The 144,179-nt window shown below is 36.4% G+C and overlaps 1 protein-coding gene and 1 pseudogene across 3 annotated transcripts; both read left to right on the top strand.

Annotated features, from left to right (window-relative positions):
* Positions 1-12,989: 12,989 nt before the first annotated feature.
* Positions 12,990-96,874, top strand: PRKD1 (protein kinase D1). 3 transcript variants are annotated; one of them, XM_024754949.1, is made up of 17 exons: positions 12,990-13,053; positions 14,726-14,857; positions 16,184-16,344; positions 38,767-38,977; positions 39,120-39,197; positions 41,001-41,205; positions 45,358-45,481; positions 47,018-47,095; positions 49,824-50,103; positions 51,170-51,222; positions 53,688-53,760; positions 56,432-56,538; positions 72,591-72,752; positions 73,323-73,421; positions 74,343-74,610; positions 94,962-95,047; positions 95,895-96,397. In XM_024754949.1, exons 1-17 carry the CDS (start codon positions 12,999-13,001, stop codon positions 96,111-96,113), a joined length of 2,391 nt encoding a protein of 796 aa, XP_024610717.1. In that variant the 5' UTR covers positions 12,990-12,998; the 3' UTR covers positions 96,114-96,397. The 3 variants fall into 3 exon arrangements, with proteins under 3 accessions (XP_024610717.1, XP_024610718.1, XP_024610719.1); XM_024754950.1 differs by lacking the exon at positions 73,323-73,421 and having other exon boundaries at positions 95,895-96,874; XM_024754951.1 differs by lacking the exon at positions 94,962-95,047 and having other exon boundaries at positions 95,895-96,060.
* On the top strand, positions 47,953-48,572 carry LOC112406227 (thioredoxin reductase-like selenoprotein T; annotated as a pseudogene).
* Positions 96,875-144,179: the final 47,305 nt, after the last annotated feature.

Below are 144,179 nucleotides of genomic sequence, written 5' to 3' on the forward strand. Positions count from 1 at the left end.
TGGGTTTTGTTTGTTGTCCTTTCTCTATTTCCTTTAGGTGTAAGGTTAGATTGTTTGAGATTTTTATTGTTTCTTGAGGTAGGATTGTGTTGCTATAAACTTCCCTCTTAGAACTGCTTTTGGTGCATTCCATAGCTTTTGGATCATCATGTTTTCATTGTCATTTGTCTCTAGGTATTTTTTGATTTCCTCTTTGATATCTTCAGTGATCTCTTGGTTATTTAGTATCATATTGTTTAGCTTCCATGTGTTTCTGTTTTTTCCTTTTTTTCCCCCTGTAATTTATTTCTAATCTCATTGTGTTGTGGTTGGAAAAGATGCCTGATACGATTTCAATTTTCTTAAATTTGCCAACGCTTTATTTGTGACCCAAGATGTGATCTATCCTGGAGAATGTTCTGTGTGCACTTGAGAAGATAGTGTAATCTGCTGTTTTTTGGTGAAATGTCCTATAATCATCAGTTAAATCTATCTGGTCTGTTGTGTCATTTAAAGCTTGTGTTTCCTTATTAATTTTCTATTTGGATGATCTGTCCACTCGTGTAAGTGAGGTGTTAAAGTCCCCCACTATTATTGTGTTACTCTCGATTTCCTCTTTTATGGCTGTTAGCAATTGCCTTACATATTGTAGTGCTTCTATGTTGGGTGCATATATATTTATAATTGTTTTATCTTCTTCTTGGATTGATCCCTTGATCATTATGTAGTGTCCTTCGTTGTCTCTTGTAACATTCTTTATTTTAAAGTCTATTTTATCTGATATGAGTATTGGCACTCCAGCTTTCTTTTGATTTCCATTTGCATGGAATATCTTTTTCCATCCCCTCACTTTCAGTCTGTATGTGGCCCTAGGTGAAGTGGGTCTCTTGAAGACAACATATATATGGGTCTTGTTTTTGTATCCATTCAGCAAACCTGTTTCTTTAGGTTGGAGCATTTAATCCATTCAGATTTAAGGTAATTATCGATATGTGTGTTCCTATTACCATTTTCTTAATTGTTTTGGGTTTGTTTTTGTAGGGCCTTTTCTTCTCCCATGTTTCCCACTTAAAGAAGTTCCTTTAGCATGTGTTGTAGAGCTGGTTTGGTGGTGCTGAATTCTCTTAGGTTTTGACTGTCTGTAAAGCTTTTTTTTTTTTTTTATTCAAGGTCCCCCCCTGTCTGTAAAGCTTTTGATTTCTCCATCAAATCTATATGAGATCCTTGCCGGGTAGAGTAATCTTGTTTATAGGTTCTTCCCTTTCATCACTTTAAATATAGTTTTAGAGTTTCTGCTGATAAATCAGCTGTTAACCTTTTGGGAGTTCCCTTTTATGTTATTTGTTGTTTTTCCCTTGTTGCTTTTAATAATTTTTCTTTGTCTTTAATTTTTGTCAATTTGATTACTATGTGTCTCAATGTGTTTCTCCTTGGGTTTATCCTGCCTGGGACTCTCTGTGCTTCTGGACTTGGGTGGCTGTTTCCTTTCCCATGTTAGGGAAGTTTTTGACTATAATCACTTCAGATATTTTCTTGGGTACTATCTATCTCTCTCTCTTCTCCTTCCAGGACCCCTATAATGTGAACGTTGGTGCATTTAATTTGTTCCAGAAGTCTCTTAGGCTGTCTTCATTTCTTTTCATTCTTTCTTCTTTATTCTGTTCTGAAGCAGTGAATTCCACCATTCTGTCTTCCAGGTCACTTATCCATTCTTCTGCCTCAGTTATTCTGCTATTGATTCCTTCTAGTGTAGTTTTCATTTCAGTTATTGTATTGTTCATCTCTGTTTGTTTGTTCTTTAGTTCTTCCAGGTGTATTATTCTGAATTCTTATTCTGGTTTGTTAAACATTTCTTACACCTTCTTGATCTTTACCTCCGTTCTTTTTCCGAGGTCCTGGATCATCTTCACTATCATTATTCTGAATTCTTATTCTGGAAGGTTGCTTACCTCTACTTCATTTAATTGTTTTTCTGGGGTTTTATCTTGTTTGTTCACCTGGTACATAGTCCTCTGCCTTTCCATCTTGTCTATCTTTCTGTGAATGTGGTTTTCATTCCACAGGCTGCAGGATTGTAGTTCTTCTTGCTTTTGCTGTCTGCCCTCTGGTGGATGAGGCTATCTGAGAGGCTTCTGCAAGCTTTCTGATGGGAGGAACTGGTGGTGGGTAGAGCTGGTATTGCTCTGGTGAACAGAGCTCAGTACAACTTTAATCCACTTGTCTGCTGATGGAAGGGCCTGAGTTCCCTCCCTGTTGGTTGTTTGTCCTGAGGCAACCCATCACTGGAGGCTACAGGCTTTTTGGTGGGGCTAATGGCGGACTCTGGGAGGACTCATGCGAACGAGTACTTCCCAGAACTCCTCTTGCCAGTGTCCTTGTCCCTGTGGTGAGCCACAGCCACACCCCCGCTGTGGAGGGTTGGAGACCCTCCAACACTAGCAGGTAGGCCTGGTTCAGTCTCCTTTGAGGTCACTGCTCCTTCCCCTGGGTCCCAATGCACACACTACTTTGTGTGTGCCCTCCAAGAGTGGAGTCTCTGTTTCCCCCAATCCTGTTGAAGTCCTGCAATCAAATCCCGCTAGCCTTCAAAGTCTGATTCTCTGGGAATTCCTCCTCCCATTGCCGGACCCCCAGTTTGGGAAGCCTTACATGGGGCTCAGAACCTTCACTGCAGTGGGTGGACTTTTGTGGTATAATTGTTCTCCAGTTTGTGAGTCACCCACCCAGTGACTGTGCCCCTCCTACCATCTCATTGTGTCTTCTCCTTTGTCTTTCGATGTGGAGTATCATTTTTGGTGAGTTCCATTGTCTTCCTGTCAATGATTGTTCAGCAGTTAGTTGTGATTCCAGTGCTCTTGCAAGAGGGAGTGAGCGCATGTCCTTCTACTCTGCCATCTTGAACCAATCCTGGGCCTATTGATTTTTTAAAATGAGGTATATTTTTGGCATTGTATCTAAGATATCTTTGCTTAAACCAAGCTTATAAACATTTTCTCTGAGGTTCTCTTCTAGAGTTTTTATAGTTAGGCTTTATATTTAGGTCTATTTTGAGTTAATTTTTGCAAATAATGCAAAAACATAAGATTAATCTACATATGCATATTTGAGAAAATGTCTAGTGTGTTTTACCATATTTTGTGCACTACCACAGTGTAGTGCCAGTTACAATGCTGTTATTTCAAAATATTTTCTCAATGAAATGATTATGCAACTATTCTTTGAGTAAATAATTATACCCATTTCAAAGATGAGGGAAATGAGATACAGAGAGATCTTGCAGCCTAAAAGTGGTAGGTGGAAACAGCAATGAAGCCACTGTATCTCACTCTAAAAGTTATATGCTGTCCACTGTTGTAAAAAGATAATTGTTTTCAGCAATAAAGTTCCCATGCTGTGAATGACGTGTTCAGATCATAAATTATTTCTTTCCACCTCTTTCTCCCTACTGGAGCCTGGGCTCTGCACCCTAGATCCCTATTGCCCTCAAACCCAGCATGACCCTTGGCCCTAATGCCCAGATGAATGGATAAACTGATGCCCTTTTCAAAAGATTCAACTGGTGAGTGGATAAGCAAAGTGTAGCATATCAGCCAAATGGAATTTGACTCAGCACACAAGGATGAATTTCAAATGCATTATGCTGTTAGAGGCTACACTCAAAAGACTACATTTATATGACATTTTGGAAAAGGGACAGAAAATAAATCAGCGGTTGCCGGGGAATGGGGCTGGGAAAGAGTTTGTCTCCAAAGGGGCCCAGGGGAATTTGGGAACGGTTGAAAAAATTGTTCCATATTTCAATTATGGTATTGGTTACACAATTGTATGTGTTTGTCAAAAGTGTTCACAACAAAGCATAGATTTTACTTTAAGTAAAATATTTACTCAGTGTGACTAAAAAGCATAAAAGCAGGTTTTCAATTAATAAAGTTCTTTTATTCTGATAAATCAGAGCAGACCAACTGAGTCAGTCAGCCTGATTCTTCTACAAGAATACAAGGAGTCCTTTAGCAGTAGATTCCCTCCTCTGGGCACCCTTGAGCAGCAGCCAGAACTATTCCTGTTCACAGCAGGTGCCTGGTCAGCAGGCATTGAGTTGAATTCAGCCATCATTGAACTGTTGCTTCTTTGGGAGTGGGAATATCCAGCAAATTTCACAGCTTTCAAGGTTTTTGTTTGTTTGTTTATGAATCAAGAGTAAGCATCTGTTTTTAAGAAAAGTACAGTGAGACTTAAAGAAACTTGAAGCAAAGCATATAGGACCTCAGCATGTTGTCTCTATATGCAAAGATATTTGACAACAGTGATGCTATTTGTTGCCAGAAACCCCGCTGCCTATAAGAACATTTCATTATAATACTGTACCCAACCTTTGTCTACCAGCCTTTTGTGAGTAGTCTAAAGGGCAGTTTGTATGCTGGTATTCCTCATGCAAATGAGGTCATTATCCTTTTAAAGGTATAAAGTCTCCTGTATGTGATGGAGCTTTCTAAGAAACAGGCTTGACCTTTCTTTCCCCTATTTCGGGTGCCTGCAGAGCCTGCACTCATTAGCTAGAATTTGACTCCATGACATTTTTACTTAATTTTCTTTTTCCTCTATGTTGGACACATGGGGCAACAATTTATGTTCTTTCTTGACCCGAGATGCTCTCAAATCTCTTTCCAGCTGTGGCATTTTTCATTCAGTCACATCAGGATATAGTGATCCTTCTTTCCCCTCTGCAATTCCCAACTGTTAATTGTTTCATTTTAGAGAAGGGACTAGACACAGTCCTATGGACTTAGCACCATTTAATTAGCATTAACCAGAACAGTGGAAAGAAAAGCAATTTCCTCTGGAGTGGAAACATATTCTTTATGAGGTAGTAGAGGAAACAAATAATAATAGTTTTTAAAGGCCTTAATTTTTTTATGTGCTGTGATTGATGATGGATTTAAAAGCAGTACTTCCCTCTATTAGTATTGATGATGATGATGACAATAATAATAATTACAAATAACAAATAATAATTGGGATTCAAACCCAGATCTTTCTGATTACAAAGCCCATACTGTTAATTATTATGCTAAGAAATCCCTGTGATAACTACTACCAGTATGCCAAGAACTGTGCTAATCACCTTGTGTCCTCCTCACATCCTACCTAACAAGGTGAGCTTCACTAAGCCAGTTTGAGAGAGAGGGACACTGAGGTTCAGAGAGGGGAAGTAACACATCCAAGGTCACCCATTTGCTGTGACTGGGATCAGAGCCCAGATATGCTCTGACACTAAGTCCGTGCTTATCACCACTGCCTGCACCACTCTGCCTATAGAGTAATGAGACACTAGCAAAGACATCTCTGGAAGTGTCAAGGACATTGCTAGTTACTTTTTAAAATGTGCAAATTGTGAGCCACGTTATGAGTCTGATGGGCTTTGGACTTTGCTTCTGAACTTGAAATACTATATTTACAGATTATTAGGACTTAAAATGTAGAACCTTAGAACTGCAGGCTAGCAATATCAGTTTTAAAGACATTGCTTCATTTATTCAACCATGGACATTAATTGATTGCTTAATGTGTGCATAAACCCAGAGAAGATATACTCTCTATCCTTCAGCAATCTGCTAATGTCAGGTGTGAATGCATAAAGGGGTAAAGGGTGTCAGTATAGCATGATACATTTTATGATACGAGTGTGCCCAGGAGCTTATCAGAACATAGAAGAGGGCAGTTAATGTCAGGTGGGGGTGGGCTTATCACTGAAGGCTTCCCAGAACAGGTGATACTGTGCTGAGTTGTGGGATGGGAAGCAGAAGGGAAGGTTTGTGTGAAGGGCAGGGAGGCATATATCAGTAATGACTGGATCGAAAAGTATGTTGAGGGGAGTGTTAATATGAGGGTCTTTGGCAACTTCTTAATATGGAGGTGGACGGATATAATAACTCGTCTTACAGCTCTCTTCCTTTAGTTACATAGAGTTCCATTTTGTATCTGTTTCATCCTAGGAGCCTTCCTGGCAGAAGACATTGCTACTACTGTAACAGTTATTCTGCGGCAGCTACAGAGCTCAGTTGCCTGAGAGGGAAACAAAGGATTGATTACTCAGGTGTTATTAACTGTAACTCTCCAGGTTCATGAACAGATCCTAAACTTCTTGTGCAGAATTTTTAGCCCTGCCATCATAACTCCTACTGTCCTGCTGCTTGCCTCTGGTTAAAAAGAAAAATAAAAGAAGGCAAATAAGGATCTGTTTCCTTCTGAGAAACAATGAATGAATACTTGTGAACTTCCTTAATTTTCATACTAGAACATAGGCCTTGTCACCTGCATGCCTGACATTTAACAAGCGTAGGGATCTCTCCTTGAATGTTTGTGATTATATTATAAATGCTTGAAAGTATTGAACATAATTCTGTGACCTAGCACGTATAATTATTATAAATAAACCTATACTAAATAAAAGAGAATATTACATGACTCTTAAGGCACGTCAGTCAGTAGTGCCTGCTACATGATCATGCTGATAAATCTTTCCCATTTGATTTTCCATCACTTTGAAGATTTATGAATTTCTTTTACTTTCTAAAGTCTTTTTTTCCTCCAGAGATTTGATAAGCACTCACTTCTGTTTCCTTCTAGTTTTTCCATGGCTTGTTATTTTAACTTTTTACTCATCAGGTATTTTATATATATTTATATATTTGTATAACATAGGAGATAAGCTTCTAAATTGTGTTCCCCCCAAGTAGCTAAATGTTAGTAATTGTTAATCATTTGTTAAATTATGTTTCCCTGCTGCATTGATTTATGATATCTATTCTATCATATTTAAAATTCATACATAGAGTAGATTTCTATGTTATCAGCTCTATCCTATTGATCTCTTTTGTCTTACACAACCACCACTTACTTTTTTTTTATAAATTTATTTGTATTTATTTTTGGCTGCGTTGGATCTTCGTTGCTGCGCGCGGGCTTTCTCTAGTTGCGGCCAGCGGGGGCTGCTCTTAGTTGCGGTGTGCGGGCTTCTCATTGCCGTGGCTTCTCTTGTTGCAGAGCACAGGCTCTAGGTGTGCAGGCTTCAGTAGTTGTGGTGTGCGGGCTCAGTAGTTGGGGCGCGTGGGCGCGAGAGCACAGGCGCAGTAGGTGTGGCACACAGGCTTAGTTGCTCTGCGGCACATGGGATCTTCCCGGACCTGGGCTCGAACCCGTGTCCCCTGCATTGGCAGGTGGATTCTTAACCACTGCACCACCAGGGAAGTCCCACCACTTACTTTTTTTTTTTTAATTTATTTATTTTATTTTTGCTCTGTTGGGTCTTCGTTTCTGTGCGAGGGCTTTCTCTAGTTGTGGCAAGTGGGGCCCAACTCTTCATCGTGATGCATGGGCCTCTCACTATTGCGGCCTCTGTTGTTGCGGAGCACAGGCTCCAGACACTCAGGCTCAGTAGTTGTGGCTCACGGGCCCAGTTGCTCCGCGGAATGTGGGATCCTCCCAGACCAGGGCTCGAACCCATGTCCCCTGCATTAGCAGGCAGATTCTCAACCGCTGTGCCACCAGGGAAGCCCCCCACCACTTACTTTTAAGTATCATAGTTTTGGGCTTCCCTGGTGGCGCAGCAGTTGAGAGTCTGCCTGCCAATGCAGGGGACACGGGTTTGTGCTCCGGTCCGGGAAGATGCCACATGCCGCAGAGCGGCTGGGCCCATAAGCCATGGATGTGCTCCACAACGGGAGAAGCCACAACGGTGAGAGGCCCGCGTACCGCAAAAAAAAAAAAAAAAAAAAAAAAAATCATAGTTTTATAGAATATTTTGATATCGACTAGGGCTAAATTTCTTCATTAACTCTCCTTTCAAACTCTTCCATTCTTATCAGAGTATTTTCTATTTTTCTTACAGAAGGCCTTTGGCATAATTCCACAAGCCCAACAAGAGGCTGTTCGAATATTGTGGTAGATGTTTTCATAAGATTAAAAATAAATTTATATAACTCACCTGGGCCTATTGAGAACAGATCAGATTAGATAATCTTTGCTCATCTACTCTAGACTTTGTTTCCTTCTTGAGTATATTTGATATTTCTTCTTCCCTTTATTTATTTATTTAGTTTGAATATAGATACTCCTCTTCTAGAAAAGGTAGAAGCAAAACTACAGTTGAATAGTTTAGCTTTTTCTGCTTTGTTAGCATTAAACTCTTTTTTCCATGGTGCAGGCCTATCTCTTCCTCATTCTTGCCACATATGACACACAGCTAAACGGCATTTTGTTCTTTCCAGCTTTTTAAAAGCTTCGGCTTTCTCCTCCTGTTAGCCTTCTTAAGGTGGTTCTCACTGGCCAGGCCACTATTTGCTGTTTCCCTGACTCTGCTGCTCCTTCTGTAGCTGCATTCTCTTTCTGAGTATAAGCCTAACAGAGTTCCCTGGGCAGTTACATCAGTTTCTCTAGGTACTACCCCTTCTTCTCCCTAATTAGGGTAACTTGTTATTGTGCTGTCACTCTGGCTTGTGAGACCTTTTTATTCCTCTTAGAGCCTTTTTTTTTTTTTAAACATCTTTATTGGAGTATAATTGCTTTACAATGTTGTATTAGTTTCTGCTGTATAACAAAGTGAATCAGCTATACATATACATATATCCCCATATCTCCTCCCTCTTGCATCTCCCTCCCACACTCCCTATCCCACCCCTCTAGGTGGTCACAAAGCACCGAGCTGATCTCCCTGTGCTATGCGGCTGCTTCCCACTAGCTATCTATTTTACATTTGGTAGTGTATATGTGTCCATGCCACCCTCTCACTTCTTCCCAGCTTACCCTTCCCACTCCCTGTGTCCTCAAGTCCATTCTCTACATCTGTGTCTTTATTCCTGTCCTGTCCCTAGGTTCTTCAGAACTTTTTTTTTTTGATTCCATATACATGTGTTAGCATACGGTATTTGTTTTTCTCTTTCTGACTTACTTCACTCTGTATAACAGACCCTAGGTCCATCCACCTCACTACAAATAACTCAATTTTGTTTCTTTTTATGTCTGAGTAATATTCCATTGTATATATGTGCCACATCTTCTTTTTAAGAGTCTGGTCATATACTTATAAAATATTTTCCCAGAACTTTCTGAACTGCCTGATCAGCATATCTAAATACATTTTATGTTTCTTCTCTTGGCTGCTGTAATCTTTGGGATGATATATTCACAGCCTCCCAAGTTCCCATCATTGCTCCTCACTAATGTTTTTCTGGTCATATGTGAGTGAAAAATTGAAATTTCTGTCTTTTTTTCTCTAGTTATCTAAAAGATGCTTTTGTAAGTGTCTCAACAAGAATTTGTTTAATGCTCTTGTTTCTGAAGAGCTATGGGACTTTCCAGACTCTAGACATCTCCACGTATAACAAAAATGTGAACCGTGTGATTAATTTGAACAGTGCTTGCATGAAGGGAGTATCTGGTACAACAGTGGCTTGGAGAGACTGGGATCAATGGAGAAGCAAAAAGAAATGACCAACCTCAGGGTGTAAGTATTAGGTAGTGGAATGGGGGGAAGGCAGGTACACATCTGCAGGTGTAATTTTACAGGCACAGAGATATCTGGGCCAGGATAGTGTGTAAATGATCTATTGTAATTTCTCACCTACCTGTGTCATGGACAATTTGTTGGAGTCACTCTTGCTAACTGTCCTGACAGTGCACCAATGATCAAGAGCCTACAAAATTATAATTATAAAGAAATTTGTAGGTAGTCTTACAAGTTTTCTATAATTAAATAAAATCAGGCTATACAAAATGTTTCCTCTTTCCTGTATCCTATTCTTTGCTTTTCAAAACACTCTTCATCCTTCAAGATTCTGTTCAGTGATCCCTCCTTGATGAAGCTTTCCCTGATAGACCCAGGCAGTCTTAGTTGCCCTTTCCTTTGTGTTTCCATCACTGCATCTTGTATTATGATTATTTATGGGTCTCTCATCCTCATTTTGACTTTGAACCCTCAACAACAGATACTATTCCTTGTTATTTTTCTATTTCTAATATATACTATATTACAATACATATATATTACTATATAGTAGGTTCTAGATATATTAGTAAAACATAATATTAATCAACTATATGCTTGAAGGTATTAGGCCTGCTTGACTTACATGAGCTGATTTAAGAAAGACACAAAAATGTCTTAATTTAAATGCTTGCTTTTAGAACTGTCACCTCCAAATAGAAATTACAGAGTAGTGTTTGGGACTCAATATAAAAAACTATTTCTAATAATTTGAGATATTTACGAATATAGTAAACTGATTTGTGAATAGTTATCATTCCACTAATGAAAGCTCTCACGGAACAGAGGATTATTTATGTGTATCTATTATGTGTGTGTATGGATGAATGATAGGATGTTAAAGTGGATATGGTTTCTTATCCACAGAATACCTTAAAACTGATGAGTATTTGTATTTATGTGGGGAGAGTGATATTCAGAAGCTATTTTCAATATTCCAGAGGTTAAGAAAAAAACAAGTTTATCTACAACAAATCTTAATTTTTAAAAGCTTCATAATATTTTGCTTTGGGCCAGACTTATCAGTTGAATGACACTGGTTATCATGTAGACACAAAACTCGAATTGGGTGTTAGTTATCATTACCTTTGATTTTTGTAAAAACTTTAAAACCAGTTATTGTTACTAACTCCAATTTGTTTGGAGGGAGAAGGATTTCAAAAAATGGAGTATATGCAGAAAGCGTGTTAAAAGAATTTTTGATTATGAACTGAATTAATTTCATTTTATACATTATTTCATGGACTTTTTTTCCTCAGTATTTTTTGCATCTCTGAGATAAGGATGCACCTTACAATAGTGGTGTGTTGTATTTAATTGCAGTGTTTTTTAAGTCTTTGCTAGTAATTCATAAAATAAAGATGCAGCTTTATAATCCACAGAATTTTGATGGTCAGAGAATTTGATGATTAGATTCAGAGTCGATGAGAGAATTTGTATGGTTCAGCTGTCAGGCTGTCTGAATCAAGATCCTGCGTTACCTAGGGCAGCTCCTTAATTTTTCTGAGACAGTTTTCTCATCTATAAAGTGGGGACAATAGTATCTACTTCATAGAGTCCTTGTGAAAAATTGAATGAGATGATACTTGAAATGTGTTAAGCTTTTCTTCTTCTTATACCTGTTCCAACTTGGTAACGCCAGAAAGAGTTAACACTTCTCCCAAATTGCCAAAATTACCAGTAAAAATAAATTACTAAGAATCTTGGAAGATAGGACATTATTTGATTTTATTATGCAAATATTTTTGACCTCCAGAGATTGATTATTTTGCTTTGGAAGCCTGATTTCTTCTGTACTGCTAACCAAACAGTTTATTCCATTTTGTGCAACAATTTATCATGAACCTTAAAAGAAGTACTGATTATCTTAGAGTTTTTGGCTCAATTACCTGTTTTAAATGCTCAGTGACTAAGGAAAGCATGTTATTTTCTCCTCTCCTGCACCGTGGAGTATAACAATAGACTGTGAACAAAGCAAATCAAAGATACACAGGTACCAGTGTAAGGGGCCCATTGTGTTTAGTTTGTAGCCCTGTCATATGGTTTTAATTTAGGTCACCTGATTGATTATGACATACTGACAGATAGCACATTGTTCTCTCTTGGAATCTCTAGACACTTTAGTATTTCTATTCTTATCTGTCCATTTTGCTTCCAAACCTTAAGTGAAATGGAATTACAGCATTCACTTTGTTTTCCTGTGCTAAGTGATTATCTCTGAAGTGCAATTTTGTGATTAGGCAAGATGGCATGCATACACTCAGCTAATGCTGATTTCCCCCAGGGTGCAGAAACAGGTAAATTCATAATGAATGGATGTTGTGCTTTGATTTCAAATGCATGTGAAACCTCACCACACTTGGTAGTTTTATTTTTAAAAATGTATTTAATTATTCTAAAATTAACAGGAGAATATTAAAATTGAACTTTAGAAAATGGCATTTAAACATAAGTCAAGGGTGCTAACTGCTTATGAATGTTAATCCCTTTCAGAAGGTGAAAAAACAAACGTACCTGACATAAACTGGATTTGGGGGGGGGGTCATTGAAAATCTTCTTTTTAATTATTTATATTCTTTCTGATTAATTCAAAAAATATCTGAACACATCTAGGTATTAGTATTGTCAAATTTTAACATTCCTTATTTTGAAAACTACCTTAATTATTCAACTAATTGCTATCATGGTATTGTCACCATTGTTTGGGTGACATTTGGCAGGGGTGGGAGATGGGGGGAGAGGCAGGGGAGAAGTTAGGAGTTAATGGTTGGCACAAAGTATTTTCTTTAATTATTTTCTTTGATGTTTTAAAAACAAATTTGTCCATGACTGTGAGAGACCAATTTTAAAGAAGATTTAGCATTTACAAAATTAGACACACTTTGACCAAATTATAAAAGTAGTTGATTGGAACCCAAACCATACTTTTTTACTGATTTACTTAGAATAAGCGTTGACTGTAATATTGTGAAACTTGAAGTGAGAAACATAATAATACAATTTCCCAATCTTATTTCAATTGAAATCCTTTTTGTAAGGAACCTTGACACTCGTCAGAACTCCTTGTAGGCAATGCTAGAGCAACTTACTTGGCTGCACTTCTTTGATTAGCTCCTTCTTCCCACACTTTAATCTCTTAGTGTAGTGTCTGGTATACAGTAATAGCTCAATAAATCTTAACCTTATTATTATTCTCATTATCTTTCCATTGAGTAAAACTAGTACCTTTAATAAGTTGATGGATGATTTCCAATAGTAAAGCATATTAATTTGGAATAAAGTACTTTTATTCAAGGGAAAACTGACCCATTAAAATTTTTAATCTCTTTTTATGGTCCAGATATACGTCTGTGAACTATCAGTAATATCCTTTCTGGTTGAAGTGATTCACTTTCCTGCATGTTCTGTTGTCACTTGCCCTGAGGGATGTGATACCCTCAAAGTTGTCCTCATAATTTTGGACACCTATCTAGCAGAGATGAATCGCCTACAGTTTCAGCGTTCACTCTGTCACACCTTGCATACTTACCAAGGTAAGCACTTCATAAGTATACTCCACAGGTGATTCATTAGCCCATACCTGCTATCCAAGACACCATCAGGAAAACTGCAGATGTTTATTTCCCTCACCATGGGGCTGTTGGATATAACTCTTTGGGCAGAGTTAGGAAAGGTAAGATGTAACACTGGTATGATGAAAAGGACAGTGGATTGGGGACAAAACACTTGTGGGTTGTAGTCTTAGTTCTGTTTAGTAACTTAGGCCAAATTTTGTAGCTTCTTTGAACCTTAGAAGTTATTTTATAGTTATTGTGGAGTTTTTTTGTTTGTTTTTATCTGCCTTTCTGCTGGTCTGGTAGGCTCTGTAAAGATGTCTTACTTATCTTTACATCTCTGTCCCTGGAATGGTGCCATTGACAATATTGAAAAGGTGTTTAACAAATGTGTGTTGAAAAAGTAAGGCAAGAAGACAAACAGGAGGAAGAGAAAGGAAGGCAGAATAGAAGGATGTATTTAAGGCCTAAATTTTCCCCCAAATTCTCTTTGCATAAAACCTTACGAAATCAAGTGCATATGGTTCTATTCTAAGTTAATGGAAGTTTACACTTTAAGGGTTAGGAGAAGTCACCATTGGTCAGACCTTCTCTTTTTATGTATGGGAAACTGAGGCTCGTGATGATTAAGTGAGTTGTCAGTAAGGTAATGACAAAGCCTCATCCAGCTCTTCTCACTCGTAGGTCAGCACTCCCTGGACTATTACGGGCAGCCTTAATATCGGGCTATATGTGTAAATAGATCCAGAAAGATATAGCCCTACACACTAGAATTTGGGGAAAAGGGGTGGTCTTTCACTTTCATTTATCTGTACCTTTCTATTTCTTGATTTAAGCAACACCAAAAAACCGTGAGCTATTTTTATAACATAATAAAAATATCATGTGGAAAAGTATAATTTTTAAAACATAATGAATTTCAATACTCTGTACGAATACCATATGGGATAAATAACAATAAGCATAACAAAAAGTACCCTATAGCATGAATATGATTTGCTAAAGTATATTTATCAGAGTGGGCTGAAATTCACCAGTGTGTGTATTAAATCCCTCTGTTTGGCATATTGATGAAGAGGCTGCTTGTTATTTTTAGGTCAGGATTTAAATGCTTGGTTATATTGCCTAAGAGTTCAAACAACTGTATCTCCCCAAAAGAGGCTGCCCAGATTTCTTCCAGTTGGGCCCCACCCTTCTAATGTACTTCTTCAAGGTCATATTCAAGTACACTGTCTTCTGATCTGTCTAAATTCCATTCATCAAGTGTTTCCTTTCCATTAATATTTCTGAATACCTCTCTGGCTCATTTAGGTAAGAGAAAAAGCAAAGTGTTTTAAAGCAACATCCGTATTTATAGATTGAATTGAGTTATTCTTTCATTCATTCTTTGTTCTAGCGTTTTGGCTATTTTTGAAGTGGCCTGAGACCTTGATAAGCAGGAAGACAAGAAAGAGGTTCCTTTGCCACCACTTATAAAGCTGTGGTTGAGAAGAATGGAGTGGAATGGCTAAAAAGTCAAGCAGTGTTGCATCTTATCTTTCCTGACTTTGCCCAGTTATACTCATACTTGCATGTTAAGTATCTTGCATACTAATTATCTACAGATGAGCGTATTTATTCAACTTATTTTTCAATGTTATTATTTTCACAGCTTCCGCCACCTTTGAAGACTTTCAGATTCGTCCCCACACTCTCTTTGTTCATTCGTACAGAGCTCCAGCTTTCTGTGATCACTGTGGAGAAATGCTATGGGGGCTGGTGCGTCAAGGCCTTAAATGTGAAGGTAAGGTATTCCTTCCCCAGCCAAGTGGAACGCATGCTGGAGTTAGCTACTTATGTCGTGCCCTCTTCTGCAATGCCTTCTTTCCTTCAGATACCTTCCAGGGATCTGGGTACTGCATGGATTCTGTTCGGTTCATTTCCTATCTTCAACATGTTAGCCCTGATCTGGGAAGCCAGATTCTCCTATCTTTTCCCCTATATTTCTCTCCCATAAGGTGTTGTTTATTTTGCTAACAGGCTAAACATATAATTTGCATCTTAAGCCAGAACTTGGAATAGTAGGCATTCAATAAATGTTCGCTGAAAGGAGCTGAGATTCAGGGGGTTAATCAAACCATCCAAGGTCACTCAGCTGTTGAGTGGCAGGCTGGAACGTGTACCCAGTTTCTACACCAAGATCATAGTTCTATCATCCTCCATGGACAGAAATCCTTGAAGTGCATAATTCAGGTTTATAGGATACCATGATATAATCTTAAAAACGGACCAAATCATACCTTGCTCCTTTTTGATGAAGGGTGGGGCGGGGAGGGATAGAGCTGTTTGAACTTTGACCAAAAACCCCAAGCTTTTGTGATGAAATCCATAAATAAAATAACCATAATTTCTGAATTTCTGTCTGTAAGAAGGGAAGTTAAGAGACAGTGATCTGGAAGAAAGTCTACCTAAAGTGTAGTTTTATGAAAATTTGCCTGGCCTGCTATGTGACACATGGGGAAATTCTGAACAGTAAAATTATGTGATAGAACTATGAACAGTGGAAATATTGAGAGGAAAATGGTGCTTTTTCCTAATTATCTACCATGTAGAAACTAGCATGCGTAGTATTTTACATATTTTCTCAACAATTCTGCAAGGTAGTTATTATCCTCATTTTAGAGACAGGAAAAATGAGGTGAAGTAGTTTTTCCAAGGCCATGTAGACAAACAAGTTGTGGAGCCATGATTCAAATCAGTGCAAGTCAAAAGTTGTGAAGCGTTATGATTAATTTTCCCTTGCAATAGAACTTGAGGCAGCTAAAAATAGGTCATCTCATTGGAGTTTTATTGCTAGATCCGTCAAAGCCCAAGTCCCTTATGTTAGAAAACATTTTTTTAAATGATAACCAGGGTAGTTGCTGGGCTCATCCAATAAAATCAGATGTCAAAACCCAGCTTATTGACAAATTGGGAAAATAGGAGAAGCTCAAAAGAAAATTTAAATTTTCGAACAGCCGCAAGAAAAATGGAAGCAGTACTGTTTCTAAAAATTCATAATTTACAACTTATACTAAAGTAGCTTTTAATTTATAGTTGAACAAAAGTCATTTTTACTTTCTCCTTCCAGGATGTGGGCTGAATTACCACAAGAGATGTGCATTTAAAATCCCCAACAATTGCAGTGGCGTGAGGCGGAGAAGGCTCTCAAATGTTTCCCTTACTGGGCTCAGCACTGTCCGCACTGCATCTGCCGAGCTTTCCACCAGTGCGCCTGATGAGCCCCTTCTGGTATGGCCTCCTGTTTATCCATTTGCCCGTTTACATGAGAAATCTGTAGGACGATGTGGTCACAGTGGTAATCAATCCAAGACAGCGCCCTGGGAGAGAGGACACAGCCAGGGTGTTAATGACTGTGTTTCTTCAGGGCCTGTGCTGTAGATTGGTCAGTGCTTCAACAAATATCCAACAGTTTCGAGTTTGCTTTTATCTGTGAGCTTAGAGCAATTTTAAAATCTGTGAGGTTTCATCATGGTCATGGAGCCAGAGCAGCACAGACTAATACGCGAATGTGACAAAACATAGTTTGTCAAAATTTGGAAACCAGAGATAAAAGATTTTCTTCTCTGATGATTATTAGAGTATTTCGTGGCATGGTTGACTGTTTATTCTGGGAGAAAATCTGAACTTCGCTCATATGAAAAGATGAAAGTCTTTAATTGTTTGGCATTAAAGGCGTACATGCTGATGTCAAAGTGACACTGGTTGACAAATGCCATGGGAAAAATAGCATTTAATACTTTAAGTATTTCCATTGGCTCTAAAATATATATCTGTGGATGTGGCTTAAATATTTTTCTTTAAGAAAGTTAAATTTTGATTTTCCAAACATTGAAAGCAAAGTAAAAATTGTGGTAATTATGTGCACTATTTAAAATAAGAACATTATCCTGAAATAAGCTAATTGTGTGAGCTTAAGTTTCCTATTTTTACTCCCTCTGCTAGTGGATATTACAAAAACTCTTTATAATCCAATAATTACAAAAGTCAATTAAAGAGAAAAATAAAAATTATGAAACATTTAGGTTAGATAAATCCCTGGGGTGGAGAGGGGCAATGCATTTTGAAGCCATCTCTAAAAAGCTGTATTAATTACTCTGTTGTTCAGAAAATATTTCATTGTGATCTTTAAATCACTTAAATTTTGTTGCAACATAAGCCAGACATATAACTCAAATGAATGCTTATTTTGATAAATAGGAAATGTCCGTACTCTGTGTTTCTGTGACTTTTGGGTGGGAGTTTGTTGTGTTTTCATGAAGTGAACCTGTTAGGGGAAGTCAGGCACTAAGTCCCACCAGTAACTAGAAGAATATATTATATTTTGGTGACTATTCAGAATGCATGTGTGGTTGTATATTACTTTATAAAGTTGTATTAGTTAGAATTAATGATACTCTTACTGAAAGGTGCTTAAGTCAAAATCTATTTACTTTTTCACATAACTCTCATATTATCTTTCCAACTCTGAGATTTCTTGATTTCGTTTGAATTTTTGTAGGTAGTGATTTTATAAGTTAGCAGTTACTCTTGCTTTTAAGTACCGTCTCTGAGAGTCATACTGTTTACAGAATAGACATTTTTAAACAAGTTTAAGAAATAAAATTATAAGTTAATGTGTATTGGTTTCAGTTTCACCAGGAAAAGATTTTTAAAAGTTAGTTAACATCTCATAAGTAATCTAAAGCTGTAAACTAAAGTTATTCATCATTAGAATAGATTAGAATCTAGGTAATTAATGCTAAAGATTCTTCCTTTAAAACTCAGTTTTTCAAAAAGAATTAATAGGAATATATTTAATTGTTTGCCTGGAGAATTCAGACCAGACTTCCAAGATGAGGTGTTACTTAAGCTGATCTTTACTGTGCTTTTTCATTTATCAGTGGTTTGATTTTCTATATTAGGCTAAGTGTTTGATCTCTTCAAAGTCATACAGGGTAATTTTAAAATGATGGCTTTTGTGCAAAGACTTCATAAGTCAATAGAAAGAGTTGCATGTATATAATCTGTTTTAATGTTTCTTAATATATGCTTGATGTATTTAAAATTAATTTTGTGTGAAATTTGAATACTAAAATTAAGAAAAAAAACTTATCTCAGTTTTTAATAATATATACATATATGCACATATGTATGTATACATACACATGTGTGTATATATATAGGCTTCCAAACATCACATATGTATCATTTAGATTTTATAAATATAAATGAAATTATTATATGCATGCATATTTATAAATGTGAATGCATAATTTATATATAAATTTAATTTAGGTTACTAAAGTCTTTAAGCAGGTTTTTGTGTTTTTCAACCAAATTATTTAATTGCTTTAATTGCTTTATTTAATCAAATTACATAATTATTTAATTATTCGAATTACTTGATTACAAGCTATATTGTACATCAGATGTTGAAATTCATTAGCACTTTATTGCTGAACGGAATTTTTTTTGTAGTAGAATGCTTAAAAATGTTTTTAAAATACATTTTAAAAATCACATTTTAACTATATCTGCCAAGAATGCTTACAAAAGTTTGATCAAATCATATATTTATGAGGTGAGAAAATATTGGGGCCACAGGATACTTTGAAAAATGTTATTATGAACTTTCATAACCTTATATAAAATGCCCTATGGGTAACCTTTAAATGAAAAATGCCTTTGGTAATAGTGTTGGTGACACATTGACTCTCAAATGCACGTTTTACATTCATCATAGCACTTTTTGCCCCTGTGGGGTGCCTGTATGTCTCTCTTTGCATGCTCGGAGTGCAGCTAATATGTCTCTTTTCATCCCTGTGCAAAACATAAAAGGCCAGTAACTGTAGTTTAAAGGTTATAGTGAATGCCTAGTCAAAGGTAACATTATGGTAATGATAGTAAAACCTTTTAGTCCGTATACAATAAACAATATTTTCCATTTCTGAAAAGGATGATGGTCTATATTAAGATGGCATTGCTAAGTAATGCCATTAGACCACCCATGTTGCAAGTCTCCAATAAGTATAGATTTTCTGCCAAATGTAAGAAAATGATTTTTCTATTCAACATTTGATTGCCTATTTTGACTGGAAAATCACCATTTCACATATGGATTAAAATACTGGTAATTCTATTAATTTACCCATTTCTGGCAAGTAAATTGAGTCTTGGATTTCTATACTGCTGCTAACATAGAAAAAAAAGTATAACAACATAGATCTTATGACAAGCTTTGTCTGTCGTCAACTTCGGCACTAAACTGTATCCATTATTCCAACCATGATGCAGTCCTTTTTTGAGAAAATCCAAAATGTAGGCAATTTATGGCATAAGAGCTCTGCAAGGGTGTATATCTTTTTGTACATCATCACCTATGTTAGAAGGAAACAAGAAAAACTCAGTAGGTACTTAAGGAGGACACACTAATACGTTGTTTCATTATGTATAAATATACTTATTAAGATTATATCAGTTTTATAAACTTTTAGACAATTGCATAGGAGAAGTCAAGATTAAATGATTCTATAATATCTCTGTTTATCATCTAGATCTTTTTAAAAATCATCTCATCTTTTTAAAAATTTGCAGATGTTCTTGTGGTGTTTGGGAAAAGTTAAAGCCATTTGAAATCATGTTATACAAGGCTTAGTCTTAGGCAAAAAAGTTAATAATCTGGTCCAGAACTTCTGCTCCTAGCTATGAAGAAGCTGGTATCAGACCACTCTCCTGTAAGGGACAATTATAAAAGCTGAATACAGTATAACAGAACATAACAAAACAATATTTAAAGGTACCTGGGAGCAACCAAGGCAATCAGGATTTGAGGGACAAATGTCTCAGAAATAAGGAAATCACAGAGAGGTCAATGTACGGGACAGCCCCCAAACAAAGAAGTAGCTGGCTCAAAATGTCAGTAGTGCTGAGTTTGAGAACCCCTGATGTAGAACAAAGCTGGAGAATTTCCAAACATATCATAAAGCCGTAGTTAAGACAATGTGGTATTACACCAGAACAGAAAATAAACCAATGAAACAGAATAGAAGGAGTCCAGAAACTGTGCGCATATACAGGCCAACTAAGTTATGACAACAGTACCACTGCTGTGAGAAAAGGATGGTTTTTTTCAACAAATATTTCTGGAACCAATGGGATATCTATATGGAAAATATGAATCTTGACCTTACCTTATACCATATACAAAATAAATCCTAGGTAGATTAGGAGCTTCTAGGAGATAACATACAAGAGTATCTACGGTAACTTGGGTCACGAAAACCTTTTTCAAATAGGACTCAAATCACTGATAACAAAAGAAAAAAATTAGTAAATTGGGCATCATTAAAATTAACAAATTATTTTCAGCAAAATATACCATTAAAAGGGTGGAAAAGCAAGTCACAGAATGGGAAAATATATTTTCAATGTATATAATATGTATATATATCTTGTAAAAGAGTCATATCCAAATGTATAAAGAACATCTATAAAAGTTGAAAAGACAGACAACCTTATTTAAGATACAGGCAAAGTACTTGAATGGCACTTTACAAAAGAAGACAGCCAATAAACATGAAAATGTATTTTACATCGTTATTTATCAGAGTCTAAATTTAAATCTACAATGAGATATCTGTACACCAGAATGTCTAATGTTGGGGGAAAAAAACTGACAGTAACAAGTATTGGTGAAGATATTGAGTAACTAGAACTCACATACACTACTACTAGGAATATAAATTGGTTCAGCAACTTTGGAAATCCGGTTGGCAGTTGTCTTCTAAAGCTGAACATATGCATATCATGCGACTCAGCAGTTTTACTCCTAGGTATATATTCACCAGAAATGTGTATAGACATGCACGGAAAGATACGTACCAGAATTTTTTTAAATTTTTAAATATATGTACCAGAATTTCTAAAAAATTTTTAGACTTCACTTTTTCAAAGCAGTTTTAGGTTCACAGCAAAACTGAAAGGCAGGCACAGAGATTTCCCATATACCCCTTGCCACCCACACATGCATAACCTCCCCCATTATCACCATCACTTACCAGAGTGGTACTTTTGCTAACACTGCTGAACATACGTTGACATACACATCATAATCACCCAGGCACATCATAACCAACCAAAGTCCATGGTTTGCTTTAGGGTTCACTCATGGTGTTGTACATTCTGTGGATTTGGACAAATGCATAATGACATGTATTCATCATTATGGTATCATGCAGAATATTTTCACTGCTCTAAAAGTCCTCTTAGCTTCATCTATTCTTCCCTCCTCCCCTCCAGCCAACCCCTACCAACTACTGATTTTTTTTTACTGTCTCTATAGTTTTGCCTTTTTCGGAATGTCATATAGTTGGAATCATACAGTATGTACCCTTTCCAGTTTGGCTTCTTTTACTTAGTAGGACATACTTAAGTTTCCTCCATGTCTTTTCATGGCTTGATGGCTCATTTTATTTTAGAGTGGAATAACATTCCACTGTCAAGATGTCCACAGTTCATTTATCCATTCACCTAACAAAGGACATCTTGGTTGCTTCCACGTTTTGCCAGTTATGAGTAAGGCTGCTGTAAGCATCCATGTATAGGTTTTGGTGTAAACATAAGTTTTCAGCTCTTTTGAGTAAGTATCAAGGAGTACAATTGCTGGATCATATGATAAGATTATGTTTTGTCAGAACTGCCAAACTGTCTTCCAAAGTGGCTGCACCATTTTGCATTCCCACAGCAATGAATGAGAGTTCCTGTCGTTGCACATCCTTGTCAGCATTTGGTGTTGTCGTTATTTTGGATTTTGTGTTCTGATAGGTGTGTAGTGGTTTCTCATTGTTTTAGTTTGCATTTCCCTGATGGCATATGATGTGAAACTTCTTTTCACATGCTTATTTGCCATCTGTATATCTTTTTTGGTAAGACGTTTGTTAAGGTTTTTGGCCCATTTGTAAATTGGATTGTTTGTTTTCTTATTGTGGAATTTTAAGAGTTCTTTATATATAGATATATTATTTAATATTTATTTATTTTGGCTGGCCCTGGTCTTAGTTGCAGCATGCAGAATCTTTAGTTGCAGCAGGCGGACTTCCTAGTTGTGGCATGCAAACTCTTAGTTGTGGCATGTGACCTCTTAGTTGAGGCATACATGCAGGATCTAGTTCCCCGACCAGGGATCGATCCCAGGCCCCCTGCATTGTGAGTGTGGAATCTCACCCACTGGACCACCAGGGAAGTCCCAAGAGTTCTTTGTATATTTCAGATAACAATCTTTGTTAGATGTGTCTTTTGCTAATATTTTGCAAATGTTTTCTCCCTGTCTGTGGCTTGTCTTTTAATTCTCTTAACATTGTCTTCTGCAGAGCAGAAGTTTTTAATTTTAATGAAATCCAGCTTATCATTTATTCCTTTCAAGGGTCATGTCTTTGGTTATGTATTTTAAAAAGCACCACCATATCCAGGGTCACCTAGGTTTTCTCCTATGTTATCTTCTAGGATTTTTATAGTGTTGTGTTTTACATTTAGGTCTATGATTCATATAGAGTTAAATTTTTAAATTTAAATTAACTTAATTAACTTGCATTAATTTACTTTTTAATTTAAGTTAATTAAGTTAATTCATTGTAAGTTCTGTGTCTAGATTCATTTGTTTACATGTGAATCACCAGCACCATTCATTGAAGAGACCATCTTTGCTCCATTGTATTGCCTTTGCTCCTTGGTCAAAGGTGAGTTGACTGTATTTATGGGGGCTTATTTGGGGTCTCACTGTTTTACTTCATTGATCTATTTGTCATTCTTATACCACACTGTTTTGATTATTATAGCTTTATAGTAAGTCTTGAAGTTGGGTAGCATCAGTCCTCTAACTTTATTCTTCTCCTTCAGTATCATGTTGGCTATTCTGGGTATTTTGCCTCTCCATATAAACTATAAAATCACTTTGTTGATATCCATAAAATAATTTGCTGAGATTTTGATTGGGATTGCATTGAATCTATAGGTCAAGTTGGGAAGAACTGGCAAATTGATAACATTGAGTCTTCCTATCTGTGAACATGGTATATCTCTCTCCATTATTTTGCTCTTTTATGTCACTCATCAGAGTTTTATAGTTTTCCTTATATAGATCTTATTCATATTTTGTTAGATTTATACCTAAGTATTTCACCTTGGTGGGGTGCCAGTGTGAATAGTATTGTTACAAGCATGTTTTTAACATTTTTATTCATTGTAGCTAAAAGCTAGAAACAAATAAATAGTGGTAGAGTCATACAATGGAATAGTATACAGCAATACAGCAATAGAATTGAGGAACTGTTGATTCATTCAGCAACATAAATGAATCTCACAAAATAATATTTAGGGAAGAAAAACAGAAGATTATATGCCTGTGAATCCAGTGTATGAAGTTCTAATCCAGAAAAACTGATTTATGGTGAGAGACATCAGAATAATGGCTCCTCGTAGGTGCCCACTTAGAGAGGGAGCAAGAGAGAGCCTTTCTGGATGCTGGAAATATTCTATATCTTGATCTGGGTAGAGGTTACATGCTTATATGCGCATGTAAAACCTCATCAAGATGTACACCTAGAATTTTCTGCACTTTATTCCATATAAATTATACCTCAATAAAAAGATTTTATTTATTTATTTTTTTAATATGCGGTCTTAATTAATTATTTATTTATTTTTGGCTGTGTTGGGTCTTCGTTTCTGTGCGAGGGCTTACTCTAGTTGCGGCAAGTGGGGGCCACTCTTCCTCTTGGTGCGATGGGCCTCTCACTATCGCGGCCTCTTGTTGTGGAGCACAGGCTCCAGACGCGCAGGCTCAGTAGTTGTGGCTCACGGGCCTAGTTGCTCTGCAGCATGTGGGATCTTCCCAGACCAGGGCTCGAACCCGTGTCCCCTGCATTGGCAGGCAGATTCTCAACCACTGCGCCACCAGGGAAGCCCAATAAAAAGGTTTTAAAAGGACAATAGCAAGTTATAAAGTCATTAGGTTTCTTCATCCCAAGTCATGTGGTAAAAGGATGAAATATTATATCAGAAAAGTTAATAATTTAATTTAATTCTGAGATTCCTATCAGTCAATTTAAAGAAAATGGGATTATAGAAATTACATTATTCAGTAACAGGAAACATAAATTCTTTGGGTGCTAAATGAAAGTAATATGCCACATCACCCTAATATATATAGTATTCATTTACATAATAAACATTTTCTACAGTAGTCTTCACCACAGATACACAACTGTGATTCATATGATCTTCTTTCAAGGGAAAAACAAAGCTCTAGTAAAATATTACAACCAACTACCAAAGGAATAGGTGGCTCTCTTTTTCTTGGCGACCTATGGACATTTCTGGTGATTCTAATTTGATAGCAAGGGAGAAATACAGAGGTGTGTGTTTCCCCAAATTTTTTCTTTAAAATAATGGTGCTATAAAATATTATGCAAAAAATCCTTCTCCTAGTCAAATAAGATTGGGAAGTACTCCTCAGTCCATCCAAGTACTGGACATCACAATATTCATTAAGCATAGTTATGGCTCTCAGAAGTCTTGCAATAATGAAATCAGTGTTCCTAAACTGACTCAACTATGGAATCCCTTTTTCTCAGGAAACCTAGGAATACCTAGTGGGAAAATAACATGCACTTTTAGAAATGGTAACTTAGAGGAATAAGTCAATTAATGCATGTTGCATAGACCATCTTCAAATATCGTGCAGTAAACCAGCACTAAGCTGGAATTGAATTCTGCTGATAGCCCAGAATAAAGACATTCAGGGCTACAAACTGAAGGAAAATCCTGAGCTTTGGATATTAGGTATGTTGATGACAAGGATAATATCTTATTTTGGAAATTGAGGAAATTTGATTTCTTCTCGCAGAGGGAAAGCTTTGCCTCCTCTGTATGAAAATGTTCTAGAAAAGTACATTCAAACAGGGTTATCATTTCTCCTCCAAAGTTATGTTTGGGTCTGGCCAAATGAGCAATTGTTGCTCCTGAATTCTGCTCATGCTTCCTGTTAATCCAGAAGTCTAACTGGTATCACTGGGTAACAGTTAATTTTAGCAGAACCTCAATCTAAATGTACATCCCTTTCCAAAGTCTCTGACAAAATGGGTTAGCTGTAGATTGCAAATTAGGATGCAGGGACTGAGAGAACAAATAATAGGATTTTTCTCAAAGTGTAATGTTTATTCAACACTGGAAATATCATGGATTTCAAAACACCATCATACATTTTTGTTAAGAAAAAGAGTCAACTGTATTTTAGTTTTGATTTCATTTCTAGTTATCAGATAGAGCTACCCCACAAAGCTTGAGGGAACAGAGATGAAAAAGAATATATTCAGCATAAATTACCAGATGCATGTCTACTTAACCAAAATGTTTCTTAGATTTTTCATTGATACTCCTTCTCTTAACAAATTTATCATAACCTTTCTACTTTTGAATTATATTTCAACCTTAAATGAAATCAGACAGAAAGCAATGATATGCAGCGAAGACTCTAAAATGAGCAAAGAATACACTGTAGACATATTTCTCTCATTAAAACTCTAACCCACTATTGGACTTCTCAGGTTTGTAAAGCACTGACTGATACTGATTATTCATCAACTTATTCTTGCCTGCAGGCAGATAACTATGTCATATTTGATTACTTTGATGACCTTTTTCTTTCTTTTTCCATTGAGAGTATGAATTATTGTGAAGAAAATCTGATCTTTCACTTAAAGGTCAAAATGCTTCTTTCTGACTCTCATTTATTTTCAAGAAGGCGAATGAACCGTCGTTCATCACTGACACTGTGACAAGTAGATATTTTCTTTACCTCTACCAAATCAAAACTTTAAACTGTGTTTTTTGCAATCTTAGTGTCTGTAGTTCCATTGAAATGTTAAAAAGTAGTTTCTAACCCAGATGTTTCTGTGCCACAAAGACTGATTAGTATCACATTTTGCTTTTTCTTGAAAACATATCTATTATTTGCTAATAATATTATTGAGTAACATGCATTGCATTCCTCCAATAACACGGTTCTCTTGTCTTCTGCCTCCCCTTTTCTGCACCTTTGTCTGCTTTTTGCTCTTACGACTTCATGTTTCAGTCTCCTGTGAGTCCTGGCTTTGAGGTAGGTACTAACTCTGCCTAGGAATGTGCTTCACCATCTTTTGCAAGCCAACATTATAATATTAAATTAACATCAGACAGTCATCTGTATTGACTCTATGAGAATACTCAGGTCAGAATTTAGCTCAGAATCCCACCTGTTGAACAGCAGAAAGCCCATGGGTGGTGGTGGTGGTTGTCTTTTCCTGGTGTTATTGTTTAAGTTTTCACAGTCTTCAAGAAGACAAAGAGCAGTGCAGGCATTAGACCAATAGTTGGTTTATTAGATAAAATTTTGCCCTCAGATTACTTGATTCCATAACATTGGTGTCTTTTCTATGAAGCTGGGCAGGCCAGTTGAGAATAGAACAGAACACAGTCAGCACTCACTTCACCTGGTAGCATATTAACTGAAATGTGTGCATGCTGGAACTGTGTCCTGGTGCTAGGTACCATAGAACCGTGCCAAGTGAGGTCACCATCCTGATATCCAGCAGTTTTGGTTGGCACCATAAGGCACAAAACGAGGACTGCCTGAAGAGGACTTATAACTTTTCAAGAAAGGAGCTTTGAATCCGTAATGTATTATCAGTCTATTTAATTATTTTTTAAAAGGATGGTACTAGTGTATGTATTAAGGTCTCAATCCAAGAAGAAATTATATATGGAAAACCACACATTTCCTTCATAAAGGTTTTAGGTAAGACCCCCTCCAAAATTGGCCTTTTGTCTATCTTAAGCAATTAATAACCTAAACATGGAAAAGTCAAGCATTAAAGCAGGATATACAACAGTGTTCTTCTTGTGATAACTTGTTTTGACCAGTTGACTTGTTAATGTTTCGTTTTTCTTATTTCTGTACCTCTGGTGAGTTGAGAGTTGACAAATTGTTATTTTCTTTCATGAGACTGTAAATTTCAAATACCATTATTAGTGTCCATTCTAAGATGGTATTGTTAAGGTAACTCTTAACATAGGAAGCAAATCAAAATACAACCAGAACATGTTCTGGGTTAAAGAAAATTAACAAGTCAAGATATCTTTTTTTTTTTTTTTGCGGTACGCAGGCCTCTCAGTGTTGTGGCCTCTCCCGTTGCGGAGCACAGGCTCCGGACGCGCAGGCTCAGCGGCCAGGGCTCATGGCCTAGCCGCTCCACAGCATGTGGGATCTTCCCAGACCGGGGCACAAACCCGTGTCCCCTGCATCAGCAGGCGGACTCTCAACCACTGCGCCCCTGGGGAAGCCCCAAGTCAAGATATCTTGATTCATAAGATGTAAAATGAAGAGATCTGCTTCAATAATAGTGAATTCCCATGATTGAAAAATTATCCTAGTTCAAAATGTGCCGTACTTAGAAAAGTCTGGGGTGAATGCTAGGTCAGTATAATTTTTGATATTCTTGTAAATTTAAATTTTGTAATTTACAGTGCCGTTCAGACATAATTTTAGATGTGGACTAGTATCTTTCCCTTCAAATTATCCTTTGGGAATAAAGCCAAAAAAGGGCGGGAAGCATTTTCCACTTCCCTCTCCTGCACTGAAATCGGAGCAGATGGTGTAAAAGAGGACTGAAGGGTAGTTTGCTTTTCTGTGGAAGTTGTACAACTTAAAGGCAGTCAGGCCTTCACGGGATAGCTCCTGAGGGAAACAAGATGCATTTTCTGCATAAGCTATTGTTCTTGAAGTTGTTTATAGCTGGTTTGTTGAAAAGGTAACAAACTTTTCTTCTTTTCTTTATAATGTCCTGGAAGATAATTATTCATAAAATCTGACCAGTATTTCAGAGAGAGATTCTAGTGACAGTTTGTGAGTTGCAGAACTGTTTGAGAAACCTGGTCATGGCTCCATGTTCAGCATGTCCTAGTCAGAGTTCATATTTTCAGGTTTATAACTCAAGGTTGCAAAAGTATACAAGGGTAGGTCAATCCTCTGCCCTCATGGACTTGCAGGAATGGACACTATGGAAACAAAGAAATGTGTTTTTGTAAAAGCTTTCTGGTATTACATTGCAATGATATATATTAATTTACTTAATGTCCTCTATTGATTAGATTGGTTCCTTTTTTTCTAAACAATGTGGAAATAGGCATCTTTGTCTGTATTTTTTGCACACTTGTAAACATATTTGTAGGTTTCTCAGTAAGTATTTATCGAATGAATCCAGTAGGTTATATCCTTAGAAGCCAAGTAGACTAAAGAATATACACATTTTTTTTTGCCAACTAGTTCTTCAAAAGGATGTAAAAGTTTAAATTTATGACTTCACTGACTGCAGTGTATGAGAGTTTCCATTTCCTCATAGCCTTCCCAACAATCGATTTTATCAGTATTTTAAAAGGTTTTTTTTTTCACAAATTTGATAGATAGGTAAAATAATTTCTATTCCTAAATATGATTTCTTTACTGGAGAAGAGAAACAACTTTTCATATATTTATTGGACATCTGTATTTCACCTATGGTGAATTGCCTGTCTCTTTCTCTATTGAGTTGCTTTGAATATATATATATATTTTTTTTTTTAAACTTAAAAAAAATTTTAACATCTTTATTGGAATATAATTGCTTTACAATGAAAATATATATTGTGATAATAATCCTCTATCTGGTAATCTGTGATGGAAGTATATTTTCAGTTTTACATGTGTTTTTCATGGCTTTTTCCCATACTGATATTTTAATACAGAGAAAACATTTTCACTCATTACCTTACTCTACATGGAATACTATTGAAAATAAATCAATGTAGGCAGATTAAACATAATATTCTTTTCAAGTGATTCAAGAGAATAGTCTTTTCTTGACGTAAATGAGCTGAAGTCAAGGTAGAAAATGAAGCAGAATTAAAGACACTGGTGTCCTTTGCAACGACAGGATACAATGATGACACAATATTTTTTTAAGTTAAGTAGGCCTTATGGAATTTTTTTAAAATCTAAGAACTTTACTAAAGTTATTTTAAATATTTTTAAATGTCTTTAAGGAAGCATTTATTATTACAGCTTTGAAGTTGAGAGGCTCTAGAGAGAATTTTTTTTCTTTTTTTTTTTGGTGAAATTAAATGCTTCTAGACTAGTCTTCTTGGTAATTCTTAACAGTCAGACTGCCTACAGTAAGATATTATTAGGAAATACATTGCTCGTTCCAAAAGCTTTCTCTATGTTTGACTGTTTACCCTTCATATCCTTTAGTTTTTACAAAATTTGGACGATATTCAGTTTAACTTTTTATGGGAGGGTGCGTATTTTCTAAATAATACTTTTCCATAAACCACTATTATTTTTATAGAGTTTCCTGAGTCACATTTAATTCAGACAAGTTTTGTAGTAAAAGGAACTCTTGTCTGCATACTCTCCTAGAAAACCTCCCCCCAAAATGACTCATTCAGTTACTGTTTCTGTTCATTAATAAATAAGTAAAGACAAGAGAATACCACTATTGCATTACCTATCTGTAATTGGGTATGATCCTGATACACTTTATAATAGTTAAGGCAGATTCTTTTCAAATGAGCAAATACTGAGGGAGAAAGTTATTTCTAATGAAACTATGGTGAAATTTCTGGCCCAATAAATATTTTCCAGGATATTTTCCAAAGTAGCAAAAGTCTGTCTAGAGGTAGACATTTTAATTGTTATGCTTGTGTTCTGGAGTTCCAGGAATCCTGGTGATTCATCTGAATTAAGAAGTCGTTTTTCTGTTTAAATATGAACCATGACATCCAATATGTTAGCCAGATATTGCAAGATTTCTTTTGATGATTGTACAGACTAGTTCTCTAAATTCAAACCTGGGCAGTGTATACTTCCAGTGAGGAAAAGACATCCAAGAATTATTTAACTGGCACTTTTCCACCTCCTGAGAGGCAGAAGAGTATGTGCAGTGGTGCGTTTGTTGGGAAGGAGCCCATCAGTAAAATTAAGAGTGTGAGGCCTTCTTTGATGTGCTATTAATCAGCTGTTGCCTGATTTCATTCAATTTGTCTGGCTTGTCCTCTGTACATTATTATTTCATGTTCTGAACATAGACTTCCAGATGTGTAATTCTAAGTACGAACACAGCTGGAGAGTTCTTCATGAATTCCACTGGGGAAGAGGACATCAAGTACCACTTGTCCACAGTTACAAACATACAGGTCTTTGGAACAAATGGATCTTTAGTGAAGTCCCTGAAGGGCCTGCACTCACATCGGGAAGGTACCTTGGCCTCCGTAACACTCCGCACTGTCATGACTTAAGACACAAAACATTGCTCTCTGCTTTAAGATGCAAAGCAACCCCCCCACGCACCCAGTTACCAGTAACAGGCATTTGCTAAGTGGCTATCTGTGTCCATCTAATGTCATGCCAGGCCTGTCAAATTTAAGTCTCTGCTCCTTAAATTCCTCACCAGTCATGACTACTAAGCTCCAAGGCAGTAATCGCTGGGAAATCTCTTTTTAGATTATTTCATTCAGCTTTCCCGTTAGCTCGTAAACCGAGGCCAGGCGCCTGTCAATTCAATCAAGGTCAAATACCATGAGAATATGTGTCCCTAAAATCACTTTTGAATTTTCCACATGATCTGCTTACCTTCCAGTTCACTTTCTATACGACAGTCGAAGCCCTCAACTTGTTGACATGCAGAGTTATTTTCTTCCTCAGCAGAAATGCTTTTTTATTTTATGAATGTATAGTGTGTGGAGTTAAGGTTGCATTGCCTTCAAGTATAAGGAGAGGCAGTACTTGTATTATGTCTCCCCTTTCCTCCAGGAACCCAGAGATTTGGAAGATGTCAGTAACTGACATTTTGAAAGAACAGTGCATGTAATTTGTAACAAGTTCTCCAAGGGTCTAGTGCTTTCCCTGGAAAGGGTGGATTGCTTAAGAAAATAGTAAGGTTCCTTTATCCTTCATTTCTGTTTACTTAAAAAGAGTGAGGCAGTATAAAAGTTAATGTAACGTCTAAGACTGCTTCAGCACTCAGCAAATCCAGATCACCGTGTATTTTTAATCAGAGATTTATATATGTTGTTACTATGAAATCTTTCACAAATTGCTGCAGACATTAAAAATGGATTCTCCACTGTACAACAGCATCCATCACCACTAAGCAGGGGGCACACTTTTTTTTATTTCTGCTCTGTGGCGGTCCTTTTCACTGTTATGAAAAGGTGTTGATTAGATTTTATTTATGCTACATATTTAGGGTATCCAACTGAGGAACCAAACTCATTTATCTGGCACACTTGGCAGGTAGTTCAAGGCCTGTAGAATCAGAATTGTAACAGAATAGCACTGAACAATTTAAAACTTGCCAAACACCCTACCCTCTACTCAGCGAATTACAGGGCATGGCAACATGCCATGTTCACATGTTCGTATGTGAACCTCAATTCCCAGGAGTCTTCAGACTTGTCTGTTGCCCAAGAACTGCTCTGTGCTGGGAAATCCTGGACTCCCCATGTTTGAGGTGAAATATTCATCTCAGTGTTGTTGACAGAAGTTGATTGTTTCTTTTTTGCTTCGTAAAATAGCCTCAGACTAAGCATTCACAGCCGTGTTTTACTAGCAGTGACAATGGGTGGCATTAGATAATCATTTCCAAGTGGGATAAACAGGTTTCAGAGCATATAAAAGAAATCTCTAGGCAGTCTGAAGATTAGGAGGACTGAGTTGTCCTAAACAGAATTTTAACTGCTAATAATGGTCAACATAGTCATTGCATGGCAAGACTCACTTCAGGATCCACACCCAATGCCTCTTCTTCAGGAAACTCCTTTTCTGAATGACCCCTTTATCTCCATCATGGAAGTGGTTTATCTTTTCTTCGAACCTTCATACATATGGGCACTTATTCTGTGTGAGGCAGTATTCCAGAAGTTGGTGATACAGTGATGAACAAAATTGTCAAGTTCCCCTTCTCATGGAACTTATATTCTACTGAAGGGAGACAGTAAAACCTAATAAACAAAGAGGTAAATAAGATAGTTGTGCTCTGCAGTAATGGCTCTGGAGGGGACATGATGATGTGCCAGAGAGTACCACAGAGTGGAGGGGATGTGGGCAGGAAGTGAGGTGATCTGGAGGCGTCCTGGAGAAGGTGATATATGACCTGGAATCTGAAGAATGAGACAGAACCATCTATGCCTATAGAAGGGAAGAGCACATGTTGTTGATAGTAACAGTTATGTTGTGTCCAGAATTCTATTGAATAGTAAACTCATTGGGCAGAGAGACTGTTATTTACTGGTCCTCGTATGTCCTGTAGCATCTGACTTGAGCCTTTAGGTAGGATTTGTCCCAGTAAGCACTTGTTAAATTAGATAGATCCATCTGGATGGCAGTAGGAGCAAACTGTTACAAGGTGCTATTCTGCACAGTTCTTTGATAATCAAAAAATGCTAGATCTTAAAACTTCTAGAATAAAAGATTAATGTTTGGTTGGCTGTGTTTCACATAGCTGTGCTGGTATCTTTTAAGCATAACAGCACCTGAACAGGAAAGTTGGCAGGCAACGAGTGATACTTATACAATAGAGGCTGTGTATTATGCTAATCATTATGTTCTAGAAAACATGCAGGACTCAGATGCTATCCTCTGGGCACAGACAAGTCGCTTGAAAGTCTCTTCTGTAGGTCAAGGTTAAGGGGTTCACAATATTTTCACTTTGCATTTTGGCAAGTAGAACATACTATTACTTGATTTTTCTTGTTTCCTGTGAACTCTTCCTTCATGACTTAAATGAAGGGAAGAAAATACTTTCTATTTTTATATTAGCATAAAACCAGGGGATATGAGAACTGGGAGAGGCTATAAAGAGAGGAATCATTATTATCATCTGGAACAAGAATACCTGGGGCTTCCCTGGTGGCGCAGTGGTTAAGAGTCCGCCTGCCGACGCAGGGGACACGGGTTCATGCCCCGGTCCGGGAAGATCCCACATGCCGCAGAGCGGCTGGGCCCGTGAGCCATGGCCGCTCAGCATGCGCGTCCGGAGCCTGTGCTCCGCAACGGGAGAGGCCACAACAGTGAGAGGCCCGCGTACCGCAAAAAAAAAAAAGAATACCTGAGTTCATAGTTCTGCTTCTACGGGCTGTGCGATCTTGGGCAAATGATGTAGTCTCTCTATGATTCAGTTTCCTTATCTTTAAAAAAACCTGGTGGTCATGAGGTTTAAATGAGTTGATGAATGTAAAGTGCTAGGAAAAGAATCTGGCACCTACAAAGGTTATATAAAGTGTTTTATGTCGTTATCTAGTTCAGAGGTCTCAGACTCCCCATGACCAGATTTATTCCCCAAATCAGTTAACTGGCACAACGTTTCAGAATTTTTTCAGTCGCTAATGTCGAGAAATAGAGTTATTTCATAAAGCAACTAGATCTTCTGCTTCTTTTGCAAAACTAAGAGGTCAGGAAACATAGGGCTTTCATACTCACAGCCATTAGCAGTCTTTGATCCATCCCTTTTCAACCGAGCCTGTCCTCTCCGATTTACTGTAGTCTCCACCATTCTCTATTGCATCCCTGACACCCATTAGTATTAGCAGCCTACAGGTATTATTGATATTTGAGCTTGCCACCTGTCCTCTTTCCAGAGCAAAAGGGTTCTGACAGATTTTGTTTTTCATGTTGGAGATGCCAAGTAGGGACGAGGAGCAGGTAGACAAGTACAGAGAACAGTTCCAGTGGAAAACATTCCTTAGTCAATTGTACTCACTTAAAATTGAAATCCTGTAGCGCAAGTGTGTCAATGTTACAGTGCATGTAATACTAAATTTTTTTTAAAGATTATATTAACAGTCTGTATTTTGAACATCTCTATTGAAATGTCTCATCCATTATTTGCATGCATTTATTGCTTGAAGACATTCATTTTTGTTTAGTTCAAGCAATGCTTATTACTTATCTTTACCAGGCACTTCTTTCCATTAACAGAGGACAAACATGATTAAGACGTTGTCCTTCCCTTAGGAGCTTATTGTGTCCTTCCCTTAGGAGCTTATGATTAAGACCAAAAAGAGTCCCAAAAATGAGGAGTCCAAAAAGTGATGTCAACACGTACACTAAAGTGTTCTCTACTTTTCTATTTCTCTTTGATTCAAGGGGAGTTTATGTCACCCCAAATCCAGTCCCCAATATGGGTCTGTGAAATGGATTTTAGTTAACAAACATAAATATCTTAATAGTGGAGAAGTTTTTATTTGAATCTTGTTTTTTAGACAGTGACTTTCATCTCTCAGGAAGTCTTATGTTTGATTTTTCCATAAATGACAACAAGAAACCACAAGTAAGGGCCATTTTTCCCCTCTGTTTTCTAGCTTAACTAATAAAGAGAATTCATTGTGAACTGTGAAGTGGAATATACCTTGTTGGGAAATTGTTTCATGGTCCTGTTGAATGTTTAAAGATGTGCTGGCAGTTGGAGTTTCCATAATGTAATCTAACCAGTCATTTCCTGGGATGGTTCCAAACTTGCTGAGTCATCAATTTAATACACCAGGTTAAAAAACAAATTCAGTCTCTAGAAAAGCAAGATGCATTGCCTCTGTAAGTAGGTGTTCAGTGCATATAGTTTTAACTTTGGCAGTCATTTCAAATGAAATATTGTTAGCATGAGAATGTTACAGACACTTCAGGACACCACAGTCTTTTTAAAAAAGTTTAATCTGTATAATATTTATTTAATATCTAATCCCGCCTTTAAATTCAGCTTTCATCATTTTTTTGTTCTCATATTCTCTCTCATCTATGATGTGATACCTCTTACAATGAGAACAAGAGATCTTTATACTTTTCGTCATCTATAATTTGCCAAATCCAATCATTTACATCAATCCATCCCAATACCATATTGTACAGTGATGTCAGTTCTCACAAAAGTTCCACACCTGTAATGTGATCCAAACTCCTCCACTCAGGAAGAGAACAGTTCATAGGACCAGTGGCTAATGTAAAAATGTAAATTTTTAGAAGCACATCCTCCTGCAAGTGCCTACCATAATTATAGAGAAGAGAATTTTATAGCTTTTCAGAGTTTTGAGCCAGTTTTTGTCCTGCACATAAAAATGAAGCAGAATGAAACAAAATGTTGCTGTTCCCTTTCCAAAACATTTCAACTTTCCTCCCTGTTCCCTTAAAAAAAGAAAAAAAACACTCATTCTGCAGATTGCCCAGGTTCACCAAACACACAGTGCCAAACTGGAACAGCAAGTAACAGTGGAAATGAATTTAAACACCATTTAGTTAACCTAGTAAAACTAGTGTTAATGGGTAAGAGAGAGTTTTCTCTTTACCAGAATTAAAGAAAGATTTTATTTAAAACTGTAAAGTTCTATACATATTATAATTAAGTATAAAAATATACAAATAAATAAAAAATAAAATGAAGTTAATGAAGAAATACAATGATACCATATCTCTTTACTTTGCATAATAATGCATAACATCCATAAAAGCTGTTATTTAAATCAACATTACCCTTTGACTTGCTAAGTCTACTTTCATATTGAACTTATCTTAAAGTCCAAGCTAGCTGCATTTAGATCAATGAGATTTTTTAAACCATCCCCTGTTTCATTTAAAATTACTAATTTCTGAATTTTTGCCTACTCTGTAGCTTGATGCATCAAACAAAAATACTGTAATTGTGGATTTCTGATGTATATACCTTCAAATAAAACTTCACATAAAAATTGAAATTACAACTAGTAACTTTCTTAAAATAGTAACTGAATATGAATTATTAATCAAAATCTATCACTGATTCTGAAAAGCCTTAGAAGCATTTAGTTTGCTTTCATATTATTGGAAGGAATAATTGGCAGGATTCCAGAAATGATGGTTTTTGAACACTTATGTAAACAGTGATATATAGATAGATATTATAAATATAAATTTATATTACAGGTCAATGGCCTTGTTTCATAGGATCTTATTTTTCTGTTTGTTTACAATTTTCTGTTTGTTTTACAAGTAAGGACTCTGGGCCACAAAGTAACAGCCAATTTCTTTTCCCTAAACTCGTGTAACGTTTTAAAATTCCTTATGTAATCTTGCCTTGAAGGTAATAAACGAAATGACTTCTCAAGAATAATTCTGGTTCTTGTAGTTTATGGCAGTGTTTATGTGAATGTTACCATGTTGGATGAAAAGAAAACATTCAGTTTTATCGGATTGCTTCTTGCTCTTCTAAGTGAATTTGCCCCATGGTATACTGAGTAGTCCTACATCAAACTGGCTTTGTTAACACAGCCAAGAATTAGGTCTCTTTAATTAAGGAAAGTAACTAAAAGGTGATTTGGTCAACTTTTCATATGATTTTCCAAATCTGAGAACATTTTAAGTCTGCTAAGAAAGTGTGACATCACGTCAGCTTTTATTCTGAGTGTTGAAACTTTCCAACTACGTAAAAACATCACTTTTCATTTTAGTGTATGCTTAAAACTGGCCCATTGGATATAGTTAAAGCAGGGACCTAACCCTACATATTTAATTATTTTCCAGTAAAATTCAATTCCATTGAAGATATTTATTCAATATATTTATGATTCTGGTTTGGCAAACCTTTGGCTCATCTTTAAAAGTGCCCTAGATCTCTCTGCAGGAGTTGAGCCCTTCCAGAATAATTATGCTTTGTAATTTTATTTTATGGAATTGAAATTATAAATGTAACTGTAGACATAATATCCCTAAGTAGAACCTCATCTCAAATTTCTTTTTATTGCAGCTGGTGAATCTGCAAATCAAAAATTTCCCATTTGGTAATAAATGGTATTACCTTTTGATGCAGATAGGCATTGAAAAGGATGGAAATTGTCTGTAAATATGATTTGTTTCTCATCAGTAATTATTTCAAATTAGAAATTAACTGAGTAATGTGATAATACAAGGGCTCTAGAAGCAGACAAGTGTAGGTTCATGTTTTGGCTCCACTGTTTACTAGCATTTGACCCAAAAGAGTATACTTAAACTTTATGAGCTTAGATCCTCAACTATAGATAACCAGGCCTGTCTTGTAAGGTGCCTAACACAGTGATTATTAAAAGTTAATACTAAGTTAAGAGCTTAATAAATGAGATATATAATTATAATAACTGTTAAAAAGTAATTCAGTTCTTTTATTCCAATGATTATTTTTCCTGATGATTCCCAAGTACATTTCCATGATATCAAGAGATACCATGAAATTGTTCAAAAACATTGTAAACACAGTTAAATTTATTTTATTTTATTTTTTTAAAAACGTTTATTGGAATATAGTTGCTTTACAATATTGTGTTAGTTTCTACTGTACAGCAAAATGACTCAGCTATACGTATACATATATCCCGTTTTTTTGACTTCCTTCTCCTTTAGGTCATCACAGAGCATTGAGTAGAGTTCCCTGAGCTATACAGTAGGTTCTCATTAGTTATCTATTTTATACATAGTATCATTAGTGTATATATGATACTATATACAATAGTGTATATATGTCAATCCCAATCTCCCCATTCATCCCATCTCCCCTTTCCCCCTTGGTATCCATATGTTTGTTCTCTGTGTCTGTGTCTCTGTTTCTGCTTTGTAAATAAGATCGTCTATACCAACTTTTTCAGATTCCATATATATGCGTTAATATACGATGTTTTTTTTCTCTTTATGACTTACTTCACTTCATTTATGTTTTTTAATCTATGTACTGGGCTGATTAATTACAAAATGAGAAACAAGAGTGCACAGAGATATAATTGTAACCGAAACATTAATATTTGTGTGTCTTATATAATCCAGTAGTCACTATGTTTTTCAATTATATAAATGATAGTATAATTTTAACCCTTTACTTTTATGGTTGAGGAGTAATTTTAAATTATATTCATTTTTTTCTTGGAGGGAATCCAAAGAAGCTGTAGGCCCTGTTCAGATGAAGTACTAGATTGGACAGATTGGGGGAATTTACTTTTCATTTTTTATCTTCCTGAACTGCTTGCATTTCCTATATGTAAAACTTTAGAAAATGTCAATGATGTAATATATGGAGTGGGATTAAGAACGATTTTTTGGTTTGCTTTCAACTTTATATTTCTGTATTAAACTGATGAAATTGAAAAGCTGCAAATTATTTGAAAGTCCTAGAAGTAAGGTTCAAATAGTCTGATCTCCAATTCTCTTCTTTTCATACTTTAAAAATAAAGTAACTCAAAAAAGAAATTAAGGGGAAATAAATGACATTAATTAACAGAAACATAGTTTTAGTTTATTCCTCTCACATTCTTAAGGATCAAACTACTAAATACAGTAGTAAAATAAAAGGCAATTTAAAAATACACAAATATATTATGCTGTGTCAGGGTCACTTGCATCTTACCATATCACTCTGAGAACATCACTACTATATGAACAGCTGGATGTGCTTTATTGGGAAAATGATTTTTCTCTTTGTGTCAGTATTTCTGCACTAGTGCTTTGGCTCAATAATGAATATGTGAGACCTTTTGTTGGAAAATAAATAAAAATGAAAATAAAAATATATAAATCAGATATATCTTATTGTCCTTTATTGTTTTTCAAACATATAGCAAAAGTCACCATCAGAGTCATTCATCGGTCGAGAGAAGAGGTCGAATTCCCAGTCATACATTGGACGACCCATCCAGCTCGACAAGATCTTGCTGTCCAAAGTTAAAGTGCCGCACACTTTCGTCATCCACTCCTACACCCGGCCCACTGTGTGCCAGTACTGCAAGAAGCTTCTCAAGGGGCTCTTCAGGCAGGGCCTGCAGTGCAAAGGTAAGGACGATCTTGCCACCAAGTATTTGTCAGCCGCCGAAGTTTGAGCCTCACCTATTTGAAATGACTATTTTTCCCACACCTTCTCTTTCTGATGCATGCTTGGTTTTGATTTGTTTTCTTTTAAAATGATTGTGATTAGATTGCAGATTCAACTGTCATAAACGTTGTGCACCAAAAGTACCCAACAACTGCCTTGGCGAAGTGACCATTAACGGAGGTAGGTAAAAGGTCAGCTGTCACATCTATGCTTCTTTTCCCTCTTAAGGCATGTGTCAGTTAGGACTTAGCGGGATTTTTTTTACTTTTAATTTCTTCCATTCAGATACTCGTGACCCAAACCAAAGTAAATTACGGCCTCTGTCCTACTTTACTGTAAAAAAGCACCCATCATTGCGTTGTGATAAAGACCAGAGATTTTCTTGATTTTTACATGGTGAACTAGCTAGTACTGAAAACTTGGATATCCAGGATTTCTTCCCCAGCTCTCTTATTTTTCTACACCTATTCTAGTTCATTCAGAAGCATAGAAATTGTTGGAATGCCTCCCAGTTATAGCTATCAGTCTCATCCTCCATGCTTTTCATTCCCAGAATTGAGACAGAAGTTAACTTTTCTTCCCTGTCTGTCAAGGAAGGGAAGGACCACAGAAATTGACCTACCAGGAAATAGTTACAACTTTCTTCCTCCACCTGCTTACTATTCTCATTATGTATGTGCTTGTTAACCCACATCTTTAATAGTAATAAAAGGAACTTTAATTTAGACAATTAAAAACTACATATCCTTTTCTATATTGGGGAATATTCCTTTGGGAAAACTTTAATTGTATAAATTAAGATTGAAGGAATTCTAAGAAAAACGCTATGTCCTAAAGGAACAGCTCTCATTTTCTTCCCTGGTAGAATTGCTGATGGATTCTGACCAAAATATTTGACTTAGTGTCCCAAGCTGACTTTTTCCATAGATAGTAGACTGTGTTATATTTTCAGTCTGTTATCAGTTTGCTGTTTCCTCTGGGAATAAAACTGGTGATAAAAGACTGGATAAACAGGTTGAGTATTTCTGTTGCTAAAATCCTGAAGAACAAGTGATTATGTATGTTCTCCAACTTTCTTCTCTAGAAGAAGAAGAGAAAACTCTCTAGGAAAACATTCCCATAGTAGTTTCTGGCTTCAAGATGCATGAATTAGCTGCCAAACTCAAAAGCTTGGCAATCTTCCCACTTTCTGTGGCATATGGTATTGATTTTGTTCAGGCCCAGGAAATGTCAATGTGTACTTGATAACTAGAACCAAAGGGAAACAGTGTAGTTTATGTTATGTTGATTAATTTGAAATTGCATTTTTCCATACAGTCAGAAAAATCTGGAAAAATGTGCATTTTCCAAGCTTGGCAGGCTAGGGTCTCTGATCAATCTGTTTTCTAACTTTAAATTAAGTACTTTGCCTTAGTAAGTAATTATAATTTACTACATTACCATCATCTATATAATGACAGGATTCAGTATTACTTCGAATATCAAATATCTTAGGCTTATGTGACCATATATTAGAATCCATGATTTTAAAAGTTACTGGAATATCAAGAATCAGTGACCTTGAGTTTTCTTGCATGTCAAAGTTTCCCACATCCTCCCATGTATTTCTTTTTCCCACCAGGGCTGTACTACTGAAATAAGATTCGTATCCTCTTCACTGGTGCCTGGTATCACTTTGCTTCCTAGCACTTTGTTTCTATCTCACCCTTGGCTTCCTTCCAAGGCTTCCCATGACTTTTCATGCTTTTAGGCTCAGGGGCACAAAAAACGAGCATCTGCTCGTAAAATTATATATTCATCCTCTCATTCATTCAGGTGACTATGAACTAAAATTTAAAAGGAAAGTGAAAGAAAAGAAAAATTCTTCACATAACTATATTTTTAGGGCTTCCAATTGATTTGCTTTAAGATTGCCTAACTTTCTCTTAAGTCCTGGCTCCAGGATTCCAGGCTTATCTTCATGGGGGCAAAACAATTTTTTAGATTTGCTTAGCCCTGGGGCAGAGTCTGATGTAGTCATGGAAGAAGGGAGCGATGACAATGACAGTGAAAGAAACAGTGGGCTCATGGATGACATGGAAGAGGCAATGGTCCAAGATGCTGAGATGGTCATGGCAGAGTGCCAGAACGACAGTGGGGAGATGCAGGATCCAGACCCAGACCACGAGGACTCCAACAGAACCATCAGGTGAGGGCTGCAACCCCAGCCTTGGTCAAACAGGGGAACCCCAAGTGGTATGTACTTTTTAAAGCTCTTTGATATTTTTATCTGTTATAGAAGAAACTTAAAGTGTGCATTCACAGGCATACCTCATTTTATTGTTTTATTGCCCTTCAAAGGTATTCCTTTTTTTTACAAATTGAAGGTTTGTGGCAACCTAGGGCAGTGCACATCTATCAGTGCCATTTTTTCCACAGCGTGTGCTCACTTTGTGTCTCTGTGTCACATTTTGGTAATTTTTACAAAATTTCAAACTTTTTCCTTATTATTATATTAGTTAAGGTAATCTGTGTTTAGCAGTCTTTGAGGTTACTATTGTAATTGTTTTGGGACACCACAAACCATGCCAGTATAATACAGTATACTTAATCGATAAATGGTGTGTGTGTTCTGACTGCCCCACCAACCAGCCGTTCTCCAGTCTCTCTCCACTTCCTCTGGCCTCTCTATTCCCTGAGATACAGCAATATTGAAATTAGGCCAGTTAATAAACCCTACAATGGCCTCTCAGTGTTCAAGTGAAAGGAAGAGTCACACGTCTCTCACTTTAAATAAAAAGCTGGCAATAAGTAAGATTAGTGAGGAAAGCATGTCGAAAGCTGAGATGGGCCAAAAGCTAGGCCTCTTGAGCTAAACAGTCAGCCAAGTTGTCATGCAAAGTAAAAGTTCTTCATAGAATTAAAAGTGCTACTTCAGCAAACACGTGACTAATAAGAAAGCAAAACAACATTATTGCTGAAGGAAAAAGTTTCAGTGGTCTTGATAGAAGCTCAAACCAGCCACAACATTCCCTTAAAGCAAAGCCTAATCCAGACCAAGATCCTAATTCTTTTCAAGTCTGTGAAAGCTGAGAAAGGTGAGGAAGCTGCAGGAGAAAAGTTTGAAGCTAGTAGAGATTGATTTACACGGCGTTTAAGGAAATAAGCCATCTCCATAGCATAAAAGTACAAGGGGGGGAAGCATTGTACTTTTAGAATAGAAGCTTCAGCAAGTTAACAAAAGATCTAGCTAAGATAATAAATGAGGGTGGCTACACCAAACATCACGTTTGCAATGTAGATGAAACAGCCTTATATTGGAAGACAGTGCCATCTAGGACTTTCACAGCTAGAGAGAAGACGATGCCTGGCTTCAAAGCTTCAAAGGACAGGCTGACTCTGCAGCTGGTAACTTTTAAGTTGAAACCAATGCTCATTTACCATTCTGAAAATCTTAGGGCCCTTAAGAATTATGCCAGATCCACTCTACTTATGCTCTGTAGATGGAACAGCAAAGCCTGGATGACAGCATATCTGCTTACAACATAGTTTACTGAATATTTTAAGTCCACTGTTGAGACTGATTGCTTAGAAAAAAATATTCCTTTAAAAATGCTACTGCTCACTGACAATGCACCTGGTCACCCAAGAGCTCTGACAGAGATGTACAATGAGATTCATGTTGTTTTCATGCCTGATAACACAACATCCATTTTGCAGCCCATGGATCAAGGAGTAATTTCAACTTTCACATCTTATTATTTAAGAGATACATTTTGTAAGGTTATCACTGCCATAGATAGATGGCTGTTCTTCTGATCTGGGCAAAGTCAACTGAAAACCTTCTGGAAAGGATTCACCATTGTAGATGCCATTAAGAACATTCATGATTAATGGGAAGAGGTCAAAATATCAACATTAACAGGAGTTTGGAAGAAGTTGTTTCCAAACCTCATGGATGACTTTGAGTGGTTCAAGACTGCAGTGGAGAAAGTAACTGCTTATGTGGTGGAAATAGCATGAAAACTAAAATTAGAAGTGGAGTCTGAAGATGTGACTGCAATGTCATGATAAAACTTTAAGGGTTGAGCAGAGGAAGTGGTTTCCTGAGATGGAATCTACTCCTGGTGAAGATTCTGTGAAGTTTGTTGAAATGACAACAAAGGATTTAGGATATTACATACATTTAATTGATAAAGCAGTAGCAGAGTTCGAGAGGATTGACTCCAATTTTGAAAGAAGTTCTGTGTGTAAAATGCTATAAAACAGCATTGCGTGCTACAGGGAAATCATTCGTGAAAGGAAGAGTCAATCGATGCTGCAGACTGTTGTCCTATTTTAAGATATTGCCACAGTCATACCAGCCTTCAGCCAACACCATCCGCATCAGTCCACAGCCATCAACAACAAGGCAAGACTCTCCACCAGCAAAAAAATTATATCTCCCCTGAAGGCTGAGGTGATGGTTAGCATTTTTTAAAGCAATAAACTAATTTTTAATTAAGGTAGATACATTGGTGTTTTTAAGCATAATGCTATTACACACTTAGTAGACCACAGTATAGTATAAACATAATTTATGTATACACTGGGAAACCAAAAAATTCATGTGACTCGCTTTATTGCCATATTTGCTTTATCTCCGTGATCTGGAACCAAACCTGCAGTATCTCCGAGGTATGTCTATAATTCGTTTATAAATGAGCTGTGTACTATGGAGGAGGCTCCTAAATTTGGAATTAGGAGGTCGGGATTCCCTTGGAGAAATGTAGTTTGCGTCCTTTCCTGGTATTGCCTCATTCTTGGACCCATTTTCTTTTGCATGTGAGGGTTACACGTATGTGCAAATGACAGATTTACTACTAAGTTAATATTGATTCAAAGCTCATTGTGTAAGGGTAAGCCAGGACAAAGTGAGAGAGTGGCATGGACATATATACACTACCAAATGTAAAATAGATAGCTAGTGGGAAGCAGCCGCATAGCACAGGGAGATCAGCTCGGTGCTTTGTGACCACCTAGAGGGGTGGGATAGGGAGGGTGGGAGGGAGGGAGATGCAAGAGGGAAGAGATATGGGAACATATGTATATGTATAACTGATTCAATTTGTTATGGGGCAGAAACTAACACACCATTGTAAAGCAATTATACTTCAATAAAGACGTTAAAAAAAAAAAAACTCGTGTGCACATACAGAGATCAGGGATCAACCTCAGCGGACACCATCTATTTTTATAGCTGGTCCCTATTACAGATATCACATACGTCTGGACCTTACTGTTCTTGATTTTATTTCAGAAGTGTGTGGAGTTTCATATTTGTCATCTAATTATCTGTACTTTTTGATTTGTAGATGATCCCCATTTTTTACATTAGTGGTCAGCACACTATGGCCCGAATCAGGCTGCTGTCTGTTTTGTAATAAAGTTTTATTGCAACGTAGCCAGGCCCGTTCATAGCTATGGCTATATCTGCTTTTGTACCACAATGACAAAGTTAAGTATTCTGCAAAGCCTGAAATGTGTATTACCTGGCTCTTTATAAAAATAGTTCCCAAACCCTGATTTATGTTATAAAGTGTATTCAAACTTTTGTGTCCATTTTACAAATACCATATTCATTGACTGACTGAAATTGTTCATGAGAGGAGAGCAATAAAATAATTGGATTTTATTCCATTCAGTAGCATGAGAAATATTTTTTAAATACTGGAAAATATTAGTCTTATGACCCCACTGTCTTTCAAAGGTGTACATTTCTTTAGTATCAAAAGATTGGCGTGGGCAGGTGGGCCTGTGGTTGGGGGCAGTGAAGGAGAGAGGAAGACACAGAGACAGAAAAGACAGAGAAAGAAAGACACGAAGGATGGGCATAATTCCATGAACAATAGTTGTTTAAAAGACAGTTTCAACAGCAGATTCTAATTTTTGTGAAATTATCCAGAGAGAGACTGAAATTCACAGTAACTGATATTATCTCTAAACGATTAATATTATGGCTGTAATATGTAGCAAGCAAATAAGCGTTCATGTGTGATTCTGAATACTGTGGCCTCAGTACACTAAAACTGTAATCTACCCAATGTTCACCCCAAAACTGAGCACCATGCACTTCAACCTGAAAACCGAGGAGTTTATTATCCTCCCTCGGGATTGTTAAGGTGTACATATCAAGCGCCTATCACTCTTCAGAGTAATCCAGATTCTGAACTAGGGTACTCTGGCAGTACCGTTCACTAAAAATGAGATATGACATTTTTTTTTGACTTTCACTTTGAAATAGCTGAAATAAGGTTTTATGCAGGAAAAGAAGATCTGTATCTAAAAACATTTCTTCCCTAAAATATTTTGACTTTTCAAGTCCATCAACAAGCAACAATATCCCACTCATGAGAGTAGTGCAGTCTGTCAAACACACGAAGAGGAAAAGCAGCACGGTGATGAAAGAAGGATGGATGGTCCACTACACCAGCAAGGACACACTGGTAAGATCCACAGCAAGAAATTTTCTCTTGTCTTGCAAGCTTTAATTAGAGGAGCTGCTGATGCCCTGTCAACACTGTGGGATGTCTGGGTTACCAGGAGCAAACCTCAGTGCAGGCAGGGCACCGGATTGGGGAAGCACGTTCACAGTCACTGAGTGTCCCAAGTAGTTGAACTAACAACTGAGTTAGAAAAAAGTGTAGACAGCAATCTCAGGGAAACAAACTCATTTCCCTCCATTACTTGAGATGATTTCCAAACAACTTGAATGTCTTGCCTGTCATTTTACAGGCTTGCTTTCAGAGCACTCCTCTGTGATTCAGGTTTTTTTTTTGAAAGACTTCATTTTAGGGAGAGAAGAAACAATGATATAACTATTATATACTTCTTAAATCCTTAGGTGTTCACTTAAAAACTGACCTATTCAGAAATACAGGAATCCTATATTTTATTAGATAAAAGACAACACATTTTAATTTTTTCATATAGTCTGAGTAGTTCATTACTTCTTATTTTCCTAATAGTTGATGAATGAGTTTGTGCATGTGTGTAAGAGAGAAAAAAATTTGATGTATGTTTCAGTTAAGCTAATTGACATTTAGCGCTAAGCTTCTGTCTCAGCTATTGGTAGTGTTTTCCTCATCACCCCCTAGCTATAGGATTCCTATCATTTTTTTAGATAAATGGGCATCTATAACCTAATCGCTCTAGCTATAATCTCAACCTTCTCTTCTGGAGGGAGATTTACATGACTTACTGTAGGACTCAACTGAATACTATCCAGTCCTTCCTAGACATGGTAAAATATTTGAAGCATATGTAGTGTATTTGACTGGTCTAAGATAGGTTGTGGAAGAGACCAAGAATAGTATTAGGGCATTTTGGCCTAAAAAGAAGAAACACATACACACATACAGACACACAAGGACCTGATCACCAAATCATAGAAGTTTAGATCTGCAGTGAGCTTAAGAGAGAATCGAGTTATTGATGCACTCTCGTGATGTTGTTAAGTTGATGCCATGGAGTCAACCTTGCCATCCTACAGAACATTCTTTAGTTCTGCTGTAACAGTCAGAGCTCTTCCATCTCTAATGGAAGCCAGAATACCTGGCTGGATCAGCATGGCATGCCTTATGTTCTAAAATAATAAGAATATATAAATATTATATCTCCTGTTAAGCCTTTTTATTTTATTACAGCTACAAATCCGCTTTTAGCTCTTCAAGCCATCAAATAAATTTTAAAATGGAGTTTTCTATTTACTATACATTCAGTAAGTGCCAAGCACTGCTTGGGTGCTAATACATCATCTCCTTTATTATTCATAACTCTTGGATGTAGACACAGACTCACCACACATTTGCTGAGTAGTCACCTTCCAGAGTCTTGAAATTGAGTGTCAGTCTTCCTGGTCCAAAGCCCATGCACTTTCCACCATCGAATCTTATGTCCCCAGTGGGAAAATGTTTTGATTTTTATCTATCTTGGATATTTTTTAAGTTTTTAAAAGATACTAAATCCAACTTCTGTTTCAGCGGAAACGGCACTATTGGAGATTGGATAGCAAATGTATTACCCTCTTTCAAAATGACACAGGAAGCAGGTACTACAAGGTAAGGGTGGCTCTTTCCTTGACTGAAGTTTCATACCCCCTCTTTCTTTCTCGTGGGAACGTAGAGTATCAGAAATACAAAATACATCCAACAGACATGACTCTTTTGGAGCTTGCTCCAAGGGATATTTTTTCTTCTCTGTAGTTTACACATTTGGGGGGAATCAGGTTGTGACCCCATGTTAGTCATCTGTGAATTTCAAATATCCCTGTGGAATGCTTCTGGCCCCATGTGATGGTGGGGCAGGAGGGGGAGGGGGAGAGAAGAAGCTTAACTGACTATTTTAGCAGAGATGTGTGATTTAACTAGAAAATTCAAGGTCACAGAAGATTAGCAAAAAGTAAATTCCTGAAATCTGTTCTATCCAACTTTCTTTGTTTTGTTTTGCATCTGTAGCCTTGCCGTACGTCACTGGGGGTTAAGAAACATTATATGATTTCTCCATGTATTGTCAATATTCACAAGGAACACTTTCCTATAGAAAAAAATTTGTCAGCTATTTTCATTCTGTCTCTCTACATGAAATAATACAGGTGTCATATGACGTTATCACCCAGTAAAACATGGTTCCAAAAGAAATTCATACTGAAGACAGTATATACTTGCTCCTTCAAGATTAATGCAGGCTCAGGCATAGTTGGTGTCATTCTCCATGGCCCCTTTACACAGATCTAACAGAAAAAAAGGAGATCTCATTAACTTTTCAATTAAAAATTTGTTTTAAAAGTTATTATTTCTTAGTCACTGTGTACCTCCTGGAAGACAGTGTGGTGATTAATTTTTTTAGTATCTATATTGTCTTAAAGGCAACTACTTTTAGAGTCTGAGGGTGGCCGAAATGGCTGGCTTGTTTTAAGATGAGGCTTCTGCTACTTCTCCTGGTGGCGGCGTCGGCGGTGGTCCAGAGCTATGCCTCGGCCAACCTGGGAGGTGTGCCTGGCAAGAGATCAAAGATGCAGTACGCCACGGGGCCGCTGCTCAAGTTCGAGATTTGTGTTTCCTGAGGTTATAGGTGGGTGTTTTAGGAGTACACGCGGATTGTTAGCTAGCGGTACCCAGGCATCCTCATTGAAGGAGAGAATTACCTCCCTCAACCAATATATAGACACATAGCATCTTTCCTGTCGGTCTTCAAGCTAGCCTATTAATTAGGCTTAATAATAGTTGGCAAGGATCCTTTTGCTTTGTTTGGCATGCAAGCTCCTAGCATCTGGCAGTGAGGCCAAGAAAATAAGGTCTCTGCATGCATGATGGTCTTCTTGAGCAACATGATTGAGAACCAGTGTATGTTAACAGGTGCATTTGAGATCACTTTGACTGATGTACCTGTGTGGTCTAAGCTGGAATCTGGTCACCTTCCATCCATGCAACAGCTTGTTCAAATTCTTGACAATGAAATGAAGCTCAGTGTGCATATGGATTCAATCCCACACCATCGATCATAGCCCCGCCTATCAGCACTGAATACTCTTTTACATTAAGGGATTTTTCCAAGAGCAGCATGAGTGACATTGTGAAGGCCTGTACTGAAGACAGCAAGCCGTTAGTACAGACCAGATGCTTTCTTGGCAGGCTCGTTGTACCTCTTGGAAAACCTCAACGCAAGGCAGTTTTTCAGTGCTGGCACATTTTGGGATTCTGCACATTTGTGGAGTGCGATAATACTGTATAGTTTTTTTTTTTCTTCCCCAAGTCCACTCAGTTAATAGTTTTTTTAAAAAATGCAGACATTACTACTTGTACTTCTTTTTCTCTTGGTCATATTTGAAAAAGTAGAAAACTGAGTTGCAATTTGATTTTTTTTTTCAAAGATGTCTGTTAAGCCTTGTGATTTTATATGAATTTTCCTTTTTCATAGGTTAAAATTGATCTTTTCAGGACTAGAGCTGAAGTTCCCAAATACTTTGTAAGAGTTTATCAGACATCTCTAATTTGGTCATGTCCAATTTATATAGTTTTCAAAATACTGCAGATTGTGAACAGCACATTATATAAGATTTTGGGGGGAAATCCTATATCCAGAGTACTGTACAAATTTGTGTATGTGTGTGTGCGCATGTGGGATTACCAGAGAGCTACTAAAAGACCAACCACTTTTTAAATCCTGTTAATGTAGTTCAAGTGTCCTGCCTTAACTGTCAATTTAATGAGTTGATTAGCTGGGCTTTTATACTTAATAACAAACTAAGCAGATGTAAGTTAAAAACAAAACAAACAAAACAAACAAAAAGCAACTACTTTTAAAACCACTCTCTGTGGTTTTTCTCATTAAAACTATTCATGTGGCTATATTATTATATTAACATCTATCAAATCAAATTGTATGATTCATTTTCAGTGCCTTAAAGAATAGTTGAAATTTAAAAACAGCTGCGCATACCCAAATGCATTTCAAAAGGGTCGTGATTTTACCTCACCGTTATAAAAATTATCATTTACATTCTAAGTCTTAGATTTTGATGCAGATTCAAAATTATTATTCTTATTCATATTTATTCTTACCACATGAACATAGTAAAAAAGTCACTTGAATTTTTCTGTAGAAAGGAGATGATAAATTTTCCCCTACTAAAGATATTTTTGTATTTTTCTTAGTAATATTCTGTGTCTTACTAAACCATTTGATGGCTGATTGTAATGCCATTTCTCACATGTCCCTGGCATGAATTTTATTTGAAAGTTTACATAGTTTTGATAAACTGCATTTAACACACTCTTTCTTTCACAGGAGATTCCTTTATCAGAAATTTTATCTCTGGAACCAGCAAAACCATCAGCTTTAATCCCTAACGGGGCCAATCCTCACTGTTTTGAGATCACTACAGCAAATGTCGTGTATTATGTGGGAGAAAATGTGGTCAATCCCTCCAGCCCACCACCAAGTAGCAGTGTCCTCACCAGTGGCATTGGTGCAGACGTGGCCAGGATGTGGGAGATGGCGATCCGGCATGCCCTCATGCCCGTTATTCCCAAGGGTTCCTCCGTGGGTTCAGGAACCAACGTGCACAGTGAGTCTGCTAGTTTTCTGACTATCTTTAGAACAGGTGAAGAGAGACTCTTTGGGGATGATTTATTTTATTGGCGGACATAGGGTCTCCAAATAAAAGCTGCTGCTACACATACTAAGATATGTCATTCATTAAATGACACTATTTTATTTTTCATTTTACATTAAAATTCTGAACAAATGCATGTCAACCCAATATATTAGGCAATAGCGGAAACCTAGAGCTGTTGGTCATAAAAGAAGAAGTAATCTAGTCAGCTTGAGCTTGACCTGGAATGCCGGTCTTGCCATTTGCAAATGTGAGTTTAACATATGTCCTCAAAACCACCTAATATGCTATTCTGGGCAGGACACTTAGTGTGCAGAATACCTGGAAACTCTTGATCATTTTATCCCAGGAAGAAACCCCTGTTCATTGTAGAATGAGATAAATTTTACCAAAATGCAAACAGGATCAAGTATTGAGGATGAATTTCTAAAAGATATTTTAGAGGAGTATCTATTTAAAATGCAACTTAAAATCTTATAATGGCTATTAATAATGAAGCCTGTGGCAAAAAGCCCTCTGTTTTCACATCACAGTGTGTTATCTAATGATCTATCACAACTTTTTAATTGATCTCTACAACCAATATACATATTAATAGAATATATATGCCTAGTTGGGTGCTAAGCATTTTATGTGAGGTCTCTATTTTCATGCCTAAAATAACCCCAATAGGTGGATGTTAATGATTAGCCTGTTTTACAGGTGAGGAAATCAGGCCCTAGAGACATTAAGTTGTCTCAGCTTGTACCAGAGTTACGACATGGCACACCAGTATTTGAACCCAAGTCTTTACGACTCCTAACTCTAAACTGACAAAATATTATTATTTTTCAAAGCCAAGTACAGAGTAAATCTGTAACTGTAAAAGGAAAGAAACATTCTAATAGACATTTTTCTAGAAAAGTCTAATCATTATGGTTTTAAAACAGCCCTGCAGCTTGATTAATAAGCATGTATTTACTTGTTTTGCTATTATCTCTCTCACTTATTTTGTGTATTTTTGAACATGTATTTCCAGGAGATATTTCTCTGAGTATTTCGGTATCAAATTCCCAGATTCAAGAAAATGTGGTGAGTGTGTACCTACTAATATAAAACTTTGCTACTGTGATCCTTTATTTGAAAATAAGAGCATCATAAAATACATTTTTATTGATCTGAAATTTTAATTTTTTAGTGTTTTCTAGAAAATAAAATAGGGTCCTTTTGGATGTTTTTCTTCTATAAAATTTTAGAAACATTACATTGTATCAATTCTCTTAGTGATTTTCTATCATCTGTTCTGCAGGGTGGAAAGTTAAATACCTATTTTTTCATCTCAGATAAACAATTACAATGCAGTGCCTGATTTTTCACATGTTTGCGCATCTTGGTACTGGAACTTTAAATGGTTGATACTATGTAATACCAGATAAAATGAAATAAATTATTTGAGTTGCATGAATAGCTTAAACATGTCCTTATTCTCATTCCTTGATTGCTACCCAGAAGTGCTGTCATATGACAAGGAGCTGCATGTACTCTTACAATCACTTGTACTTAACAAGGAGACCTCAGAAAGCTGCATAAGTCAGATTTTATGGATCCACATTCTAGCACCCTAGTCAGCTGTGCCACATAACTCCATCCTTTCAGCTCAGTTTTTGAAAATTGTAGATCATACATATTATGAAATAATTTACACTCTGTCATATGTTTGGTTCTTTTGGTTATACTTTGTCACTGTAGCAAGCAGCCCAAAAGTAATAAGGCCTTTCCTACCTCATCCTGTGACTCGATCTTTCCCTCTATTTTGACTGCTATACCTGTCACCAAAAGGAAAAAGTTTGTAGCCTTACACTGATCTGAGTCTATATTTTAAAGAATAAACTCCATGAAACTCGATTCATCACTAGCATAGCTTTGCAACCTTTGCTAAATTGGCATAAAGTAAACTGAAAACCAAATATGATTGAGAGAATTAGGGAAACTTTGTAATGAAAATTAGACATATTCTTGTTTTGTCAATCATGAGCTAGATTTCTAAAGACCTGAAGGTTCCTGTTGTACTTGCTTAGCCAGAGAAGACTTTGGGAAATACTGATCTACCTATAAGCCTCTTGGGAAATTCTAGATTCCTGTGGGGTTCTTCCACCCTGTTTGGCTGAAAATTCTGGGTGGCCATTGAGCTATCAGAGAAAGATGGAGTAGCAGTTTGGACTCAGAATACTGGAGTAGTATTAATTCATGTTCTTGTCTTCAAACAACCTTGAACTCTGAACCATGGATACTCTGAAGGGATCACAGAATAGAGAGAACTTGTAGTTGTTTTCTGGGGGGAAGGACAAAGGGAAAGGATAGCAATGTATGGAATATGCAGAGGGTGGGATGTGATGTAAAAGGACTTTTATTTTTGTTTTTTTAAATATTTATTTATTTTTGGCTGCGTTGGGTCTTCGTTGCTGCACGTGGGCTTTTCTCTAGTTGTGGCGAGCGGGAGCTCCTCTTCATTGCAGTGTGCGGGCTTCTCATTACAGTGGCTTCTCTTGTTGCAGAGCACGGGCTCTAGGCACGCAGGCTTCAGTAGTTGTGACACACAGGCTCAGTAGTTGTGGCGCACAGGCTTAGTTGCTCCGCGGCATGTGGGATCTTCCCAGACCAGGGCTCGAACCCATGTCCCCTGCATTGGCAGGCGGATCCTTAACCAGTGCACCACCAAGGAAGTCCAGGACTTTTATTTTTGAAAGGACAAAGAGTACGAGAGTGGAGGATAGGCAGAAAATTCCATAGGATGTCATAGGAATACTGAAAGTGAAAAAGTATTACATTGTGCTTTCATGAGTGTGGTCATCAAAATCACAGACTAAGCAAAGTCATCTAAAACAGAATGCTTTACTTAGCAGTTATTATTTCAAAGAGGAAAGAGTAGACATCTGGAGACTTGTTAACCTCCAGAAGTGGTAAAAGTAGAAGAGTGTGGTTACCTCACAGATGAGAATTTCATTATGGGTTGTCATCTTTTTGTGGTGTCTCTGGCTCACTCACAGTGATTCAGCCCCCTCTTCCTTCAGTTTAAATTCATGTGGATGTGGATGATTGATAAAGAGGCAGCCACAGCATTTTAGCCATAAAGAATGAAATGGTTGGAATCAGGACTCACACAGACATATGCTTGGGAACCATGATTATTTAATGTGAGATTTCTGAATAACCATTGCAATAAGCAAATCACTTTTTGAATACTGACATTATGTATGTAAATGACATATAGTTTTAAGTCTTTTTTCTCTCTCATGAAACCTATATAATTGAACATTGGAAGATTTCTGCTGCTTAAGATTAGAATAGCTGTCCAACATTACAATATTATATTAAATCGAAGAGTGGGTTTTTAATATTATAGATAGATTGTAGATTTCATCTAGCATTTAAATTTTAATTGTTTATTTTTAAAATATTTATCAGTGTTAATGATATATTTAATAAAATATAGAGTTTATTAGGACTAATCTTTTGTTCCACTTCATGTTTGTTTTTCTCTGGACTTGCACCTACAGGACATCAGCACAGTTTATCAGATTTTTCCTGATGAGGTACTGGGTTCTGGGCAGTTTGGAATTGTTTATGGAGGTAGGTTAATTCACTAAGTATTTTTATTAATTTAAAGTTTTAGCATTTTTGTTTAGAAAAGTAATATCTCCAAGAAAAATATAAAGGACCTATATGTAGATACGTTTTTATGTATGTCTCTCTGTGTTTGACCTCTTTAGAAATTTCTCTTGAGGTAGTCACTAAATGGAAATTTGGTACCTTTCTGTTTTGAAAGAGAAATTTTTCTACTACTAAATATCAACAAACTTTTGCTTAAATATCGACAAACTCTATACACTATACTGGTTAAATATTGGTTTATTTAGGCAAAATATTGAGAAACAAGGCAGCTGTAATCATAAAGATTCCTTTTCCTCTTAGCATATTTGATCAGAATGCTATAGAAATCCATTCAAAAATTCTTTAATTCTAACATCTTTAATAATATTATGTATTTTGGTAAGGTTTGCATTTTTTACATTTTTGAAGTAAAATACTGAATTTTTACCTTTTTCTTATTGTCAAGCTATTTGGTGAATTTAGTTAAAACTTCTGCTGTTTTTGATTCCAGCCAGTTCAATGACATTTTTCAAGTCTTTAAGAAAGATTTAATATCAATGTTTCACCTGCCTTATAAAATGACATCATAACTTTCATTTCCTTAATATAATCAGTAACAGATTATCTTTTTTTGGTGAGGTTAGGGTGCTCCGAAATAATCACAATGTCTCATTCAATATTATTTACCATAGTATAATATTGTGCTTTTTATTTAAAAGCTAATTAAATTCTACTCTAAAAGTAATTTTGATTCTTACAGAATGCACAGATTTTTTTTTGATAGAAAATCTAACAAGTCAGCAACCATTGTGCTTTTTGTTAAGGCATAACTGTATAATAGAGGAGACCAAGTACTACATAGAAAATTCTTCTGCAGTGTAATAATTGCATGCAAAGAAATCATGGTATATAAAGAAGAGTAAATGTACATAACTGCATATAGTGTGGAGGTGAAACAGGCATAAGAAATGAGGTTAGAGAAACCAGCAGGTGCCAGGTAATTGTAACATACAACGGTGAAGGAGCAGGCATAGGAAGAGGCCTCCATAAGCTGTGACAAAGTGAGAGAGTGGCATGGACATATATACACTACCAAACGTAAAATAGATAGCTAGTGGGAAGCAGCCGCATAGCACAGGGAGATCAACTCAGTGGTTTGTGACCACCTAGAGGGGTGGGATAGGGAGGGTGGGAGGGAGGGAGATGCAAGAGGGAAGAGATATGGGAACATATGTATATGTATAACTGATTCACTTTGTTATACAGCAGAAACTAACACACCATTGTAGAGCAATTATACTCCAATAAAGATGTTAAAAAAAAAAATGTTACAGCGGGACACATATGGGATGAGGCAGATAAGAACAGTCACAGAAGAGTGGTCAGTTGCCATAGGGACAGAAGCATAGAGACAAAAGAAGCTGCAACCTTGAAGACAGTAGATGCAATAAAAGTCTGCATTGGAATAGAGATTGCAGTGAGTCAAAGAGTTAAAAAGTGATGTGAAGAAAGTAGAGAACATGGAAGCAAGACAATAGTTTTGTCAGTTGGGAAGGGAAGTATTCTGGAAGGAGTTGGAAGGAATAGTGAAAGTGGGATGTAGGGGAAAGGAACGCTAGATTTACACCAAATGTAGAAATAATGGAATTTCAAGTTAGTTTGTATGTGACCAAAAAAATGAGTAATTAGGTTCATTTTCAAATTCAATTAGCATTCCTATATTCTATACCTTCTATAATCTAGTAGTGTAGGAGTTAAAAGCTTGAGGGTTACCCTGTGATTCCCTAGAAAACTTGCTGTGAGAATTAAATGGGATGTGATGTACGTAAAGGGACTGTCAGGTGATGACAATGATGATGATGATGATAATTCATATTTTTGAGTGTGTATAGTTATCTGGGCACTCTGTGTACTGTACGTATCTTATTACACCTAATTCTCACAACCCTACCATTGAAGATGAGGAGCTCAGAAAGCTTAAGTGATTTGCTCAAGATCATGAAGCTAATAAGGGACAGAGCCAAGACTTTTATTCGTTCCATTATAACATACATTCGTTTTTTAGGACTTTAAAATTATACTTTTTTTTTGTGGTACGCGGGCCTCTCACTGTTCTGGCCTCTCCCGTTGCGGAGCACAGGCTCCGGACGCGCAGGCTCAGCGGCCATGGCTCACGGGCCTAGCCGCTCCGCGGCATGTGAGATCTTCCTGGACCAGGGCACAAACCCGTGTCCCCTGCATTGGCAGGCGGACTCTCAACCACTGCGCCACCAGGGAAGCCCTAAAATTATACTTTCTTAAGGAGAGGACTTTTGCCCGTGGTATGAATATTTTCTATATCAAGTAGCTCAATATCCTGTTTCTAAAACATGTATTTTACAAGAAAATATCAGGCTGTTCATGCAAATAGCTTTTAATGTCCTAATTCTTTTGTGTTCTAAATTGTAGCTAATTTTATAGTGCATATTTGATGTAGAAATGAAGCTAAGAAGTGAAATCTTTATGGATATAAGTCGGTGCTCATCAGAAATGTTAATTTATTCAGTAAAGCATTTTTATAATTCCAAACGGTTTTTATAAATTCTGGTATTCTTTAATAGAGATGATATATAATAAGATTATGCTAATATTTCTCTTTTTTATTTTAAAGGAAAACATCGTAAAACAGGAAGAGATGTAGCTATTAAGATCATTGACAAGTTAAGATTTCCAACAAAACAAGAAAGCCAGCTTCGTAATGAGGTTGCAATTCTTCAGGTACTTTTTTGTTGTTTATGTAGGGGCTATAAAATGTCCCCGCAACTTCTGCAAAACAAAGAAAACTTATCCAAATATCTGTGGCATAGATATTTAGGAACATTTTAAAATAACTGAAAAGGCAGATCCAGCATCAAACTGCAGCCTGTGTAGTATCTTTCCTGAGTCTAGGCAGCGTTTGTTTTTTTTCTATGTACTTAATTGTAGGTTTTAATGTATTATTAATTCTCATTAAATGGGTAATGTTTCAGCATTTGCTCATAGTGGGCACACTGCGACCATTTTGTTTTACATTATCAATGAACTTGCCTTCATAAACATTCCTCCTTTATGCTGTGATAATTATATGAATTGAGTACGTAGCTGTCAGCATATCAGGTAAAAGAGTAATACATGTCCGAGAATACATGATCTTGATCTTATTAATGTCTTCTTTGTGTCTCACTGTAAGCCTTTTATTTAATATTGAGACTGTTCCTTAACTCTTCTCATTTTTAAAGCCAGTCCCTTTTTAAAGCTAGAGTTTGTTAATAAAAGGTATTATGTGATATATATAATTTCTATAACTATTAAAACTTTTTCTGCAGATCAAAAGGAAATGGAGCAGTTGTTTGCTAAATGTGGTCAACCTAGCTATCTAGTCTAGACAATTTAGACCATTGAAAGTGCTCAGTTTTATATAACTTCCATAATTCTCTACTTGTCATGCAAGCTGATCATAATTTCTAATTTTTAGTTTTATTGAATAATTTTCATTTGAACATTGCTAGCAAAGCAAAACAGATTACATTTCTTCATTTATTGTTTCATGTAACTGCCATTTATTGAGTTTATACAATAAAATGTTGAAAAAGATATGATTTCTGCCATAAAGGAGCTCGTGTGTACAGACAACTGAAAATAATTGCTGCTGTACATAAAAAATGACATAAACTTTTCTGGGACTCATATTTTCTAAAGATGGTGTTCTTGTGCCTTTGGACAACTAATGTAACACAGAGAACTACCACAGTGTTCTCTGCTTTCTTGGAAGAAGATAACTACAGATCTTAAGCTGACAATTCATAGATTCATAGCTTAGTCCTTGCTAATCAGATTCTTTTTTTTTTTATTATTCTTAATCTGGCTGCATTGAGCTGCAAATGACATCTTTCCACACTTGGACCCTGCTGTCCTGGTCTCCACCCTCACGTAGTGTCCTGAAGGCAGACTCCTTTGCAGCTTGCCACAGTTGGCATAAGGATAAGACATTTATCCTTCCTTTCAGGACATAAGAGGAGTTTCCCGGTTAACATGGATGGTTATATCTTTCTACATTTTATTGCAGCTGCAGAGGAAGGTCTAATTTTCTGTGTATAGCCCTTTAATTGGCTTTCCTGAGCCTGTCAACACATTATCAGCTGCTGACTCTGTAGTAAGGTAGAAAAATAAAATACACCATAAACCGACTCCATCTCCTTTGCAGAAGAGTAGCTGCAATCAACAACTGAGATGCAGTAAACATACATTTGGCAAAAATTCCATTGTAATGTGAAAAAAGAGTTTGCTTAGGTTGAAAGTCAAATTCTGCCCCTTGAGCATATGAAGAGTTTGAGCAGCTCTTATATTATGGCCTGAAATCTCGAGCATCCTCATCACTTATCACTCGTCCCCATTGTCCCCAACCATATTTCACTTCCTTCATCAAACTCATATTTATTGAGTACATATCATGAGCTAAGCACTGTTCCAGGCTCAGTGGATACAGTGGGGACAAAAACACACAAGTCCTTCCTGTCGCGAGTCTTTAAATTGTATTACTCAGGCTTACTTCTAGTCTGATGTTTGCAACATACTTAACGTGTAGAATTTTTAATTACAAAACCTGTATAAGGAGTCTTATTAAGGCTTGGCATAAATATATGAGGTTCAGGAGTTCATACTTTATCAAAAGTTGACATTTGTTTCAAACTTGTTCCTCAAAAATTACTCTGACCTATGTCCTCTTTTTCCCATGACACTTATCATCTTCTAGCCTATTACAGAATTTCATTTATTATATTTGCTGTGGGTTTCTTTCCCCATCCCCTACCCCAGCCCCTCCACTGGAATATGTACATTTCAGGAGGGCGGATATTGTTGTTTTGTTGTATCCCAAACACCAGAGACTGTTCCTGACAAACATTAGGTATTTAGCCAATATTTGTTGAATGAATGTTTGTTGAATTAAAATTGTACAGAGACATCATCCTGTCACATAAGAAGACATATTGATACATAGTATCCAACCAGGTAGCAAAAGTCCAGACTCTATTTTCTATTAATGGTTAATTGGTTAGTTAAGAAGGATTGTGTGTGTTTCATTCTTTGAAATCCCTCATTCCCCTGTTTTATATTGCTTATCAAAAGAAAGAACTCATTTTTTGAACCTGAAAAGACAAAATGGTAATGAGGCAAGCGATAAGGGAAGGGTTCTGACTCACTAAGTGATATGTTCAGGAAAAGTACCATGATTGAAATTAGCTGAATGGTGGGAAAGGTTTTCTTTTACTAATCTTGAGGAACAGAATTCTGTCCCTCTGGATATAAAAGTGATAACCAGAAGCATTTGGTATTCTCTGCCCTGTGGTCTGTAGCTTATGAAAGCTGTTTTCCTGGCTTATGGTTATACCTGGAGTCTGACAAATTCTGCCCCATCCCTTTCCTCTTTCTGATGCTCCAGAGGGGATCAAGTGGGCCGAAATGGCTGATGGGAGAAAATTCCCCTCATGCAGTTCCGTTAGTCTTCTGGTCGAATTTTTATTTGTTTCTGTTTTTGTAAAAAAAAAAGCACCTTAGCTTATAGAAAACTTCAAAGTTGTATAAATGCAGAATGTGTAAAAAAGTAGACTTCTTTCTTTTTCTATTTCATCTTCTTTACGTAACCTATGTGAAGGCTTTCCAAAGTCTGATTCAGTCATTGGAAAACCAAGCTCTTTAGATATTTTTGAATAGTTGGAAAATTAAGGCAAGTGTGAATCTTTTGGCATAGTTATCCCTTATTTATATCTTTTCGAGTAGCTATTTTCATTATCTCTAAATGCTTCATTATTATTATGTTTCAGAAGAATGTTAATTAATGTAGATGTTAAACTTGGTTCAAAAATTCCCAGAAGATCCTATTTATATTGTTATTTTAAAAGTTGTATCTTGATTTTTAAAAAGGTAAATTTGAAATTACTGTTTTTTCTATTCATGTCAACAAAATAAGAATAAAAAGATAGTTTACGATTATTAAGGGTAATAATCTGACTTTTAAAAGTCAGTAAAAACTGACTTTTACAAGGAGGTGCAATTACATCTTAGAAGGGTTAGAAACTTAAAATCTAAAATAAGTGATGTGGGCGTGATATATTTAATATAATTTATCAACACAGGCTTGTTCGGTCTAAATTAATTTTTATTTTCTAACATAGTATCACAATGCATAAAAAGCTTTAGGATAATACTTAATTGATTTACTATTATTTTTAATTGATTTACTATTATTGAATATAATATATGAATATTATATTCTATCTGATTTGAATATAATTCTATATATTCAATTGATTTACTATTTTGAATTTAATTCTAATTGATTTACTATTATTTTTCCTCTTTATCTTAAATATCAACTTATTTATCTAAGGAACAATACTAGAGCTTCTGTTTATAATACAGTATATTAAAGCATTTTGGAATTGTAAAGATGCTGAATACAAAATGTAGGAAACAATATGTAAGAATTTTACAGGCCATCAATTCAGTGTATCCCCTTGCACTTATCTCCTGAAATTCCCCCATCATTCTTATTTCTCTGTTGTGTGGCAGTCCTCTTCCCATTTTAACTTTAAAACAAAATAACAGCAATAACAAACTGTGAGCTCGATATGTCTGCCACCTCTCATAACTGCAGCACGTTTTATATTGCCACACTTCAGATTTCTGCTCTATGCTACTTTCCATTCTTATTCATAAATTCCTTTCTTTGATTTCCACACCTCTCTTAAAATACAAGGCCCTTTGGTCTTCTACCTCTGCCCAACTATCACCCTTTGGCTATATTTTAGTCTTTACCCTAGTTGACTAGTCTCAGTCCTTCAACAGCATTGATCATTTGCTCCTTTTTAAATCTCACTCCTCACTTCATCCCTGCATTTATCAGGCCCCGTTTCACCTTCCCTGCTAGCTCCATCCTTCTTGAACTTCTTCTGTTCGTCTAAATGATGTATGCTAATCTGGAACTCATCCCAGAGTGAGCTCATCCACTTTAAGAGAGTTGTCTGTCATCTCTCATTCCTTAATTTATCTCTTGAGCTCCGTTCTTTCACAGACACTTCAGTCTCCTGTTTCTGACCTTAGGACATCTCCACTTTGCTGTGCCAGTCTTACCCAAACCAACCAGCCGAAAACCAAACGATTATTCCTAATGTCTTTCCCTGCAAGTTATTCTTTCCCTAATTTTGTCTATTTTGCCATCATTCTTCCAGTTTCTAAGCCTAATATCCTTTACCTTCAATTAATAAAAATATTAAGTCATTCAGCAGTACCCTGAAGCACTTCCTTCTTTGATACAAAGCGATTTACTGGGCCTCTGGGTCATATAACAATGAATGAAACCTTTTAGGATGTTTATCATCTATTTGAGCAGATAGAGACAAGTAGCTACAAGTCAGGATAGCTGTGGAAATATCATATACTTATAGCTGATTCACTTTGTTATACAGCAGCAACTAACACAAAAATGTATAGCAATTATACTCCAATAAAGATGTTAAAAAAAAAAGAGTCATGGATTATGACAGAAGTCAGGGCATTGGAATGAAGGATTACTTCAAAGAGAAATATAGCATTGGTGAAATCTTGAAAGATTCACTGCCTTTTGGTAACCAAAGAAATGTTGGAAAGAGTCATTAGGCTGAGGGGCCACCTTAATAAAATAAATATACTATGAAATGTAAGTAGAAAACTAGATCATTTTAAAAGAGTGGCTTCAAACCATTTCATGTGTTCTCAGAAAGAATTCTAGAAGCCTTTATTTCTGCTTGTGTATTTTTAAGTTGACAGATAGAACTATTTTGTCAGAAGTTTAAAGAAAATTTTGTACTGTACTGAAAATATTGATATTTGAAAATGAGCTGCTATATAACTTATTTAAATATACTCATTAGAATCTAAATATCAGAAACATTTGATATTTTTTAACAATAATTTAAAAAATACATGCATAGGCTTTTTAAGCAATAGTTTATTTTACAGCATTCCTTGTTTTCTTTGACTACGTAACACTTTTCCCACAGAACTGTATTCCAATGTAATGTATTTTTATACTTAAAAGTCTTTTACTGGTCCCCCTTTCATACTTATTTGCAGTAAACATAAGTATATATTTTTAAATTTCTTGATTACAACACTAAACGTTTAAAGCATTCTCCTGGATGAATTTATCATTACAGTTATTATTAGTAAACCCTTTATCCAGCAAAGATAATTATTCTAAAAATTTTGATCTATGTTTGTTAAACATAAAAAATGAAATGTTGCTGAAAATACATTATTTAATGAGATTTTAAAAAAGTTAGTTCATAAATTGGTGGGTGATTATTACTTATTGTTTGAGTTAAACAGAGTTCAGCAACAACTTTGTTTTTCTAAATTGTAGGAGCCCAGCTGTAAGCCCTCCCAAAACAAGACAAAACTATCCCAGTGATTTATCTTCGAAATTCATCCTCTCTCTTTTAATTCTCTCTCTGTTAATAAATCTATTAAATGCTTCTCTAATTTTGGTGAAAGCATGAATTAGAAACTAAGTTGCAAAAGAACTGATTTCCAAGTTATTAGGGTCATTCACTTCATATCAACACAATGTTTCAAATTTTCCTTTTATTTTTCTCCCAGACAATTTTCTTCCCCATGGCAAGGTACCCTAGTAATATTTGGAATGTGTGAGAAGCATGCCTTCCTTTTGGAAAGTGGAAGCAAAATTATTCTGAAAGGCAACTTGGGCTTGGAGAATTTGAAGACTGTGGGGATTTTCTCAAATAGATCTGTATTAGAAGAATATTTATAGACTGTTAAGATTCATTCATTCATTCAAAGTATAGTTACTGAGTACTCACCATGTTCCAAGCAGTAGAGACACAAATGTAAACAAAGCACATTTTCTTAAAACTATCCCTCTGCTCACATATCTTTAAAATCTTCTGGTACCCCAAAAGTATGCCTACCATAGTTTAGAGGCTGCTGTGAAAGGACAGAGTACGCTTAGGTAAGACTGGGAAATGGCTTTCATGTGAGTTCATAGAGAACCTTAGATATTGTGCCAAGTCAACTGGATTTTATTATGCTTTGGTGTTTGTGAATTATTGAAATATTTTGAAAAAGAAATTGTTATGATCAGATCAGTATTTGGGGATGACATATTTTAGAGAAGAAAGTTTAAAGGCAAGAAAACTTTCTTAGAAGCTATTTTCAGCTAGTTGTGACAGTCAAAATGCCCCCGTTCTTGTATAAATAAATAATTACATTTTAGGCTCTAATTAGAAAACTATGAGGAGGAAGAGTTTGTAGAGTGGCTGCTCATTGTTCCAGATGTTACAGCTGTCTCAGAAGCTTAGACCTGGGGGGAAAAATTGGGCATTGGGTGCAAAAGAAATCAGAGAACATGTCAGAGTGATACCTTTAAAGGCAATGGAACCTCAAGATCAGGAGGGGATTTGGTAACACAGAACAACACGGTGGCGGTACATGAGCTTAAAAACAGAATAAGCTGTAAGGAAGAAGTTCTTCCAGCTAGGAAGGCGAGGAATCCAAATTGTCAAGGTGGATGTCATAACAGGTACAGAGGACACTGCAGTGAGAAGACTGACAAGGCAGCATTCGAAATCCAGACAACATACTCAAATGCACTCTGAGAGCAAAGTGAGGAGGCTTAAGTAGCGTGGCCCCTGAAGCACACTAGTTAGAACAGGCAGGACAGGTCCTAAATGGATTTGAGTCCAAGGAAAGCATTGAGGCAATGGATAACATAGAGTTTAGAGAGCCTAAGTTCTGGGGTTAGACTGCCTGGGTTCTCACATCAGGCTTAAGAGTCTTAGGAGCTTGGATAGGTTACTTGAGTTCTCTGACTCTCACTTTCCTTATCCAGAAACCTTGAACAGATGTTATAAGAATTGAGTGTGATAATTTTGTGAAATTCTTAGTGCCTAGCATATAGTAAAGATTCTGAACTTATACTACTAGTATTGCCACCACTAAGTTGTAAATCTAGCTCCTAGGAACAAGTTCAAATAACTTGATATTGAGAATTTCCTAAATAGAGAACATAGAGACACATAATTTCATTGTAACAGAGAACACAGTTGACTCAAATCCTGGGGTAAAGCTGAACATATATACATTAACATTTGCCTGACCCCTGGTAGACACTCAGTAAATATTTGTTGAACAAATTATTTAGCCACAGCTCAAGGAAACAGAGGGATACAGAATCACAGAGCATGCCAATAAGACAATAAAGTATTCCTTACCTTAATTCCTTTTTTTTTGTTGTTTCAGGCAAGGCTTTATTTGGAACCCCTGCTGCAGCAGGGGGGGAATGAAAACAAGCAACAGTTTCCCTTGCTCGCTCCCCAAGGCGGGTGCAAGTTGGTTCCTTATATGGGGTGAGGGCAGGGATGTATCCAGTGTTCAGCCAGAGGGGTGCGTAGGTGATTTACCACCCCTTAGGTAGTGTTGTGTGCAGGGGGCATGCACAGTACCCTGCTTTTGCTCCCTACCCCCTGCTTTTGCTCCCTACCCCCTGCTTTTGCTCCTAGCTGTTCAAAAGTGGCAGATGGGTTTTTTGGTCTCATTGTATCTTTTGTCCAGAATTTGCCCCAACTGCACATGCATGCATTCCTTTTTGACTACAAAACATGGTAATTTGGGCTTCCCTGGTGGCACAGTGGTTGAGAGTCCGCCTGCCGATGCAAGGGACACGGGTTCGTGCCCCGGTCCGGGAAGATCCCACATGCCGCGGAGCGGCTGGGCCCATGAGCCATGGCCGCTGAGCCTGCATGTCCGGAGCCTATGCTCCGCAACGGGGGAGGCCACAGCAGTGAGAGGCCCGTGCACCGCAAAAAAACAAACAAACAAACAAAAACAAAAACAAAAAACATGGTAATTTATCTTCACAGAGCAAGATTAAATATACATCTTGTAAATACCTGGCTTTGTTCTCTTAGTCAAAAAAGACGATCAAGAGTAGGTGGAAAAGAGGTAATCATGATAGAAAACCAGAGAATAATATTGCTAAATATGAGTGGGAAAATGAAAATTTGCACAAACTGGTGATTTTACTTAAATCATGAAAGAGTCAACTTTTCTTTCTCTAGAAAAAATATGCAAAATTTGAGTTCTTTCTCTTTTGTGTGTACTGAGAGGTTAGTTTATACTTCTTTTGTTTCATCTTACATGTTCATCATATTTCTTCAAATATTTTTCTTTTTTATATTACTGCATGAAGAATTTTAGTGAAATTGTTTCTTCTGAAGACATGTTCTGCAGCTCTAAAGTAATCTTGTTATCTTCTGCACGTTCCAGTAAATAAAGCCCACAGATTATGTGTATATATATCTAAGATAGAGGGAAAAATAAAACAAAGATCTATTATAAGGAAAAGAAAACAAACTTAGAAAATTTTCTGAATAGGTATTGTGTTCCATAAGAAGTTAGTCATAGTGAAAACTTAGTGTCAGAAGGTCAGGTTCCAGTCAAAGCTTTTCCATGTTTTGGCAACCCTCTTTTTGTTTCCTTAATTATGGCTTAGAATTCGTCTGACTTGGTGTGCTTGCTTCTTCACAGGAATGTTTTGGGGGGATTAAATTAAATAATATATAAGGTGTTTTATATATTTTTTTTTAATTATTTATGTATTTATTTATTTGGCTGCGCTGGGTCTTAGTTGCGACAAACAGGATCCTTCTTTGTTGCAGCATGCAGGATCTTTAGTTGCAGCATGCGGAATCTGTAGTTGGGGCAACTCTTAGTTGTGGCATGTGGGATCTAGTTCCCTGACCAGGGATCAAACCTGGGCCCCCTGCATTGGGAGCATGGAGTCTTAGCCACTGGACCACCAGGGAAGTTCCTATAAAGTGTTTTTTAAATCAATGTTTCCCAACATATTTTTGGAAGATCATGTCTTTTGAGTTCCTTCATGGAAGAGGGTGGAGGTTAAGATGTTCTCATGAAGACAGTTAAGAAAATATTGTGTACTACAACCAGGTCATCTACATCTTGGAAGTGAATAGTCTTTCACTTATTAAAGATTCTGAGATGCCACATAATTAAGAACTTATTTAATTTTGATAATATGCTAGTTAAGTGCCACAGAGCCCTTACACAAATGTAAGATATCACAAACTGACCTTTTTGCACATAATGTTCTGTCTTCTAACCCTGTACAGTAGACTTTACATGGTCACTCCAGTTCCCAATATCCAGTACTTAAGACATCAGAGAGATTATGTGTCTACACAGGTCATTTAACCTTATAATAGAATGTTATGCTTTCTGGGGTGTTGACATTTAAATATAGTAACTGGGCTACAGTGATATGAATTGTTAAAAGTTACACTTTAAATCTAACACCAAGGTAAGATGGGATTCATGTGTTCATGTTTCCAATCAGGCAGGTTAACAGGAAATAAAAATGTTTTCCAGATGTTGTCTCCATTGTCATGCGTTTGTAGCAAATAGAAAAAAATATCCAGATATTTGATCCATTTTTTAACTTTTATGTACAGTAAACACACCTTGACCTACAAATTCCAATTTCCTTATTTTAACATGCCATTCTTTTAATTCTTGCCTTTCCGCTAAAAACAAACAGTAATGGCATAGAGGAAAGGGGGTCACACTTCATGGGTAGAATGTTTACTAACGCTGATTTTTTTTAAAAGGTAACAATCAGTTATTAATTTTCTGCCTTTGAAGCCTTTGCTGCTTGTTCTGAAATATTACGTCCTTTTGCCTAAATTCAACTTGGAACTCCAACCTTTGTCGGGGGCTAGGGGATAGATACTAGGCTGCATACAGGATCCTTGCTGTGTAAGGGTCTTTCTTTTGATAGAAATCACTCCCTCGACCACCAAAAATTATAGTAACAATCTCACCCATATACAAACATCAATGCCAGTGAAACCTCAGTGTATGTATGACTCTAGATGGTGGGCTTAGGAATCTAGATTTTGCTTTTTAAATTTCTCATTCATACCTCTAACCTGAAAGCTTCCTGGTGATGAGTAGAAAATATCACATATTTTTATACTGTTTCTACCTACTGAAAAGTCAAGAAAGGCTAGAAACATGAGAGATGCTGGAAGGGTTTTTTAAGTGTATTTTTTACATACTCCTCCCTCTGCATTCGGTCTCTTCTCCTTTAGTAAGGAAAGGAGAGGACTCATTCTATTTATCATGTGTCTGCACAGCCCTGGAATCTAAAGCTAGATTAAAGCGTTTCCAGAAGAGATGAAGTGCAGAATGACTGAGAGGGTTGTATATAGGTTTATGGATATATGTGAATACAGAAGTTTTATATCAGGTGTCACCTGATTTTTTTTCTTCCATGCAAATATTGAACTGGTCCTTTAAAAAAAATTTTCTTGCTCCACTGTTACTTAATAGAATGCAGAGGACTTACAGCTAACTTAAGATGAAATAATGGTAAATTTCGCATTATAATCCAGCCACCTAAAAGTTGACTCCCTTTCTTGATATCCAGACACAATATATGTATTGTCATTAGCAGTCAATGGAGATGCTTCAACTTATTTCTTCCACAAAATTTTGAACTATTTAAACCAGGGTCAATCTGAGCTAATTAGTGCCATACAAAAAAAGTAACATTACACTCCAGTTCTGATGGATGGTATAGGCAGACAGTTTTTACCAGGAATGATCTGGTCATTTCTGAGTTCTCAGAGTCTAATAGGTTAAATTTGGTTGTGGCCCCATTGATCTAAATGTCAGCCAGTGATACCTATTCACAGGAGGGTGGATTGTTACATCTGGTCTTATTGAAGTAATATCGGTGCATTTATTCCTCTGACAGTATATGTTAGCTTTATTTGGTTCTAGGTTATTATCAATGTGCATTTCTAAAATTTTACAGGTGAAATTTCCCCAAAAAATGCTACCTCCAAAAAGATAACCACTAGAGTATTAGCCTATTTAAATTGTAGGGTTTTTGCCAACGGAACATGAAATAGGGATAGGTTCACATGCAACAACCAAACGATCTCCATCCTCATGTTATATCAGGAGGGCTCTCACATGGTGTAACACAGCCCTCACCTGTTGACTTCACAGTAGAGGCACCTCTGCCATCACTGAAGTTTAAAAATACAGCACAAGGGAAGACAGGGGAGGACAAATTAGAAGGTGCAAGTTTGTGGCAGTTCATACTTAGCTTAATGTAGCCTCCTTTAGGTGAAACACAAAAGGAAATTTTCTTTTCTGCCACTTACTTTAAATTCCCAGTTATCAAACTAAAGAGAGAATTTAGGAGAGATAGCTGAGTTTACTGTATCAATTTGGGTATTATCTTTCACAAGTCTTTTTATAATTATCTGCTCTCTACACGATGACTTTTCAGCATCTATCAAGGTACTGTTACACACTGTGTCCCCTTCATAAGGCATTACGTGATTATGACTTCTAGGACCAGTAAATGAAGCATAAATTGTAAGAGACTGTGTTTAGAAAATTCATAAGATGGTATGTTTATCCCTCATCCGGGAATGAGAATCAACAAAGCCGTTGCCATGGTGCTCTGCCTCCGAGAAAGGCACCTCTCTTCCCCACCCCCATTGCTGTGCACCACTGTGCTGTGGTATATTCTTCTGTCTGCTCTGCATGCTATTTAGAATTTAGATCCTGGATTCTTCACTTTGAAGTTTCTTTCTTTCTGTCCTAGTATGACCTAAACCACTTAGTTGTTTGATAGAAAAGTAGTCAGAAGTTCCCACATTAAGGCTGAATCCTAAATAACCTGTTGAAAAGATACATTGATTCTAATTTTTCTCTTTCCTACCTCTCATATGTTTGAGTATAATAATCCTGAAGGTAGAAGAAAGGGAACACATGACATTAATTTATCACAGCTAAATATATAGAATGAATTTGCAATGCTAGATTTACAATAAAGCAAAACTATTAGAATCAAAGATTATAAGTACAAATTAAATATTCCTTAATACAAATCCAAAAAAAAGTAACATAAAATAGAAGGCACGCATAAACTAAAATTTTTAATTAAATGTTTTTGTAAAATATTGCTGCTTTTATAAAGTCCTTTGCTTTTAGTGACTAGTTTCCATTAATTACATAAGAATTCTCTTTGCAATTTGAGTCAGGAGAATTTTTGTCTTGATCTCCAAATGGCATTTCCTCCCAGTCTTCGAAACAACTTATATTCACCCCATGGATATGTCATCAATCTGTAATGTGTGAATAGACACTATTCTTTCCTATATTTGACCAAATGTTTCATTTCCTGAAAATTAAATTACTTAAATGCAACAAACAGATGGTCAGAAAGTCCTGTAGTAGCTTACTCTGCCATGAAATTTATTATCCAAATCCCTGAGCTAGGCCTGAGAAGTTAGCAAAACTTCTTTCTGAACTCTACTATTCCACAGTTGATGTTACAGTCATCAAACCATTTTTAAGTTAATTAAGTTACTTTAGACTTCAGAAGGGAAATGTTGAAAAGCTATTTCATATTTTATATACAAAATTAAAATTGTGAACAAGTCACACCAACTACTTTGGTTAAAGCTCATCTTAGAGTTGATCTTAAGGTATTAAAAAGATAATATGAATCATACATGATAGAAAATAGTGACTTTAATTTTTTTTCTATCTCTAGTTTTCAAATACTATCTTCTCTAGGCTAAATAAATGCTTCTTATCAGTATAGTAGAGAGAATTTGGATGATGAAGGCATGATTCTTTGTATTCCATTTTCTTTTGTTATTGTCAAATGTAAAAACAAGTTTGGTCATTTGGTTCAGTGCAAAAAAATTATGGGTCTTGAGTAGGCATCTATGATGGCCTTGTCTCAACCATACATAATAAACCCAAAAAAATATCAACTTATTGTATATCAGCTATACAGAAAAAATGAAGTCATTTTGCTATTGGAAAGATTTTTCAGCTACCACTCAATGTGTTATTTAGCAAACCTATAAAACATAAAGGTTTTGGTAAAAGACCAAGGGCCAATTGCAATGAACATATGAGTTTAAACTTTTCTAAGGCACTTTTTTTTACCAGTTGTGTATACATGACCTTTAGTTCAATGCATTCATTGACTATACTTTTTTCTAAAATATATACCTAACTATATTCAAAGTCCTATACTTTTTTCTAAAATATATCCCTAACTATATTCAAAGTCCTTTATCGAGAAATAGAAAAATTTTCCCTTATCCTTTTCATAAAGATGCTGTTAAAGGAGAATTGTACAGTCCTTCAGAGTCTACAGGGAACATGGCACAAAATAATTGACAGTAAACAATCTCAATCTATTCCATACTTTTGGCCTAGAACATTTTGGGAATATACCAATTAGATAAGCACATGTTAAAGTCCTACCTTCTGAATAGGGGCCTCTCAAGTCTTCTTGTTGAGTGGTGGAAAGGAAAAAGGAGTATACTGACTGAAGGACTTAAGTACCACTAGGAACTCATATGCTTAGAAAAATACAAGTAGAGGCGCATGAGGGTTGACATTGTGCATATATTCGAATAATTTAGGTAGGAGAGGTTCCTGGTCATCTTCTGACTCTCCCCCCAACCTTCACAGCCTACGACAAGGGCAGCAGAAGCAGCAGGCTGAGCCACTGCCACACCACTTGTGTCCTCCCCTGCCCTCCTTGGGTCCTGGAGGTCTCACTCCTTTAACTTTTGTCTTCTCCTTCACGCTCTAGGTTTTCCTATCTAAACACAAGGGACCTGCTTGCTTTGCTGCCTACTTCTGTTGGTCTGCTCCTTTCCTATTCATTGTTCCCACTCCCCACCTAGACAAGGCCTTGGCCAATTAAAGAAGCCAAACTCCCAAGAACACTGAGTGCTTAAAGTTAGAGTAAATAGAAGAAAGAATCAGTTAAGAAGATACTCAGAAGAGGAAGGTATACTTATCACATCTCATAGTGGACTTGTCCCGGGAGAATCATGACTCTGGCAGGACTCTCATGTCATCCTTAAAGCTTCTTCTGTGATCACTGATTTAAAAGAGGACAGCTGAGATGCTTGGATACCCAGAGCCTGGTGGTCTGTCTAGTTGTTGTGACAGCCTGGGCACAGGTTCAGGTATGAACCATGCTGTCACCGGTCTTCCATACTGCATATCGAACAGATATATGGAGTCATTAATTAGAGTCTCCCACCTAAGGATCTGGCACTCCCACAGTGGTCAAAGCCAACCAGCTATCTGGTCCTATTGGTAGGCAGTCGGGACAAAGAAATTTAATAGTGACAGTGTGAGCTTTGTTAATCCCACAGTTGTCCCATGTACTTGAGCTCTGACCAGGAGAGAATAACTCTGGGGACCTAGTCTATCTGAAGTAGCCAGATTTGACAGTTTCAAGAATAATCACTCCAGCCCTCAAGAGGTGAATGGCCATTGGGTGGGTGTGCAGGCATCTCTCAGACTACATTCAGTACCTTGCTATACCATGACCACATTATACTGCATGATTGGGCACCAAGGCCTCAGAATCAGAAAGACCCATCAGATGTCTGGGGTGGAGATCACAATTGCCAAAGTAGTGGAAGGGCACCCAGAGAGACAGGTTATCATCACGGGAGCTACTGCCAGCCACAGCCGTAGCTCCATGTTGAGTTGATGCCAGGCTCTCTATGCCGATGAGTAGCATGGAAGACATGACAATGCAGATTCACCCACGTCCCCTCTACTGCTCACCACCCAGCATCTGTCTGTGAGGTCTGAAGAGTGAACCATTTCAGGTTTCCAATAATTGGTGGAATTTTCATTTTACATTTAATTTTATTGCTCGCTGAGATTTTTTTCCCCTAGAATAAAGGATGCAATTTCTTCTGCCTGTTCAGCTGTTAGCACATTAAAGTTAGTCCCTATTTTTTTCTTTTGGTAGTTTTTATTCGTGATGATTTTTTTCCCCATTTTTCATTGAAATATAAGTGGAATATGTAATAGTTCTTTTAATGTTAAGATTTTTTGTTGTCATGTGCAGAAAAAAAATATTAAAAGTCAAATGATCAGAGGCTTTTGTTGATGACCCCAGACCAACATTCAGACTTAAGCATCATTACAAGGGCCCATCTAATGTTAAAAGTAACTTTACTTGACATGTGTGACAACCTGTCAAGCCAAATTCAGCCTATCATTATTGGCCATTACTTTATTGTGGAAATATTTATTGAGTGCTTGAGAACCATGCAGCACTACCACATAGCATGGTGTCCTGAACAAAACAGGGCTCAATAATCATTTCTTTTCTGTTTTCATGGGGGTCTTTATTCTGTGTAAGAGCTTCTGGAGCAAACTAGAGCAGCCTCCAAGAGCAGAGCAGTGCCAAAAGGTTTTGACTAACGTGCTTCATAAGTGCAGTCAGATGTACTCCATGAACATACTTCATCTTGTCTACCTTAAATTTCTACGAAGTGTGTAGAGATGGCCTAGTATACTTATTTAGGACAGTATGCTTAATATTGGAGATGATCCTAAGAAATTACAGATTTCTCAGTATGGTATTCTAATTAAAACCTAATTAGCAATTCACTGTGCTGGAACTTGGATTTGTAGCATAGAAAAAAAAATTCACTATGCACAGAAAGTAAAGATGTATTTTTTGGATACATTAGAATTTCAAAAATATAAGGCAGCACATGTGGAATTTAGAGGTGTTAAAAATCTTAAGTGTGGGTTTCTCCACAGCTTTAAACGTGAACAGTTTTGTATAATCAGTGAGCTTGCCAAACAGTATCAAAAAACTCATTTTCTTCAAGTGCTTTATTTATCTTTAATAGAACCTTCATCACCCTGGTGTTGTAAATTTGGAGTGTATGTTTGAGACGCCTGAAAGAGTGTTTGTTGTTATGGAAAAACTCCATGGAGACATGCTGGAGATGATCTTGTCAAGTGAAAAGGGCAGGTTGCCAGAGCACATAACGAAGTTTTTAATTACTCAGGTAAGAAATCAATTAGAGTCAGAAAAAAAAAGGTAATATCTAATATCAAATGTTATCACTGTTTACCTAGAGCTTTCTACCCTTGTTGTTTAGTCCCTACCTCCCCAGTCTAAACTACACTTAAAAAAAAAAAGTTGCAGTGGCTTATCGTATTCTCTAATTTATATCTGTAGCATCCAGCGTTCAGGATACGTACCAAATGAATAATGTGTGTGCAGGCTCATGTATTAAAACTACTCATGAAATTTTTAAATGCACAGTGACTTGAGTCCTCATTCTTTGAAAATATTCAGGAATATGTATCCTTGTTAGATATCATTGAATTCTTTTATCTACACCTGTTTTGGTTGCTATATGGATACCATAATATGATACTTTTTCCATTAAAGTTTCCTTAGAAACCTGCTGTGTTAATTAATCTAGCTCATTTCAGGAACTGGAGTATAAAGAAACTCAGCCATTCATTTTGAGGTTTCTCTTGACCCTCTAAATTTATGTCCTAGTAGAAAACATTTTGAAATAAACTTTTAGACTAAAATAAAATGATTTTGATGATTTTTTCCTTTATAGATACTTGTAGCTTTGCGTCATCTACACTTTAAAAATATTGTTCACTGTGACCTCAAACCAGAAAACGTGTTGCTAGCATCAGCTGATCCTTTCCCTCAGGCAAGTATGAAAGCCTCTCAGCAAAAAAGCCAGCCGACAGCATCACTGGTTCCCCTGCAGCATTCTGTCACCCTTTCTCCTCAAAACCTTTGTTTCAAGTCTCACCTGTCTGTTTTCATCCATTTGTTACCCTTCTTATATTGTGGGGACTGCAGCTTTGTCGCTCTGCATCTCAGCTCAGCCTGCCTTAATAATGCACACTGAGCCTCTCATTGGGCTTCTGCTTCTGTCGTGTGGACATCCTGGAGAACTGGCAGCACTAGGTCAATGCTGGGAGCATTGGCCTAAGAGGGAGACACTTAAGAGTCCCAGGGATGCTACCAGCTCTCTAATGTTAGGCAAGATATTGCAGTTCAGTGTTGTTCTCAGGGGCAAGGAAAAAAGTTTCTTCTTTTCCTCAACTCAGAGGATGCAAAACAACTGGATCTCTTCCCAGGAGCTGTCACATCTGAAGTGACTGAGGTGGCTGTTCTGCCCTGGCTCCCTGATACCCTCAGGTCCTGGCTAGGTGTCCGTGCAGAGCTAATTTTGAGGAATATTGTGGATGGCATGATGCATCCTTGTGCTTATCCTTCAACCTTTCCTTATCATAAGCCCTTGAGTTAAATCCATCAGTTTGCATGATGTTTTCCTGCCTGGTAAAACACTATTACCCACTTCTGTGTATACATATTTTCACACTTATCTCTGGTTTTACAGAGGAGGGAAGGAGAATGTTTAGATGATATTTTTATGAATAAAAGCATACTTTTGTATCAGTACCTAAACCACTATCTTCAAGTACATAAAATGGAAAATAGCTATTCTACCGTGAGAAATCCATACAATATATGTAAAATATTATAATTGTTTTTTAGCAGTTGTGGACTAAGACACACAGTTTGTGACCTTACTATATCTCCAAACCATTATTATCAACAGGTGAAACTTTGTGATTTTGGTTTTGCCCGGATCATTGGAGAGAAGTCTTTCCGGAGGTCAGTGGTGGGTACCCCAGCTTACCTGGCTCCTGAGGTTCTAAGGAACAAGGGCTATAACCGCTCTCTAGACATGTGGTCTGTTGGGGTCATCATCTATGTAAGCCTAAGTGGCACATTCCCATTTAATGAAGATGAGGACATCCACGACCAAATCCAGAATGCAGCTTTCATGTATCCACCAAATCCCTGGAAGGAAATCTCTCATGAAGGTAATATCTTCCATTCAAAAGTGATAATGATTTAATCATTGTGTTATATTATTAATTCAGTTGTGAATTTTTAAATTGATAAATGCTTATTGCAAATTGCCCACTAAGGCAGGGGCACAAATTTATTGAGGTGGATGGAGCAGTAAAGGAAATGGAGACAAAAATATCTACTGGTAAAAAGTATATGTATTATAGAGAAATTGAGAAATACACATTAAAAGGTAAATGAAATAAAGAGAAACTGTTAATATTTGGTGTATTTCCTTAGAACTTATAAATGTTTACACATTGATATAATGGTAATACTTGATCTTTACTAACAGTACTCTTTTATTTACTATATGCCTATTTCCATGTTAAGCACTTTTAACTTATTATGGGCACAAGAACCTCATGATATTGATATTTTAATTGTCACATTACATATATTAGTATACCGCATTCTTTGTATACTGTTTTCCTGTATTTGACATTAGAGCATGTATAATATTTTATACATATTTATACATATTTTTAGGTTATTTCTATTTGTTCAGTGTTAGATAACCTTTATGTATAATTTCTTATATGTATCTCTGATTCTTTTTTTTTAGGATAGATTACCTTGGCAGTGTTGCATTATTTAAAATTAAATTCTTCTTAATAAATGTTTCCTTCTTAAAGGAAGAGTGGTAGATAGTTTTAATTCCTTCTTAAAGGAAGAGAGATAGTTTTAAAAGAAGTGGTGGGGCAATCAGGGCAGTGAAAATGGCTCACTGCATTCTTCAGAAAGCAGTTCCTGGGCTTCCCTGGTGGCGCAGTGGTTGAGAGTACGCCTGCCGATGCAGGGGACACGGGTTCGTGCCCCGGTCCGGGAAGATCCCACATGCCACAGAGCGGCTGGGCCCGTGAGCCATGGCCGCTGAGCCTGCGCGTCCGGAGCCGTGCTCCGCAACGGGAGAGGCCACAGCAGTGAGAGGCCCACGTACCGTAAAAAAAAAGAAAAAGAAAGCAGTTCCTCATGAACGTGCTTTAGAGTTTATTTAAATCACACACACACACACACACACACACACACACACACACAAAATGTGAAGATAGGTTTAACTATTATATCTATATTTCAAGTGAGAACACTGAATCAAAAGAAGTGAACCACTTTGCAAAATCACAAAGCTAGTAAGTGGCAGAGCCAGAATTTATACCCAGATGTTCTGAGCGTACATTCTGTAACCACTGGTCCTGCTTCCTTTTTAGTTTTCAGGCAACATCTAGCTCTAAGTTTGTTGAGATTTTCCACCACTTAAAGAGGCAAATACATTCAAGATAAATATCTATTTGATACCTGTTATTGCACGTGGTGGTGCAGAAATTGGAAAAGAGCATGTATAAATTGCTTGGACAATTAGTTCTTAGACTACATTCATATTAAATGGCACAATCCATCTATTATCAGAGCTTTGAGTTACTATTGGCAGCAACCTTTTTAAAAAAATTGTATTGAAGTATAGTTGATTTACAATGTTTTGTTAATTTCCTCTGTACAGCAAAGTGACTCAGCTATACATATATATATATATATATACACACACACATTATATATCTATATACACATTATATATCTATATATATCACATTACATATATATACATTTTTATATTCTTTTCCATTATGGTTTGTCACGGGACATTGAATATAGTCCCCTGTGCTATACAGTAGGACCTTATTGTTTATCCATCCTATATATAATTGTCTGCCTCTGCTAATCCAAAACGCCCATTCCTTCCCTCCCCTCCCCTCCTTGGCAACTACAAGTCTGTTCTCTATATCTGTGAGTCTGTTTTTGTTTTGTAGATATGTTGATTTGTATCGTATTTTAGATTCCACATATAAGTAATATCGTATGGTATTTGTCTTTCTCTGTCTGACTTACTTCACTTAGTATGATAATCTCTAGGTCCGTCCATGTTGCTGCAAATGGCAATATTGCATTGTTCTTGATGGCTGAGTAACATTCCATTGTACATATATACCACATCTTCTTTATCCGTTCCTCTGTCAATGGCCATTTACGTTGCTTCCATGTCTTGGCTATTGTAAATAGTGCTGCTGTGAACATAGGGGTGCATGTATCTTTTCGAATTATAGTTTTATCTGGGTATATGTCCAGGAGTGGGATTGCTGGATCATATGGAACTCTATTTTTGGTATTTTGAGGAACCTCCACACTGTTTTCCATAGTGACTGCACCAATTTACATTCCCACCAACAGTGTAGGAGGGTTCCCTTTTGTCCACAACCTCGCCAGCATTTATTATTTGGAGACTTTTTGATGATGGCCATTCTGAGTGTGAGGTGTGAGGTGATACCTCATTGTAGTTTTGATTTTGTCAACAACCTTTAACATCATTTAATTAGTTGTAAATCATAGCTAGGTGGATATATTTTGAAGGAATCTGTGACCTTAAAAAGAACTACCATGTAGCCAAAGGATTAAAGAAATATTTAGGTTAATTCAATAGAAAAAAGGGAAGTGTAATTCTTTTTCTCATCCAGGAGGCAGAAAGGAGAGAATTATCAAATAACCTTGTGACCTAACCTTGTCAGGGAACATTACCTTTAAATACAGTTAAAGGTATGTTTGATATCTATAATCTAGAAATCCAGTAGGATAACTTGATTTTGTTACCACAGTGCAAATCTGAAATATCTCTAAAGCCAGTCATACATTTTCCTGTTATGCAAGAATAGGAAATTAAGAAAATAACCTTCACATTAAAAATTTTTTTTCTTGCAGTAGTGGAACAAATGATGCCCACTCTCGGAAATATGCTGGCCTTCTGTGTAGATAGAAGCTATAGATTATGAATGTTTAATTATCTCTAGTAATAGAAACCAGAGGCATAGATATCAATAGCTCAAGAAACTCTTGTTGGGAAACCACAGTATACATGCATAAGTAATATGAATGTAAAGGGCAAAACATAAAATATCCTTCAAGTTTTCATAAAATGCCCTTGAAAGTTTGTTGGGGAGATGAGTTATATGAACTTGGGAAAATGATCATTTATTTCCTTGAATTGTTAGCTTGGTATAAAATCAGGGTCTCCAATTTCAGAGGAGGGAGAATCACTGTGGACTTGACTAGTCAGAATTGCATTTTCAGGGGAGATGGAACTTAGGCCAGTCACTGAAGAAAGAAAAGGAAGAGATACAGCGTTTTACAAAGAGGGAATACATGGGATTATTCAAGGGGCATTTATATTTGACCAGAAAGAACACATTTTACTTGGCTATAGATATGTCTAAGCACTAAAAATGTCCTGCCACTCAGACAAAGTGATGTGGAAACCAGCTCAGGTAGAATCTCCTTCTTCTAAGTGACTCAAGTATCAGTTTGGGGGTTAACTGGCCTCTCTTCTCAGTATCTTTTTCTAGTTCATCCTTGCCTTTGAGGCACAGGAGTTGTACTATTTGCTAAATGAAGCTCAGATGGCAAATGAGTTACCTACCTGCTGGTGTACGAACAGAGGTGTATTATTGAATATAAAGGAAAGCGAATTAAATTATGTCATAATATTAGCTGAGGTGTTACAAAAGTAATTACCAGCCCAGATTCTATTCCACTGTCTTTTCGGGAACTAATAATTTCCTGATTAGATATTATCACAGGGCCAGTACCAAATAATTTTAAGCACGTAGGATCTGATGAATACACAAGCAAACTAGTATCGGGCCAAGGGTGGTCACAACTGAAATTAGTGAATTTTCAGTCTCAGGATACTGTAAACCACACCAGAACCACTAAAATTCCAGATGCAAGGAAGTAAACATCTAGGCACCTCAGTGACTCTGAATCAAAGGTAAGGATCAGCAGTGAAGCAGTTTGTGATGTTGTACTTCCTGCCATTCTAATTAGCCATCACTTACCTTTTCTGAGCTTCAGTTTCTCATCTGTAAAACAGGGTAATGATTCCTGCCCATATAATGAAGTTGTAATAGAGACTGAAAGAGATAAAAGATGGGAAAGGCATTTATAGAACGCAGGTGTGGGGTGAGCCAAGGATTTGGATCTAGGAAAAGGATAGCAGAACACTAAGCTAAGCAGTTGCTCTGGCAAGTAACCAAGAATTGATTGTATAATTTTAGAAATTATATGCAAACTGATGTGCACATTTCCCAAGTGTTCTTCAGAAAAATTGTTAGTTGTACTTTTTTTCTTGGCATGAAAAAGCAAAAGATAAAAGAAAGTTGTAAGGTCTTTGTAACGTACGTAGATGTGTCAGGAAGAGAAAATTCCTTTATCGTGCTTTTTTTTTTTTCTGTTAGTGTAGACATGGACTCAGTAAAATATAATACTATATATTGAAGTGCTTGAGCTATCATTGTGTGATTTGATCCTCACAGCAGTTCTCTAATAAGTAACTTGATTAAGTCTCTATGTTAGAAACCAGAAAGGTTCAATAATTTGCCTAAGGTCACACAGTGGTAGGGCTTGGACTTGAAATCATTGGTTTCTCTCCATTCTTTACAGCATACATTGTTGCACACCAAAGGGTGCTTATTTCTAATGTCTTGCTATTTAGCAACCTATAGGGAATATTTTAAACTCATTAATTATTCTTGCTATTATAATACAATAAGCTGAGTATTGGCATTAGAGATATGCTTACTAATAATTTATCAGTGAGTTAATCAGGACTCTTGCATGCAAATAATAGAAACTTATCTCTAAGTTAGACAGAGATAATTTATTGACTCACACAACTAGGGAAGTCCAGAAGGTGAACTCCATTCATCTGGATCCTATAGTTCAAGTGTCACATTTCTCTCTCTTACCTCTGCTTTACTTTATGATGACTTCCTTCTCAGGTGGGCTTTTCATGTGGTACAAAGTGATCTCCCAGCAGCTCCAGGCTTACATGCTACCCATTGTACATGACTCAGAATGGAACCATAATTATCTGTCAGTAGCTGTAGAGTCTCTGAAAGGGGCACTGATTGGCTGCCCTTAAATCCTGTAATACCCTGGGAACAATCACATTGTCACTGCAGGAGCCTGGCTCTGATTGGCACTGTGGATGATGGAGAGCCCCTCCAGGTTGGAGAGAGGAAGTTCCTGCAGGGAAAAGATACTAGGCTAAAAACAAACACAAAAGCATTAACAGATGTCCGTTATAAAAATAGATTTTTTTGTGAATTAAAGCATGACTTGAAAAATGAGAAAAAAATTGGGGAAAATTTAACTTAGCAAATGTTACAGGTAAAATGGTAATAGTTAAATTAAATAAATTAAATAAATTTTGAAAGAAAAAAATAAGAATAACTAATCTTCTATAACCTTTGCACTGTAGCCAAGCACTACTTTACACACTTTACATATATGAACTTATTTAATTGTCCCCAACCTTTGAGTAGATACTATGATTGTTTCCATTTTAAAGATGAGGCACTGCAGACATAGAAGGTTAAGTGGCTTCCCTGGGTGGGGCTAGGGTGCAAATCCTGTCAGCCTGCTCCAAAGCAGATGCTCTTACTCATTGCATTTACAGCTACCTGATTATCCTTTCTAATGGATTTAGCCATGCTGTCACATTACATTTTTAATATGTTTTCACTAGCTTAGAGCTAGTGTAGCAACACAATTTTTAATAATGTCTAAAAAGAGAGGGAAACAGGATCATGTTGTGATAAAGACCTGAGTTGCCTCCACTCAGCATCTTGGTGACCTCATCCAAGTTACTTATTCCTCCAGGTCTCAGTTTTCTTGTCTGCAATATAGTTACACTAGTTACTAACTCACTGGATTACTTTAAGTATTAAATGAAATTGCACTGGAAAGTGGTTAGCACAGTGATTGACATAACTAGATTACCTTAAATGTGTTAAACACTATTTCCAATCACTTTACATGATCAGTCGATCTCTCTGTATATATACATTTTAGTTCTACACACATACATACAGTCATATAATTATGTATGTAACTAAACACATATTTAATCACAGTTATATATATAACTAAATACTTGTATAAATTATATATTGCTATACATATATAACTAAATAAAAATGCATGTATACAATAAAACACTCCAGAATGAATCATATGATTACAAATAATTGCACAAAAGGAGACTTTAGGTAATCATGGGAAAGGAGGAGTTTGAGAACATTTCAGTTCATTCTAAGGCAGTGTGTTGTACCTTGTTTCATTTCATCATTGTGACTATCTGATGGCCATTTGACCATCCAGTTTATCCATTACTACCTGTCAGTAATTAGACATGGCCTCGCTCTCACCTCCAGCTTTATCTCATACTAGGTTAAGCTTAGTCCTCAGCACATAGGATGGCTATGACATTTCTCAGTTCCTTGAAAGGACTTGTTCACCTATTTTCAAATAGTTACTTGATTAGGCAGATTTACTTCATCTTATGGAACAGGCAGTCCATTGTCATTTAAACGTTTTTTTAGATAATCAGATGAAACTAAAGAGAATTGCACCTTATTTGATCACGTACCAATATGCCCCTTCATTCATTGCATTTTTAGCAATTCCAAAATAACAAGAGATAGGCCAGGTTGTCCTCCATGTTTGTCACATCTAGTACATAATAAGGGTGAATCCTGGATGGACATGGCCAAAAAACCAGAAAATTGCAACCAAGTCTCAATCTATAACTTAAGAAATAGGTAAGCAGGGCAGTGGTTGAGAGTCCGCCTGCCGATGCAGGGGATGCAGGTTCGTGCCCTGGTCCGGGAAGATCCCACATGCCGCGGAGCGGCTGGGCCCATGAGCCATGGCCACTGAGCCTGCGCGTCCGGAGCCTGTGCTCCGCAACGGCAGAGGCCACAACAGTGAGAGGCCCGCGTACCGCAAAAAAAAAAAAAAAGAAAAGAAAAGAAAAGAAATAGGTAACAGGGATGTAGAGCTTAGAAACAGGAAGTGGAAAAACTACCTAATAGAACACAGGAATATTTGCAAGGTAGGGGATTACTAATAATTTTGCCAAAGAACCTCCTTGATCATGGCTCGTTTTAAACTACCTTTAATTGTCTCGTTCTAAATATATAGCAGACAGTTTTTAACTTTGGCATGCCAGCGGTTAATCAGAGGAGCTAGTTAATAATGGGGATTCCCAGACTCAACCCCCATAAACTGCCATCTTGCTCTGAGACTGTAAGAATTCCATGGAGCACACTTTCTAAAACACTGCTCGGGAGCCCTGATCCCCTGAAAGACCTGACAGCTGACAGTGCTCTAAAAAAATTTTTAGTAAGTTTCAAATTTAGATGAACTAAAAATTCCTCTCATTCATAACATTTTTTTGTATCCACATCATTTTCTTTATCAGATTTAATATCAGGACGTGTAATTTGTTCCAAATGTTGAATGTATTTCAATATAGACTTCCATGAAAATAGTAAGAAAAAAAATAAGAAAAAGCTTCTTGACAAGCTTCCTATGTCAAGATGAAAGAAGAAAAAAGAAACTCCAGGAAATGCAAAAATTTGTAATAAAGTTACGTGTAATAAAGAAGAAACTAACATGTGTGTCATGATTTTGAGCGATTAAGGGAATATAGGAAGAGAGAATCCTTTTAACACTTGAAAATTCTCCTTTGAGTGGGCATAGGTGTAGAAATTTGATGTTACAGGTTGTAGGGTTATAGGTTATAGACTATAGGGGGTATGAGTTATAATCCTATAGTTCATAATAGTTATATATAAATTATTCCACATATTGCTTATTAATTTTAAATTATAGAGAACCTTTAGACCAAGCATATCTGACTTCATTATAATTATGCAAAAGGATGTGTAAATAGTGAAACTTCTTTCACACTGGAAAGGAGGACAGAGAAGAGGTGAAAGGAGCTGTAAGAGCTGTAACTTGCACAGAGTTGATATCCGATTCTGCCGAGGTGAATGGATTGGCTTATGTATTGTGTTGGCCAAAAGGTTCATTTGGGTTTTCCCGTAAGATTGTACGGAAAATGCCGAATGAACTTTTTGGCCAGCCCAGTACATTCACATGCATGATTTAGTATATGATTTAATCAGAGTTAATCCTTTTGAATAAATGTTTTATATACACATATGTGTATATATATATATATATCTCCTGTGTTGTGCACCAGGCACTGTTCTAAATTACAACAGTAGCCAGTACATTAATTTAATGTAACTAAATTAATTGCATAAAGGAGGACAATGAAGTAGAAAAAGCTGAAATGAATGATTCATTGTCCTTAATGGAAGAGAATCAATGTTTTATTTTGTTTTTAAGGTGGTTCTTCTCAAACTATGTGATAAAGGACCAGTTTTATTTTATTTTAATTTCCAAACATATGGATCAGTACTTTTTGAAATATAATAAAAATGTGACAGCAATGTCAGGATGCTGTGAAAGTTTCCAAAGACTTAGTCTCACTTTCTATACTTATCTCATTGTAAACTAATAAACATTTCACAGACTGGCATTCATCCATACTCTGAATAGCTTAAAGTTAGTGAATCAAGCATAAATGATACTGCACATATTTTTTTAAGGTGTAGAGGTAATCAGAATAAATTTTTTACATAGTTAAAAGAGGTTTAATAATGAGATATTAGGTTTTATCTTTCAATTTGAACTCTTCCTACTGATTGATTTAGCTCTTTTACCAGGTGCATATGACACTTTTGTAAAAAATAATAATAAGGAACAAAAGTGCAAGAAAGTTCCAGGAATAAGTGGAGTACAACCTTTTGTGTGACTTTTGCACACCTGGTCTAAAAGTTGTCTATCATGTTAAATATACAAACTCTATCTATGTATCTGTATCTATCTATCTATATATACACATATATATATATACTATTTTATATGTGAATATTACTGGAGAGTTAGGGGGTTATAGTTCCTTTTCTATAATACCAATTCTTGCATGGTGACTGAGCAGATGAAGATGTAATCTTAAATCTCTAAACCTGCTTTGCCCACACAAAGGAGAATTTGCAAGTGTGAGAGTCAAATTAATTCTCTTTTTCTACATTCCTTCAGTTGGTCAAGATCCTAACACATCTTAAATTATTCTATTTTATAAATGGCTTTTTTATACAGCATTTTTTACCCAAGAGTTTATTCTTAGAAGGAGAAGAGAGATGACACAGGTAACCATGTGAGGTGGGTTATATAGCTAATAAGGTGAAGTATAATTTGCTTCAGTGCAAATCATCCTTCTAGGAGAATGATGACAAACCTGCAGTGATGGGAAAGCCTCTGTTAGAGTAAAAGTACACTTCCACCATCAGATTGAATTGATGTGTTCAATTAGAGATACACAGTAAATTTGAGGAAGGTTAGTGATAGACCATGATGATCGCTGGATAAATTACTATTTTTTCCTTCTGAGTTTTGATATTCCTTTATACGCCATTAGGGAGGCAAGCAGGCAGTAATCAACACAGAGGCAACCTCAGAAATTGTCTCACAAAGAGCCCACGACCCCCGCAGACAGAGATCATTTTCTGTGCTTGCAGGTGAAGTCTGAAGAAGCACCTGTTCTCATCTCACCTGCTGTGTTGTCACTGCTCAGCTTCAGAGTCACATGGTTAGTTGATATAATCAAGAATTAAGATCAGACATGAAGCCTTGACATATGTGAAAAGGAAAAAAAAAAGAAAAGGAAATGCCCTTGCATTAATCCTATAACTTATCTTTAGTTCAAAATTATCAACTTGGGATGGTACACCCGTGACACAGGTTTTTTTCCACTGCACGATCCAACAGTCTCAATGGTAATATTTCTGCTGCTTCTTTCCCCTGATAAGTGCAGCTGTAGTTTATTCTTCCATTTGGTCTCAATCCTCTGCTGACATTTATGTTCAGTGCAGAATATATGGCATCCCAAGGCATAGAATGGCTATAATAATATACCACTAAATTTATCCAAGCATCTAAATTTTATTTTAAAAGCTATTTTTTTTTTTGCCATTCAATGTGGTAAATTCAAATAAAATTGGTCACAAGTGCGTTTTTCCCCCAGAAATTGGAGATGAAAAATACAGCCAGTACAAACACAAAGCAAAGCTAAATAAAAGCCTAGCACCATTACCACATGGTATGTTTTCAAAATCCAACAGTGTTCCAGAACGCTAAACACTTAAGTTGGAAGTAGCACTTTGCCATGAAAAGGAACCAGCTGTAGGTCCCTCTTTCACTACATATTGTTCAAAACAAAAAATAACCCTATTGAAAATAAGCCTCGGGTAGATGAGACCCAGAAATCCAATGGTATGAGAAACAAAAGAAAGACAATTGTCATTTAAAAATTAAACTGTGTTTGTAACAGTTTATGAGCCTTGCAGATCCAGCAAGCCTGCTGAATATTAATGAATAGGTTGATTTGTCAACATATTAGCACCACTGTCAGACATAACAGCATGGAGGAGATGCAAGGGGACTAGGCAGTAAAGTACTTAAAAATGCTGGACTGGGTACCATGAGATTCTATCATGATTGATAAACTATAGTGAATGATGTGGGTCACAACTTCCACTGGGTTTTAACATTTTAAACAACCTCTATTTGAAATTCTAGGATTACTTGCGTTTAATTTTTTTGAAAAAGAGTATGCTTTTTGTTCAGTAATAAGGAACTTTAAAATTATGAGCCAAAGACATAGAGTGGTTTAAATGATATCTACTTAGTAGAGTGAATTTTTAAATATATGTATGTGTGTATGTGTTTATATATATACACACACATACATATTTCAAAATCCAAATGAGTTAATATCTGAAAAGGTGTCCCACCAGGTAAGGAACCTTTGATAGCAAATAAAATATAATTCGATTTTTTTCCTAAAAAATGATAATTTGTAGAGAGAAACTGATCTGAAGAAGTTTTAGCCAGAACATTGGCATTATAAGTGCTCAAAAATTGGCTGTTTATTTGTGCTCCAAACTGAAATGTTTCCTATATATCCCAATAATAACAATAAAATTTCACTTCTGAATGTATATCCTAGTTGAGTTGAAATGTGACATCTAAATATATGTGGAGATGTCAGGATATAGAAACAACAAATGTTAAATATCCTGTAAATTTGCTTTCTTTCACAATAACAACACAGAATAATATTTCAAAATACAGAATATTAAAAATCTTATCCTACCCCTGTACTGCTCCACAATACCAATCCACTGAGCAATTATCCAGAATACTCTTATGTTGCTACTGTAATAGAAAATGTACAGTTTCATGAGGAGCCCTATTTCTTCTCAGTTTGAGCCTAGCACAATGAACAAAATGTCTCTGGGTTTTTACCCACTGGTAGAAACAAACCCAATCCTTTTTCCAAAGAAAAGCTTATCTCAGAGGTTTGAAAACAGCCATCATGTCACCCCAAGCTTTCTCTTCTCCTGGGCAGTGAGTTTTTTCTTTAACCACCTGTTCACTCTGGTCCAGACACTCCCCTCTTTATGTTCTTTTTATTTATTTATTTATTTATTTTGCGGTTTGCGGGCCTCTCACTGCCATGGCCTCTCCTGTTGCAGAGCACAGGCTTCGGCTGCGCAGGCCCAGCGGCCACAGCTCACGGGCCCAGCCGCTCCACGGCATGTGGGATCCTTCCGGACCGGGGCACGAACCCATGCCCCCCCGCATCGGCAGGCGGACTCTCAACCACTGTGCCACCAGGGAAGCCTTATGTTCTCTTTAAATCAAACCTCAAAACTGTTCTGACTCAGGGTTCAATGAGCCTGAGAGTAACGTGAATCCACCATTCCTTCATTATAAAGAACACATTTCTTTTAGCATGGCATAAAATAACACTTGATTTATGTATAAAATGTAGACTCACGTTGAGTTTACTGTGCATTTAGGACCCTGAATTTTTTCTTATAAATGTTGTTGATAAGCCACATTTTTCAATTCTGTACTTAGACTGGTTTGGTTTCGGGGCGGGGGGTAGCTAAATAGAGAACCCTGTTTCATTTGTCCCTGTTAAATGTTATCTTACCAGTATAGCTATATATGTATATAGTTATCTTGGAACTTATTTGTGTAATCCAACTTGTTTGCTCTTCCTGTCGGCATCCTCTGAGTAGAAGCTATCCTGAAACCTTTCTATTGTCTTCGTTCCAGAATACTGAACAAGATGGGGCCTTCTCTATGTTTATATCCATCTATTCTGGGGCCCTTTGAACAACATTAAACCAGTTTTTAACTACTTTCAATGTTCTCATACCCCTAGTCCTTTGCTATTCAAAATGTGCTCTAAGGTTCCACCTGGGACTCTCAGGCTCCTCCCCAGACCTACCTAATCAGAATCTACAGTTTAAGATCCCTAGATTATTCATATGGGTGTAAAAATCTGAAACGCACTGCTTAGCACAGCCTTTCTGAACCCTAGGAGCACATATTAGAAACACCTGAGGTGCTTCTAAAACTACCAACACCTGGAGGCCCCTAACAATTTTTTTCACTTGACCTTTGGCTTGAGTATCAGCATAAAAAAAAAAAAAAAACCAGAAACCCCTCCAAAGTGAAAATGAAAAAAAAAAATTCACCCCAAACTTCATTAAACTAATATAAATATATTTTAATTTAGACTTTAAATTTTGAATCAATTTGGCATCAGTTTGGGGGCTGCTGTATGCTGTGTTTAAACAATTCATGATTTCCAAGATTGTCTTTCTAGTCTTCAGGCGGAAATTAAACTGAATGTAAAGCAAAGGACTACCCAATGATAGAATAACTTTCTACAGAGGAAAGAACTGGGAAAGGAAAGACCCTGCTTGAGCCTCTAAAGGTCTTGCACTTCATTGGATTGCGGTAATTGACTCAGGAACGAGTGAGATGATGATTCCCAGCGCCCTTGTTTGCTGCCGGCAGCCTCTGGTTTCAGCCCCTGAGAGGAGCGTCCCAGTTAGTGTTGCCGGGCAACAGCTTGCTGGGTTGAGAGCTGGAATGTGAAGGGTTGCAAAACGATTTTTTAAATAAACACATAACTTACCATCAGCATGAATCAAGCCAAAGGGAGAAGTACTGAGCCTACAGGGTGACAGGCAGTGAGGCAGAATGGAAAGGGAAAAAAGCAAACAAGGAGCTCAGTAGTGACAGATGAAGACTCCATCACTAGAGTGATAGTTCTGACCTGGTTTCTAATTTGAAAATTTGTACCTCAATAATTTGCAGCTGGACAAAAGACAGTACGGAAAAAAACAATTTTTTCTAAACTACCATGTCTGGACAAAACAGGTCAGCCCCAGGGTTTCACAGATAATTTCTCTTGTGTCAAATAAACATTGTAAAGTAAATGTGATCTGTATTGCAGATCCTCTCAGCATTATTCTGATTTTCTGATGAAAGTCATTGATCCTGTGATCCGTTTGTAGACGTGTGATGTCCTACCATCCAGGAGTATTTTTAGCCAAAATATACAAACTATATGCACATAATGTGGCTATTAAAACATAGAGCTGAGAAAATGGATATTTAAATTTCTAATTAATGTATTCAATCTATCAAATGCTATTTAGCAAGCATTTTCCTAATACATTAAATGATGCATTTGATTTTAAATATTTATGAAATTGTGCAAAAATGAATACACAATCTGTGGGACCTTAAAAGAGCTAAAATCTAGTGGGGAGAATGGGGGGACAGGCAGGTACCTAAGATGAAAGATGGGAAATGAGGGAATTTCCAGGGGTTAAGACTCAGTGCTTTCACTGCAGGGGCCCAAGTTCCATCCCTTATTGGGGAACTAAGATCCTGCAAGCCTGTCGGCCAAAAAGAGATGAAAAATGGAAGATGACTGAGAGGTGTGACCTGAGGGTCCTATTATGTCTTCACATATGTCCAGTTCCATTCTTTCTGTAGGATTTTCTCCAAGCTTTGGATGCTGTTTAGTTTAGCCATAGCTATGACACATGCAAATGTCCCTTCTGCATACTAAGAACCTATTGTCCATACACATGGCATTTGCTTTGAAATGGAGAATGACTGCAATATAGTTTCCACAATTTCAAAGATGATTCTGAATTTGGACACCCTAAGAAAATAGAATCCATACAATTAACACCGATGGAACGTTTCTTTTCATATTAAAACATAAAGCCCTCAGCACCTGCGTATACCATTTAATTTTGTTTTTGTTCATATATACTTATGCAGAACTTCAGCTATCCCAGCATCTGCTGAAAGTCCCATTCTGGTAAAAAAAAAAAAAAAGTTTGATAAATTTTCTCTTCACTTTCCTGACATTTCAGTCTCTCAGCTGATGGGGCAACAAGAGAAATTGCTGTACAGGAAGTTAGGGGAAAAGTAACTGTTAGCCAAGAATTTGTTGTAGCAAAAAAAAACATTAGCGTCATAAAACAGATTTTCTTTGCTCTTATTTTAATTTATAGGAAACATTAATATAAATCCATGGCCAGAGACATTTTAGAAAACACAAAACTGTGCTTATGAGAGAGGGGATTCTTTAAAATAAAAATCTGAACCATACAATTGTTTAAAATTTTCTAATAAGAAAGAAAAAGGAAAGACTTCGCACATTGCCCGAACGTAGCTATTTGAGGTGTTCAGAGAGCTCAGCCTTAAGACAATTTATTAAAAATATGGAAGGAAGGGATTGAGTTTTAGGATGAATAAGAACAGAACTCTCAGAATAATATTAGAAAGGCTAACTCTCAGAGTAAATGGGCAAGTAGAATCAGAAAATAATCCTACCACTCTCTGAAAAAGTTGCCATCATATTTACTGCAAAGAGAAGGAGGAACTAACCACTGCCTATTTTGCTCCTGTTTTCTTTGGGGGTGGAGAAGCGGCTCTTCAAATTGAGAGAATAAGGAAAGGAGGGTGTGAAACAAAAAATATAACTCAGAGAATGGAGGATTTTCCTGCACAGCTTTGGCCCTAGGTACAACGACAGCTGTTTTAAATTACATCTGCTTATTGCCCCAAACTGGAGAATCCAGCACTGTGTAGCAATAAACCTTGACCTCATGAAAGGCAGGTATTGGGATATGTACTTTTTGCTATATTTATGGAAGGAAGTATGGGGTACCAGGAATTTGCGGCAAACTCTGCTTCCCCAAATATCTCTTTATCCTGGGGCTCCAGATCTTCCTGGTGCTCCGGGGAACCTGGAGTTTCTGTATCCTTCTAGTTTCCGCCTTGGGTGCTAGTATCCTGTTCTGCTGACATGCCAGCATGTCACCTTTCCTTCTGACTTCCCATTCTGCTGCAGTCCCCTTCCTTACTTCCTATTTCCCACAGCCAGACCACCGTCCCTTTCTCCTTTGCTTTGTTTTTGAAAGAAGTTCACAGAATGGCCCAGTTTCATATCTGTCTTTCCCATTGTCTCTCCTTCTCCGCCCCCAGCCACCCTGCAGTTTCAAAGACAAACCCTGTCAGATTCCCTCTAGGTCAGAATTCTGAGTTTTGGAACTGGAGTTGAGATCCCATTTGGAATTTTTTCCTGGTTGTTGACTCTCTTGGGACTGCTGTAGCTACTCCAGTTTTACTAGTCTTTTTGCTCCTTTGCTGTTGGCTTCCTTCCTCCCTTAACTTGGATCCTTTACATTTGAGGGTTACCCATAGCAGTCTCAGCTGGGAGCTCGTACCTAGGGGGGAAATAGTGGTATCACAAGAGTGCACTCAATGGCAGCTGTAAACTATGACTGATGTTCAGAACAGGACTTACTGCATATTGAAGAGGCTAACAGAGGTGCTCCTAGAGCCATTGTGGGTAATTAGTAAATCATGGATAAAATGAGAGAGATACCAGAATACTTAAGACAGGCCAGGGTTTTCTGAATTTCTAAAAGGGGGAAAGAATGGATTCTGTAATCATTCAAGAAGAAGCTTAATATTTGTCCTTGTCAAAATCCTAGAATGAATGATTAAATGAATAGTTTGCAAATATTTAGAAACAAATCCTGGTACTGAGAAGGAAATGACTAAAAACCAATACTAGTCAATATTAGTTTACTTAGAATCTATTACTCCAGAATAATTGCATTCTTTTTCAATAAGATACCTACTGCCAGATAGGTAGAATGAGTAATACCAAGGACTTATGTTTCTTAACTATAATAAAACATTAGAAAAAAATCTCCCACAGTAGCCTTTGGAGAAGATGATAACATATGGACTGAATGGGATATCGTAGGATGAAACATTGCTCATTTATGAGTGTGTTCAAAGAATAATTAATAGGCATGGCAGTTGGACGTGTAATCTATTGGAGAGTCATCAAGTCCTATGTTTAAGCCTTATCCTGAAAAAAGGTTCCTAGTAATTTGATTAATACATAGCAGATAGGCTTACTCAGTTGGGAAGTGGTGGAAAGCTAGAGGATTAGTCCCTTCGTTAGGAGAGATCACATCACATTCAGAATAGTCTTTGCTGAAATGTTGAGCTAAGGTCACAAAGATAGATAGATAGATAGATCAATCCAGGCACTTATGTACATAAAAGTATGGTGGAAACATGACTAAGAAGAATTTAATGTTCATTATTGGAAATTTTCTAAATTTAATTAGTTTTTGAGATTATCGGTTAATAATAATGAGCTAATGGATGATGTGGCTACTGCATGCCATAGTATTTAAGAGCATGGGCTTTGGAGCCAGTTACCCTGGGTTTCAACCTCAACTGTTACCTGGGAACTGTCTGACTTCGACCAAGTTATATGACCTTTTGAAGTTTCAGTTTTTCCTTTTATATAAAATAGAGATTCAAATAGTAGCTACTGGGGCTTCCCTGGTGGCGCAGTGGTTGAGAGTCCACCTGCCGATGCAGGGGACGCGGGTTCGTGCCCCAGTCCGGGAAGATCTCACATGCCACGGAGCGGCTGGCCCCGTGAGCCATGGCCGCTGAGCCTGCGCGTCCGGGGCCTGTGCTCCGCGGAGGGGGAGGCCACGGCAGTGAGAGGCCCGCGTACCGCAAAAAAAAAAAAAAAGTAACTACTTTCATATGTTTGTTAGGAGTACCTAAGAATATGAATGTGAAATTTTTTTAAAAAAGCAAAACCTTCCATCCTAGGCTATATGAATAATATCACAATTAAGTTGTCAGTTAATTGTGAGGAAAATTCTGGTCCATTGTGAACAGGGACATTGAAAAAGAGCTAGTGAACATAAAAAGCTGTCATATAGAATAGTCAAGTTCTCCATTGCATCTACAGCATAAATAGGATTAATGTGGGTAAGTTATAAAAAGACAACTTTGGGCACACCATAGGAGAAAAGAATTCTTGTCACTGGTATCCTGCAACACCGTTGAGATGTGAAATAGATTGGACTACAGCAGTTAGTCACTAGGACCCTAGCTACTTATATTTAGGGAGCGCTAAAGAAAACATTTTTTTCTTTGAGTAGGATATTAATTAAAGGTCAAAGATTTTAAATGGTGCATTTTTTTTTTTTTTTTTTTTTTTTTTGCGGTACGTGGGCCTCTCACTGCTGTGGCCTCTCCCATTGCTGAGTAAATGGTGCATTTTGGTGTGTGTGTGTGTGTGTGTGTGTGTGTGTGCGCACGCGCACACACGTGTGCATATTTTGCCTTTGCAATTAGATTGGGAGCTTTTCAGGGCTTTATCATTACCTTTTTTTATTCCCAATGTCATTGCCAACAGTAATTCCTTAAGGAATATTTGGTGAATGAACAGATGAATGATACGTATGTGCGATATATACATGGTCAATATAAAGAATATTGTAAAAAAAAAAACAACAGTAGAATCTCTTTTTAAAAGTGAGCTTAGTGAAAGGCATTTTGGATGGTATATTTAATGCTGGGTTGTATGAGCCTTGATTAATGAAAAGGATGTTTTAGGAGTTCCAGAAACAGTGACCAGTAGAATGGAAGTCTCAAACACTATGATGAACCTATTTTCTCAGTAACACCGGGTTCCCAATATTTAACTACAGTGTCCAACATTTAATAGTTAATTATTTCTGTTTTCTGCTATCAAGAGCCATGAAATATATTTATAAATACACAGATACACCCACACCCACACCACCCACACCCACACCCACACACACACACACACACACACACTCCCGCTAATTCTCTCCTTAGGTCCTAAACTATTTTCTCTCGGAGGTACTTGTCATTGGCTTGCTGTGCTTATTCAGGTCAGCTGTGTACTGTGGCTGTAGTGAGACTTGTGATTATATGCTTCATTCAGCAGGGCAATTTTTTCATCTTCACATATTCCATTCCCTTCAGACACATCTAGTTTCTCCCCTGGCCGTACTTCCTTCCCCATTAGGCAGTGTGATTCACTGTTGGGGCCCATTTGGGCACAAACCAGACTTTTTGTCGAGTTGCTGTACTCCTACCTTCCTAATTATAGAATTCAAAGCAGAAGGAGTGAATTAATAACATGTCTTTATTCCCTGCAGTGTGTGGGGAAGCATAATGCTTGCGGCATGCTTACGGTAGCACATGCATTCTCCCGTCTCCCCTTATTCTCCATTTTTGCTGTGTGACTTCACAGCAGCAAGAATGGAGGGTGCACTTTACACACCAGTGAGTAAATCACGTGAATGGATGTTTTAAAGCCCATGCCCAATACACAGTTCACTGAGAGAACTATACTTTCAAAAGCCCTCTGAGAACACATGCTTGGAATTTGAAATTGTACTAAATACTGTGTTTCCTAAGGTATCCTAGCGAAGGCAAGGGTGTAGGGGCATAGACAGCATTTAAACATGTGCTATTACATTTACTTTCTCCAATCAAGCAATTCTTAGATGTTTGATTCTACAGTCCTTCCATGCAGACAAATACTTGGAATATTAGTATCAAAGTGATACAATTCTAGATTACCGAAAGCCTGTAAAAATCGTTTCTCTTTGCCTGATAACGAGAAGGAATCTGATTCCTTCTGAGGGAATAAAGTGATCTTTGTTCCAGGTGGCCTCAGGACTCCTGTGACACTGTATTTTCAGATCCACACAGACTGATGTAGACCAAACAATGGAGTCAAAGCCCCCTCATTCAGGACTTGATGGTTGAGGAAGTTGGGGAGTTAATTTGCATCTTTATCAGATACCTGTTAAAGGTTTTTGATAGAAAGATCCATCTCTCAAGAAACTTAATGACCAGGGTTGATTAAGGGAGGGAATGGACTCTTTGGTGGAATGTGAATGCTTTCATTAGTTTGGCAGATTTCACCAAGTTCTTTTTGGGAAGAAAATGCTAACAGGAAAGAAAGAAATGGGAAGTCATTCCAAGAATGAATGGGAAGCATGAGGTAATGAATTTAATAAATAGTGAACAATTAACGGTATAGGCTGAAAATAATAGTTTTCAGAAAGGTGAGTGAGAACTCTGTTACATGGTACTCTGGGTAAGATGCTTTGTAGACTAGATAACTAGAAGAATCACTTTTTTTCCTAAATTACACTCTGTTGAAGTCCCAGTCAGAGGCAAAGTATGAGGCTGGATGGTTTGTGATTCTAACCTCTTAGAAGAATTATTGTTAGACAAGTTGATTACCTGTCTTCCCTACGAAAGCAATGAAGGCTGATATAATTCCAATTCATAGTTTTTTTTATTTGTTTGTCTTGTTTTTTTGTTTGCGGTACGCAGGCCTCTCACCGCTGCGGCCTCTCCCGTTGCGGAGCACAGGCCCCGGACCCGCAGGCCCAGCGGCCACGGCTCACGGGCCCAGCCGCCCCGCAGCACGCGGGATCCTCCCGGTCCGGGGCACGAACCCGCGTCCCCCGCATCGGCAGGCAGACTCTCAACCACTGCGCCACCAGGGAAGCCCCATGGATTATTTTTAAAAATAAAGAGAAAGAGACAAAAGTGTTTCACCACTGGGCCATTGGTTTTTAGGCTCTAAGTTTATCATGAGTCATGGCCTATGTTCTGCTTTATTTTCTTCCTTTTAAATGTGGCATCCAGATGTCTGTCACTTAATTCAAGACTACGGAGCCCATTATGTGTATTCAAACTTTAAACACATTTTGTAACAAAATTAGTAAATGCTTTCTCTTGAATATTAGTTTTATCCTGCCATTAGTGCTACACATATTTAAATGATGTATATTTGAACAAAACTCCTACTTCAGAAAAATGTATTAGAAACTAGACTAAGAGAAATTCACATCATACTCACAAAGAACTCATACTTCTTCCTCTACAATTATTTCCGATTCATTTTTTTGCATCTAAAATTAAATTAAGGCCAAGGTTTTAGAATTCTCAAGGGGAATTTTCTTAAGGTTCTAGTATCTATTATCACTGTGTTGCATTTAACTGTGTGAAATAGCAGATGTGGAATAAACTATAAATGAATTATGCATATGTTCCAGATATGTCATCTATTTTTACCAATAAAAATTTTTTTCAGCCATTGATCTTATCAATAACTTGCTGCAAGTAAAAATGAGAAAGCGCTATAGCGTGGATAAGACCTTGAGTCACCCTTGGTTACAGGTAAAAATCAATCACTGGATATTTTCTCAGTTGAATAAGCTTCTAAGTATTTAAGATTCTGATACTATATATAAAAATCTTTTGTCATATTTTTTAAAGTATAATTATAATACCAGTTTGTTTGCCAAAATGCATGCAACTTCATAGGATTTAATAACAATTTAGTATTTCTAAACCTCTTTCTCTACCAGGAAAATTGGATAAGGGAGAAACACACCATACCATACACATACACACACACACACACACACACACACACACACACACACCAAAAACAAAAGACAAAAAAAGAAGGGTCAAAATGAAGCTCTAAGGACCAGATTTCAAAGGCATCTGTATGTGTAATCCTGATAAATATCCAAGTAGATGCCCACCTGGTCATGCACTGTACTTGTTTGGAAGCTGTATATTTAAATCCAAGGCAATACTTGTAAAAGAAATGCATGGTAGACGTAAAGCATATGCATGTGTTTGTTCTCTCTTAAATATTTTATTTTCACACTGAACTTAGAAGTTTAGAAAAACGATCCTCTGAAATACTGAAGGATTATTTGTAGGCATTAAATTCCAAAGGAATACCAACATTCTGCTTTGTTTGACTGCAAATATTAATTGCCCACCTTCTGGTGCCTGATATCCTGTAAACAGTATGCATTTGCACAGTTCAGGTAAATAGGATGGCTTTGGTGCTGATGCTGTCACCTCAGGGTGCCTGATGAAAGACATAGCACGGTGGGAGTGGAAGAAAAAAGGGTAACATATATGTTGTGGGAGCTGACAACAATGAAAGAGTGTTTAAATGAGTTTTAATCATATCTATGGTAATATTTTGCACTTTCTTCCTCAGGATTATCAGACCTGGTTAGATTTACGAGAGCTGGAATGCAAAATCGGGGAACGCTACATCACGCATGAGAGTGATGACTCAAGGTGGGAGCAGTACGCAGGCGAGCAGGGGCTGAAGTACCCCCCACACCTGATCGATCCAAGCACTGGCCACAGTGACAGTCCTGAGACCGAAGAAACAGAGATGAAAGCCCTCAGTGAGCGTGTCAGCATCCTCTGAGTTCCATCCCCTATAATCTGTCAAAACACTGTGGAATTAATAAATACATACGGTCAGGTTTAACATTTGCCTTGCAGAACTGCCATTATTTTCTGTCAGATGAGAACAAAGCTGTTAAACTGTTAGCACTGTTGACGTATCTGAGTTGCCAAGACAGATCAACAGAAGCATTTGTATCTTGTGTGACCAACTGTGTTGTATTAACAAAAGTTCGCTGAAACACTAAACTTGTTATTGTGAATGATTCATGTTACATTTAATGCATTAAACCTGTCTCCACTGTGCCTTTGCAAATCGGTGTTTTTCTTACTGGAGCCTCAATTTGGTAAGAGTCTACAGAACCTGTCCATGAAGTAGTTCTGTTCTGTGTGTCCCATTGGTGTTGTCACTATAAGCAAACTCTTGAAGAGTAGATTATTACCAGTGTTCTATGAACAACTCCAAAACTCATGTGGAAAAAATGAATGATGCGGACTGGGGGCTCGGGGGGATGGATGGATATGCAATCCTAAGACACAAATGCATGCAACGGTTTTACTGTATAGTTTCAAATCCTTTGCCTGCCTGGTGTGCCTCAGTATATTTAAACTCAAGTAAATGGGCCTAGGTGCACCTACTACTTTTTAAGCCTAAATGCCTTAGAAATGTAACTGCCATGTATAGAACAGGTTTATTTTCCCCTTTCTTACAATACCCTGCTGTACTATGGAAAATCAGCAGCTAATCAACCTTTTGCCTATGTGTATTTTTCAACAATAACAAATAAATATTCTTGGCAAAATATGTGTCCATCCGACTGAATTATTTTCATTTGTGATCCATGCTAATGTTCTCTGGCCAAATAAGAGCAGGGGTATCTGCTCAAAAAGACCAGAGAAAGTCTCAGGGCCTAGAACTTAGCTTTGTCTAGTCTGCAGCCACAAAAGTATGTTTCCGAGTATACTGAAACCTTTCTGTCTCGCGTGTCATCTAGTTTCCAGTAGAAAGGAGAAGAATGAACAAAGCCAAACAGAATACTCGGAGACATAAGAATATGACAAACAGCAATCTCAGTGTAGCCTCCTGATTTATTAGAATAATGACTCTAATAATTTCTTTCTAAAACAGAAGATTGTGAGGTGAACTATAATAACACATCAGTACTGGAAAACTCCTGAAGAGAAAGCCAACTTAAGTAAAGTTCTGTAGCCTGGGGAACACAAAACTAGTATTGGACTTAACAGACTGCAGGTGTGTGGAGTGGATAATTGTGGGCTGTTTTTCTTTGTGGCAGGATGACAGTGAATTGTCATGTATTACGGTTACTATATAACAGAAAAGAATTTGTAATAAAGGTTTGGAAGAATTTTATGTGTTGTAAGCCACTTGAATATGTTACATAATTATGTTAAGACAACAGACAATATTTGCACTTGGAGGGATGGGAGGAAAATAGTTGATCTTTCCAATGGTTAATTACTATTTTGTATTATTTTAAGGGATTTGGAATTTATTCTGTGTTAAATCTGAGGAAATCATTCAGACTTTTTAAGCAGAAGAATAATCAACATCAACAAGTTCACTGCCAGCAAGACAGAGTCTGGATTGAAGCCAGGGCAGGGGTGAGCCAAAAGACCAGGTAAACCATTGTAATAACACATCGGGGATGATGAGGGCATGAACTAAGGCAGGAGTAAATAGGAAACTAGGTGGGGAGGTATATATAAGAGATGTTGATGGGTGGAATCAGCGGGACTTGGTTACTAGTTGAATGTGGAATTTAAAGGAGTCCAGAGTGAATCCTAGGTTTTAGCTCAGATGAATGATGGAACTATTAATCAAAAGGAATTATAGCCTTAAAAAGGGTAAGTTCATATTTGAACATGTTGAATATAAAGTTCCTGTTAGACATCAAGTTTGAGATATCCTGAAGATATTTAGATATGTGTGTAGAGTTTAGGGAAGAATTCTGGAGTTGAAGGTACAGATTTGGGAGTCAATAACTCACCACAAGTTGATTAGAATGACTCAGGTCCTTGGGGGCGGAATGAGAAAGAATGATCATAGGACACAAACCTGAGAAATATCAACATGAATGGTTCAATCAGAAAAAAAGGAAAATTGAAAAGGAATATTTAAAGATAGAATTACATGAAGTAATATTATAGAACTCAATGGAAGAAGTGAGTTCAGGAATGAAGTAGACAATAGTAGAAAATATTATGGAGGAATAATGGTTTCAGCTTTTTGGGGGGCAGCCTTACCAACTATTCCAGCAGTTTGTAACAAACATTACTCTTTCTGTTACATGCAGAGTAGCATGTCAAAAGGATATCTGTGTGGCCATGCTACCGACACAACTTATTCAAGCAAAGGAAAGAGTAAGTAACTGCTAATGTTCAGAAAAAAAAATGGGCCACTGAAAGTCATGCCACTTTCTTCCATCCAAAATATCAGTTGATACTGCAAAGAATCCAATTTCACTGAACCAGCACCCACTTTTTATGCTAAATATCATCAATGCAGTTGTCCACACTTCACATCAGTGGTATATCATTGTGTTTAATGACATGGGCAGTAGTCTGTGTTTAATACAAGAGGCAGAGCAACATTTTTGATACAGAAGAATCTTCTGATTCTGACAAAGATGAGAGAAATGACTGACGCATGATTTAGGGAGGATGTGTCCTCTGTCATTGTTGCAGTGGCGCTATTCCTTAAACGACATTATCAGTCTATTCAAGATGTCATAAATTTGCTGATCTCTATATATCCAGAACCACTAGAGCAAACTCCCACTATTCTTGCTTCTGGCCTGAGCAAGAGGACAGTGCTTAGAAAAATATTTTGATCCGTGATGCTTTCGATTTGTCCATTAACCCTAAAGAATCTTTGAGTTTAGTGAATACTCACTCTCATGGAGACTTTTTAAAAATATATATGGTCAGCCATTGTACTGAATGTGTACAATAAGTACAGCAGTGAGAATAAGAAAGCCATCTGTCTCCTCTTTGCATCCATTATCCAGTCAGTGTTAAGTTTGACTACCTCTATGAAGTGATTACATTTTACATACTGTCTGTTTAAACCTGTTTTAAGGAACCAAATACTGGTTCCTCTGAAGATACACTGAGGCCCATGGAGAAGGGCCAACTGCTTTTAGTTGCCAAAAGGGAACAGGCTCTTTCATCTCAGTCTTTTCACATTGTCTGAAACACTCAGAAAATGTGGGGTGTCCTCTCCACCCTACCCTCTTGCCTTGTTAACTCCTGTTTATCCTTTTACCATGCATTTGACATATGTCTCATGTCTTTCTTGTTCCCCTGCTCCTCTTTAATTACCTTCTTTTTTGTTAGATAGTTATTATTAATGTAACATTTTAATTCTTTTGTTAGATTTTTTACTATTTTTAAGTTATTTTTTAGTGATTGCTCTAGAGATTTTAATATGCATCTGTTCTTATCACAGTCTACTTCACATCAGTAATAACTAAATTCTGGTGAAATATACAAACTGTGCTCCAATATAGCTCCATTCCCTCCACCCTTATTTGTGATGTTATTATCATATATGTTGTAGATTTATATGTTGTAACCCAATTTTTTGTAATTATCATTTTATACAATTATCCTTTAAATCAGTTGAGAGAAGAAAGGTAAAAAAATATACCGTCTTTTATATTTACCTACCTTTTCCATTGCTCTTTATTTCTTCATGTGAATTCAGGGTACTATCTAGAGTCCTTTCCTTTCTGCCTGAATGACTTTCTTGAGGATTTCTTTAAGACATGTCTGCTAGCAACAAGTTCTCTCAGTCTTTGCATATCTTGTGAGTGCCTTTATTTCACATTTATTTTTGAAGGAAGGTTTTGCTGGATATAGAATTCTTGGTTCATGGGGTTTTTTGTTCTTTGTTTTTTTCTTTCATCCTACTGCTTTTTAGCCTCTATTGTTTCTGATGAGAAGTCGCCTTTAATCGTATTGTGGTTCCCTTATATGTGATGAATTATTTTTCTCTTTCTGCTTTCAGTATTTTCTCTTTGTCTTTCAGCAGTTTAAGATCATGTATCTAGGTGTGGATTTCTTTGTTTTTATCCTATTTGAGCTTATGCTTCTTAGATGTGTAGATAATTTTTTTCATACAATTGGGAAGACTCAGACCATTGTTTCTTCAAATACTTTTCTGCCCTTCTATCTCTCTCCTTTCTGTCTGGGACTCTCATTACATATAAGTTGGTGTGCTTGGTGAGTTTTACAGGTCTCTGAAACTCTGTTTTTGTTTTGTTTTGTTTTTGTTTTCATTTTCTTTCTGTTCTTCAGATTGGATAATCTGTACTGATTTATCTTCAAGTTCACTTATTCTTTCTTTTGCCAAATCAAATCTGATGTTGAGCCTCTCCAGTGAGTTTTTTATTTTACTTTTTTTCCAAATGTAAATTTTCTCTCTGGTTATTTTTTGTTATGCTCATCTTTCTAAAAAGTATTTTCTATTAGTTGAGTCATTATCATACTTTCCTCCAATTCTTTAAATGTGGTTTCCCTGAGTTCTTTGAACATGTTTGTAATAGCTACTTTGAAGCCATTGTTAAGTCCAATTTCTGGGCCCTCTCTCCCATCCTCTACCCCACCAGAGACAGTTTCCATTGAATGCTTTTTTATCCTGTGTATGCATCACACTTTCCTCTTTCTTTTCCTGTCAAAATTATGGATTTTAACTAACATATTGTAGCCACTCTGTATTGTGACTCATCTCTTATCATCCCCATCATAGTTATTGTTGTTGCTTTTGTTTGTTCAGTAACTTATCAGGATTAATACTCTAGAAACTGTCTTCCCTGAAGTACGCATCTGCTTATGTCTCTGCTCAGCTTTAGTTTGTTTATTTTTATTTTTAAGACTGGCTTCCTAGATGCCACATCTAGGACAGCATAGGTTAGTGGTCAGTGATAGTTCAGAGATTGTGTTTAAGCACCTTGAGCCAGTTAGACTTCTGTCCTTTGCTGGTGAATCAAAGTGTGGGTTAGGTTCAAGCAGTTAATAAGTTTCTTTCCCTGAGATGCTTTTATTCTCTCTGTGTGCAAGGTCTTTCACTCAGGTGAAAAGTAGATGCCTAAGGCTCAGATCTTCTGTGTGTATACACCTTTGTACATACACATAGCTTTTGAGCCATGAGGGGTATGTGAAAACCTCCTCTATCTTCCTAGTAAATTTCTGGCTGTTCTACCAATCTGTTCATTATCCCAATCTGTATTACAACCTCAGGATAGCTGTAATGTTGTCCTTAAATGTTTGTTCATGATGAGATTGCTATTGTTTTTGACAATAACTCTAGAAGTGGGTTTTCCATGTTCTGCTCCAAATCAAGTCAGCCATCTGCTGTCAGTAAGACCCCTGGTTTTTCCCAGCCTTCCCCACCCTGGTAGAACTCCCTTGCCACAGAGTCAAGGGGAGAGGGGAGGAGGGGAGCAAGCTAAAAGGCCACAGACTCCCATTGTTCTTAGTAAGGGTTGGTTAGTTTTTCCTGAATAAATGCTTATCAGTTCATTGTATGCCCTTGGCCAATTTCCATGGTCTTAAAATGGTTGTTTTGGGAAAATTTGCTAGGTGTATTATTGCTCTTTGGGAAAAGATTTGCTGAGCTTCTCACTCCCCTATTATGAAAGTCTTCAGAGTTAATAATATTAACCTCACTTTAAGAATGTCCATAGGACTTTAAACAAACACCCTGAAAACATATATAATCTATTATAAATAAAAAGAGAGATACATTAGGAGAAAATATTCAGAGAATCCAAATTTTTCTCATTTATTCAGACTTCTTATGATGAGCAAAAATAAACTATCAGGTAATTAAATTTCAATTATACGTGAAATTGAAATGTCTCATTTAAAATTTTCACTTAATCTATTTCTCCCTCATTTAAGGCTCTGCGTGTCCGAACAACATGACTCCCGCTACTCAAGTGGATAAAAATATTCCCTATCTCCACAATAAGGGATGAGTGGGTGTGGGTGGGGCCTGCATGAACCTTCAAACCCTTAACACTAACCTCAGCTAACAGCAGCATGCTGCTTGAGGAGAATGTTCCAAATTGTTTTTCGAAAGAGAAAGGGTTGGCACTAGTGGTAGCTATTTTGCATGTTTTCCTCAGCACCTCCAGCTTCTTTGCTCCTTTGTCCCTTTGGTTTGACTTGTTTTTCTTTCTCCCAGCTCTGAACTTTTCTTGCAGGTTCAGAGAAAGAATCTTTTTTAAATCTTCTCAAAGGCTGAGTAACCCTCCTACCTGAACTCTTCTGATTCTTTCTTGCCTTTTTTCAGACAGAACGCAGCCCCCAATTAACCTTGCTCTGTTTGGTATCCATCAACAAATTATCTTTTGACTTAAAACAAGTTCAGCTTCCTACCTCCAACAAAACCTAAACAAATCAAGTTGGGCCTTCCTTCTTCTAGCAAACATCTAATTACTGTCCTTTATTTCTCTGGAAAATTCCTCACTCCTTTTTCTTCGGCTTCTGTATTTATATTCCATGGAATAAAATGTTCATTTTTGTCATCAATTAATCTCTTCTCACATGAGTCATCAGTGGCTTTAAACTCAAAATTGATGGATTTTCTCAAGGTAACATAGAGGTTAGAAACCCAAATGAAGAGACAGACTAACTTTGTCTTGAATTCTGGGTGACCATGAAAACATTGTAATCTCTTATTGGGGTATTTTGAGAGATTGAACAGGATAATGCATATAAAACTCTTTAGTGCATCCTTGATCTGAGACATCCATCAATCAGTGATAATTATTATTCTTTAATCATTCAGCAACTATTTTTGACCACTTTCTATGTGCTGGAAATATAGCAGATGAAAAGACAGATGTGGTTACTGCCCATATTCCCTCTAACTTCCATCTCTGGTGTCCTGCCTCCATTTGTTTTGATGGGCTACGGGAAAGGCCTGAATTCTGAAGCTTAAGAAGCCTGAATCCAAATCCCAACTCCATTCCTTGTTTAGTGAATTTAGACAAGTTCCTCTAAAGTCTCTCTGTCTACGCGAAAGTAGAATGGCAATGATGTATGTTTCAGAGTGCAGGTGGGATAACTAAGATAAGTATTTAAATTTCTTAGCCAAATTGCTGGCATATGTTACAGCTCAACAGATGTTAACTTCCTCCTCTCTCCTACCTCTATCTGCATTTCCCAAGGTTTTATTATTTTTCTCTTTCAATATTTTCTTCTTTTGATATGACTTATTTGCATGAATTCAACTGTTACTTTAGCTAACATTCCCAAATCCATATTGACCACATCAAACTCTCAACATTCCAGTTACATCTCTCTATAAATCTATAGATAATCTCCATAATCTATATCTATCTAGAGGTTCCCACCCCATGACTTAAATTCAACACATCTAAAAATCACTATTATCAATTTACTTTCAAATCAGCTGCAATGTAATGTTTTCTAAGTGAAATCTTCTCCTTCAGATTCCTCTCCGTATCATCTACTCTACACACCTCTGCTAGATTTACCGTCCCCCAAATTGCTTTAATCATTGTACTCATAGGTTCTGAAATCTTCAAAGACTCTGCTGCCAGTTACCTACAAGATGAATTCAAATTACTTAGTGTTACAAAAGCTGTGGGATCTAAAAATTAATAAAGTACTATTCAGTAAGAATTCCATGTATTCCACAGATTTCTGAACCACATATATGAATGTCAGGGCTTAGACAGAAACAATTTTCACCTCTTTGAGGTTCATTTCTTGTTTCTATAGCAAGACAAGAAGCTGGGCAAGCTGACTTCTAACTTACCTTCTAATTCATAGATTTCATGAAAGCATGGTTTAAGTTGAATGTCAGCAAGATGTCAGTGATGCATATGTTTTCTAATTCTCTGGGGGCAAATTCTGTTTTGAAAGAGGAAAAGTCACATCCTTCCCTGGACCTCATTTGTGTCATAGATTGTGTCTAGGGACTTTTGACAGTGACAGTTTCTTTAAATGAATCTGGGCTACCAGCTACTTTCTGTTGAAAAGCGTGAACATTTGCCTCAAAACTTCTTTCTGTACCTTGAATGAAATGGTAAGATTTTGAATTAAGATTGATTTTTTCTGGGAAATGAAAGGATCTTCATGTTTTATACTATTTTTTAATAAACCTGAAACCCTTGGATCTTTTCCTTTTGAAATATTCAACTTGTTTTGGTCTGAGACCTGAGGTTACGCTTTACTTGAGCTTTGGACACTTAGTGATCTCAATTTTCAAGGAGATCCAAATAGATTATTTTTCTTTTCTCTCATAATTTTGTCTCCACTCTTGAAGGTGGATAACTGTCTCGTATTGGTTGACTACTGCATTCCACTACCTTCCATAGAGACATGGGTTATTAGAAGCAAATACCTGAATGTGACCTATATATAGGTCTCCTGCAAAATCTCCAAAAAACTGGGTTCATTGTAGGTGCTTTCAGCCCTCTAGATGGAGGCAGAGGAGCAAGAGGAATCACTTGAGGAAGGATAAAGAAGTAAGAATGAATTGAACAAAGGAAAAGCTCTTGATGAAGTAGAGGGTTAATATGGAGGTAGATCCAGGAAATAACATTGTCCAGGTTAATTAGAGCAATACTAACAAAGGCCTCAAAAACTAGGAAGAAGAATTCACACTTTGTCCCAAAGTATATAGGAAGCTATTGGTTATTTTGTCAAGGGGAATTGTGGAATCCCTATTTTACACTTAAGAAAGTAAAATAAAAATTTTCTTTGGAGTCCAAGAATTTAAATATTAAGTCATGCTTATGTTCATAATGAGATTAAAAGGCTTTTTTTAAAAAAAAAAAGTAATACGAGCAGAGTCTAAAATTAAACTGACTACACTTTCATTACTCCCTTTAGAAGACAGAGTACTCTTTCCATCAGATGTGAATTTTTTCGTCATTCTTAATTCCCTCTATTCAGGCACCCAGATAAACAAAGAACATCTCAGAGGAGATAGTGACTTGAAGTATGCTCTGTAGGCAAAACTGCAGAATAAGTCACACTTGGACATCATAAAACTGTGGCTTGTGTACATAGAGAAATAATCATTAGAGCCAATTATCTTTAGACAGACTGATATTTCAAATTCTAATTACAAAGTTTTAGCCTCATTAACACATGTGTTTCATTTTGTATCTTGGCTACCACATTTTATTGTTACAATTCATTAAAAATAATGTGAAAAATGAAGATGATCATAAACTTCATCATATAAGCAAAAGAAAAAAATAGTGCCTGGGTAATGATATAGCAACACTTTATATTTGCATAGCAACTTCCTTTTAAGGAGCTCAAAGCATTTCACAAACATTATCTCATTAATCCTATAAGTGCAACAATACAAAATAATTTTTTAGAACTCTAAGCTAGGGAAATTGATGCATTAAAATGGCTACAGTTTGTTTCCAGTGTCACACATTGAATTATGAACAAATGAAGTAAGATATTCAGATTCATTTATTATTATTTTAAAGTTTACATACAGTAAAATTGACTTGTTTTTTTTTGGTCTACGCTTCTGTGTGTTTTCACACATACCGATTAATGTAACTACCAAAACAAAAACACTGATTCGAAGATACATGCACCCCAATGTCTATAGCAGCACTGTTTACAATAGATAAGTTATGGAAGCAACCCAAGTGTCCATCAACAGATGAATGGATAAAGAAAATGATCTGTAAAAATAGTTAATCATTATGCTGTACACCTGAAACTAATAATATTGTAAATCAACTATACTTCAACAAAAAAAGTATGTTTTTTAATTTCCAAGTATTTGGAGATTTTTCAGTTATCTTTCTGTTATTGATTTCTAGTTTAATTCCCTAATGATCAGACAGTATACTTTGTATGATTCAATTCCCTTGAATTTGTTAAGATGCTTTTATGACCAAGAGATGGCCAATCTTGAGAGTGTTCCATGTGTACTTCAAAAGAATATGTATTCTGCTGTTGTTGGGTGGAGTGTCCTACAAATGTCAACTAAATCCAGTTGATGGATGATTTTGTTCAATTCTTCTATATCATTCTGGTTAGTGGTTAGTGTTTGCATGGTACATGTTTTTCCATCCTTTGGAAAGGATGGAAAAGATGTATATAGAGAGAGTTTCTTGTAGATACCATGTAGCTGGGTCTGGGATTTTAAAAATTCATTATGAAAACCTTGGTTTTTAATTGGTGTGTTCAGACAATTTAAATTAAATATAATTATTGATATTTTTGGATTTAGGCTACAATGATATCATGTTTTCCTATTCGTTCCTTTTGTTTTTTCATTCTTTCCCTTTCCTGCCTTCTATTGAATTATTAGAATATGTTTTAGTATTCCATTTTAGTTTGTATGTTGAGTATTTTACTATATCTCTTTGTAATTTTTTATTATTGGTTGATCTAAGGATTAAAATATACCTAGTTAACTTTTTACAGTGCACTTAGAATTAATATTTTACACTTCAAGTGGAATATTGGAACTTTACTACCATGTAGGTCCTTTTACCTTCCCCTATTTATATTGTAGTTGTAATATGTATTACATCTACATATATTGAAAACCCTATCAGACTGTTATAATATTTGCTTTTAATCATCATACATAATTTAAAAAGCTAAGAGGGGATATTTGTCTGTTATGTTTACCCTAACGTTTACTGTTTCTGTTCCTCTTCCTTCATTGCTGACATTCCAAGTTGCCCTGCAGTGACATTTTTCTTTAATCTGAATAACTCCGTTTTGCCTTTTTTTAAGAGTATTGCTGCTGGCAACAAATTCTCTAGTTTTTCTTCATCTGAGAATATCTATTTTTCCTCCATTCCTGAAGGATAATTTCACTGGATAAAGAATTCTCAGTTGACAGTTTTCTTTCAGCACTTTAAAAATGCCCTACTGCTTTCAGACTACCACCCTCTGGATTTTGATAAGAAATCTGCTGCCATTCGAATTGTCTCTGTATATGCATGCAATGTTTCATTTGGCAGGGACGCTTTCAAGATGTTTTGCTTGTCATTTGTTTTCAGGAGTTTGATTAGGGTGTTTCTGGGCATGGATTTCTTTGCATTTATCCTATTAGGTTTCACTGAGCATCATAAATCTCTAAGTTCATGTCTTTGGTCAGATTTGTAAAGTATTCAGTCATTATTTCTTAAAACAGTTTTTCTGAACCATACTCCTTCTGTTATCCTTCTGGGACATCAGTGATACTGAACAACATTTTGGTATTGTCTCGCAGATCCCCAAAACTCTGTTCATTGTTTTTTCAATCTTTTTTTAGATTGGATACTTTCTATTGATCTATGTTCACATTTACTGACTCTTTCATCTCCATTTAGTTCTTGAATGCATCCAGTGAGTTTTTAGTTTTTGTTGTTGTGTTTTTCAGGTCTAAAGTTTGCCTTTGGTTCTGTTTTTATGTCTTCTATTGAGACTTTCTGTCTTTCCATTCATTTCAAGAGTGTTTGGCATTATTTTTTTTTTTTTTTTTTTTTTTTTTGTGGTACGCGGGCCTCTCACTGTTGTGGCCTCTCCCCTTGCAGAGCACGGGCTCCGGACACGCAGGCTCAGCGGCCATGGCTCATGGGTCCAGCAGCTCCGCGGCATGTGGGATCTTCCCGGACCGGGGCACGAACCTGTGTCCCCTGCATCGGCAGGCGGACTCTCAACCACTGCGCTACCAGGGAAGCCTGGCATTACTTTTTGGAATACAATTACAATATTTACTTTAATGTCTTTCTCTGATAATTTCTACCTTTTGCCATCTCAATTTTGGTGCCTGTTGATTGCCATTTTTCTTGTGTGATATTGAGATTTTATTTCTCTGTAAGTTAAGTGATTTTAGGATTTTATCCTGAACATTTTTAATATTATGATTTTGTTTTGTTTAAATATTATGAAGAATATTGTTTGTAATTTTTTTTTCAGTAGTTATTGATCTTGTTAGATACTGGCTACAAATTTCTAGTTGCTGTCTGTGGGCTGTAATTTCAAAGTCAGTGCAGTTTTTGAAGCCTTTACAAAATGTGCTATCTGAACCTGTCTTTTGTGTGCTCCACCCAGTAGCAGTCTAGCATCTGGAAAATGGTTACCCCACAATTTAGTTCTGAAAGTCTTTGATATGCTGATTAGAGTCAGATTTAAGTGTGCACAACTTGTGACTGACCCCAAGTGTTCATATATAACTTTCTGGAATTATTTTCCTGAGCTGCCTCCTCTCTGTGATGTCCCTGACTCCTCTATCTCACAGGAGCACCTTTCATGGTCCTTTGGCTAAAATGCCAGGGCTTTAGATTCCCCACACTGCTGCATAATTACTATGACTGTGTCCATCTCCCGGGCCAACCAGCAAGAGGATGTATTGGGTTGGCCAAAAAGTTTGTGTGAGTTTTTCCGTAACATCTTACAGACTTTTTGGCCAATCCAATACAAAGGTAAAGAAACAATGTGGCTACACTCTTGGGACCAGAGTTCCTGTGGTCAAAAAAAAAATGTTACTTCATTTGAGTTTTAGGTACCTGCCTGACAGTCACTGCCATTGCTGTCACTGCTCATTCGGGATTGTCTGGGGGCTAGGGTGAAAGACAACAGAAAAAAAAAAACACAAAAAGAGGATTTTCTCCAACTTTCTCTGACCCTAGGGAACGCCCTTCCTGCTTAGTGGCCAGAAAATAGCTTCTCTTGGCAGTGTTTCTATTAACATTCAATGCATAGTCCCAGGTTTTAGGCTCTTTGAGTTTTCATTGCCAAGAGATACTAGAGAAGAAAAAAAAATGCGAAACTCATCACTGATTTGGTGCTACATCAAGTTTTGGTTTCTTTCCCCACTCTGCCTACTACCATTTACTTTTCAGAGTCCTCAAATAGCTGCTGTATGTATTATGTCCAGGGTTTTTAGTTGCATTTGGAGGAAGAAGTAGGATGTTATGTGTTTATTCCATCTTGATTGGAACCAGAAACCATGGTTTAGATTTCTTGAGCCCTAGTCGTCAAACCAATCTTGAAAGTATGCTTTAGTCTGGAGCCTAAAACAAATGTCCAAACAATAATAGTATGTGAGATTTAAGCAACAAAGGTACCCAAAATTCAAGCGTTTTATTTAAAACTCTGAGAGTTATGTGATAGGTGTTTTATATTTTTACTTTACAGATAGGGGACTGAGGTACAAGGGTATTGAGTAACTTACACAAGGTCACACAGTTAGTAACTGTTGGGGGTCAGGATTTGAATCCAGGTAATCTGGCTCTGGACACCAAGCTCTTAATCATAAACATATGTGCTTAGTTGTCTATTTATATTTTCTTTTTTTGTTTTGTTTCAGTGCATATGATATTGTGCATTTTGGGGAGAACATTAAATGTAATTGCTATAGCTACAAGCTTAACTTATTTTACTCTAAGTTTGGAAAGGAATAAAGATAAGTTGACAAAGAGATGATATTACCACTTCTCCAAAAGGGTGAGGAAAAATTGGAGGGATCAAAATAATTTTAAAGTCCCACTGATAGATGTGTATCAGCTGGATTTATTCACACAGTCCCTTTCCCCTCAGACTTTTAAACTCTAATGTTAAATGGAAGGGCATATGGAAGGTAGGCGGTTTCCACAAGAATCAGCTCTTGCTGAAAAAAAAAAAAGTTTTTAAATTAAAACAATCAATAGGTTTCAGTTATTCATAAAACTAAAATCCCAACCAAAGCACTAACATAGTGCTACAAGAACTAAAATCTGTGGAATAAGGCTGATCTTGGGCCACCACAAGATGAGTACAGAGATCGAAAGCAAGTGTTTAGGAATTTTTATGGCAGTTTGATAGAGTAATTTTATGTTGTTGAATATAATAATTAAAAAGTAGACTAATATTTTATTGTCTTTATTTAATTATAGTAATTCATTTTTACAATATTTTCCAAAAGTATAACTATGCAATGGATTGGGAATTAAAACCAAAAAATGAAAACCTGATTCTTTACCATAACCAGTTCGAGAAGTGCTGCACTAAAGCACAGTGACTGCCTTCTAATTTTAAAAGAAACAATGGCAAAATGAATTCAAACACAGGGTTGCTGACAGGATTTTCTTTCTTCAGTGATTCTTAACATTTCTAGAAAGTATGTCTAGCATTTTAAATAAAGTTGTGTTTGTTATTAAGAGACAGAGGCCTGGAGAAAGGTCCCAAGAGTTGATTTCAAACCTGTCTGAAGGGTCAGCCCCTACACTCCCATTATGAAGAGCCCCAAAGCTGCTGCAGCAGGGGAAAACCACTGACACCAGGTCCCAGCCTGGTGTTTCTCAGGGAGCTGGAGGCCCCCTTGGAGGCATAGCACTGTAGTCTCAACCCTTGCAAGATAAAAGGGAATGAAGACAAAAGAGAAGAAGTGGAGGCACGTGCATCCCAGTACATGTTCACTATTTTCCTTATTACTCAAACTTGGTGAGTGACAAACAGCTCCTACTCCTTTAATCTAATCTGTTCAATTAACAGGCTACTAATATTTTCTGACAAGTGTGCTACATAAACATCCATGCCTAGTTAAAAATGACAATTAACCAACTTCTCTGGAGGTTCCCTATGTATCTAGAAGTAGATCTTTATGTAAGATAATGTATTGCAACACACACTAAACATGTTCTTAGAGAAAAGAACTGTTACGGGTGTGGAGATTGTGTTCCTTATGATAAAGTTTTACAACAACATTTCATCAGAAAAACCCTGTCTAAATTTGTTCAAGACTTTTTTCTTTTTTTCACTCTAATCGATCCAAATCTTAGTATTCTTAAAAAAAAAAAGTATTTACAGAATTGGAAAATTGGGATATATAAGTGTCTCAATTTGTTCTAACAAAAATACTAAGAATTAGTCAAAATACAAAAAAGAAAACTAAATCATTAGTTCTATATATCATGTTCTATGAACTAGTCCATCAATGTTGGTTTATAGCCTTCAGGTATCAGTTGCCTCAGTATCTTCAAGCCTTTCAGTCTACTTGAGGCACTCTAGCCTGTAAAAATTTAATGTTCTTTGTAAGATAAGAAACACAGTGTTTCCTGGAAATTCTTGGGTTACTCTGATGTTTCTCTCAGTGTGACATCTCTTTCTGCTTGAATAAATATTTTTGACCTCCCTGTGTTTTCTCTAGTCTGCATTTACCTGAATGTAAATGGAATATAGTCTTTAACTTCTCCAGATTATCGCTTCCATGAGGCACCTGCATGTTGTAAACCTTTCCTGAAGACTGGGGTTCACAATAGTTCCTACTTCATAGAACTATTAAAAGCATAAAGTGAAGTTATGAAAGTAAACTACCTTGTATACGGTAAGCATCTAATAAATGTTGGTTGTTATTATTTGTTTAGGGATAATGGTGTGGAGCTACATCATATCAGATAGAATGAAGTTAAATATTAGACATCCCTGTTCTCTTTGAAATTCCTTTAGCCTGTTCAACCATGGGCATTTCTCACTAGGTCAAACTGGCTTCTATAACATACTTATTACTATTTCAATCTAGCTGTCCATATCTCAATTCTAGTTACTTTCCTTAAGCAGAGGAACTGAGCGTGCTCTCGTTCTCTTGCTCTCACTTGTCTCATGACACCCCTGTCCCATGCTGTGGTGGAGAGGAGAAAGGATTGGGGTCAGATATGGGACCAGGAATCATTTGATAGACCCTTTCATCTTCCAAACTCAAGTGACCCATCAAGGAGGAATTGTTCCACTGCCCTAACAGCTGAAGGTCAGATAGGGTAATCAATTATGAAATTAAAGGTTAAACTAGCTCTCAAATTATTATTTGACTTTACCCAAAACTGTTTCCAGTAATGAATCCATCACTGAAACAAGGAGAGTTTGATACTGTGGAAAATTACTCTTAGACAACTAATATCAAATATTGCTCCACATTTAATCTTCTAATAAGTGTGTAATCTGTCTCTTATATGTTTCATTGAATGTAGTGCCTATTCTAATCCAGAATGGTCTCATCTTTAGACCTCTAGCTTAATTACATCTGCAAAGAACGTTTTTCCAAATAAGGCCACATCCACAGACTTGAGGAGTTAGAATATAGACACATCTTTTTGAGACCACAAGTCAACCAACTACAGCTCAGAAAATGAATAATGCACTGATTTGGGAAAAAAAAAAAAAAACTTCTAGCAAAAATTTCATTCATTGGGTAGAATTAATGTCAGTATGAAATAGTAAAAAAATACTTGAAAATTGATTATTTTAGTATATATAATAATTTTAGCAATGCTAACAATCTATTAAGTAAATTATAATATCAGTGAAATAAGAATGGTACCCTGCAAATTTGAAAGCAACTCCTTTCTTCCCTTGAGTATTCTTCATATTATTATGTATGATTTTTTATATTGTTAGCAGATACTTTCATCACCGGTTAAAATCAATATGAGTTGAACCCTTCTGAGTAATCAAAAATTAGTTAAGTTTGAATTTATAAAATAAAGCTCATAATTTTTTAAAGTTGAATGAGGAATTCCATAGTCGAAGAATTAAAACTTACCTAAATTCACTTGGAGACTTGCTTATTTCAATACGTATTCCTATAGGTTAATCTTATTACATATTCTTGAATAAGTCCAAATTTGATGAGCTTAATAGGGGATAAGAGGATATTAAAGTCTTAAATCTTGACCTACAATATCACATGTATATTGGAATATCAATAATTTTTAACCAATTGGCTAAGCAAACTAAAACTCATGACTTTATATAAGATAATTAACACAAAAAACATGGGTCCTTGTCTAAGGCCTACTTGTCTAAGTTAGGTCTTGATCTAGAGAATTCTCAAGCACCTTCAGAGTAAGTCAGTAGACTATCATAATGTGTCTTTATATTCAGTAATATTTATTTGGGAAAAGTATATCAGTTTCTATTTCAAGAACAAAAGCTAGAATACTAAACCTTGCTTTTGTCTAGAACATTCAGTTTGAGGCTAATCTCTTCAAGACCGTTCTCTGAAGAGATTCTTGTGCTTTAGCAGTTCAGTTACTGAAATATAACAAATTTGCTCTATTAAATTATAACCAATTTCTCTAGGGAGTACCCTATTTAGAGCAAAGGTGAATAATTTTAACTTGGTTTAATAATTTGCTTCATCATTTTCCTGAGGCCATACAAGCATGAGGAGTTAAGGGGTATGGATCAAAACAACTATCAACATAGGATGTCAGTGGCTTCATAGCCACCAGCAAAATCGCAGAACCCCAGTCCTGAACAACAACATCAGCGGACTTTTATTTAGCACTTACTTTGTGCCATCCACTGTCAGCACTTTACATGCATTAACTCATGTAATCCTCGTAACAGCTCTATTATTGTCACTCCCATTTTATACACGAGGAAGCTGAGGAGCAGAGAGGATAAATCATTTACAGTGAGAAAGTGACCGAACAAAGATGTGAACCAGGTAGTCTGGCTCCAGAGTCCTCTCAACTCCCCCCTCAACTTTGTTGTTTCCTTAATATTATACAGCAAGCATTTTTCTAAACTGTAACATTATTTGAAAACATTATTTACATAGCTGTACAACATTCTTACAGTTTTACTGTAATTCATTTTACCATTTCTATATAATCTTAGTTTTCTGGGTTTTTTTTTTTTTTGCTATTATAAATAATATTTATACAAATGTCAGACCAGCTTTTCAATGACTTACTTTTCAAAAAAGTGAAATTGACAAACATAAGAATGTGAATTTTCTAAAGCACTTAAATACATTATGCCAAAAACGTCCAGAAAGCTTCTGTGGGTTTATATTGAATATAACCCCAGGAGCACTAGCTAGATAACAAAATAGCATAAGCAAAGGCACAGAAGGGTGAGAAAATGTGGTAAGTTCAGGAGAAGGGTGTAGAATAGTGGCAGAGGCTGGAACCAAAGAAGTGGACAGGGTCCAGACCATGAAGGGTACAGGGAAACCAAAAAATAGATAAAAACAGTCCTAGGTTTCTGACTTGGGTGTCACCAACCATTGGATTACCAGAAGTGAAATCAGATAAAAGGAGTAGGCATTTTGGGAGGAAGAAAATGAGATCAATTTAAAATACATTAAATATAAATTGTGTATGGCTTATCCACATGGCTATTTGAGATTTTCTGGCTTAGGACTCAGGGAAGCCAGAGCTTCAGCTGTAGATTTGAGAGTCAGTATTATATATTAGGTCATTGAAAATTGGTTGATCACTCAAAGTACGTTACAGCGAAAAGATAAGCCAGAACATAGAGTTTTGGAAACAACAATATTAAGCCTTATAATCTAGCTTCTCTAAACCAAAAATTTTTGAACTATAAATAACTGTAATTTTGTGATAACTAGCACTAATCATATAATCACATCGCGGTTCTGAATTTGGGTAGCAATACCGCCCACTTTCCAACTGACTCGTGTATACATATCAAATGGATTTAAAACGTTGTAAGAGAGAGTCCTAATCATTTTGCCTTTAAAATACACATTTAGGATTTAAGAAATTCAACTTTGCTCTAAAAAGGAAAAATTTATAATGAATTAGAGTAGTAACGATACACACACTCATCTCAAGAACCGGGAATTTGGAATAATTACCAAATTTTGAGAAATTAGTATAATTTTGATATTCTCTGGCCAGCAGACAGTCATAAGAGGAGCCCTCCCCTTCACAGCCCCTCCCCCGTGCTGAAAGACATTTTTTTCTACAGGAAGGTCCCATCTAAATGATGTAGATTTGTATACTTTGCCACCTTGTGGTCATTGTAGTTATTTGCATGACTCCATCTGTACTATGGCTTGAAGATTTTTCTGTTAAAATGGCTCGATGTTCTTATATATTTAATAACAATGCGAGCAAAAATATATTAGAATAAACTTGAATGACCTTGACAAAAAGATGACCATGTCCAAGATGAATACCTATGAGATGAATTTATTATGGGCTGGTATGACTGCTTGATGACCTTTCCTGGACCTTTCTTAAATGTTTTTTTTTCCTGCATGTTGCTACAGTAGTTATTTTGAAACAGAATAAATATTAATAAAAAGAAAAGGGCTATTACTCTTGACAGTGTGAATATTGACATAATCTCTTTTTTGCATTTCACTAAAGTTTTAAACAGAAAATAAAACTCATGACATCATATATATGGAACATATATATGAATAAATGATAACCTTCTGTGAAACTCAAACCAAAGCATCCCTGAACACTTAGGTCAAGCTCTAGTTTCCATATTTTCCAGTTTAATCTGTAAGAAATAAATGTGCTGGAGAAATGAATATTTAAGATGTTTCTAGAGGTTCAGTAGCTATTGCCAGTTAACTAATGTGGTACAGATGCATTTTTAAGAGGTTTGGGTTACTTGCAAGATAATAATTACTGTATATTTCATTATATTGTTTAATTTTTTATTCCTTTTGGCATGAGATTTGATTTTTCTATGTTTGTAAATCAACAAAATATTCAAACATTTGTTTTGGAAGCTACTCAGAATCATCTTGGTTTTAGTGCTCTTTCTTAGGCATAAACAGAGGATTTTGCCATTTCAAGTCACTAGTTCTCTGTATCTTGAGGCAATAAACTGGGTTTTAAACAACAGATTTGGGACTTCCCTGACGGTCCAGTGGTTAAGACTTCACCTTCCAATGCAGGGGGTGCGAGTTCAATCCCTGGTCAGGGAGCTAAGATCCCACATGCCTTGCGGCCAAAAAAAACAAAGCAAAAAACAGAAGCAATATTGTAACAAATTCAATAAAGACTTTAAAAATGACCCACATCAAAACACCTTCAAACAGCAGTTTCATAGACATAGTCATTCTTAAGACACATTTTATTTCAAAATTCAGGAAACGTTATTTAAATGTAGCGAGTTGAACAGCTCGGCTAAATGTTCTTAATTTTTTTTCCTTAAAAAATCTCTACACTTTTGACTCATTTTAGCTTTGGCATTAGAGTTGATAGGCTGCATATTTACTCATGTTATTCAGCTGAATGGACTTTCTCAAAAGTATATCAGTAGTACAGAGCCCTGTAGAAAACACACAGCCTTGACTACAAGATGGGGAGAAATGTTTATCATTCTATTACTAGAAAACCAACCCAAATTACAGATGCTCTTGATGTTAGGTCCATAATGGCTGTTCTACATGATAAGCTCTCAAGAATTATTTGGCTCATGTGTCCAATAAGGACAAGTCCCTCCAGAAGCATGAAGTAGCCAGGGCACACAGGCTTCTGCTACATATTTTTTCTCAGTTACCCACCAGCTTTAACTGAAATGAGGAGGGAGATTTCTGATAGACTGTCTTCTGCTGTGTATTGGAAACAAATTGTAGTACCTTGTTTAATTCTGAATTAGGGAGATTGGGTTTTCCCTCATAGAATAAGAGGCTTTACTTATGCAGTGAGGATGGTCATAGCAGGCATACATTGAAAAACATAAGGATAAAAAGGGATAAAAGGAATACACTTTTGTTCACATACTAAGGAGCTTTGATGCAAAAATAGTAGCTCCATTCACATGCAAGTCCCATTATATGTGATATAATAAAGAATAGTTTAAGTGAAAAAAAAATCAGTTCAGATGAAAGCTTGATTTATACCCCAGCTCAGCCATTTCCTATTTAGGCAAGTATTTAGATGTCTCCAAGTCTCAGCTTTCTCATCTGTAATATAAAAATAATTACACTTGCCTCAAGTGAACTCATGAACATTAAATAGAAAAAAAAATATTAAAAATTATACAAATGTGTGAGTCAGGATAGCATAGACTATGGTGTGGTAAGAAATAAGCCCCCAAGTCTAAGTGGGTTAACAAAAAAAATAAAGTTTATTTCTTGCTCATATTACAGTCTGATGCAAATCTAGTGAGACTCTTTTCCAAGTAGAAGCCCAGTTTCTAGCAGCACAAATGGAAGAGAGCACACAATAGAAATACACCCAATTTTTGCTGTCCAGAATGGAAAGTGATGCACCACTTCTAAATTTGATTGCTGAGAGATAGTCACATGATCTTATGTAGATGCATGGCAGCTGAGAGTTGCAGATGAGCACGTGGATATATTGCAAAAACCAGCAACCCCTACCACAAGCAATGTATTTTTATTGTTGGAAAATTAGAGAGTTCAGTTGCACATAAAGAAAAAAAATACACATTAAGCATAATCTCATTGTCCTTTCAAAATTTCAGTATCCTGTCAAACTTTTCTACATATGCATTTTCATATAATTTTTAATGAGCACAGGTTTTCAATAAATGCTGTTTCCTTCTCCTTTGGAGACTCCACCCATTTTCCTTCCATGCAAGAAAAGCATGCAAATTGGGAACAAGAATGACACGATAGGGATAAACTTAAATCTGCTCTAAATTCCTTCAAATGCACACCAATTACACATGTCTATAATTATTGGCAACTGATTACTTGTGATACAACTTTTTCCCAAGACCATGAAACAATGTGTCCTGCTTCAGAGGGTGAAAAGCCCTGCTTGCAGAACTTGCCAGAAGAGTTAGGTGGTGATGGAAGGAGTCATGAAACCTGGAACATATTTCCCTGGCTTCCTGTGTTCTACCCTAATTTTCCATGACAAAGTAGTGTGTATGATTTTTCATTGTTTCCTGATCATGTTCGTATATGCAGTAAGTCAAACTGCAGCATTCAATAACTCCTATGTTCCTGTTCAAAACAAATTATACTGCACACAAGTTTATTTTCTTTCTCTGGTCTCACTTCAAATCGGGTAGCTCTTATAAATAATACAAAAAAACACGTTATTTTAGAAAAGTACAGAAAGTAGCATCACCTCTTACAATGTTACAGAAATATGTGGCTAGTTGGAAACCCTAAATCTAAACTCTTATGAATACATATCCAAATGGATTCAGGAGAAGTAAGACTGACTTTTAAAAATCATCTTTTCTAATTTTTAATACTAAGGTAGATGTTTCATTGTAGGTTAAGCATGGCTATAGAGATGTATAGACAAACAAGACAAGACAATATATTCCTGCCACCAGTACAATGAAGATGATTGTTAAATAGTCATAGCAGTTTACTTTTTGTAAAATATAAGTCCTGAGTGACATTCTTAGAGCTGGTAAAATACATTGTTGGTAGTCATGAATACACTCAACAGAATTAACTTAAATATTCTTTTTTTTTTTTTTTTTGCGGTACGCGGGCCTCCCACTGTTGTGGCCTCTCCCGTTGCGGAGCAACAGGCTCCGGACGCGCACGCTCAGTGGCCATGGCTCACGGGCCCAGCCGCTCCGCGGCATGTGGGATCCTCCCACACCGGGGCACGAACCCGTGTCCCCTGCATCGGCAGGCGGACTCTCAACCACTGCGCCACCAGGGAAGCCCTTAAATATTCTTTATTGAATTTAATTTAGGGTAGTGGTAGCAATAGATGCTTAGGCTCAGAAGGAAGCATAACAGCCAGGATAGGAAGAGAAAATGATCCTTCTAGAGACAGAGTGTGCATTCAAAGACAAGGAGAGAGTAGCTTCAGATCAATTTCATTCTCCCATGAGACTCGTCTGTATAACAATTCCCAACTTGGTTTCTTGAAATTTCTACTCTAATTTTATTTTTTTTCTTTATTAACACCCTACTATGACCAACTTTTTTTTTTTTTTTTTTTTTTTTTTTTTTTTTTCCTTTTTAGTTACCTTGATTGGATCTCTCAGTTACTTGATCCCATAAGGAGCCTTTGAGAGGTGACCATCTAGTCTGAAAATGTTCATGATGATTGGTCTCTGAAGACTTCATGAGGTAGGACTTCACTTGGGAATCTGATAGATGTTTGAAATTTTTTTAAAGCTGATAACAATGTACCCATTTGAAGAGACATTTATTTCTATTTATCTGGAATAAGTAATATGTTATCTCACTAGCATTCCGCAGTCCCTAGGTGGTAATTACCTATGTGAGAGGAGCTTGAAGAACAGTGCCTATCTGATCAAAACCCAGTGCCTAGGGTTTTGATTACTTTGTTAATGAAAATATTTCAATTTTTAGTGGTCTATAAGAGCAGGATAAGATACTGCATTTGAAGGTTAAGAATTTCCAGTTCAAGATACTAAGTCCTTGCTCTGCTAAAATGAACCGCTCACTTAGGAATATAGAAGTTTCCCTAGTTCTACTTGTGTAGACAGGATGAGCCCAAAGGCTGGGCTGGAGACATTGCCTTTCACCATAAAGGTTTGATGTGAATCAGGGTCAGAAATTAAGACTAAAATTTTTTAGTCAAAGATGGAGATTTCTGGGACCTGGCAAAGCTTGTGTCCTGCCACAATAGTATTATAATTAGGGGTGTGTTTTAGGAAGTTTGAAATAAACCAATGATAAAACATTCCTAAATCCAGGGAAACAATAAACTCACAGAATATATCTGTAGGAAACCTACCATATAATTTAAGCAGCTAGAATTAACAGGGAAAGATGGGGGAGAGAGAGAGGATGATACAGAAAGAAGATAGAACAAGAAGAGAGGAGACTTGGAGAGAGACAAATAGATATGAAAAGTCAAGATATGTGGGCAAGTGTCTGCTCCAATTCATAGAGTTTCCTGTCCCAATACTAGGTCACATGTAACTTAGCTGTACTTCATATAATTTAGCTGTACTTCATTTTGATGAGTCCAATATATCATTAAAATAAGAATATTTTTTCTTGAACTGATGTAACTGGATTTCTCATCTTTGCAACAACATACACACACACACACACCTTAATACATACATTAATTTTCTTAGTGTTTCAAGAAAACTTACTGTGTGTAACAAAGTAGTGTATTCTCTGTAAATAGTGTGAGCTAAAACAAGAGTTGAATCCTGCCTGGTGTGATGTGATACAATCAAGATAATACTAAAGAATGTATTTATTTTTTAATGTATTTTTTGAAAAGCAGCATTTATAGAACATTCCCTGATGTTCTCTGGGAATTTGTAGACGAGCAATAAAAAGACATAATTTCCAACCTGGAGAAGTTTGAGTCCAACTGTGGAAGTTCACAGTCTGGCAAACCCTGAAGTGTAACACTTTGGACTAGAAATATCTCTGCCAACCAATCACTCTGTCAAGGTTGTGGGCTGTCAGAGCTGGTAATTTCTGCTATTGATGTCAGTATCCTGTCCCTCCGTATCATGATATTGTTAGCTTTCTTACTCCTTAATTGCACTTATAAAGGAATCCATTACCAACCTGAATTCTTCACCATGAGATTCTGTTTTGCTTGTGAACAAACCTGATGTTCCTGCTGTCTAAGTCAGCTTGGGCTGCTATAACAAACATACCAGAGACTGGGTGGCTTAAACAACAGAAATTTATTTCTCACAGTCCCAGAGGCTGGGAAGTCTGAGATCAAGGTGCCAGTAGGTTTGGTTCCTGTGATAATCCTATTCTTGTTTGCAGACTGTCACCTCCTTGCTGTAACCTCACATGGTGGAGAGAGAGAGCTCTGGTCTCTTCATCCCCTTCTTAGGGCACCAGTCCCATCATGGGGATGCCACTGCTGTTACTTCCAAGTACCATCACACTGGGGGATTAGGGCTTCAACATATGAATTTGGGGGGAAACATTCAGTCCATAGCACTTGTACAGGGTCACCTTTAAAAAGGGTATTAGTTAAAGATGAATCATGTGTCTGATTTCTAGATAAAATTTTAGCTAAGATATGAAATGGAAACATGTTCTTTTGCCCAATTGAGATAAATATACTTGAATCCTCTTTCCAGAAATCTAATCAAATGGAGAGTTCTCACCCTGGCCAAGTTTTCTGAAACATTCAAAACACTCTGTTGACCTACATCGTTGTGCATTGTTCGCAGCTGGAAACATAACATCGCAGTATGCTAGAGTTACAAAATGTTTTGAAATAGTTCTAGAGACCTGGTTATGCTTATATAGTGCAGCAAGATATTAAAGATATTAAGTCCTGCACATATTTATTGATGTCCTACTATGCATTTTGTAGGCACTGTGCTAGATAGTGAGGACTCAGCCCTCAAATAGAGTCTAATCCAGAAGGTGAAAAAACCAAAGAGACAACATGTCAAAAGTCTCAGAGATAATGGCCTGTAGCATTCCATAGATGTCTGATTCTAGAAGGGAACCAAAGCATCTGGTCTAGCCCTTCACTGTGCAGAAGTTGAAGCTGAAGTTCAGAGAAAGTCCCTCATTCGGGACCCGGGACCCCCTGGGTCTAAAACCCAAGGCTTCTGATGGTCCCACGAGCATTGTTGATTTGTCAGAGAGTGGATGCATGGCACAGATCCTAAACTCACATATGGGTTTGTTTGGGGGACTCATTTAAGTTCCTGGTTTTTGTACTTTTTATAGGAGTCAGGGTCTAACTACAAAGAATATTATGATCATCCAAATTCAAAAAAGCACAAAACAATGCTGTGAACATTTTACAGTACCAGCTTGTAAGTTATTCCTAATGGCCCCAATATTGTTCGATTTCTAACTCCTAGAAGGAAGGAAGTCATACACGCTGATACCCTCACGACATGGAACACACATGGTACTTGGTGTTAAGTACCAAGCTCTTAGATTAATTAATTAATATATAAACTGGGGACAGGGAAGTGAGAAGCTGGGGTTTCAGGAAGAAGTAACTGAGTAAGTTATTCTGGAAAAAAGTTTACCTCATAGCAAGTGTATCCACCTGAGTTATAAGTAACTGAAAATAGCACCTCCTATGAAAGCACAAATCTTATGTATAGTAGCCTTGCAAGGCAAAATTCTGTAAGATTTTCAAGGAAAATGGTATAACAAATGACAGAAAAATGGGTGGTACTATACAAAGGTTAATACAATGTTCTTGCTTTTTTGTGACTTCAGATTTCAGACATACTTAGATTGAACCTTCACCCTTACAAAGACATCTTGGTCTCCTCAATGATACCATGGGACCTCAGTAACCCTTGTTCTATTTGCATGTAACTTTCCCCTGGCCTCCTCCTCAGGCCATGAGCCAAGGCACAAAGTCATGCCTGCTTCCACTGCAGCTCCAGGGGAAGCTCGGGAAGGCTGCAAATGATTGCCATTATCACTAGCTCTTCCACAGTCAGAAATTTCAAACGCTCTTGGTTTTTTGTTTTCCTTTTAAAAGTTCTGACATGACTTTCAGAGAATCAATCTAGAATGAGATTATTCATTCATATTAGATTACTTAACTCTCCTTCTGATACCGAAAAAAGAGTCTCCAAATACACAGAACATTAATATTTGTTTAAAAGGCATGGGTTTATAAAAATAGGCCCTAATTTCTAACAGGTGTCACTGACTGAGTAGCATGAAAACTGCCAATTATTTGAAAGAAGACTCTGTATTTAGAAAAGATTTAGAGACTAAATAATAATAATAATTTTAAAGTTCTTGGTCAGGGTTAGTGCTGGATATTTTCCATCTGTCCTTCCAGATCCACCGTGCCACTTCTGGACTCTGCTCTGTGCTCCGGTAGATGGAGCTTGTGTCCTGCTTCTCCTGGGCTTCCTGTCCTTGGGCTACAACTGGCTTGAGTCTGTGGAAGGAAAGAGCAGGAGAATGAAGGAGGGAACTAGAATTCTGGCAAACTACTTATTCCTTCCCTTTTCCTCTAGAGGCAGGGATGGTAACAACTCCCCTTGTTGTGAGCCCCAGGGTGCTGCATTATCCTTTGGGTTTCCTTTCTTCTCTTGACAGATACAGAAAAACTTAAGCAAAAACATAGAGCTAATTAAGCTCAATGAGGTTAGGAATTTCTGCTTTGCTCAGAGCCTAGAAGAGTACCAGGCAAACAGTAGGCACTCAGCACATACTTGTTGAATAAATTGTTATACACGTACATTCTTATGAAAATTATAATTGTTAAATAAAGATATGTAAAGATAATATTTGTGATTTGTAAACATAGAAATTAAAAATAAATTCCTACATGCATACCAAAAAAACCCCCAATCACATCTATTTTTATCATATGTACTTGATTTTTGCTACAAATATATGAATAAAAAGGTATTAATGAGTGAGAGTGACACTGGCAGTGCCCTAATGAAAATACCTGGAGAAAGATGGTCGCTGCTTAAGACAGAGTTTAACCTTTGTAGGTAGGAGATAGTTTATGCTTTCTCTTTCAACTCCCCCAAAATAAACTGCACAAGTATACAGTCCCTTATGTAATAAATGTTTATCTAGTCCAGACTGGGCTTCCGCACTGCTCTAGAAGCTGGGAGTATAGTGATGAATAAACTAGATCCTCTCTCTCTCCACCCTATGGAAATGTGATGGGCTATGGGTGGGGTAGATGAGTATTGAGTGTTTTGGGAGCCCAGGAAAGGATTATCTGATCCTTGCCTTAAGGCTTCTTAACAGGAGAGCTGAGAGATAAGATGATGGGGGGTGAGGTGGGGCAGGAAGGTTTTCCAGGCATAAGAGTCTGCACAAAGTTGTGGAGAGCGAAAGCATGCCTCACTCAGGCAACTGGAAGAAGTTCCTTATGGCTGGAAAACAGAGTGAAAAACGGGGATGGAGAAGTAGGTAGGTCAGACCATGAAAGGCTTTACATAAGATTTAAGGGAGTTGAGATTTCAAACCCGCTAAGCGCTCATAGAAAAGGGGAAAAAGAAAAGTAAGGAAAATGATTATTCTGTCCATATTCTCCAAAATATAAATATACATACACATTTTATATCTCCCAGCTGGAAGGAAGTTAAGGATCCCAAAAATTGCTGTAAAGCAATGGTTTTCTAGTTTATACTAACCCATATTCTTTGATTTGTTTAAATAACAACTATGGTAAAGCAGTTAGTAGTTACTGTGTGTTTGCTATGATACAGGGAATGTTCTAGGAAACTTACAGGTGTGATTTTCTTTAGCAATCAAGATAACTGGATAGATAACCTTTGGAAGTAGTTACTATTAGTATCCAAAATTTAGAGATAAGGAAGAAGAGGTAAAGGGAGGTTAAATGGCTTATTCAAGGTCACACAGATAGTTAAGTGGTAAAGTTTTTTAAAAAGAGAGGGGGTAGAGCAGTTGCTTTGCCTTACCTGTTATGAAGGTAGGGTGGGCATTGATATTGAACATGAATAATAAAGGCTCTGCTGATAAGCTTTCTTTATAATGAGGCAAAAAATTGTTTATACATCTTATACCATGGCAGAGAGAAAAAGCCTAGTGAATGGGTAAATTAAGACTTTATCTGTTGAAATCTATGTAATCACAAACACAGCAATTAAATTGCTTTTCTATGGGGAAAGTTTAACAGAATTTTTTAAAGCCAGGGGAGCCATGGAAACTAAAAAAGGAAGCTTGAATCGAAACAGATCAGGAATCAGGAAGTCAAGGCAATGTCTGGTGCCTCCATTTTCCTCACTTTAGAATAAAGTCACATTTTATATTACCATACTAAAGTGTTTAAGAATTATGCACCAGACAACCACTTGAAAATAGTCTATAATTCTATAATTTGAATCAAACAACTTCTAAGTCTTTAGTTTTAATACATGTGTACCATTTAATCTTTTTTAAAGAAGTCTTTGGTTGTTTGACACCAGCAGATGGCACCCTAACAAAATAATTTGTGTGCCATAGGTGAACTTTGTATAGTCCTTTTACATGCAAATGTAGGGGAAGCTCATTGGATCTGGACGTGCAGGGTAGCAAAGAGAAAAACCAAAGACAAGACTTGATTTTTTAAGTCAGACAACTTTTATTTGCGGAGGAAAAAGCAGAAAGAACATTTTTCTTATTTTTCTTTATTTTGTGAATAAAGAATAGTTTGAATCATCATTGTAAGAAACCCCTCTATAAATCTGCATTAAAGACCTAACTATAATAGGTAATGTGATTACATTGAAAGGAATAAAATGGATTGATACATATATTTTCCAGCCAAAAAAAAAAGAATTTGAAGAACCAAATATTCTTTTTGATTGCTTTGACTTTCAGAGGTGACCCTAGAGTTTTGTTTTGTTTTGTTTCACAGTTTAATTGAGAAGAATTTAAACAGAAGTCTGCACAGAAACTACTCGCCACAATACCCATCTCAACATCAGGCCCATTCAGTTTGAATTGTTCCAATTAGGTAATTGGTGTTTGAATGCCCCTTTTGCTATTCATGTGTTAACTGTTATTTTTAAAGCAAATACAGATTATTGTGTCAAGATCATGATAAAGGCATCTATAAGGGATGAGTACCTTCCTGTTTTGGAAGGAGTCAGGGTTACCACTTTTCCTTTCTTCTTCCTCTCCTCGTCCTTTCACTTAATTCCAGGTATTGGCTTTAAGAAATCAACCATATTTGCAGTTTGCCTATCATTTTTCTTGTCTCTGAAAAGAATAACGACTTATGTTATTAGCCTTTTTACTAAGCCTTCTCACCTGCCTCAGTTTCCTACCAAATAATTATTTCCTCTATAAAGATATCAGTTTATAATTAACTTTGCAAGAAGCCATAATAAAAGAACCAAACTTTGGTATGAAAACTACCCCGGATCTATGAGCAGCCCTCTCTCTAAGATGGAAACTCCAGGTTTGAGGCAGCAGCAGCAACATTCTATAATCAGGATCCATCCACTTGCCTTGTGCACTGCTGCAAAGGGGGAAGAAAGACATAGAAGTTTGTGTAGGGCTAACTTCAGAGCAGGCACCAGAAGATGTGGCCAGTTTGTGAAGCTGATCGTCACTGGTGAGGATCTGAAAGAAGAACTGAAGGTTCCTCATTGCCTCTCTGCCTCCTAGCTCTTGCTGAAGAGAAGGGCTGAAATTAAATATATAATTCCATCCTCTTTAAGACCTTGAATGAGAAGACTCAGGATTTGCTTTCTAAAAAGAAGGAATGGTTACAGGAGGCAGAGCCCTCCTAAATGAAAAAAAGAAGCTCAATTCCACCAAAGCCTTGGCAAGCAAGTGAAGCCAGAGCTTGGAAGATGAAACACACGTTGAAGAAAATGAAGCTCAGTGAATTAACAACCTGACTTGAGAAGATCACTCAGCTGAGAAGATCACTCAGACGTTAATGGTTAACGTTTACTGAGCACAAACTATGACTTGAGGACTCTTTAAAATATTTTACATTAGTTAATTGATGAATTAATTAAATGCTTATGATAATCCATGATCTTGGTGCTACTGTATATACATTTTGAAGTTGAGGAGTCTGCAGCACAAGCAACTTTACCCAAAATTGCCCAGGTGGTCTGGGTCCACTTTTAACCACGAATTCTTACCATCTTTCTAATAATTTTCTATGAACCTTTTGTGAGATTGCATTTATTCTGGGAGAAGGCTATACCCTACTCCTATCACCACTGTCTAAATAAAGATGGAGAAAGACTGAGGTTTTAATACAGCAAAAAAGAGAAGGTGTTTTTCTTTAATTTTGGAGCAGTGGAGCTTTCTGGATTGATAACGAAGCTCAACATTGCCAGGTTTCTTCATCATTGGGAAATGTGATTCAGCTGTCCTGTCCCAGAGTGCCTGGTCAGCATAGCAGATCCGTCAGAGTTTGCAGAAGCGGAAAGTTTCCGCTCCTCAAGAGTGATGTCAAGGTAAGTGTGCTTCAAGAGTTAGTGAGAGGGACTTCCCTGGCGGCACAGTGGTTGAGAGTCTGCCTGCCGATGCAGGGGACACGGGTTCGTGCCCTGGTCTGGGAAGATCCCACATGCCGCGGAGCGACTGGGCCTGCGAGCCATGGCGGCTGGGCATGCGCGTCCGGAGCCTGTGCTCCGCAAACGGGAGAGGCCAGAACAGTGAGAAGCCCGCGTACCGCAAAAAAAAAAAAAAAGAAAAAAAAAAGTTAGTGGGAGGCACAGAGAGAAATGTGACAGCAGGTAGGGACTGAGTAAAGGAAACTGGTATTTTAAACAAATGCAGAAAAGCCATTTTAGAATCACTGGGAAGGAGTGGTCAGTCAAGAAACATACCAGGATGGTTTCAAGTCAATGAAGTCAGGGCTTCACTCTCCATACGGAGAGACTCTTTTCTGGGCATAAGAAAGAAGAGTTATCAGTTGAGTCTTGACGACTATTCTAGCATTCTAAAGTGTGAATCATGTCTGGGGACTCCTTGTCCAAATGTCGAGTTATCGGTGTCACTTGTCAGCCTATTCTTCCACCAAATAACAATGCAGCCAGTCCTGCCAAGTAACTCCTTGATCAATAAAGAGCAATCTTAGGCCTATTTTCTTCACTTTTTCTTTCCTTCTTGAGATGCCAAGATGTGGATGGTTTCTGGGTCTTCTCCTTAGCAACTGTCTTTCACAACTCACCTCCCATCAGCCCAATTTGTTTTCCCACTTTATCCTAAAGTACTTCAATGAGGGAAGCTAATAAAAACCATGAAAGGCAGAAGTTGGGTAACTACAGTCATTAGCGTCTCTGAAGTTTTTTTCCCCTTCTGTGTATTATCACCATCAAGGCTAGGCTGATGTTTAGCAAAGAGCACCTGTCAAAACAAAAGAAGAGTTTCACACCTCACAATTTTAAGCCCCAGGTAAGAAACTCAGCCTGGTGGATCGGCAAAAAGGAAGACAAGAAACCCGAAACTCGTAGACTTGGAGTAGAGTTAAATGAGTTTCCTCTGGGTACCAGCAGCCTTTTGTTTAACACGATTAAATCCTCTTTGTTTCATTACAGACATCAGTGCGAAAACAAACAGTGTGATCAAGATAAGGGCCTGGAGCAGCATTCTGTTTCTCTTTCTCTTTCTTCTTTTTCTCAGAGAGCTATCACCACCTCTCAGTGGACAGGCTTAAAGGAACTTAACTGGCTCACAGAAAATTGATGAGCTGAGCTGAGCAGGTGTACAGGAAAGCTTTGGGCTGCCAGGTTAGGGGATGGAAAAAGTGTGAAGCACTTATGTCCATGACCAGATTGAGTGATAAGAGGACAGGCTTCCTTTGCTATCTAATTAATTGTCTTTCTTTTCAAAACACAGTCTTTGATTTCGAGAAGCATCTGAAAAAGATAAGACCTAGTCCTGGTGAAATACAACAAGCAACTCCAAAACTCATATTGAGGTTGGAGTCAGGTGGTGGGAGGATGGAGTGGGGAGGAGGGAGATGTTACCGAGTCAGTAACCAAAACAACAAACTATTGACCGGTCAGGAGACAGCAGTCAACTGAATTCTATCAGGGATGCAACAAAACTGAAACCTGTGTGCATTTCCAAGGCAGTCCTTTCTATATTACTAAATTGCTTCTTTTATTGTTGTTAGACAACATGAACTCCTCTTCTTAAACAAAACATAGACATCGTCAGTGTAACAGCTACACTGAGCTGACAGAAGCTGGGGTCATCCATATACACATTTTAATTACCTCTTTTCAGTCAGGAACATCATTAGAAGTTTATTATTACCAGCCACTATCTTGTGATCTTAATTGGCTTCCTTCACAGACGACACCATGATGCCAATGCAGAAGCTCTGGCAGCCTCCCAGAGATAGTGACCAGATCCGTGACACTTTACACTGATACTGTCTTCAGCTGAATAACAGCCATCAGTTTAAGTTTTAATGCTAGACATGAGGTGGAAGCTTCTTTTAACACCTGTATGCAGAGATGTTCCTGATTCCGTGGTGTTGAAAAACACACTGAGAGGGAAGACTTTTCACACACCCTTTTCTAGAGTTACAGAGAAATTATCTATAGGATAAGAGAGGGGTATGCCAAGCAGCCAGTTATTCCCCGTGGCTCTCTTGGATACTGCTAAAATGAAAAAAAAAAAAAAAAGTTTGCTTACCAAATGGAAAAATCTGGATCCATTGACTCACAAATTAAATCTGCAGCATGGACCATGGTTATCTGGCTGCTTGCTACTCAGAAAGTATGGAAACACCCTTAAATTAATAGTTTTCATTAATAACGCTGGGCTTGAATGAATAATAATTATTAACTTAGTTTTCAAAGCACTTGCAATCATGTTGGAGATAATGGCAAACTTTGAGGCAGGGAGGAAAAAAGAGAATGATTATCAAATAAACATATCGTCAGGTCCTGGGGTGGATAGGAGAGAGAAAGGTCTTTCTGTGAATAGAATTAGTATCTTTCTCTTTGCAAAGGAAAAGAAATAAGTCCTGAAATTTTAATTGCTGGGGTTAACTCTCTGTAAGATCAGGCTTATGATATCTCTGGGAACAAGGTTACTTGGTTACCTTCTTATTACAGATAATTATATTGTTGATTCCCAGCCCTTTGGGACATTCTTCAGACATTTGTAGAAAATGAGCTAAGTCACAAATATTCTAACTTTAGTTATCAAAATTCAGTAAAATTTTGAACTCCACCAAAGAGGAAAAAATCAGTTTAAAAAGCTACAAATATCAATGGATTACTTATTCAGAATAATAATGGTTAGAAAGCTTGTTGTTATTTTTATAGTTAAGATTCAAGTAATTTTGGTATTATCAGTATATTCCTGACATTCTTTTAAAAGAGATTCTTGTCATTCGTCATGATCTGCAGATTTAAGGGATGCATCTACAAACATCATCGCAGAAAGAGCCTAGTAAGTGGGTAGACTCCTAGCAGTAAAATTTCCCATTCAGTGAATTGAATTAGTGTAGACGTTAAGGTCTTTGGAAAGAGCCATCAGTCCACTTTGTTCTCTCTCCAGAATTTTGGTTATCAGAGGATTAGTACATCTGCTTTCTTTCTGGAGTTTACTCTCTGGTGACCCAGAACACATAGGATATTTCCCCAGGACATTATATTTTACTTTTTAATAGCACTCCACCTTTTAATTATAGGTAAATGTTATGAAAATTTTTAAAGTATAAATGACAAAAATAACTTCAGTTTATGGAATTCCTGGAATATGAGGTCATGTCATGGTTATCCATATATAAGTATAATTTCCATGCCATATGTATAGGTTTAAATTTTAAAATGTCTCTTAAGACATGACATTGATATATTCCTTCTACAAATATAGCTGAATTCTCTGTGAGAAGAATCTTGAAATAAAGAAAAAAATTGGATGAAAAATTCAAATCCCCATAATTATTATGAGACTGCTACATATGGTTTATACTACACACAGTGAAATGGAGACATAAAATGATTCTTTTCCTCCACTACCAAGCATAACCTCTTGGCGGCTCCACTTCTGTTGCAGGAATGGTCATCTTTTGCCTCCAGAAAATAGTTTTCCTTCTCATCCTCATTTTTGTTTACCTGATGGATTTCCTCTTTTTAGGGAGACATGAAAATTCGCTTTGCATTTCAACTGCTTTACTGTATTGAAACAGGATGGTGAAAATACAGCTGTTTAAAACATACTGTGTGCAAAACGGAAATATTATTTTTAAGAAGAGTTATCAAAATCAGAGTGCCAATCACTCTTAAAAGCAGGGTAAAAATTACTTGTACTTCAATATTTATATTTATATTTATTATAAGAAAAAAGGTTTTTTTTTGGTGGAAAGAAGGTGCAGAAAAGGGCACAGTATTAGCTAAATATTGTACCTTAGAACATCAGTCATTTCCTTCTCAATAGTACTGAAAGGGTCTAATTTATAAGTTTTTCCATCTCCCTGTTATGCTGGTTTGTAAGTTCTGACACTGCTACTGGTATGTTAATGAGAAGCTAGCGTTCCATTAAGAGAAAACCATATGCTCTGCTGCCTACTGTGAAAGAGAAAGCATGTAATGTGGCTGTTGCCTTAGTAACACATTAATTCATTTTGTCAGTGTTGGCACAGATCATTTCATTTATAAGAAAACAAGTATAATAGTTTACCACATCTATAATATTTACAGTGTTTCTGTTACAAAACAGTGACAAAATGAGTTTAAAAAATAGAGTTGGTATATCATTAAAATACGGAATTTGTGGTAAAATTTTCCCTGTAAAAATGAAAAAAAAATAAAGATTGCTGTAAAATTTCCCTCCACCATTCTACTTAAAACATTTTAACACCAAACTGTTTGCTTTTTAGCATATTTGTATTATACTAATAACGTGCGTCTGCTGCAAAAAATTTAGTCCATGAAAAACACAACTGCATTAACAGTTTTTAATGAATGCTAAACAAAATATTTCATACAACAGTTTTGTTAAATTACAACCATTATAAACCTAATCGTATGCTAGTGTGTTACTCATAACAAGGCTAAACATTTATCTAGTTTTATCTGTTCTTCCAGATGTTTATTAGTATTCTAGCACTCCGAAAATATTTAAATTAAGCCACTCCATTTTCTCATGTGAATGCATTTGGGGTTTTATTCACAGAAAATCTAGTCACATGTATATCTAAATAAGTATAGTACACTGTATATGCTTTATGCACAAGTGATACTTAATGTGAATTGAGATAATCCAAAAGCATGATAAAGGAGAGAAGTGATTAGAGGAAAGACAAGTTCCTGTTTATTAAAGTCTGCACCTGCAGCAGGATATCAGTTCTACCCATCCTTAGGGTATTCCACACCTGTAAACACACATTCTTAACAACAAACATTTTGCATCTGTGATGTTCACCTACCTTCTTTAACCAATAAAAAGGGACCTGTGTACAAGATAGCGAGCAACTATCATTTACCAGTTTATGTAATGACTCAAGTTTTATCTCATTTCAAAGGAAGCATTTATACATTTACATAACATACAAATGGGTGCAAGGCACTGTAGAGCTGGCCATCTAAGTAATGAATGGCCAATTATACTTTCAACATTAAGAAATACCTTCTTAATATATGTGTGCAGTGGGTTCTTCCAGAGCTTCATGAACCAAATGTGGGTGTTTTTGTTTCAGTTCTCTCGATTATATTCACAGCAACGCTCCAAGTTTGATGGGATTCTTTCTAATTAGAACCCAAGACCCAAGAGGACTTTTGAGAGTCTCCCTTACAGACCTGCAATGTGATTACTCTGGGAAACACTTTAGAAAATAAAATTTATGATTAGCTTTAATGAAAATGACTTTAGTTTTAACTTCATAATATCTCTGCTTTGATATGAGTAAAATACTTTGAATGGCTACATCACCAGAAGAGAAAATATAAGCAAACATCAATGTGATTTTATATGATGGGGAATTAAATGTCTCTGAAATGTAATCATATCACATTGACTCACCCAATAAAAGTAAGTTAATGAAGTATTTTATCTAATTCACATGTTTTTACTTATTAGTTTGCGGTGCTTGAAAAAATAAAGCTGTAAACTTTTCAAGATCCTTCTTTCAACTCAAGCTATTTCTATCAATAAAACTGGTTTGTCAGCAGTTAAATGGCACCACATTTGTGCTTTAAGTACACGAAATTACGGGTATCTTTATAATAAGATTCACTGATTAGACTTACTATAAATAATGTGATACATATTACTATGACTTTGGTTAAATAAAAAAATTATCTTGTGGTTGGTAACACCTCAAATTTTAAATTCCTTTGATTTTAACAATTTATTGTTACTTATGTCCCTCCATTAATTAATATGATAATTAATGTAAGATTAGAGATTAAAGTTATGAACTGGAAAATATACATATATAAGTGTATATATGTATATATACACACATATTTTTATACTATTCAATATATTATTATTTTCTCTTGAGAAATAAAATCACATATTTTATATCTGTATAGTCCTAGTGAATTCTCTTATTTTTCTCATGATTACTTCCAAAATCCACATACAATATTAAGAGCAAAGAAAGCTATTGTCGTATCTACATGACCATAAAAAGGATAAAATAAAAATTCACCAAAAAAATTATTATGCTTAAGTATATTATACCCTGTAATCAGGTTAACTATCCTTTCCTCTCTGGTAGCGTCAGCTGTGTTCACTTTATTTCCACACAGATATGTGAGTAATACAGAATGACAATTGTGAAGGTCAACTTTGCTCAAGGTCAGTTTTATGTATATATTTGTGAACGTATCTGAGTCTAAGGAGTTCAACTCTGATAATATTAAATTATTATGTTGCTTCATAACTGCTTACCCACAATATTATAAAGTGATATAATCTTTGATCTGTAAATAGTATTTATTATAATCACTACTTTGAAATATACATGAAATACAATCAATATATATCAAGTAAAAGTAGATTTTTTAGCTGTTTGGAGTACTTTAAAAACTTTGAAGGAGAATATAGTAAATATGTATTAAAAACCCCAACATTAAAATATTTTAAAAATCATACATGTCAAAAAATAAATGCTTCATTAATGCTTGTTGAATAAATGAATGAACATAAAGTATGTAAGTATACTTGCATTTATACAAACCCTCTTAGTCACATATGTGATAAATTTATCATATAAATAAACTTATTGGTGGAGCATTTTGACTATAAGAGTGCTGAAAGTGAGTATTTAAAACTTAACAGTAACTAATCAAGCTTAGCCTTTGAAGTTAATCTCTTATAGAGTAATGTTTCAGTCCAGTTTAGTTCAATGTGAATTTGCTATGTGGTGAAGGGAAGACAGAATTAATGACCTCTCAAATTCTTAAGAATTTTAAGATTTCAACAGATAAACATGCCAGTATTTGGAGAAGGATTAAATAATGTTAGCTGCACATGTATGCCTTTTCAATATTTATCTTCACTTTTGTTTAATGGCATATAATTCAACAAAAAGTTGGTCAGTAGTTTTAGATGAACTCAAATTCGCATTGTAGTAAAAACTCAATTTACCCAAGAGACAAATCATTTAAAATAAATGTCTGAATATTCATTATTCCTGATTTAAGTAGAGCAGCACATTTATATATTTTACATAACGTGTGAAAAATTTATACATAATATATTTTATCATAAATTAAAATAGTTATATAATAAGAATGCAAATATTAATAGATATCCAAAGATTTTAATCTGAGATGTAATTTGTTATTGTCATAATTTAACACAAAATATGTAATATGATACAAATGCTAAACTTTATATAGTTGAACACAGAAAAAATTGGTCTGATGCATTATGGGACTAGAAACAGAAATATGTCAGTATAAGCATAATGACAAGATTTGGGTTGTGTTGTTTTTCTGGGAAAATCAAGATCCCTGTTTTAAGTTTGTCTTGTTTATTATCTACTTATATTAATAATATTTCCTAATTAAGTGAGAAATTAAAATTCATATATATGCTGTAATATTCTAGAAGATATATGTAGTATTATTATTATTGTTCCATTAATTTATACACTAACAATTGCTGGCTACTAACTTATAACTATTCCAGTGATTAGGGTATTCTAAAGAATCTAGTCTTGGGATATTGTTTTCTAAGCTATATGGTATAGGAGGATATATTACAGCACATGTGACCCACACTTTTATGATATAATTAGTATATAAAAAAGCTTTATTTAGAAATACTGGCACACTAGATATATATTTCGGTAAGTTGACTTTAACAGAATATGTTAGAGATAAAAATTTTTCCAAGTTGATGTAAAGATTATTCAAACACACACCACACATTTTTTTGAGTTTTGTCTCCTTTTTAACTTTTGGTCAAATTGATGAGCAGCCTAGCTTCATAGCAGTGTAATATGGAGGCATAATCATGTCAGAAGGCTAGACTTTTGACTCCTGGAATCTTATGTTCTAGCCAGTCCAGCAGGATTTTTCTTTTGCTTGTTTGTTTTGCTTTTTCCTCTTTTATACAGAGAACGAATTTTATGCCTAAAAAAGAAAGATTCTTGTGGGGAAAAATGTAGTAAAGAACACAGTATCAAATTTGAACTATTCTCTAGAAAATGAAATTTAGGCATTTATACATATAAAATACTTTTATCACTAACAATATCCCCATAAACTATACCTTATTTTAATAAAATCAAAGAATATTTTCATAAACAAAGAGTATATACTGAGACACTCATGTCAGAACTGGACCTTTTCATCTTTAATATACAAATGCTACTTGCAGAACTTTTACCATGATAAAATTTTCTCTTATGTTAATCAATAAAGGGTAACATAAATTTTCTATAAACCCCACTCTATTTAAGTCCTCTTAAGGCTACTTTACTGGTCATATTTACAAACTTTTGGTTATAACACTCATGCTGAAATGTTTTTTGAAAATATGATGATACCACCCAAAGCAATATATAATTATTTTAGACTTGGTATATGAAGAATGCTAGACCCGTGGCCTCACTAGAGAGTTAATCAAGAAGACTTGAAAGGTGGGTTTTCTGATTTGTGCAAGATTAATATTCATAAAACAACCAACTTTTTTTCTTCATTTTCTTTTTGTTTGAAAACAGATCTCCAGTTCTTTTGCTCGGTTCACTCATGCTCCAGGAGTGTGGGAATTTTGTCTTCATCGGTGTATTCTTCATAGTATGCTAAGTCACTGCTCACTAAACATTTGACAACTTGAACTGAAACCCTGTAGTAGGTGAGTTTGTCTTTACTTATAAGGGATGATGTTGCACTTTGTGTTAAAATGTTTATTAAATTTACAGAAATAATTAACTTCATAAGCTAAACCTAGACAAAATGTAGTTCCCCTTCTTGGTTGTCATATACTAGATGTATAAGTAATTTTGGCCATAATTGCTTTAGTGAATTGTTAGCCTATGTAAAATTTTAAATAATATCCAGTTGATTGTATATTAAAGGTTTCAAGAAATACACATGTCATAATGTGTTATGCTAGAGTAGGCAAGTAATCAATGCTTACACCAAATAATTTTCATAAAATTAACTTTGACATTCAAGAACTCTTGTATATTTTATTATCAATGCTGACAATGTACTTATAAACAATCCAATTACATAGGGAAGTTTCCACTCAATTGAACATCTAGTTGTTGAGTTTCATATGTAATTCCAGAAAGATTATTTATTCAAGATTAGAATTTAAATACTACTTAAAATTCAAACTTTTTGCCAGTTTAGATTATTTCTAGATATAGCTAATTTAAAAACTTATAATCATAAAATTGCAATATTAAGTACAATATGGTTGGGTTGAAGAAGTAAATAAATCTACCCTGAAAATTATAAAACAAACTCATTTCTCTTTCACCTGTTTAATGTTAATTTTCCTGTTGTTAAGCCCACAATAAATTATTCACTGAATATAATACCATAGAGGTACAAATCAATCATTACTTACTAACACAGTAATTCACTGAGATTATATGTTTGCTAAAGTTATTTATCTAAGTTTACCCCTAAAACACAGTATTACCATAAAAAATGTTAGAATTTTAGGCTTTATCAGGATGCTAATGGGGCAAATACTTACCACCTTGGTTTTATAAGCCAAAGGTATTTTAGAAAGTCCTATCTTACAAATAATTACAAGCTAAAACTTGGAAAGTAGATTTCTGGAATTTGAATATAGTTTTCTACATGTATAATATAATGAAGAAAAAGGAAGAGGAAGAAGCTGAGAGAAAGAAAGAGAAGGAGGAAGGAAGAGGAAGGAGGAAGGAAGAGGGTGAATGAGGGAAAAGAGAGGAAGCGGGGAAGGAGAGAGTTCTGGAGGAAATTTTCCTAAATTACTGAACAAAAGTAGAAATAGAAAAAAGAAAATTTAGAAGGATGGGTGTGTTTGTGTGAGAAAGAGATTAACCAAAGTTAAGTCTGGTTATGTGTTTAAAACCGGAGAGAATGAGGGGCAAGGAGAATGCTTCAGGGGACTCATTCCCTCAAAGGAGGAAAGAGATGGAGAGAAATGCATGAGGCAGATAAGGGCCAACAGGTGGCACCAATGGATTGAGACAGTTGAGTTGTTTGGCAAGTGTAGCTGGTCAGCTTGGAATTGGGAAGAGAAAAAGACTGAAACTACTGCAGGAACACATATTTGTCCTGAAGAAAGATTAAACAGAGAATGGTTTCTCTAGTTGAAAGAAAAACAGGAAATTAAATTTATTCAACAAATAATTATTGAGCACCAACTAGTTGCCAATTACTGTTACAGGCTCTGGAGTTTAGTGGTGAGCAGATAGACATAGCCTCATGGAGTTTGCAGTCTAATGAGGCCAGTAGCCAGTACTTATCAACACATCACCAAATAAACATTTAAGTATAATCGGTGATAAGTTGTTTGGAGGAAATGTCCTAGGAGTGTGTTTATATCACAGATGTAATACTTGTCCTGGGGGTAGCATTACTTCTCTGTGGAAGTGACGTTTGAGCTGAGCTTGGATCAGAAGAGGAGTGATCTGAAGAGGCAAAACGTGGTAGAAGAAAAATGTGCACAAGACCCCTAAAACAGGAAAGAAATTAATGTATTTGGGGGACTAGACAAAGGCCAATGTGGCCCACAACTTGCTGAGAGGAGTGGTTAGACACAAGATTGGAGAAGTAGACAAGGATGATCAGGCAGAGATTTTATGCAATGTTAGGGTTCTATGTGTCATAGGAAATGTTTGAAAGTTCTTAACTAATGCATTCTTTCATCATATTTGTGGTAAAAAAAAAAAAATCACCCTGACTGTAATTTGGAGAAAGAATTCAGAGCCTGTGTTTGGGGTGAGGGGGAGAAGGGGTGGTAATGGGGAAGCAGAGTAGAATTAGGAATACTGTTTTGGAGGCTCTTATAATAACCCAGAAGAAAGATGATGGTATCATCAACTAGGGTGGTAACGGTAAATGTGGGGAGGAGGGGGAAGATTCAAGATGTATTTAGGAAGTAAAATTTACAAGAATGGCAATACATTGAGTATGAGAAGTGAGGAAAAAAAGGATGTCAAAGGTTACTTTTGGGATGAGGGACCTTTTCACGTATCATAACTGAGAATTGGGGCTTCCCTGGTGGCGCAGTGGTTGAGAGTCCGCCTGCCGATGCAGGGGACACGGGTTCGTGCCCCGGTCTGGGAAGATCCCATGTGCTGCGGAGCGGCTGGGCCCGTGAGCCATGGCCGCCGAGCCTGCGCGTCCGGAGCCTGTGCTCCGCAGCGGGAGAGGCCACAGCAGTGAGAGGCCCGCGTACCGCAAAAAAATAAATAAATAAATAACTGAGAATTATTTTCTCGCAATATCTTGCACTCTGGTTTGAAATTCATATATGATTGTAAAATTAAAAAACATGATTATTTGCAAGGGATCCCCAAATAGGAAAATCACATTGCATTGGTAGCTCTGGAAAATATATTGTGTCCATTTCCAAACTGAGCGATTTAGTGTTCTGTTGCTCCCAAGGTTTCCCTCCTGAAGGTGAGAATGACAAGCATGCCAGTTCCCCGGTTTCTCCTCTGACATTCCTTTGTCCAGGATGCCCCTGAATTCCATCATAGATCACTGACTTTTATTCTTTACAACTGGTTCCCAGTTGGTTATGGTAAGACTTTGTAAGTTCAAGATTGTTTCAGCTTCAGGAAAAAAAACTGTGGCTCTCTGCTCCTTGTTATCCAATTTTGCTATCAAGAGAATTTAGTTTAAATAAATTATTTAAGTTAACAATAAAAGTATAAATAGAATTCACATTATTGAATTTTCTTATTCTCATTTGTTATGAACATTAAGCATGCCATATATAATTACACTGTTTTTAAATTTAAAAGATAAGGAATTAGCAGTTATTGATATATGGCCATCTAAATAAAGCCACTTAATAATGTTAAATTGTGTTTTCTTTTGAGTCCACAACTCACACTTAAGCTGTTTTTCTAATAATAATGGCTATAATTTTTAAGCTTCTACTAAGGGCAAGGAAATTGATATATACATGATCTCATGTAAATCTCACTAAAACCCTATGAGGTAGGTTATTCTTATTCCCATCTTTCAGAATAAGAAACAGATTATTTTTTTTTAATCAAGTAATTTTTCCAAACACAGGTCTGTGTCATTTCAAAGTTTTATGTTATAGCATATTCTATTTTTTATATCATATTCTTAAGAAGAAATTTCATGTTTATATCTTTATTGAAAACCTCTGTAGAATGAATCTTGGAAAGAAAACACTTTTCAATATTCTTTTTGTGTTTTGAAATTATGTTCAGTATTCTTGGCCTAAAACAAAGTTTTAGAAATAAATTTTAAGAAGTACACATCACTTGCTCTTTGAAAAGCGTTCACTGACATCTGACTTTCAAATACAGTTACGTGTAAAGCCCGTGGAAGCCACATGTTGGCTCACAGGTCATACAGTGATGCACTCACTTTTGTCTCTAGGCAAGTTATTTAACTGCTTTAATCATTGTTTCATTTCCAAATGTGAATAGTAAAATTTGCTTCTAGGAAATCCAGGATGACCAATGAATATAAAAGACAATTGGTTAGAAATTATGAATAATTTATGAAAGAATGATTCAAGCTAATTTAATGTATTCTTTATCTTTTAGCTATCACATTGGGAAAGGTGCTATGACCCTAAAAGTTCTCAAGAAAGGTTGAAAATAGGATCTTTTCACAGCATCTATTATTTTCTTACCATGTACATCAAAGTAGAATAAAGTGATGGTAGAATTAGATCTTTCCTAGGTCTTTCCAATAATTACCCAACACAGGGAATGGTATTGTCATAAGTTTTCTGCCTCAATTTCAAAACATGACATAGTCATAGCTTATTAAAAAAGAGATAAGTTAATTTGATCAGGTAAAATATAAAGCATTTCTATCAAAAAGTTATAACCTGGATATATTAAATTGTTTTAGAAAAAACAAAGTAAATAGGGAAAAAGGCAGTTGCATTTTTGGAGACTGTCACAAGAGGGCATTTATGGACTAACTCAGTAAATTTTTCTATATGTGGAAACACTGAAACACATTTGCAACTCCCAAAAGCAAACTAAGAATAATTATTAATAAAAATTTAAAGAGAAAAAGAAAGTCTCCAAAATTTTTATTTTATATTAATTCTGCTCTAGGAAATTGGCTGTTCAAATGAAATGTAGTATATACTTTCAAGTGTTAGATGCTAGTAACTCATTTCTCCAAAGTATTGAGATCCAAAAAATATTGTATTAACTAAAAAAAAACAAACCACCCATATTTTGTTTCTATCATTTGTTTGTATACTATTATAAAACAAATATGTAAAATAAATCCTATTACTACAGCTCATAAAAGGTAATTATGTTTTTAAAACATGATTTTATCTTTTGTGCTGAACAATATTCCTAAGTATTTTGAAAACTGGTGCCATTTAGACAATACAAGCACAAATGCCTTAATAAAATAATGAAAAGCTTGGTTTCATTAGGAAATAGGTAAAGTAAATTTCTAGAAAGAGAGTGTTTGGGGGCCCAGTTAAGGGGAAAAAAACCAAACTGAAACAAACGTTAAAATATCTTTACTCGTGAGATCTTGATTTAAAAGCAAGGTCTTTGACATCTTCATCTTTGCAGTACCAGCCCAGCCTGGTGCTGAGCATACAGTAGGTACTCAATGAATACAGCTAAATGAATAAAGAAAAGAATGTCTTTAATTGCGGATAAATTTAGAAGTGGCCGCGCAAGGGAGACTTTTCAGTGATTATTTATTAAATTAATGACTTTCTTGTTGCATTAATTGATGTCAAGCCTTCAAATACAAAGGGAAAACTTCATCCAATCACCTGGGGTTTCCAAATAACTGCAGCGTTGGTGCCATATAAACAAAACATCAGGAGAGCTAATGTGATGATTGGTGTATGTTCAGTTGGCGAGAACAAAGAAGTTGCAAATACAGGAGCAACAATGTATATAATACGATCTGGGAATCCTAGAGTTATCTGGGAATCCTAGAGTTCATGATCATCTGACCTATCCCAATAATACCCAGTTTATATCATGAAGAATCACTATAATTTTTACCCAACTGGTCCAATATTTTGTAATATTTTCTTTTTATTCATCAAAGACCTGCAGTGGGCTATAAGAGTGTTTAATAAGCATTAGGTAATCCTTGTTATCATATTATTTTATATAATTTCAATCAAAAGTAAAGAAATGTGACATCTTAGATAGCCTGCAGTCATATTACAGATAAACATACGATGTCCTTTAGGCATTTTGGCATAATTAAAACAAATTTCAGATTTGTTTTCCTACTTAGGCTGAAGCACAAGCTTTGGAAAACCATTTTCATTATATCATACTCAGGGAAGACAGTGAGATACAGAGAAACAGACTTATTGTTTACCTGTGTTAATAGCCCTGAATTTAGAACTCACCTCCAGTACTTATTAGCAAAATTATTTTCCTTAAATCTGTTTTTAATCTATAAGACTGGATAATATTGCCTACTTTCCTATAAGTCGTACAGTTGTAGGTAGTAAATTTTAGTACTGTAGGTAGTTTTAATGTGTGTAAATTGCCTGATAAATAGAAGGTAGTCAGTAAATGCCAGCCTTTATGATTAGAGATTTTAGGACCCCTGTTGAGAAATTTGAGATTGTGGCAGGTATAGAAATGATCACAAAATATCCCATGTGCTCTTTTATATTTCTCAGACACCTTTAGACCATTAGAATAGTTCTGATCAATTGGCTGTGATGGTAATGGTGTATATCACTTTCTGGCTGAGATAATTAAAAGCTATATACCCCCTCCATCAACATCGTCCCTTACCATGGTGCCCTGTGAAGCCTGGTCCTGAGATTCAGGTGGTGTCTCAACATAACAAGACATCCACCAACTGGGGTGCTGAGTGACAGAACCTTTGCAGGCCATTATTGGACATGAGAAAGCTTTTACATTTGTGTGTTAGGCCACTGATATTTAGGAGTTAAATGATCAATGCAGCATAATTAATAATCTGATTTAACCCAAACACTCCATTTTGTTAATAAGGAAACTAAAGTCCAGAGAAGTCAGTTTGTATAACAGCCAAGATTAGACTGCAAAAAATAAATGAATACAGAGGTATCATGGGTCCTTTCTTAAGTTATGTATTATGAATCACAGAGCACTTTCTTAAGTTCCTCTGTATAAATATACCTAATATAAATTCCTCCACAATGAAACTGACATCTCAAGTTTTTTAAATTATTTTTTTCTTCCTTCCATCCATTTTCAATATAAAGTCCTCCTGATCAGGTCAGATAGTCTTCTGGGGAAAAAAAACACCTTCTTTCTGTCTATTCTGGTCTTCATCTCAATCCAAATATCATCATTATTTTTGTGTTTTAAACTATGGTCCAGATTTCAAATCCTATTCATTAAGATGTATTTGGAACCAGAAGTTCTTTTCCCGGATATTTTTGTCTGACTAATCATTGGCTGAATTTGCAAAAGAATTAAATATGACTTTAAAGTATTTTAAATTCTAAATTAAATCGATCAGCTACTACATTCAATATTGTTTTATGCCATTTGCTCTTAATGGAACTTTTTATTGTGCTGATATAGGTGTGGGCTAAAATTTCTGGTTATGATTTGAATTTGTTTTTCCAATGTTTGGTTACTCTTGAAAGGACTGGCTCATTTTTGTAATAGTACAGTGATGAAAAGTGGGATTATTTACATCTATATTTGTTATGCTCACTTACTTTTTCCTCAATCCTCTTTATTCCTTTGCTCACTAATTTGAAAGGTTTAAAACAGTCTTCTGAGTACTTGATGGAAGTGGGAATTATTGTTAAGAATGAAAATCTAGAAATAACTTTGCAGGACACATACATTTAAGAGCAAAGTAGATGAAGAGGAGCTGGTGAAAAAGAAAGACTAGGTGCAGTCAAATAAGTAGAAGTCAAATAAGCAATAAAATAAGTTTTTAAGAATCATAGGATAGAGTTTCAAGAAAGAGATAGTAAACATCACATGAGTCTACGAGATAAGGATTACAACTGAGGAAAAGCATCTGACTTTGATGTTAAAGACATGTTTGGTGGTTTTTGAACGTAGTAATTTTTAAACTTCTTCTTCTCTCTGTAAGGTAAGATATGTAGCCACTCCCATCAGCAACAATGCATTATCACAGCAGGAGAGGATCAAAAGCAGTATCTGGTATCAGAATCTCATAGTAGGATATGAGTAGTTTAAAACCGTTTCAAGTTATTCCGATCCACTGCCCCAGGTGGCCACGTAACTGTTTTTCCACCCCGATAAGAACCATTATTCTAAAGTAGTTTCCTCATCCTACCCTCTGTGCAGTCCACAGGTTCATAGGGGTAGCCTTTGGGTCTTATGAGTTCACCATGAAAAACATTTTAATTTTATGTTTTCATTTTATTTGAAAATCTAAAAAATAATATAACCATAAATTGCACTATTGAATATCTACCTGCTACATGGTTAGTGCTCATGTTTGCATCTAAAACAAGTAAAGGATGGGTGTCATTTCCATCAGTCTCTGCTGTCCTGATGATGGTTACATAGTACCTAATGGGGACGTGTTGGGGGGACTTAGTTTGCCATGCACTTCAGAGTATAGGTGTCCAAGCTCAGAAGCAGCGGAGCAGTAGCAGGTCACTCCATATTCAACCTGTAAGCTGTATTGTGTGAATTCTGTCTTTGTTCACGTCAGTCCTTAACAGTTATACTGAATCTAAATACCTTAATGAAGAACTTTTCTGTTTCTTCTTATTGCACTAATTGGGTCACATAGGCATTTAACATAGATTCCAACAATATAGCAGTACTAAATCTGTCTTAAACAAAGAAGACAAATTTAGAGAGTTCTCAAGGGACAGCTAATTAAAACTGACATTTTAAGATTGCTTCCTCAAAGGGTTTAGGTTAAGTATAAGGTCTGATTATCATGAACCAGAATTCAAAGACTAAATATTATTTACATATCTTCTAAAACTGGATTGTACAGAGAGGTATAAGTATTGATGTTAAAATAAGGAAGCAGATTAGATATAAATGCATATATAATTACATTATATTATTACTAAACATAACTAAATATTTTCCAAAATAAAAATATCATCTAGATACCGCATTTATATTTTACATTTATAATTTACTGATTTTTCAGTTTGTATTTGATTTATATGTTTATGGTTACATTATCATAACTGATAACAATTATACAGAATTTAACTTGAATTTGTATTTATGCGTATTTAGGTAACACAAAAATGCAAATAATTTAATACCACCAATATGTTAGAAGAGGATTCTGTTACAAGAGGTACATGTCTCAAATATAAGAAAAACTGTTCTAAAGTTTACTTCATAAAGTAATGTGGATGCAAGCCAGATTCCTTTCA

Source organism: Neophocaena asiaeorientalis, unplaced genomic scaffold, assembly GCF_003031525.2.
Source record: "Neophocaena asiaeorientalis asiaeorientalis breed wild unplaced genomic scaffold, Neophocaena_asiaeorientalis_V1.1 scaffold359, whole genome shotgun sequence".
NCBI lineage: Eukaryota > Metazoa > Chordata > Mammalia > Artiodactyla > Phocoenidae > Neophocaena > Neophocaena asiaeorientalis.

Excerpts from the sequence above, each read along its gene's own strand:
- PRKD1 (XM_024754949.1), top strand. The coding sequence starts at position 12,999 with ATGAATCGCCTACAGTTTCAGCGTTCACTCTGTCACACCTTGCATACT. Across the intron at positions 53,761-56,431 it reads GTTTGGAATTGTTTATGGAG|GAAAACATCGTAAAACAGGA; the intron begins GTAGGTTAATTC and ends TTTATTTTAAAG. Across the intron at positions 95,048-95,894 it reads TGAGTCACCCTTGGTTACAG|GATTATCAGACCTGGTTAGA; the intron begins GTAAAAATCAAT and ends TTTCTTCCTCAG.